The sequence below is a fragment of the Ptychodera flava genome, chromosome 10 (genome assembly GCF_041260155.1).
Source record: "Ptychodera flava strain L36383 chromosome 10, AS_Pfla_20210202, whole genome shotgun sequence".
Taxonomy (NCBI): domain Eukaryota; kingdom Metazoa; phylum Hemichordata; class Enteropneusta; family Ptychoderidae; genus Ptychodera; species Ptychodera flava.
The window spans coordinates 42,148,783-42,292,961 of NC_091937.1; the positions used below are offsets into that span (position 1 = coordinate 42,148,783).

The 144,179-nt window shown below is 36.4% G+C and overlaps 5 protein-coding genes across 7 annotated transcripts; 3 read left to right on the forward strand and 2 right to left on the reverse strand.

Annotated features, from left to right (window-relative positions):
* Nucleotides 1-8,608: 8,608 nt before the first annotated feature.
* Nucleotides 8,609-13,350, reverse strand: LOC139142843 (small ribosomal subunit protein bS6m-like). Its single transcript, XM_070713009.1, has 4 exons — nt 13,208-13,350; nt 12,645-12,784; nt 10,537-11,994; nt 8,609-10,310 (listed from the first exon to the last, which is right to left on the reverse strand). The coding sequence occupies exons 1-3, from the start codon at nt 13,250-13,252 to the stop codon at nt 11,811-11,813; spliced, it is 369 nt and encodes a 122-aa protein (XP_070569110.1). The 5' UTR covers nt 13,253-13,350; the 3' UTR covers nt 8,609-10,310; nt 10,537-11,810.
* A 228-nt stretch (nt 13,351-13,578) lies between these two features.
* On the forward strand, nt 13,579-22,769 carry LOC139142842 (ATP synthase subunit O, mitochondrial-like). The gene is made up of 7 exons (XM_070713008.1): nt 13,579-13,625; nt 14,835-14,879; nt 15,140-15,250; nt 16,312-16,384; nt 21,128-21,300; nt 21,765-21,851; nt 22,476-22,769. The coding sequence occupies exons 1-7, from the start codon at nt 13,596-13,598 to the stop codon at nt 22,587-22,589; spliced, it is 633 nt and encodes a 210-aa protein (XP_070569109.1). The 5' UTR covers nt 13,579-13,595; the 3' UTR covers nt 22,590-22,769.
* Nucleotides 22,770-23,886: 1,117 nt separating this feature from the next.
* Nucleotides 23,887-100,802, reverse strand: LOC139142840 (intersectin-1-like). Its single transcript, XM_070713006.1, is given in 43 exon segments — nt 23,887-26,870; nt 36,212-36,385; nt 37,886-37,969; nt 38,969-39,051; nt 39,423-39,541; nt 45,046-45,177; nt 46,487-46,558; nt 48,055-48,194; nt 48,197-48,221; nt 49,559-49,657; nt 50,232-50,345; nt 50,773-50,848; nt 51,506-51,612; nt 52,519-52,640; nt 63,086-63,286; nt 64,566-64,602; nt 65,702-65,830; nt 67,340-67,461; nt 68,459-68,782; nt 72,744-72,886; nt 74,552-74,754; nt 75,332-75,506; nt 75,893-76,056; nt 76,343-76,575; nt 77,603-77,967; nt 78,934-79,085; nt 80,834-80,973; nt 83,094-83,181; nt 83,863-84,003; nt 84,677-84,826; nt 85,257-85,368; nt 85,565-85,617; nt 85,873-85,970; nt 86,617-87,059; nt 87,522-87,680; nt 88,478-88,589; nt 89,334-89,438; nt 94,143-94,226; nt 94,811-94,980; nt 95,649-95,712; nt 96,085-96,165; nt 96,551-96,618; nt 100,742-100,802. Coding segments are annotated over 42 exon segments (5,784 nt in total). The 5' UTR covers nt 96,579-96,618; nt 100,742-100,802; the 3' UTR covers nt 23,887-26,709.
* Nucleotides 100,803-102,556: 1,754 nt separating this feature from the next.
* Nucleotides 102,557-115,264, forward strand: LOC139142841 (quinone oxidoreductase-like protein 1). 2 transcript variants are annotated; one of them, XR_011554483.1, is made up of 12 exons: nt 102,563-102,792; nt 103,269-103,349; nt 105,294-105,366; nt 105,847-105,960; nt 106,606-106,739; nt 106,961-107,072; nt 107,733-107,834; nt 107,953-108,101; nt 108,887-108,992; nt 111,802-111,847; nt 113,403-114,475; nt 114,614-115,264. XR_011554483.1 is itself a non-coding variant. In XM_070713007.1 (11 exons), the coding sequence occupies exons 1-11, from the start codon at nt 102,727-102,729 to the stop codon at nt 113,497-113,499; spliced, it is 1,080 nt and encodes a 359-aa protein (XP_070569108.1). In that variant the 5' UTR covers nt 102,557-102,726; the 3' UTR covers nt 113,500-115,264. The 2 variants fall into 2 exon arrangements, 1 of the variants encoding a protein (XP_070569108.1); XM_070713007.1 differs by having other exon boundaries at nt 102,557-102,792; nt 113,403-115,264.
* Nucleotides 115,265-120,180: 4,916 nt separating this feature from the next.
* Nucleotides 120,181-142,445, forward strand: LOC139142844 (homogentisate 1,2-dioxygenase-like). 2 transcript variants are annotated; one of them, XM_070713011.1, is made up of 14 exons: nt 120,181-120,245; nt 124,179-124,256; nt 124,464-124,658; nt 125,935-125,991; nt 126,662-126,788; nt 127,134-127,213; nt 128,053-128,152; nt 128,795-128,916; nt 129,290-129,394; nt 130,040-130,166; nt 131,150-131,202; nt 136,529-136,669; nt 137,094-137,222; nt 138,759-142,445. In XM_070713011.1, the coding sequence occupies exons 1-13, from the start codon at nt 120,231-120,233 to the stop codon at nt 137,220-137,222; spliced, it is 1,329 nt and encodes a 442-aa protein (XP_070569112.1). In that variant the 5' UTR covers nt 120,181-120,230; the 3' UTR covers nt 138,759-142,445. The 2 variants fall into 2 exon arrangements, with proteins under 2 accessions (XP_070569112.1, XP_070569111.1); XM_070713010.1 differs by having other exon boundaries at nt 137,094-137,218.
* Nucleotides 142,446-144,179: the final 1,734 nt, after the last annotated feature.

Genomic DNA, 144,179 nt, shown 5'->3' on the forward strand with positions numbered 1-144,179 from the left:
ATGTCCATGCAGTGAGTTTGGGTTGGCGCGCTTATAATGCAATCTTCGCCCGCCTGCGGTCCGATATCCCGCATTTATTAGCGATATTTATCTGTTTTGACTTGACCAAAGTTGGCAAAACTTGCTATGTACATTAAAGATACTATGATACAAGATTATTGAAAGTCATTTGACATTTTTTTCAGCCAATTCCCAATATGCATATTTAATGAACCTTCCAAATTAGGGATATATACTGGCATTTACTTGATAAAATTTGGCGAAACATGCTGTGTACATTGATCATTATACCAGGTTATAACAGTATTGAAAGTCATTTTGCATTTTCATGTCAGCTAATTCATAATTTGCATAAATAGCTAACAAGCTTTCACGGTTTGGCATATAGAGCTGAAGGACTTGACCAAAGGTAATTACACATGCTATATTGTGATACAATGACAGTACTCAAAGAAATTAATTATTTTATTTCAGCTAATTACATATTTGAATACTTAATGACCTTTAGATTTGATCTGTGGTGAAATTCATTGTGTTGATCATAACTCTTTAAATGTAGCAAAGCATGTAGCAAAGGTTCAAACTTGCACATAAATGCAATATATAATGAAACACGTGAGCATTTTCAGTTCATATCTGGTTTACTTTAGCCAATACCTTATTTGCAAATTTAATGAACTTTCCTAATTAAGGATATTTACCTGTCTTGACCAGACCAAAGCTGACAAATTGTTTTGTACATTAAAGATACTATGATACGAGATTATTAAAAGTCATTTAACATTTTTACTTCAGCCTATCCTAATTTGCATATTTAATGAGAACATTTCAATCAATTCCTTATTTGCATATTTTAATGAACTTTCCTGATTGGGGATATATATTTGGATTTAGAATTAATCTGTGGTGAATATTATTCGTTATGTTGATCATAACACTTTCAATGAAGTTGCAGAAATGTGGCAAGGGTTCAGTTTGCATATAACTGCAATATATAATGAAACACGTGGGCATTTTCAGTTCATATCTGGTTAAGGGAGGAGACTTAGCCGAGCGGTTTTAAATGCAATGTCGTCCGCTAGGTGACTAGGTACCATACGTTGTGAGTTCAAATCTGATCAATAATTTACTGAATTTGATGGTAAGTTGCTCACTATGAAGCCTGATCAAATTCAGTTCATTCAGTTTTGATATTTGGCCAAATTACAGAAAGTCACTGAATATGCAAATAAGATTATAATGAGCATGTCAAACTAAGGCGCTTTAAATAAAATTCTTTGTTTGCCGTCCGCGTGCTTGTAGGTTTTCAGAGAAAATTAAGAAAACAAACACAATGTTAACACTATTACAAATAAAAATATTATTTTCCAAAAGAAACCAAATAAAAATGAGCTAAGTTGATACACATGTGTTTTTTGTCTGTGTTTGTTTGTTTTTTTCCCTGGCTGGCTGGTAGGTTTATCAAAATCCAAGGACGACAAACAAAGAGTTTTCTTTAAATGGTCTAACCAAACTTTCAACACATTTCAAACTAAGTGTAATTAATATACCCTAGAAGTCTGATGAATTCCAGCGTATTCAGCTTTGATGTATGGCCTATTAGTACATATATTCAGAGATCTAATGAAATTTGGCGCATTGAAGTTTGTATGGCCTAATATACAATAATTTTTAAAATATGTCAATGAGCTTTTAATTTGTAAGCCGCTTCAACGAACCTTTCAGTACAATAGTAAGACCATCAAATAGTTTTGATGTTGCAGTTTATTTAAAATTTGGTTCATTCATTTTTTGAGATATAGCTTATTTAAGAAATTCTATAATTATGCAAATAAGAAAAATATAGACAGACAGACAGACAATGTCGACATTAGACACTGTTTAGCCATCTGGCTCACGGTAAAGAAAAACGAAGTCCAACTAATATATATGCATATTTCATGTAAACCACATCAAAGCATCAACAACAAACATTTTAGAGGTGATCATATCCATGGACTCCGAGAGTTTGTGTTCTTTTCTGGGATACCAAGAACACGAATCCCAGCAAGGACTTTTATTGAGAAAGCTGCCTCGGTGGGTTGCAGACTGCCACAGGAGTTATTCACGTTTTATTTGGTAATACGCACTTGATACTTTTATATAAATGCACTTGAATTCCTTACCCCTGAAAAATTCCAGCTTGATATTACCATTGCCGAGGAAGGCTTGAAATCGGTTTACATGACATGACCCGCAAACTCACCTGCAGATGGTTCAAATGCTTTACATCAAGGCTTAACCTTGTAGCTGAATCTTTATGAACCAAATGGATGAAGTGCTGTTTGTCTGTCGTACACTCACCACTTTCTATCTCTTCCCACTCCTTCAAGATGCCATATGTCACCTCTTGAAAAGAAACTATAGGCATAGTACAGGTCGTTCACTTCTCTCAGACTCGCTTGTGAGTGGTCATTCTGTATCTTCCAATTTTCAGTGGCTGAGGCAACACTTCTTTTTACCAATTTTTGTATTCTCCTGCAAAATTTTTCATCGCTCTAGATCTCTCTTGCATGGAATTTTTGTGTTTAGACAATGACTCATTTACTTGTTTTGCCTTTACTCCCCGTCATCATTTAATCCAATAGCTTCAGCCAGGTCATTCAATACCAACATGAACAGGTTTTCTCCATCTGAGTAGCTGTATCCCGAGGATAGTGATTCTGCAGGGTAGCTGCAACAGTCCCATGGAGTCTGTAGTGGTTAGGAAGTTGATATCTTTCTGCGCATTCTTTGCTGTCCCGTCACTATGAAGAGGAAAAATTATGACGAATCAATCGCAGCACAAGCAGCAACTTTCGCAAGTAAAGTGGCCTTAGGCTTTATTACCATACATTTCACCCGAGTTGGCTTCGGTAACCAACCTAAACTTATCCCAGGCTGAGTTTGGACAACTGTACGCATAAGATTGCTTATACTGAGGGCACAATGTCCCACGAAAGCAACTCATAACCTTATCAATAGTACCTCGTCAGTATATTTTCAATCCCCGAATGTTTTCACATCTCTGTAATCAACAATTTCTGCAAACTTAGCACTCACATATTTTTTTCCTTTCTTTTTCTTTCTTAAATATACTGATCACATGTTTAAGATTTTGGTCATCTGTATCTTTTAATGCTGTTGCTAAACGGAAATACCGATTTAGTTCACTCAGCTGTGTTTTGTCCCTTTTCAGTTTCTGGACAGTGTCTGATAACCTGTTCAACTTCGTGTGCACCTTACCTTCTATGCACTCCAACTTTACTGTTGTTTCAGGTCTTCTTTAATCACTATCTCTTTTTCTCTTCCTTTTCCTGTTAAGTCGAGCTTTCCTTTGCCTTGACTGCATTGATTTTTTAATTGGGACAAGAACTTATTATTCAAAGCGGTAAAGTCTTCGACAGCTTCCTTCATCAAATTTTCTTCATGGTTTAATGTTCTGTTTCTATCTCTCTAGTACCACATGTCATTTCTTGGTGCTGTATTTCCAAGTGTAGAAGTAGTGTTGAGTCATCTTAACTCTCACATGCATTGAGTAATTTATATTTACTTCTCTTAGTTTAAACTATTGTCTGTAGCCTCTCTTCTCTCCTTATAGTATCATGTGACCTACAAGGACTGTACTGTGCATACCTTTCAGGGCCTGAAATTAACTTTTAGTGATGGTAGTCAGGCTGACTACCATTTTCAAAAGTTGGTAGTCAACAGAAGAGTCTTGGTAGTCAGAATATTTTACGCAGAAAAAAGTTGAACAACCTTGTAATTTAGCCCTAATGAAATTGTCTGTTCAACATATTTTATTTTCAACAGGTGAGTATATCTTTAAAAATTGACTGACTGACTGTAACTTGTTCCGTACATACATAGTGAGGTACATACAAATACATGCATGTTATCGGTATTAATATGTTTGTTAACTTGAAACTCTATATGTTATGTTCAATAAAACAAATGTGTGATTAAAAGTTTAAAAAGTTAAAAGTGTAAGTTTTAGAACACATGGTGAAATATCATCTATCAATCGCATGAAGGTGTAAACGTCATCGTGAAACAATACTCGTTCGTACTGATATTAGCGTATGACCGTGCGCTTTTGAAAAGTGATTTTGTGGACAGATTTTGCAAAACATCGAGTGTTTCCAATCATCATATTTCAACCACTACTCTCTGCCCAGCAGTCATGACCTCTGAAATTTTCGTGTCACCTTGGGCTTTTTCGGAGTGTTTCCAATTGCTCCGTCAACATCATTGTGGTCATTATCATCCGTTGATATTTTCAGCATTTTTTCAGCTGCGTCTTCAGTCTTTTCTAGTGACCGTGACGTAGCTATTCCAGCGGCATTTTCACCACTGACTGCGCCACTCTCTTCAGATTTGTGAAGAACGGACTTTGGAATTCTACGGAAATGGTTTAAAATGCTCATTTTACAGCCTCTAAAGTAAAGTTATTTGACGAGACTGCATGTGACTTGTGATGCTCATGCCTTGTGAAAACGTAACTTGTTTTGCATAAATGTCGCAAAAAACAGCCAAGCTAACGAAATTTTTATAACACTGACAAAAGAAAAAAATGAGACATTTTGGTAAAGTTTAGCATGTCTACACGTCTATTTAGCTTTGGTCAATGAACTGGTTGGCTTATGTATGCGTGTAATCAGCCCGAATTTTCACTGGTAGTCAACCTGACTACCACTTTTCAAAGTTGGTAGTCAGAACAGAAAAGTTGGTAGTCAATTGCCGCCAGACTACTGCTAATTTCGAGCCCTGCCTTTCCGTAATATTCCCAGTACTTTCTTTCACCACAAAACTTGACCTCACAGTATGTGAATTTGGAACACTCTATTTCGCCTATGCATTGGACCCATGCCATTGAACCGCCTTCCTTCCTTTCTGCGTATGCATATAGTTTGATAATGTCCTCATTGGTTATTTCTGTTTTATTCCCTGGTGCAAAAGGGGGTGGACTTTCAAGTTATTCTCAGTTGTAACAATATCTCGGTTTGCTACTAGGGCACCAATACCTTATTGAGGTTATGGTATGGTTACGACATATTCTGTCAAGCCACGCTGGCATTTTTATTTACTATTTTATACAATTAAAACCATTGTATGGCTCTTCTAATTTCAGAACATTCAACAGCAATTTTAGCCGCTGGTATTAAGCATACCCGCCATCCTCTATTCTCGATAGGTCACCAGCGGTGAGGAAGAATGATATCCAGTCATCTGAAAACAAAGTGATCATAGTTGACAATTCTTGCTTTCTTTATCTTTTTCTTTGTCCGGGTACCTATTTTACGATACCAGTTGATTATGTAAATATTTACACAGTTTGAAAACAAACAAATAAATAAATAAGTACACATACACACATTTTTATGTTTTCAGAACTTGCTTTTTTAAAGTAAACTGACAAAATTATTCACACATACAGTTCATATACACATCCATCCATCCATCCATCCATCCATACATATATACATACATACATACACAGTAAAGGGAGGGGTTGACGCGTCACCGGAGCCGCTCCTATGCTATTTTTCCTTTACATTACAAACACTGGATTTCATGCACGATATCTAGACGTATAACGTCGATTAGACAAACATGTTTTGCCTTTCACCAGTCGCCAACATAACTTGGATGTAGTGTTTACATTGGTCGTAGGGGTCCATTTGACCTTTGAGTGCAGTTCGGTCGAGCCCACATACATACATGGGAAAATATAACAAAACTTACGAGGGACTTTTATAGGACCAGTTTTTTATGTCATTCCAAGATAGTAACGGGCGGTGTGCAGAAGCAGAACTTGCCATATTATTGATAAAAAATGGCTTGTCTTCATTAAAAGGCAGTGTCAATCTAAAACCTGTGATCAAGTTTTCATTATTCAATACTATTCAACATGATTTAAATACTCATTTATTGCATACTTTCTCAGTTATAAACTGTCGTACAACCAAGTTTGGCAAACTATTGTGTTTGAAGGTAGAATGAACCTCAGGGACAAATATTTGGGCTATAATTATTGGACGATTATTTTCTGATCCACTCCTTGTGAGAGTTCATTTTAAAGTTCCCTGAGTAGGACAACTTTTCATTGTCTTAGTTTTAAAAAATCCAAAATTTTATTGGTTCCCATATAGTTAGCAAAGGGATGGCAGCCATTTTGAATTATAAATATCATTCAGTGAATGTATACGGAGATATCTCACACCTCGAGAATTTTCGTTGTTTTATTCAGTATGAATGTTGGTAATATATTTATGTATGCCATCAGTATATTTTACGTAAGCCGACTGTATGAATTTGGACAGTTATATGTTAATTGGAAACACTGACAAACAACACAAAGTTGATGGTGAACTAGCACCAAAGTGTCACTTATCTAGACACACGCCGCGCTTAATTGTTGGAACATCCACAAAATCATCGAGCTGATATCAGCTCAAACAAGCTAGAAGTTTAAGGATAGACATTTTTAATGTAAATCAATGTTCCACTCTGAGCTTATATATCCCAGATAGACATGGTGGAGAATCCGAGCATTCTCTTTTTTACAACCGCGGAAGATGCCTGGTCCCAAGCAATCGCTGTTTCCAAAAGAGATGTCCTTTATTTCTATTATCTCTGCCGTGACATACTGCTGCCATTGAACTGTATCTCCAGTTTCTCTACGGGTTCGGTCCATCGTACTGTACATTCTACCACCCGTGTTGCCTTTTCCAACTAAGAGCTATAGCTCTGTATGTTCGGATTCTCCCACCACGTTTTGCAGTTCACTGTCGTCTTCCATCGGGATATTACCATGCGAGAGGTCGTCCGGATACATGAACAGAGAAGAGACTCTCAGTCCTAAAAATTAACATCCGTTTATTCTTTTGTGTAGAAATTACATCTCGATACCCACGCTTACAAAAAGTCCACTGATGATAAGAGGCTGCTATACCACAACTAATACCCAATTTTACACCCTCTTAACTAAATTATAATTGCATGTTCGATTTATACCATTACAATAATTCGAGGTAAAACTTAATCATACAAACAAATCTAACAATTAGCGGGTAATAATTTACATATCTTAATAAGTGATAGAATTCGTAAAATTACACTTCTGATAAAATTCTCGTAAATTAATCATTATCTAAAACAAATATTTTCGAAAAGTCTACCCTTAAACTTCCAGCTTGTTTACTCACATCAGCTTATGCTGATATCACCTCAATGACATTGTGCATGTTCCGACAATTTCGCGTGTGAATACATCTCTTTGTTTTGTGTCACCAACAAGCTGGACTATAAAATACCCGGATGATTAAGATCATTTCCATAAGATTCTAATTAAGGGGTATCTTTACGTTCTTATGGTATAGTTCATTGAGTTCATAATAATTTCAATTTTACCATTTGACCAGCATTTCCCGACTTCTTCTACATTTCTGTCTAATAGGAATGAAGTAGTTTCGACCCAAACAAATAGGCTGTCTGGTTGGCTGTTCGTAGACGAGTAACGATAACATAATTTCGTGTTGTCTACTTTCTTGAAAGACGTGTGAATACTCAGTCAACTGCCATTGCAGTAGTTGTCAGAGTTTGAAAGTCAACATCTTCGATTACAAGGGTTAATCTGGCGGAGTCACAGATAACTGTTTTGAATTTACAATGACAAAAAATATCATTGAAATCTTCATATTGTTCCCCAGGGACACCATGATTCAACGATACTTAGGGTCATCCAAGGACGCTACTTTGAAAGACTCGATTGACACTTGACTAAATTTACAAGTGTTTATCATATACTTTGTCAGCTTTGTACATGAATTGCAATGTCAAGTTGTCGTTGGGTAAGTATACATGCTAATTCTCTCCATCTGAACCAGCTCTTTATCACTCAATGCCAGCAGGCCCACAAGTTAGGTGTTATTCATAATTTGAATTCGAAAGTCATCCATAATATCAACTCTATATACCTGCAAACAAAGTTCCCTGTTTTTGGTTGACATGATTTAAATGTTAAGTAGTACTTCTTAGAAATGAGAAGTCCTCCTCAAAAATGGAAGGACACCTGATTGTCGCTGCTTTTCGGATCAAGTAGAGCCATATACTTCATGCCGTCAAGGAGACTGCGGGTGGTTGAAACTGCTTGTCATGGTTCCCCTCTGCTTTTGCTTTTTGGTCATTGGAACCTGTCGAAGTCTGCCATCTTTCAAAATAGAGAAGATCTGGTATGGTCTCCTGTTACTTTACAAGCAGCTGTGATGAAACTTTTTTTCAAATGCATTTTAATGCCTACCTCCTTAGCTTTGGCAAGAAGTATTTCAGTTTAATGGTCATGACAGCAGGCATAAGTATTCATTCAAAAATCAGGGGTCACAGATCAAAAAAAGTTACCTGAACTAGGTAGTTCCTTGACTATCGAACTTCAATGGCATTGGTCAGAAATTAGGAAATCCATTCATATTGTATGAATGACATGCAATAGCAGTAACAAAATACATTTTTTCAAAGACTGACGATAATGGGAACCCAAATTTATTCATGATTTGTACCTATTGCAAAGAGATAAATCATCCAAGTGACATTAATTGACAAGCATTCTTTTATTCTTGAACACAAACTTGCTGTGACAATACAATACAAAAACATATTTACCCAAACTGCTGTATTAAACATTCAGAAGTTTGGAAACTCTGGGTTTTCCGTATCTCTTTGACAAAGGCAAAGCAATCAAATTATGAAAATACCCGAGTCATAATTTATAGAGTATGGAGCAAGTTGCCATTCTGTGAACAGAAATGACAATAACTGTCAAATATTTAGTAGTCAATTGACCATGAACACCACCAGTCTAGTGATCCTGCAGTCTACTTTGCTAGTCCTGCCACACATTTCTTATCATTAAATACTACTAGCATTCACTGTGTCATCTACCCAGCTTTATGACAAAGTCTCTGGTTCTAGCAATCAATTCCTGTTCCTTGATCCTGGACTGCTGTAATTGCTCACCATTAATATTCTATTCTGACACTTCAAATATGCTGGATTATCAATCTTCAATAATTATTATGACCTATTTGCATAAATGCCATTTACATACTTTGATGAAAATGGTGTGCATTTCCAGAATATATTGAACATTTGTGTGACACCTATGAGCAGGTCAGGAGGCTTTTGATGACTGATGACTTCATATGTTTCAGTATGCAGAACAACTTTTTGCAGTGTTTCGGCAGTTTTTTATTGTCTGAGAAGTCAGTCTTATATCGGTCAGAATCTCAAAACATGCTAAAAGATTCACTGACAAGTATTTGAACAAAAATATGATGCAATTTTGGTCATCCAACAGAAATACATGCTAATTAGAGTCAGACATGACAGTTTTCATTTAAAAACACATGGGTCAGTATAAAGGTGCTTGGAAAACTATTGTATTCCATTTTCCATGGTCCTTTTTGCTGACCCCTGTGTTCAAAGTGTGATAGTTGCTGTACTTTGGGTAGCAAAAGTTTTCTTCAAATCTTGCGTCACGCATAATTTACTAGTGTTGATCATAGAAAGTATTGTATGAACTTGAAAAACAAAAATTCACTTTTTACCCCCTATTATAATAGTCATATATATAAATAACAAGTCATTGACAATGACATAGTCCCCACTTGTAATAGGAGTATTAGTCTTGATGGGGCAGGGAAATGAGGTCATTAAGAAGTATCACTAAAGTGTATATGTTCAGATCTATGGACACATAGGTCTATGTCATTGTTCCCAATTTGAAACAAGAGGCATGTCTAAGTTATGGTTCTAAATCGGGAAAAAAGATCAAACCTCTAGCTGTATCGGCCAGCCAAGAAATACATATGTGCATAATAAATGAGGTACAAGATGTGACATCTTAAGGTCTATTATCCTATCAAAATTGAAGCGTAAAGAACTTGTGGTTACTGAGTTATGCATATATATGCATATTCAAGGTCAAAGGTCATCAAGGTCACGTGACATTTTGAAAAAAACTTTGTATTGCTAATTAATCCATATATGCCAAAATTCAGACCTCTAGCTCTATTGGCTTGCCCACAAATATATATGGGCATAATTAACGAGGTAAAGCATGTGTGTCATAAGGTCTCCCATCCTACTAAATATAAAGGACATAGCACTTGTGGTTACCTATTTATTGACATAATCGTGTATTTTAGGTAAAAGGTTATCGAGGTCACATGACATTTTGTCAAAAAATTTCTATCCTATAGTCTATCCCTATATACTAAAAATCATACATTTACCTCTATTGGCTTGCTCAAAATTAGATATGCACATAATTAATGAGGTACAATATGTGGCGTCATAAGGTGTCCCATCATACCAAATATGAAGGACATAGCACTTGTGGTTACCTATTTATTGACATAATCGTGTATTTTAGGTAAAAGGTTATCGAGGTCACATGACATTTTGTCAAAAAATTTCTATCCTATAGTCTATCCCTATATACTAAAAATCATACATTACCTCTATTGGCTTGCTCCAAAATTAGATATGCACATAATTACTGAGGTACAATATGTGGCGTCATAAGGTGTCCAATCATACCAGATATGAAGGGTGTAGCACTTGTGGTTACTGAGTTATGGACAACTATGTATATTTGGGGTCAAAGGTCACCGAGGTCACGTGACATTTTGTCAAAAAAATTGTATTGCTAAGTATCTCTACATACCAAAAATCAGACCTCTAGCTCTATTGGCTCGCTCAAAATTAGATATGCACATAATTAATGAGGAACAATATGTGGCGTCATAAGGTGTCCCATCATACCATATATGAAGGGTGTAGCACTTGTGGTTACTGAGTTATGGACAAATATGTATATTTGAGGTCAAAGGTCCCCAAGGTCACGTGACATTTTGTCAAAATATCCGAGATATCTGCGTGAACGGATGGACTCACATGGATGGACTCACGGACTGACATGACCCAATCTATGAGGCCCCCTGGACTTTATCTGTGGGGACTAAAAACTGTGTCACTGCATCCTTTTTGCAATATGAATACGATGAGAAACTAAATTTTTATTTTTCTTGGCCTTATACATGGGAGTCTATGTACTGCCTTATACATGGGAGTCTATGGACTGCCTTATACATGGGAGTCTATGGACTTCCTTATACATGGGAGTCTATGGACTGCCTTATACATGGGAGTCTATGGACTGCCTTATACATGGGAGTCTATGGTCTGCCTTATACATGGAGTCTGCGGTCTGCCTTATACATGGGAGTCTATGGTCTGCCTTATACATGGGAGTCTATGGAGGTGAAAACTAAAAAGTCCTCTAACACGGCCAAATTGATCGCATTGTGAAACAAATCGACGTGCATCTGTATGAGGTATGGTACTATCCTTGTACCAAGTTTGAACGAAATCGCTCCAGGCGTCTCTGAGATATCTGCGTGAACGGACGGACGCAACGGACATGACCAAACCTATAAGTCCCCCCGGACGGTGTCCGTGGGGACTAAAAACCAAATAATGCCAAAAAAGTTCCTGTATAGTATGGATTTGACACTGATGAAGAACAACAATCCTTCTGTGCTTTGATTTCATTGATAATTCTAAACTTTGGTCATCATTTGTAAATGACTGTACAGAAGATCATGAAATTGTTCATATGTGTATGTCCTGAAAGGAAACACTCATACTGGTCACAATTTATAAACTTAATTTACATATTTTTCTTTAAATCTCCAAAAATAGCACTTTTATAGTACAATTGTCCTTTGATGCTATGATGCATCTGAGAGTGATCTTTGGACTGTTGACTGTTCAGGTCCATCACATTCAGGCCGTGTCTTCTTGTATGGGTCAAGTTTCAGTACACCTGGTCTGATGACATCAACATCTCGCCGTAAATATTCACGCATTGATTTGACAATGGTCGGCTTGCCTTCGAACTCCATTATGATGTATCTGAAGAAAAATTAAAGTCATTAAAATACATATTGTATTTTAAGAAGACCAGTACAATTTTGGTAAGCTTTAATATTTTCAATATTACCAGTATTGATCTATACGAGCGGTATGCTTTCTTATTCTTCTCCTTAAAGTTTATAAAATACAGGTATTCACCTTGCTGGAAAAACACATTGTGTCTGATGTATACTGATATTGTTGACGCATGGATAATGCTGGCCCTTAATAGAAGACAGTTATCAACTGTAACTTACCACTGTGTACCTGAAGAAGTACTTTGAAAGTAGCTCTGCATGGCAGGGCTGTGTGTTACCGGCGTTATACGGCTGTGGTGGGAGGCCGTATAACGCCAGTAACACACAGCCCTGCCGAGCAGAGCTACTTTGAAAGTAGCTAGAGCCGGCTGTTCACAAGTGATCAAGTCCAGCAGTAGGGAAGCTTGGCTGATTGGATTTGCTTATTACTGAAATATCTGTAAAGAAGACTGAACTGAAAGGTCTAGGTACATCTTATATCAGTAGAATTGTGACTGGTATAGAAAAATCATTGTAAGAATGACAGTGTTGGTATGACTTCAAAACCTGGAAATGTCTCTCTCCATAGTAGCTGGACCAAAGAGTTATTTTTCCACTATTAACTGTTCTTACCTTCCACTTCTGTAACCCTGTGAGTGTGATATCATTTTGAAAGGCAAATTTTTCTCTCCCAGGTTTTCAATTGCTCTTATCAAACCGCCTCTTTCAATAATGGCTTCACCAACTCGTCTCATGGCTGCAATGGTTTCTGACTGAAAGGCGATAGAAAAACCGGGAAAATCGATCACGTTCTGTATTTACTAAGCGATGTATTACCCGAGCACAAAACTCTAACCTTTACTAGCAGGGGACAACTTTTCGAAAGAACATGTACATTATGTGGAGAATAGGGTTGCTTTCCTTGGCTAAATGAGGCCATCACTGATTTTCTCCAATATGTGATGCAAAATAGATAACTTTAAACACAAATCTTAACTTTAGATGTTAAAACGTGGAAATCTCATGCGTATGGCACAGTGACTGTCTGAATAAAGAGCATCGTCCTCTTTCAATACATCTTGAAGACTGAAGTGGCCGGTTGAGCTGCATGTGGTAGTGTAGTTCTTACTTACTGGTGTTACAATATGTATACATTCACATAACAACAACTTTCATTTATTCGTTCAAGTGCTTACCCTATCAAGGACTCTTAATATAAGCGAAAGCTCGTATCGTGGCATTCTGCAACGGAGAAGAAAAAAATGTATCACGGAATCGTAGTTACTTGCATGTGCGGTCTCATGTACGTGCAGAAAATTTGCATATGACCCGACCTCCTTGTGATGAACAGGTCAATTGGGGCCTTTAACTTGTAATTAAATTTCAAAATAAAAATCAAACTAACAACAGTATTGTAAGTTTTTATTCCACAAAAAAAGTTAAAACTGGAGATGTTTTAAACATTTTTGTGTAAAAAAATTATGCAAAGAAAGGAAATTTAGGCCGAATCTTGACAGGTACTCTAAAATTTCAACGGAGAGTTAGAGGGTTTCTGTCACATCCGGGACATTACAGAAGTCCTCCATGATGGCTGCCTCCAGGTCACTAATGCTTGTAAGTGCATTCACACTTTTGATGAAAGACCTTCATTAAGTTTTGAATAGTTTTACATCTATGCAACTATCGCTTTGAGAAGTGTTTATGTCGATGGTTACGGTGAATCAGGATCGAAAAATGCAACATTTCGAGTTGAACTAATCGATCGCGTATCGGCTAGCTACCGGCATATTAAACTTCTGACCTCTGTATCGTGTTCAGATCCGATCCCGAGCACAGACAGTATTTGAGCTTGTGAAGTTAGAAAGGTCGTTTTGCTGAACGACCGACCTGTTTCGCTAATGATACAGATCGTTTGCATACTTTTGTAGCTGACGATGAAAGCCGCAGATCCATGTATAAATTGAATTGAGAGCAAAGACATAAGACTAGAGTATGACATAGCATTACAGACGAAGGCCTGTGACTCTGTGAGTTGTCTGGGCTCTTGGAGTGTTCAGTGTACAGTAACGAGTAAAGTATTTTTCTACGTGTACTACACTGGAAACTCCAAGCGCCTGTGGTCAGGATGAGTAGGAATGCCATTGCTTCTATCCTTAATCCACGGTGACTCTACCCCAACCGTGCTTAATGATCCTACCACAACTTTGGATATTGTAATGCATAGTGGAATGGTAGGACAACCTACAACAGCAAGTGTTATAGCGTTGATCGCGATTTCGGGTTTGTTACTAAATATAGCCGCGATTTCGGGTTTGTTACTAAATATAGCTGCACGCGCGCGACTTTCGGACAAATAAGCTGAAATTCGGACAAATTTTGTCGTTGTATGCGGGGCTGTTGTTGCCGCATCTAGTCTCAGTCATCAATTCATACGCATAAGTGTGACGCTAAATAGCCTTTCAGGCTTTCTAACACTCGCAGGTTTTATTTTGTCGTTTATGTGAAAAATGCAGACAAATGTTTATTTATGCATATTAATGAGAGAGAACAGTGACGTCATTTGCGATCAGGGCTATTCCAGGCAACTACTTTCCAATGGCACCCTGATTTGGTGTCATCAACACGCAGCACTTGTCCAACTGTGCAGAAATGCACAACATATGCGTCTTTTATTTTCCTCTGATTGTCGTCTCATATTTATGCAATCACACCTTGAACCAAATTGCCATTATAAATATAAGGTTACTGTGTCTATTTTACTGTCGTTGGTAGAATGGAAAAAGCCCATGTTGATATAATCTTTTAATTGTTGTACTGTTTCAGGCAAGGTGCTTTAGCACCTCTGTTGTCAGAACACAGATGGTCAAGGTGAGTTGAGTATCATGTTTTGCTCTCAAAGTTTTCATCATTTGTTCGATGGAGTAAACTGAACTGAGTATCAAAGTATCACTTATACTCCTGTTGCTTATACATAAGTTCGATGTGTTTCCACTAACATGACCTGTGCCTCAAAAAGTTGAGCTACTAAACCTTGAAAATGTCTCAAAAAGTAAAAATGTACAAAAAGAAATGTAAAAGAATTGGATCATATATTAAATGCTTTGCTCACATTCAATGTCTTTGTATAGCCACCGATTCAAGTTCATGGTATTGGAGGACGATATGCCCATGCCTTGTATTCAGCAGCCAGCAAAGGCAAACAATTAGATGCAGTAGAGAAAGACATGTCAGCAGTTAAGGTATGTATATGTTTACATGACTTTTGTATTACTTCCTCCTCTATATTCTGTGCAAGCAATAATTATCAATGTATCTAATATCAGAATTAGAACTGAAATGTGGAATCAGCTTTTCATAATGTAACATGTATGCAACATCAAACAAATTCTGGTATTATATAGCACATAAGAAGGTGACTGGAAAGTATCATGAAACTCCTTGAGTACCAGATTGAAGTGCTTTCAATGTTGATAGATGTAATTGAGTGTTCATGTTGGCCAGACATCAAGAGGTGTCTTGAATGAAGATAGGAACGTGTGCCTTGTACTTTATCTTAATGTAAGTATATATCTTGGCAGTGTATGCTATTTTGTGTGTGCTTAAATTCAAAACAAGGCAGTTTTTAGCTCATATTTGGTTTTGTATATAAATACCAAAAGAGCTTATATGATGAGTCGATGGCGTCTGTATGTCTGTATATTTGTGGGTATGTATGTGCGGATGTATGTCCGTCACACACAAAGGCTCCCATACCGCCAAGCTGCCATCTCAGTATTTGGTGTACAGGTAGATGTAGGAGTTGAGATGTGAATTTGTTCAAATGAACATGTCAGTGTCAAAAATGTGCAAATGAGGTAAGAAAAAGCGAAAATCCTGCAAATGTGCAGGAGTGATGGCCAGTGTCTGAAACAGGCTTGAGTCATTTCCTGTCATTGTTTATGAACTGTTACATATTAACAGACCAGATCAAACCATAGACAGTAGAGGGGGGAAGACTGTCTATGGTCCAACTAAGAGGGACTAACTGTTTCTGCTATGCATGTTGCTAAAGTTGACCTCCAGTACCTAAAGTTTCAGACCTTATTTACTTTTGTCATTCTTTTTTTTCTGGTTTAAATATTTCTTGTTGTTTTTCTGGTTGTACTGTGCGGAAATCATTGTCATAACATCAGCGTAGAATTTTCCTGCACTGAACAGATAGAAACAATATGTATTGTTGATCTTCGTACCCATACTGGTATATACCAATTCTGATCATATTTGAGCGACACCGAATGATTGTGGTATTTTTTTTCTGTAGGAGCTGTTTGAAAAAGATGTCAAGTTTGCAGAGTATGTATTCAACCCCACACTGAAAAGAAGTGACAAAAGAGGTATAGTGTTCCATGCAAACATCTCTATTGTGATATTTTACCAAAACACAAATTTTGATTGTGCATTACATATCACAGACATAACTTTAAGGTAGAGCACACCACAGGGACATGTATTAGGAATTTCAAATTTTTTCAGTACTTTTCTGGTCTACCACTTGCAGAGATTTATTTTAAAGCTCTTTGAGTAAGAAAAGCTTTTAATATCTTAATTTTTTCAAAAATTGATGAAGTTTAATTTTTTGGGCTTAGAGCTAACACAGAGATGGCAGCCATTTTGAATTTCAGATATCAATAAATGCTATGTAATTTGTTTCTCAAGCACCAAATTTTGCACAGTGAACACTGACTTTTATTCTTGCTTTTGTAAAAGTATGGTTGAAAGTTTCATAAACCCTTTCACCCCATATCCTTCTCTGGTGATTCAATTTTACCATAGAATACAATGAGATTGGTTCAAACCATGGTGGTGAAAGGGTTAAGGAATTCTAGCAAAAGTTTAGTGCGTCACTTTTAAGGGGCATACTGCTTTAACCTTAAAACGCCATGCCCGTATATATCGTACACGCCCAACTCACGCTCAGCGCCATGCACGGATATATCCGTACACGGCCTGAGGTTCGCTCAGGCAAAGTTTGGAACTTGATTTCCCGCGTTTAACAGGTCACCTGACAAAAAAATCCATTCCTTGCCTTTGAACCCACTTCAGGTCCATATAAGGACTAAAATAATGACATCATCAGTTGTAGCTACGGCAATTTCCAGTAATTTGAGCGACCTTTCGACGAAATCGGGTGGACTATTTTTACCGTGAATATCTAATCAGATCTGGTCGCTGACTTCGCCGAAGTGAGAGACATTCTGAACGCTTTTTCCTGCTGTACATCCTAAAGACGATTGTTTTGTGACAAGTTATTGGCCATTTCTTTATAGAAATGACATATTTTGGTAATTTTTGAGGATAATCTCTGAGAAAATGAAGACTTTTTTGATCGACCGAACGTGATTTTGAAGTTGAACAGCGGCTTGAATGGCGTCACCACGGAGCATCGCATTGACCAGCCTCTCTGAAAGCTCAAGTTTGAGTATGTCAGTTCGGTTTTCTAGGCCGAAAACACTAATGATGAAGAAATTTGAAAGGATTTTCACGAGATCTTAATTTAATCTGTGATTTTGGAGCGATAAGGTCTGTTTATGTCAAGTAAACTTTGGTATCGCGGCATTCTTCACCGTGTATCGAGACGGCCAAGATGGCCGCCGATCACGGGTTTGTGTGTACAAAACGTACAACACGGCACGTTCCGAACTGTTGATCTCGCGTCATATTCCTATGTCTATAACATATTCTTTTGTCGAAATATACCCGATATGTAATTATTTATATCATACCTTTTGGTTCTGTTCATTTACTGGCGAATTATGTTGCGTGCTCGTCAAAATATGTGATCAAACTTTCGTATGTGTTCACATTGACTGTCATGATTTACGGAGACGTCGCGATCAAACGTCAGGGCCAGTACGGTTATCGAAAGCGTTCAGAGGCGAATGTCGTTCTTATTGTACCTCAAACTTACTTTATTTAGTTCTTGAATCGAATTTATTTCTCAGAAGTTCAGGTAGTGCGTTTTTGTGGTGAAATTTTTCGTCGTTTGCCAATCACAGGGTAGCTAATAACGTACTAGCTGAATACAGGCTCTGATTTGAATTGCCTTGTAAGATGGCAGCTTGTTCATGATATCAATCAAATTAGTTGTTTGTGTTTACTTGCAATGCCAAAATCTTTCAAACATATCCTCTCTAACTTTAATGGCAACATTCATTCCAGAACAACAACAATTTAATTATATCTGATAGCAATCAGAATCCAAATAAAAAAATAAAAACAGATTTTCCTGGTTACATGGTTTCACCTTTCGATGCAGAAAGAAATACACAAACAAACAAACAAACAAACAAACAAATAAATAAATAAACGACAAATGAATAAAAGATGTTGTTTACGAAATTCAATCATGTTGCTGATTAAAATTGTCTTGAGCTGTATTTCACTTGTGTTATATGCTTTTGTGTAGTTGTGTTGAAGGGTATGTGGTATTTGTATTATTGACAAATATCAACAATTGTTTGTTTGTTTATTATTTACATTTGATAAGTTCCGCTGCTGAAAATTTTCACCAAAATATGTGTCTTTTCATGACATTTAAAATGTGTAAAAGTTTGCAGGTTTTTGGACGATAAGATCTATTTTTAGAGTCTTTTATTCATTTTCAATACATTTTGAACCAAAAATGTGCATTTTAAGCCCATTTTCCCACCCCCATTTGCTAAACCAAACATGGAAAGACTTCTCGAAGCTTCTCCATTTCCTGATCTTTGAAATTCATAGTGGTTTGGCTGGGCTTCCAATCACAGGAAACACACTGTACCTGTCTAAAAGAAGTGTAACATGTCAAGTTTATTGGTTCAAAAAGTTCTTGGCATGGGAGGCTATATTGCATGAAAGTCTATGGCGTCTCTTAAGGGTTAAAGAGGAATATTCTTGGTTGGGCTTTGCTAACTAGAAGCAGGCATCCATGGCCCAGTGGTTGGAGCACTGAACTCACAATCAAAGTATGGGGAGTTGGAGACCAGGGCTGGTCCCCAGAATAGTGGGCTCATCGTCATCAGATGTTGAGTTTGAGAATGTACTGGGTTGTATGGTGTAGTGTTCATGAGCAGGGCATTCCGCTTCTCTGAATTGAAAACCAGGTAATGGGTACATCAACATGTAAATGGGCTTCTCGTCCAATGGAAGGACCAAATAACAAGCAAATAAACAAAAATTACAAACACTGTCAATGCATTAAAATTAAATGAAAACGTAACAAAGTGTGTTGTATTAATTAGATACATGTTGGTACTGCTCTAGTACATCAAGGATTATGTCCCTTAACCAGGGCTTGACAATTCCTATCGCCCGACGCCCGGGACAAGTGAAATTTACGTTCGGGCAAGTCAAAAATAAATCTGGTCGCCCGCCGGACAAGTTGTTTATACAACTTCTGGCGCAATCAACGCGAACCTGAGTTGCGGTGTCGCCCGATTTGCGTTGTCGTTCACACAAAATAAATGTCAATCACTGACTTTTTTAGATACAATTGTGACGTTCTTCTGCGATTCATTTGCCGACTCACACAATGTTGCAATTTTTCGATGATCGACATGAAATCGTTTCATCGCCAATTAAAAAGTTGCTTAAAACTTGGCGTAAACAGCATTTCTTTGTTGTATGCTGACTGCTCCGCCCCAACAAATTAGGTAAAAAATTGCAAAACCCAATGCCATAGTGCTTATTGGCAATCGACTGTGCAGTACTTCAAAATCATTTATGCGGCCTCGCGAGGTAGACGAACATTGTTGGCAGATAGTTTGTGGAGTGATCGCTGTAAATATGAGTATTTTACGGTAATATTTCCACTAATGCAAACAAGGCATTGTGCATTTTCGCGAGCCAGAGCGTAATTTCCGCTCCGCAGACCTACGCAAAAACCAAGCAAAGTTGTTGCCGTAAAGAGGCACGTAGTTTACGACGATGGGCATCGTGTAACTCTGAGAAACGACATTGTGATGATTTACGACGGCGCCACGAGGGCCAGCGTGAGTGGGATCGTCTGAGAATCGACGACTCGATGTGATGATCGATGTTTCTGACAAAAGATCTAAACATAAGCGTTATGATGAGGAAAAACGCCGTAGACGTTATCTCCCGAAAAGGAATTTGGAAAGCACAGTGGCCTTGGTTGAATTATGACGGTTCCAAAATGTTCAGTACGTCGTGTCTCAAATACCCCACCATTGCCAAAGCATGGAGGTAGGAAGGGTAGAGACTACCTCCATGACCAAACCAAGCGAAATGCTTTGCTTGACAGATACGACATGTTTCGCGTTGAATCGATAAGGTCTCACGAGTTTAGTCAACCGCATTTGGACTGTTTGGTGCATCGCAGATGAGATCGTGACGGGGACAATGATTGTGGAAATTTTGTGGGTCCCGCTGAGCCCGATAGTACGGTTTCACTTGCCAACAATCCGATAGCATGCACTCGCAATGCGTGAACCGAATGACGACGACGACCAGCGATAGAAACTGACCAATCTTTTTACGACGGCATTTATGCTTGCCAAAAACGGGAAGCCGATGTATGATATGTACCCTCAAATTCATTGTTAGCTCTGCGTACAGGTCTGTTAGTTCCCGGCGTTATACGGCCTCTTGTGGTGGAGGCCGTATGACGCCGGAAACACACAGACCTACTTGAATGTAAACTTTTGAAAAAAATCGGCGTCAACATCGGCGAAAATTACCAAGATAAGAAAGCCCTGAAAGCCGCTACGGACTTCGTCACAAGCATTTTGGTCTTGATTATTACAAATGGAGGACAAGTAAAATTTTGAGAGGACAAGTGAAATTGAAAATCCACTTGTCCGACGGACAAGTGAACTGGAAAAAAAATTGTCAAGCCCTGCCTTAACCATGGACAAAGTCTCTTTATAAACCATGTAGTTTCTCAGATTCTTTTATAGTCGGTATCATATTGTCATCTGGTGTGAGTTAATCTGTACGCTAATCTCTTGAAGTCACAAAAATCAATTCTGATTCAGGAGTTTGCATTATTGCCTTATAACAGCGTCTGTGAGCCAATGATTTGCTACATTGTCAGAATGACAAACAGTAAAAATGTTACAATTTTTCTTTGTTTCCAGAGGCATTGGTTGGAGTTCTCAACAAACAGAAATGCAACCCAGTGACGGTCAACATGTTTTCACTGCTTGTTGAAAATGGGCGAATGAAACAGATCCCAGATGTGCTGACTGCATTTGGTCGTATCATGAGCGCTCACCGCGGTGAAGTTATATGTGTTGCAACGACCGCACAGGTATGCATCGTTGCGATGGGTTTTTTAGCATTATTGAAATGTGTTCACAGTGAATTTTTTTGTTTTTGAAGTTTGATATGCAAAGTGAAGATTTGAACACAGTGTGTTATGACTATATCATAGAATGGTATTTTTGTGCAGGTAACTAGTTACTTAGTATGGAAATCTCAATTGCAATTTTGCTTTCCTTGGTGGAATAGATATGGTATGCCAAGGAGGATCCCAGCACTGTTAGTTGGAAACCTTATTACCTTTGATCAGGCATTGTATATGTGGTGCAATTTGTGATGAGTTAAAATACCAAATTCACATGTGATAGATTTTGAAATGAAAATTTTGAGCAATGTAACCAAGAGTAACATGGACCTGTACAATGGCAACATTTGTGACACTGTGGTACTGTTTGGACAGATTGATTGTAATCTAGTTTACCAAATCAAGTATATTTTATGTTTGGTTTCCAGCCTCTTGATGACAAAGAATTGAAGAGTTTGCAAGATGCCATCAAGGGATTCCTCAAGAAAGGAGAATCACTCAAACTTGAAACAAGGGTAAGAAAGCTGTCTGGAGCATACCAAGCCTTGTGTGTTTAATATTCCACTCTAGTCCAACTTGGGTCACAAAAAATCCATTTGAAGTTTTTCTGAGTGCACAACTGTCAAAGAAAGCTGATTGAGATGACGTAGACCTTTTATGTGAATGGTAGAATTTTAGTAGACTTTTTTGCTTATTGAGAGATCTCAGTATTGTATGTATGATTGGGTTTACCGACCTTCTATGGCAAGTACCTTTTTGCACAGGGATGGTGTACCTGCAAATGATGAATGATTATTCATGCTTCTATAGACTATCCTATCAAAAATCTCTGCCATGCACAAATTCACACCCAAGGGAAAGTTTTCTCTTTAGGTGAAATCCGTAACAAGAAAGGTTCTGAGTTATGATCTACCATTGCTCAGTATGTAATCGTTATAAACAAAGATATATGAGTACATTCATGGAACTATATTTTCCAGACAGGTAAATGACAGATTTTTAGTTTCGCTCATCCTCACACCTACCTCTTCTTGGCAGCTAGGTTCAGCCATATTATACCATGGTCTAGAAAGAGTTTGTTATCCACAGCTTTTACAGTTACCTATGTTCATATATGGCTTCTCTTCATTTCTTCCTAGGTTGACCCCAAGATCATTGGTGGCATGGTTGTCAACATTGGTGACAAATATGTAGATATGTCAACAGCGTCTAAAGTTAGGAGACTGTCTGGTCTACTGAAAGAAAGCGTGTAGTATTGTTTTGGTTGTGATATTTGATGTGTGCGTTTTGCCTAATTCTGCTGTAACTTCAGCATTCAGGTTTTAGATATACTGTTCTATATAAACACGTATCCTGATAAATTTATTGTAATATCTGCAGCAATAAAAACTGCTGCTGCATTCAAAATTGTAATAAAAAGTGTGTTCAGTTGATTAGAGTGTCTAGTATTCTCTTTGTGTGCTTAATGCTATTTATGTCCAGTGTGTGATTGAGAATAGAACTTGGTGTGTGTTTCAAATCACAGGCAATGAGAACAGGCACCCACTCATGATCAGTCGTCCTTTACAACAGCTGTAGGATATGATGAGAGTTGGCCAGAAGGAGGTTCAATAGGTACAACTTTTGCTCTGCTTTTGATCTGTTTCTCACTTCCCTCTTTACATCATGCCCAAACAATGTGATGCCCAAACACATAATGTATAACTTGTCAATACTGCTTGTACAGGAGTAATTCTATGCAGTAGTTCCATGATTTAAAGGTAAAATTTAGTCCAGACTAGATTTGTCCTTTTAAAAAAAAAAAATTAATATTGTCAAAAGTTACAGCTACTGCCCCTTGATCTGTCTTCTGTTTATCTTGGAAGTGTTGCTAGGATACTGTTTCCAAACATGCACTCTTCAGCTGGTTTCACTTTGTTGAAAGTGACCGCATGAATGGTGTTCCTTGCAAAAAATTGATTATTTTGCAACAATTAGGTCATCAAAAGTAACTGATTTTTCAAATGTACAATTAGAATTTGTGAGCTTCGATTTAAAGGTAATACTGTCACCTGTTCCAATTTTGCTACAGTTACCATGGAAAGAAAATCCAACCAATCACAGATTTTAAGCGGGTGGCCGCTTTTTAAAAACAGCGCCCTCACATGGGCATTTTGAATACCAAGGAACTCCCCTTTAACCTTATATGGGTATATTTAGATTACAGGTGACTGTATACCTTTAAAGGCATTTGATCAAAACTTTTAAAAAGTTTACTAATTAGCATACTCAGCATGGGGATCTTCGTATATTGTCTTCTTCAATGAAGTCACAATATGAAATTCACTCTGATGCTGGTGTGTGAATCATTGAATACCAAGAAGTGAGAGACAATTGAAGGTGACACTGAAACCCAAAGGAATCAATTTACAAGTGTTGCTCAGCCTCATGTAACTAATTGATAACACATAGAGTTCCCACAAGGTCATCACAGGGCATCTTACTAGTAGTGATTGAAAACACACACGTTATAGATCCATACGGTCACCATATGGCAAAAAATAAGGCGGATTTATATATCTCAAAAACATGATATCAACACAGTTTATTTCAACAATTTGTGTTATACAGACCTACAATGATATAATTGACTTTTTGCTCCTTGGGTATTTTAAAATATTTCAAACATGAATTCTGAAATGAGACAGAAAGTATATACAGAGAAGTCAGTTCGAGAGAAGAAAAATCATAAAAATCTCAATACAGTCAATTCTAAAGGTTTAAAAGAGAAAGTGAGACCACAGATATTTTACCGTGAAGTGGTCTCTACTTGAACAACACTGTGTATACACTAGTTCCCTACCTCTATAAAGTATTGTGAATTTGTCATAAATGCCATTGGAAATTGGCTGAAGTTGTTAAGACGACTGTATCACAATGATGGGAGTCAGAAAGATACAGAGACTGGCAGGTTGCAAGCTGTCACCCTACTATTACCAAGTAATGGTACAATCCTATTGTTTGCTATCGTAAATGTGGACTTCAAAAGAGACAAAAAGGGGTGGAAGGGTTCTTTAAAATGTATAATGTACATTTTCAGTAATAGACTAAGCCTGGAGTTCGAATCAACCATGGTTAAAACAAAGCCATATGCACAAATACGCATAGACATGCGTGTATTTTTGTTCGCTTTTGCACACATGCTTTTGTACCATGATCACGTGATCCCTTGGGCATACGGAGTGCGTAAAAAAATACTGCACGTCCTTTTTATTCAGGAGTAGAACCATTGACAGGCCATTTTATCTCATACTAGCCCCTCTTAGAGTCACTATACCATTTATTCTGGGTATATATTAAAAATTCTTTGAAAGCTTTCCAAAATGCTGTACAAAAATCAAAGCTATATTTTGTTGATTGTCGTCAGTGGATACTGCACATCTTTGAGTAATAGACTTTAAGGATATCACCATATCATATATTTGGTAATTGCTGCTAAGTCTCAACCTTTCTCAGCTTCAACAAAGATCATTATGTACAACTACTTGTTTGATGTAGAAATTACACTGTGTATTAAAAATAATTAAAGCTTCAAAATTCGTGGTAATTTTCAGTTTGAGCTTCTGATAATGTATTTATGATAATTAGCAATTAGAGTTTGGTTGGTGGCGCCAAACTCAATGTAGACCTTGAAAAGATGGAGCAATATTCTGGCACTGGTTGTAATACTGTAAAAACACTCCCTTTAAAAACCAAAATTGATACTTTTTGTGATCTGTGGAACCAGACTAGGCTGTTTATCGTAATACCTGAGCTTTCTACATATGGCAATAAAATACCACAAAAATATACTACAGAGACACTAGAAGTGTATGCTTGTGTCCTATTTGAAGATTCTCTGGTACACTCAGTGTAATAACTGTGAAGACTGGTATCTACATGCATTGGTCTTGTATGAGGCATGGGATCACATATACAGGGTGTTACACAGCTAATTCACATATGTTGCGGTAGAATTACTGTATAACACATTTCATTATTTTTTTTTATTAAAATTACCGACAGCAGTTATTTTGTAAAGAAACAGGATAAGAAGATACGTATCTGAACAGTATCAGTGAATACATGTTTGTATACTTGTGCGCTCATTAGCAAGTTTGACAATTTTCATAGCATAATTTCAATTAAGGAACAGATGAATTAACAATGTAGTTTCTGTGAATTCAGGCAAATTTTAAAAAACTTTCTTTGATGTCAGGATTTGATGAAATTCGATTTTTTTCAGAGATTCTTCAAATTTTATCACATGATTTAGAAAGTATTAGCAGATGGATGGGTGAGTTGCTTGCACAACTCACAGCTTTCAAATGACATTTGGTAATTCATGGAATGCTTCACATACATAGTCGGTACTCTGAAGCACATTGCTTCATTCTATATCCTATATCCCGATCATCAAAATAATGATGAAAAATGACACACTTTAATAGACATCTTTTACACTTGCAATAATCTGTGAGAAAATTAAACATACAGAGATCTTGCTTTACGGGTAACAATAAAAAATTTCAACAATATCGCAAGAATTATGGCAAATATTTACTGAGGTTATTAACATACACTTATCACTGTCTTTATAAATTTTAGAGTCACTCTCTTCCTCATTCCCTCCCCCCTTCTTCACTCCCTCTCTCTGGTGAACTTGCGGACATGATTCCATTCAAAACTACTCAATTATAAAAAAAATTCTTTCAAACATGCATAATAAGATTACAAATTTGCCACATGATGTCATATTCCATTCTAGTACTTTCATGAAATGTATTCTATTGAACTGATCTGAAAACACGATCAGGAGAGGCCCTTTCAAAATTTACCCTCATTATTTATAAAAGTCAACCTAACAATCTTCCAACGGACCTGATAAAACAAAGTTGTCAAGCATGATAAAAACTGTTACCTTGGGGTACACTAAGTAGAAATGAACCTTTCATACATATCCTGGACTTAAAAAAACATATGACATAGATACTTTTAAATTAAAAAAACTTTCAGACTTATTACAAGTACAAACATCTTACAATGATAATGTCGTATTTTGTGTCCCTTTTCTTTCTGAACTCCACAGACACAGAAGTTCCCTGATATTTACATATATTTATAGCAAATTCCTTTTGTATTTGACTCATACATAAGTTTTGAATGATAATGTTGCGGCTTTAACGTTGAATAGCAGGTTCATTTTGCAGAACTCCAAACTAGCAATATTGTTATGTTCAATCTCACCAACGTTGCTACCATCTTGTCTTACTCATAATTGTTGCACAACACAAAGTTCCTGCAAAATCCAAGATTTCAATACAATATTCCTTTCTACGTTCATCGTCACCCAAGTCATGAGTTACTGCTGAACAACTGCAAATCCAGTTTCATGCTGACTTCACCAGTTTCTACTTCATGTAACAACACTTTCTTGACCAATGGCCCTCTCGTCTTTTGTTCTGATAGTTCCTTCTTGATGTCCGAGACTCTAATTTCTGTTCTTCCCAAGAAATCTGTGACGCAATGAAAAAAGCAACAATTTGCAAAGCTGCTAAATACATCTGAACCTTACAACAAATGTAACGACTACACAGACAATTCTGGCTTGATTAATCGCAATCATGAAATTCAAATGAATGAATATGCTCACAAGAGTTGTTGCTTTGTAACCCAATGATACTTTTTTGTCAGTAATAAAGCTTTAATACGGTGACTCTTCTAGGTTACTGAATACTAGAATATGAGTTTTATCTGACATTTATGAACTAGAAGAAGGTAACCGTAAGATGTAAATACAATTCTGAATAGGTTTATTATTCAATAAAAAGGTCAGCAGCTATAATTTTAAATGATTTTTAACGATTTTGATTTTAATGTCCACTAGTTTCTTGATCTACTACCAAGAGGATGTTGACATTGACAGTATTCAGATTGTGAACTCAGCCTGTACATGAACTAGATTGTTATTGAACTCTGGTCCAGACTAGAATTCAAATGTAAAAACATAGGGCCAAAGTCCCTGAAGCTACTATAGACATGGATACAAAATTAAGTATTTCCTGACTGTATGAAATTATCTCACTAAGGTCATCCTAGGGACATGTAAACCAAATTTAAAGCTGTCTGACCAGCGGTTTTGAAAAAACAAGCGACTCAACAGTTGACAGAGCTCTGCTGCGTTATGTAGAGAATAACCTTTTGTGACACATGTATTGATGAAGAAGGTGGATATCTTTGATAGCTCATTTCAGGATGGCCTGACCAAAAATGGAAAAAAATTCCGTAAAAATACAGATTTGCATATTTCATCAGACTATATTAGTCTATAATAGCAAATAAACGAGAATTAATTACATTCTAATTGAAGTAAACAAGACTTGTTTAAATCAAGATTTACGTCATAAAAAACAGCATATCTATCAGGTTATAAAGAATCTTGAGCTGGTTATCTTTTAATATCAGTATTTTTATCCTATTAACCAAGCACATTTTAACTTTCAAATTAACATTGTAAGTAAGTTCTGTTGAATAAGTTGAGACTGTACGTACTCAGAGAAAGCACACTGAAGAGACAAATGTTTGAAACTTAAGAAGTTCAAGGTCATCAAAAGCATTATAAGGAATCATGTTACACTTTCATTGCACTGTTTACACAGATTGCATAATTGCTATAAATAGCACATGATGAATCTTACAGCCCAGCTTTACCATAAAAACCCTATCACTTTGACCACTCTTTTAATTGACCACTCTATTTTTTTCCTCAAAAAGTAATCTTATTTTATCCTTACCAAGTCAACCATAAATGGAAATTAGAACTTTCTCTATCTCTATTGTTATGTAGGTCATTCCCCCCACACTCATCATGACCTGAGTTCAATTAGTCTAGAACATTCTCAAGGTCACTGCCCTTGATGACCTCACAACCTTGAATTCAATTAGTCATGTTTGGAATGTTCTGGAAAGTTGATTAGTTGTGTAAGAGAGATAATTTTAGAACAGTAATTAGCATGTCAATAAAAGTTCTAGATTGTTCTTATATGCCTTTATAAAAGGGACGTGCACAGCTTCCAGTCAGACTTTTGGATCGTGTCTCTTGTGTGTTACTAAACTCCAGCAGTAGTCATTCTCAAGACTTTTCAAGACCTTCACTGTCAACGCTGGATTTATACTGTGGACTTTGTGCAGCTTCAAGCCTGCAAGCCAAAGGACTGTTCATTCATCCGACTGACTGTTACAACTCTGAGACTGGAGCTTTGCCGTCCCAGCTGAGATAAGTAGTCTGTACACTTTTAAAGCTTGTACTCTACCCCTGACTTAGCAATCAGTTTTATTTTCGTAATAAATTTTGTTTAAACGTAAACTGCTGAGTTCCCCTTTTTGTTCGTATCCTCTGCACGTAACAAAATAGGGGGCTTGTCCGGGAAACGAACATTTTCAGCCGTTTGACAACATTTTGCCAGCATTTTCTAATCTACTGTATATTGTGAAGCCAGCGAAATTTAATCATGGCGGAATTTAAACCAGACGAATTTATGGATGACCTTGATCAGGACACATTTAATTCCCTCAGAAAAGACAACCTCATAGCACTGGCAAATTTCCTTAAAGTAGATGTCAAAAGATCTATGCGCAAGAGGGAAATACAGTACCGTATTGCCAAACATCTAGTTGATTTAGGCCAATTTGAGGAATCCACCCTGAAAGATTATGAGCCCGAGTCTACCTCTGAACTCAGAAAATTAGAATTAGAAATGCAGACAAATTTGGAGATCAAGAAACTAGAATTACAAATAGAAAAAGAAAAATACAAATGCGTTAGAAATGGAAGAAAGACAGAGAGAGAAAGATAGGCAGGAAAGATTAGAAATGAAACGTTTAGAGCTTGGACAGTCAGGAAAATCCTTCCCTTCACACGGTTTTGACATCACTAAGCATTTCAGGTTAGTCCCCCCTTTCCAAGAAAAGGATGTTGATAAATATTTCCTTCATTTTGAGAAAATTGCTCAGAGTCTGAATTGGCCTAAGGAGTCCTGGTCTATGCTTTTGCAGAGTGCTTTGGTGGGTAAAGCCAGAGAAATTTACATTCAATTGTCAGTAGAGCAGGCTTCAGATTATGATTCTGTGAAGGAATTAATTCTCAAGGGCTATGAGTTGGTGCCTGAAGCATACCATCAGAAATTTAGGGATTATGAGAAGGCAAAGGATCAAAATTATGTTGAATTTGCTCGAACAAAAGAACAACTGTTTGAGCGTTGGTGTTCTTCTGAAAAGGTCTGTCAGAATTAGGACAAATTACGACAACTTGTTTTGATTGAGGAATTTAAAAGGTGCATTCGGAGTGACATCAAGACGTTTATCAATGAACAAAAGGCAGATACATTGGAGGTTGCTGCACGTTTGGCCGATGATTATTCATTGACCCACAAATCTTCATTTCTCAGCAAACCATCCCAGTCCTTTTCCTACAGAAACAATGCAGGTAAATTTAACTCCTCCTTTTCATCCAAGAATTTTTCAAAGGAGAGTAGGAAATCAAATGAAAACAGTTCACAAAATTCAAGTAACACTTCCACATCATCAGATCCCAAGTCTCAATCTCCTTCTGACAAACAGTTTGGTACACTTTCTGTAATTATTGTAAGAAAGACGGCCATTTAATGTCAGATTGTTTCAAATTGAAAAGAAAACGTGAAGGTCAAAGTGGTCAAAGTGGATCTAAGCCAACCGGCTTTATTTCTTCATCAACTCAATTAGAGTCTAATAATGTGTGCAACACATTTTCTGAGGTTAAACCCCTCTATCCCCAATTAATGAGGTCAAGGTCAATTCTTCTCAAGATAGCATTATGGGTATTTTCGAGCCATTTATTCATAATGGTTTTATATCACTTTCTAGTGATTTCTCTTCCGCTACCCCTGTCAAAATTTTAAGAGATACCGGGGCTTCCCAGTCTCTTTTGTTGGCAGATACCCTGCCGTTTTCTGAAAAGTCATTTTCAGGTTCTAAAGTTCTTATTAAGGGGTAGATTGTAATGACTACATTCCTGTTCCTCTCCATAAGTCTATTTGTCTTCGGACTTTGTTTCTGGACCTGTGGCTTTAGGTATTAGGCCTTTTTTGCCTTTTGAAGGGATTCACCTTCTTCTTGGAAACGACCTTGCTGGGGACAAGGTCATTACTAATCCACTTGTGACTGATAATCCTAGTTTAGATCAAAATCCAGAGCCAATAGAGGAAGACATTCCCGGCCTTTTCCCATCATGTGCCATTACTCGAGCCATGTCAAAGAAAACTTCTGAGAATCAAAATACTCTCAAAAATAATGTCACAGATGTTGACTTAAATGACACCTTTCTCAGTCAGGTGTTTGACACGGATCATTCCGTTATCCCTCGTGGATTTGAAACTTCCAGTAAAACTTCTGCTGACCAAAGTCAGACATTTTCTAGATCAAATCTCATTGCAGAACAACACAAAGACCCAGATATTTTGTCTTTGTTTGACAGGGTAGATGATGAAGATAAAACTTCAGATAGCTCTGTTTCCTATTATACAAAATCTGGTATTCTCATGCGTAAATGGAGACCTCCAGATGTCTTGGTTGATGACGATTGGGCTATAAAACATCAAATTGTGGTTCCAAAGCCCTACCGTGCTGAAATATTGCGCCTGGCCCATGAAACGCCCTGGGCTGGTCACTTAGGAGTCAGGAAAACTTATCATAAAATTCTCAGTCACTTTTATTGGCCTAATCTCAGGCAGGATGTAGCACATTTCTGTAAAACTTGTCACACATGTCAAATGGTAGGAAAGCCAAATCAGACCATTCCAAAGGCCCCTTTACAGCCAATTCCTGCATTTCAAGAACCATTTAGTAGGATACTAATAGACTGTGTTGGGCCCTACCAAAAACAAGATCAGGAAATGAGTACATGTTGACAATTATGTGTACATCAACTCGGTTCCCAGAAGCCATACCACTGAGAAACATAAAGACAAAGACTATAGTGAGAGCTTTAGTCAAATTTTTCACTTTATTTGGCCTCCCTAAATGTGTCCAGTCCGATCAAGGCTCCAACTTTATGTCTGGTATTTTTCAACAAGTAATGGATCAGCTAGGCATTAAACAGTATAGGTCATCCGCCTATCATCCAGAAAGTCAGGGTGCTCTTGAGCGATTTCATCAAACTTTGAAAAACATGGTTAGGACCTACTGTTTTGACACAGAGAAGCAGTGGGATGAAGGAATTCATTTTCTGCTCTTTGCTGTTAGAGAGTCAATTCAAGAGTCTCTTGGTTTTAGCCCATTTGAGCTTGTATTTGGACATACAGTCCGTGGCCCACTTAAGCTCGTTAAAGAGAAATTCCTATCAGACGATGATGATTGTCTGAATATTTTGCAATATGTGTCAGATTTTCGTACAAAACTCTCTAAAGCATGTGAATTAGCCAGAGAAAATCTTGAGTCATCTCAGCAGTCAATGAAAACCAAATATGATAAAAGCACCTCAAAACGGAAGTTTGAACCAGGTCAAAAAGTTCTTGTTCTACTTCCGGTTCCTGGCAAACCACTCCATGCTCGTTACTGTGGGTCGTACCTAATTGATAAGAAATTGAGTGATTTAAATTACATCATAATAACACCTGACAGACGAAAACAAAAACAGCTATGTCACATAAATATGCTTAAGCCATATTTGGATAGGGATAATCCTATTTAAACAAAGCCTGTCAGTACAGTCAGTTCTGGCCATTATGAAGATAGTGATACTGAAACTGACTTGAGTGAAAATACTCTAAACTCAAAGCTGGGCTCGGTCAAGCTTCAGAACTCAGAAATCCTGGAGAAGCTGGAGTCTACAAAGTTGGCACACCTCCAGCCAGAACAACAACAACAGGTGAAAGAACTGCTCCATGAATATAAACACCTGTTTCAAGATGTTCCAACGAGGACAAACGTCATCTATCACGACGTTGATGTTGGGGACAGTAAGCCTGTAAAACAACATCCATACAGACTGAATCCAACAAAAGCGAAATATCTCCAGGAAGAAGTCAAATACCTGCTGGACAATGACTTTATTGAACCCAGTAAAAGTAACTGGAGTTCGCCGTGCATACTTGTTCCCAAATCAGACCACAGTTATCGTATGTGCACGGACTTTAGGAAGGTCAACACTTTAACAAAGACAGACACTTTCCCAATCCCGAGGATTGATGACTGCATCGACCGAGTGGGAAAAGCCAAGTATGTGACAAAATTTGACCTACTGAAGGGATTTTGGCAAGTCCCTCTGACGGATCGTGCTCGTGAAATATCCGCCTTTGTTACACCAGACGGATTGTTCCAGTACAAGGTGATGCCATTCGGAATGAAGAACTCTCCGGCAACGTTCCAACGGATGATCAACGACGTCATATCCGGGCTAGACGGGTGTGCAGCCTACGTTGACGACGTCGTCCTGTATAGTGACACCTGGGAGGAACACATCAAGCTCATGCGGAAGTTCTTTGAGAGACTGAGCAAAGCAATGTTGACTGTCAACCTTGCCAAATCTGAGTTTGGTTGGGCTAGGGTAACTTACCTCGGACATACTGTAGGACAGGGTGAGGTAAAACCTGTTGATGCCAAAATCAGTGCCATTTCAAGTTTTCCCATACCAAACTGCAAACGACAACTGATGCGCTTTCTCGGTATGGCTGGTTACTACAGAAAATTCTGTCCAAATTTCTCCACAATTACTGAGCCTTTGACTAACTTACTTAAAAAGAAAGTAAAGTTTGTTTGGTCAGAGCGATGCCAACAGGCATTTGATACACTTAAAGCCATACTGCAAAGTGCCCCAGTGTTGTCTGCACCAGATTTCACTTTGCCATTCAAATTAGCTGTAGATGCTAGTGATACGGCTGCTGGTGCTGTTTTATTGCAAGAGGATAGTCATGGTGTAGATCATCCTGTTTGCTATTTTTCACGCAAATTTAACAAATCCCAGAGAAACTACTCTACAATTGAAAAAGAGTGTTTATCTTTGATATTAGCTTTACAGCATTTTGAAGTTTATGTTACTTCTTCAAATCAGCCAATAGTGGTTTATATTGATCACAACCCTCTTTTTTTCTGCAGAAATTTAAAGGCAAAAATCAGAGATTGCTAAGATGGAGTTTAATGTTACAGGAGTTTAATCTTGATATTAGACATATCAAAGGCAGAGACAATTTAATTGCAGACTGTCTCTCTCGTATTTAGAGTTATTGTTGTTCACTTTCAAGAAATTTTATTGTTGTTCACTTTCAAGAAACTTTACTTTAGAGTAAAACAAAATTTGAGTACTTAAATCCTTTTCAAGATTACATTTGTAAAAGAAAGATTTTTCTTTGAAAAATTTTCTTTTTTTGAAGAGGGGGTGTGTTATGTAGGTCATTCCCCCCACACTCATCATGACCTGAGTTCAATTAGTCTAGAACATTCTCAAGGTCACTGCCCTTGATGACCTCACAACCTTGAATTCAATTAGTCATGTTTGGAATGTTCTGGAAAGTTGATTAGTTGTGTAAGAGAGATAATTTTAGAACAGTAATTAGCATGTCAATAAAAGTTCTAGATTGTTCTTATATGCCTTTATAAAAGGGACGTGCACAGCTTCCAGTCAGACTTTTGGGATCGTGTCTCTTGTGTGTTACTAAACTCCAGCAGTAGTCATTCTCAAGACTTTTCAAGACCTTCACTGTCAACGCTGGATTTATACTGTGGACTTTGTGCAACTTCAAGCCTGCAAGCCAAAGGACTGTTCATTCATCCGACTGACTGTTACAACTCTGAGACTGGAGCTTTGCCGTCCCAGCTGAGATAAGTAGTCTGTACACTTTTAAAGCTTGTACTCTATCCCTGACTTAGCAATCAGTTTTATTTTCGTAATAAATTTTGTTTAAACGTAAACTGCTGAGTTCACCCTTTTTGTTCGTATCCTCTGCACGTAACACTATTTATTTGACCACCCTATCATGACAAACTATTATGAGCAATTTCTTTTAGATAACATAAATGGTGGTTCAGAATATATCAAAGTTGGGATTCAGGAAAGTTGCCGTTACATGTTTTAATCCTAAATTCACTATGAACTGTCAAAAAAAGTTGAACTTTCTGATAATTCCACACTAAAATTATTTTGGCTTTGATGATTTCCTAATTAATTCAATTATTAAAATCATATTAATTATTTTTTCTGGGTGAATTGATAAGGTTTATACAGTACAAGAATTACATACAATGTAAGTCAAACTTTGACCAAAAATGACAAAAAAATTCCTTAAAAATACACATTTGCATATTTCATCACAATTTGAACAAATCTAAGTTGGGTTATCCTAGGGACCTGTATACCAAATAACAAAGCTGTCTGACCAGCAGTTATGAAGAAGAAGATTTTTTACCAAAAACACCTTTTTTGGCATTAATTTGCCTATTTTCAACAATATCAAAAAATTAAAAAAAATAGTTTCTCAAAATCATATTTTTCATCTACACAACAAATATCAAATGAGTAAGTACTGCGGTTCTCAAGATATTTGAGTGGACGGACGCCTCACAAACGGACATACATACATACATACATACATACATACATACATACATACAGACTGACGACGGACGCCGGACGGATACCCATCCCAATAGCTTCTACAGACTATAGTCTATAGTAGCTAATAAAAACAGCACACTTTTTCACATAAAGATGCTGTGTGAAAAGCTAAATAGTAGATGTTTAAATATGCTTTGATGAGTAGAACAAGAACTAGTGATTGACATGCAGAATAAAAATAGTGAAAAAGTTATAGCAACTGGCCCTTTGATGATTTGACTATTAATTTAATAACCGGGACTTTCTTTATACACTCTTTTTTATATTCTTTTTATGTTCTATTATCTGTACACCAGTCTAAGTTTATCTCTAAACTGGTACTCCGTCAAATACAGTTCTTTTCCATGTTGTGTAACTGACAATGACCAGATTTGGCATACTGACATCAAGACTTCTTCATCATTTTAATGATTAATTTTATGACTACGGATGTTTTGAAAGACCCATGTCCAACTTTTAAAAGACATGCCGTTTTGTTTATGTCAATGTTTACTCTCAATCACTTTGTCTTTTTATGTCTTTTTTTTAGTTCAATTTTAAAACTAGTGATTTATCATCTTTTTCTTTTATTTTCTATTTATCTTAGGTAAGTGGCTGCCGCATAGCATTGTTGATGAGTAAATAAATAAATACGTAAATAATATATAAACATGCAAATAAATACATGTAAATAAATAAACACAAAAATACCACAACCTCGACGATTCTGTTCAAAATGATTTTATCTACTATCTTTACATAGCTCTCACGTTGCATGGTGCATGACAAAATTCCAAGGGGATATCAATACCTCATTTGCATCACAATGGACATCACGTCACCTGAGCAAACTAATTGGTTATTGTATTTTATCATTCACTGAGACACTGAAGGGTAAAACATATCTAGCAATGTAGTGATTCTGAACACTGTCCAAGAAAAGATTCCATGCATCATTTTCTTGTACAGTCACAATACTTCTATTTTCTCTTTTAATTATTGGAATAAATTCTTAATGTTTTCAGAAAGATGGGATATTATGTATCCCTGGGGAGAAATGCCCAGCTATTGCTGTCTTTTTTGTAATATTGAAAATGGAATGTGATATGAAAATTTTCCACTGCAGATAAATATGAAATAAAAGCATTTTTACATCTTTATGATTGCTCTTTGAAATCTACGATGATTGTTTTGTGAAATGGGTCAGATGACAACACGTCTTGAAATTCTTACCATTTGGTGAGAAGAGATCTCTGTCAAAGACTGTAACACAAAGGACATCTTGGTCAACGTCTCGTACTGTAAATTGCATAGATGAATTCCACTTGGGATTCAGTGAATTCTGAATAATCTTGGTCTTGTGTTCCTGAACACCCATGCTGACTTCACAGTATGGATCAGCAAGACCTTCGTTGGAAGAAATGTGTAGTTAACATGATTCAGTGCTCAAAGAAAATGACATCAAACAAAGAATGAAACAACAGCATTTCAGAATCCAATATTGCCTATTTTACACTTCTATGTGTATTACTAAGTGATTGGGAACAAAAATTTTCACTTTCTATGAAAAGTAAATGTTGATGTTAAAAACTTTGTTCAAACTCAACATTCTAAAACCATCCTTGCATTAGTAAAAATGTGATCTCAGACAAAAATCTAACGGAAGACAAAAAACGACTTTCTCTGCTTAGAAAAGCTTCAATGCAAGCCATGATATCAGAGAATTGTTTCACAACTGGCAATCTTCAGTCCCTTTTTGATTTGAAAACATTTTTCAGTTGACTATATTTCAGCTTGAATTCTACATCAGCTTTTTAAAAGCTGTTTTGAAGACCTGTCTGGCTGTTTGTATTGGCAAACAACAGGTGAGAATTGTTATCAGAATACATGCAATTATAAATATCACAAATTGTATGTGAAAACCAGACAGACTTGTTACGTGTTTACAGGTTTGTCAGAGCTATACAATGTAACATCCTAAAGCATTATATTATCAAACAATGGCCAGCCATCTTTCTACGTGTTGAAACACAATATATAATGAAGATAATCAATCAAATCGATCAATCACTATAGTGCTCATCAGCACACTCAGCAAGTGAAGTAAGGCAAAAATTGCACAAAACTTAGGTAAGGCATTTATATAACTATCTCATTGCAAAACTTGTTACAAAATTAGCAGTCACCATATCCATATGGGGAAATGGATGTCATGTTTAAGAAAAAGACAAACTCCCATCTGAGTTTTCCTTGGGAAAAACATCATCATTAACATCTATATAGTCTAATCGGGGTAATTTACACGATTGTTGTCTGGTTACCAGAATGCTGTTGCTGTGGTTACCTACATGCATAGAAACATTGATATTATCAGGCCCACTTGCTATACACAGTCCAGGGCCAGATGAAAATGGTTACCAAGGTCATTTTGAGAAAATGAATTTTTACATACAGGGATGAAGGTAGCAGGGAGAGATATTAACTCTCAAAGTTTTACAATAGTTTTTGGTCTACCACTTGTGGGGGCTCGTTTTGAAGTTGATGGATATAAGTAAAGCTTTCACTGGCATATTTTTGTGAAAATTGAAAAGTTACATTTCCCCATAGAGTGAACACAGGAACGGCGGCCATTTTGAATTTCAAGTGTCGGTAAATATTGGGTACCGGTAATTTGTTTCTCTAGTACCAAAATTTTGCACAGTGACCCCTGATTTTTATTTTTGATTTCAACAGAGAATGGTTTAGGGTTTCCTAACGAAATTTTGAGCAAAGTTTTAGTCTTTCAATTTTGAAACATGTACCACCTTAACCTATCTATGGCAGTATTGGACCTGTACACTGAGACATGGGGTACATGGATGTATGTTTTTGCTGCACAAAGAATTGAGTGTTTTTCTTGAATCTTACCATTTTTATCGACAGGTTTGAGGTCTGCACCTTCTAATATAACCACAAACAATCTGCCGACACCCTGACTTCTCTGTGCTCGAGCTGTAGAATCAAATACAGCCAGATAAAAACTACATGAATAACAAATTACGTTGCTCAAAATATTGTGGACATTCTTGTAAAATTCAAAAATAAAAATTGCACTTAACAAAATTGTAATGATACATGTATAATTAAGATATGCTGTAACAATATTTTGACTAGGGTTACAAAATTTGAAATAATAATCACTATGAAAGGTGTCAAATACAGAATTCAATGGACAACCACTGATGGTGATAAGTGTGTTGGGACAAACAATCTTCTCAGTTCCTATAAGGTTCCTTCTATCTGTGGTCCATAAATTTGTCACAAACCTACTTTCCCACCAGGTTAAAAACACAGAAATTAAACTCAATGTAAAAACAATCACTAATTTTCAAATGTATTTCTTGAGTGGGGTAAAAAAACCATCTATTTTTGATAGATAACAGCTTAAACACTGTCTATGTTTTTCATCATTTTGTGTGAAATCTTACCCAGCCCCATGGCAACAAACAAAACATTTTCTTAAAGGCACTGAATTTAGTAAAAGCATGATAAACATGTGGAAAGCCTTCAACCCTTTCACAACAATGGTTTGGCCCAAACCCATTGTTACTAAAGGTGATTGTAGAACTGTTTACAGGAAATCAGGGGTGAATAGTTAGATCAACTCAAGTTAGATCGGCTCCTAGTTTGGCGACCTTTAAATATAAGCTTAAGGTTGTACACTTTTAACTTTGTGTGAGTGTGAGTGAGTGAGTGAGTGAGTGTTTGAGTGAGTGATTTTGTGTGTGTGTTTGTGTTTTGGTGCTTTTATGTAAGTTATTTGTTCTTGTTTTATTGTGTTGTCTTTTCATTTTTATCTGTTGGTGTAAATTTTCTCTTAATTGTTGTGGTTTTTGATTTGTACATCTTGCATGACAGGAGATATTGGAAGAACAGTGTTGGACACTGAAATATCGGCCTGTATATGAATGATAAATAAATAAATAAAATAAATAAATAGTTATAGCATACCTTGATGTGCTTTTTCTCGTTTCCTCTTCTCTGTCTCTATAAATTCTTCTCTCGCTGCTTCAATTTTATTCAGCCATTTTGTCCTGTATTGTGACATTGGTGTTAGCAGAAATTGTTAAATAGGTAAGATGAATTGTGACGTCACACAGTTTTCAGAGTTAGTTATTTCAAGTTCATCTTGTCAAGGTTTTTGATTTCTGATGCTTGCAAAGAAATTCAGAATTCGTACAAGTAGTGATTCTAACTAACAGCAATACTGTATTATAAATACTTCACCGTTACTGTAATTGGTCATACTTTCATAGTTCGTGTATATTTCCAGTCTCTCATGGGGGATGTGGAGTATACTTGGTCTTAGCTACAGTCATGCATACTGTATATATCAAATCTTACACAGTCAATGTAACAGTCTTGGGGATCATCTATTTAGTTTGTATTAATGTCTGGTACTCACCTTTCACCGACAGACTCTGTCTTGAAAGTATAGACTTTATCGATATGTGATAGGTTGAATGCAATGTCTTCATTTTTGTCATTGCTTAATTTCACAGTGATTTCATTTAAAAACAGTGGCTGCAAGAGATAGAAAATTGAAACAAAAATTACTATCGTGATGCAATTCCAAATTCAGCAATTGAAAGTATGGCATAAGATTCTCTAGTTTCCTGATTCTTTTCGCTATGCAACAATATCAGATGGCTTCTTTTGCTAAGTTCCCCTTTTAAAACTTTTGATATTTTCATTATTTTATTATTTTATATGTCAATTGCGAGTTCTTGTCCACCTCCTTGAAGTATACTTAAACACTAACTATTTAGCTTGTCAACAAAGCACTTGTGTAAAATGCACTAATATTGTTTACATTGAATTCTAGTCTGGACCAGATTTCACTTTCAACAATAACAATGCAGTTTGTACATGTACAGGCTTGGTTGACAAGCTGAATACTGTGTATATCAACATACTTCGGGGAGTAGAACAAGAAATTATAGCTGCTATCAGAAATAGTGAAATAACAAGTCATTGACAATGACATAGTCCCCACTTGTAATAGGAGTATTAGTCTTGAGGGGGCAGGGAAATGAGGTCATTAAAAAGTATCACTAAAGTGTATATGTTCAGATCTATGGACACATAGGTCTATGTCATTGTTCCCAATTTGAAACAAGAGGCATGTCTAAGTTATGGTTCTAAATCGGGAAAAAAGATCAAACCTCTAGCTGTATTGGCCAGCCAAGAAATACATATGTGCATAATAAATGAGGTACAAGATGTGACATCTTAAGGTCTATTATCCTATCAAAATTGAAGCGTAAAGAACTTGTGATTACTGAGTTATGCATATATATGCATATTCAAGGTCAAAGGTCATCAAGGTCACGTGACATTTTGAAAAAAAACATTGTATTGCTAATTAATCCATATATGCCAAAATTCAGACCTCTAGCTCTATTGGCTTGCCCACAATTATATATGGGCATAATTAACGAGCCAAGGTCACGTGACATTTTGTCAAAAAAATTGTATTGCTAAGGTATCCCTATATACCAAAAATCAGACCTCTAGCTCTATTCGCTCACTCAAAATTAGATATGTGCATAATTAATGAGGTACAATATGTGGCGTCATAAGGTGTCCCATCATACCGAATATGAAGGGTGTAGCACTTGTGGTTCCTGAGTTATGCACAAATATGTATATTTGAGGTCAAAGGTCATTGACATCACTTGACATTTTGTCAAAAAAATTGTATTGCTAAGTTATCCCTATATACCAAAAATCAGACCTCTAGCTCTATTGGCTCGCTCAAAATTAGATATGCACATAATTAATGAGGTACAATATGTGGCGTCATAAGGTGTCCCATCATACCAAATATGAAGGGTGTAGCATTAGTGATTACTGAGTTATGGACAAATATGTATATTTGAGGTTAAAGGTCACCAAGGTCACGTGACATTTTGTCAAAAAAATTGTATTGCTAAGTTATCCATATATACCAAAAATCTGACCTCTAGCTCTATTGGCTCGCTCAAAATTAGATATGCACATAATTAATGAGGTACAATATGTGGCGTCATAGGGTGTCCCATCATACCATATATGAAAGGTTTACCACTTGTGGTTACTGAGTTATGGACAAATATGTATATTCGAGGTCAAAGGTCACCAAGGTCACATGACATTTTGTCAAAGTGTCTGAGATATCTGCGTGAACGGATGGACTCACGGACTGACATGACCCAATCTATGAGCCCCCTGGACTTTATCTGTGGGGACTAAAACTGTGTCACTGCATCCTTTTTGCAATATGAATACGATGAGAAACTAAATTTTTATTTATCTTGGGAGCCTATGTACTGCCTTATACATGGGAGTCTATGGACTGCCTTATACATGGGAGTCTATGGACTTCCTTATACATGGGAGTCTATGGACTGCCTTATACATGGGAGTCTATGGACTGCCTTATACATGGGAGTCTATGGTCTGCCTTATACATGGGAGTCTATGGTCTGCCTTATACATGGGAGTCTATGGTCTGCCTTATACATGGGAGTCTATGGTCTGCCTTATACATGGGAGTCTATGGTCTGCCTTATACATGGGAGTCTATGGAGGTGAAAACTAAAAAGTCCTCTACCACGGCCAAATTTGATCGCATTGTGAAACAAATCGACGTGCATCTGTATGAGGTATGGTACTATCCTTGTACCAAGTTTGAACGAAATCGCTCCAGGCGTCTCTGAGATATCTGCGTGAACGGACGGACGCACGGACGGACGCACGGACGGACGGACGCACGGACATGACCAAACCTATAAGTCCCCCCGGACGGTGTCCGTGGGGACTAAAAATGATAGAGAAAACAGTGTGAAAATCTCAGTAATACTTTATGGTTGCCTGTGCCAGTGTGAAAATCTCAGTAATACTTTATGGGTTGCCTGTGCTTATACATGGGAGTCTATGGACTGCCTTATACATGGGGGTCTATGGAGGTGAAAACTAAAAAGTTCTCTAACACGGCCAAATTTGATCGCATTGTAAAACAAATCGAAGTGCATCTGTATGAGGTAGGGTACTATCCTTGAACCAAGTTTGAAAAAAATCGCTCCAGGCGTCTCTGAGATATCTGGGTGAACGGACGGACGGACGCACGCACGCACGCACACACGGACGGACGCACGGACATGACCAAACCTATAAGTCCCCCCGGACGGTGTCCGTGCATGGGGACTAAAAATACCGTCAAGGACACTATGTGCTCACATTCGGTTTGAATTGGTCCATTTGAGAAAAATTTAAACCAGGAAAAAAGAATGACAAAAGCAAATAAGGTCTCCAACTTAGGTACTTGAGGTCATTTTTAGAACATGCACATCAACTTCTATAGCAATGGGAGAAGCAGATCCTAAATACATAAGCAAATGTCAACAACAAAAAACAGAGAAGGCTTGATAAAAAGAAAAGGTGGGAGCGGGCAAAAATTGCACAAGGGATCTGGTAAAAAAGTAATGCTACATCACCAATCTTCTAGACCCTACCCCCTCCTGAATATCAAATGTTCCGCCCCTTGGTATTACATAAGACCAAATGACAGGAAGTACATTTACAACCTTGGAGATTTTTTAATTAATGCCATGAGTGTTATCATTCTCATGTAAACAGCACTTAAGGTAGTAACAGATAGTGAAATGCCTTCCACTGTGGGCGGTGATTACAACATCTGGAATTATCCTGGATCCAAATTTCTCATCAGTTCTTGTATGTCTTACATAGAAAAGTTGCAAAAATTGGTCCAAAATGAAAAAAAATACCGCAATTATACGGTGTCGCTCACATTTGATCAAAATTGGTATATACCAGTATGGGTACCAAAGATCAACAATAAATGTTGTTTCTATCTGTTCAGTGCAGGAAAATTCTACGTCGATGTTATGACAATGATTTCTGCACAGTACAACCAGAAAAAAAATACCGCAATTATACGGTGTCGCTCAAATTTGATCAGAATTGGTACATACCAGTGTGGGTTAACAAAGATCAACAATAAATGTTGTTTCTATCTGTTCAGCGCAGGAAATTCTACGTTGATGTTATGACAATGATTTCTGCACAGTACAACCAGAAAAACAACAAGAAATATTTAAACCAGAAAAACAAGAATGACAAAAGTAATTAAGGTCCGAAATTTTAGGTTTTGGAGGTCAACTTTAGCACATGCATAGCTGAAAGGCAGCTAGCCCCTCTTAGTTTGACCATAGACGCTCTTCCTCCCTCTACTGACGGTCTTCCTCCCCTCTACTGTCTATGGTTTGGAGAGTTCTGTTAATATGTAACAGTTCATAAACAACTCCCCTCTACTGACGGTCTTCCTCCCCTCTACTGTCTATGGTTTGGGCAGTTCTGTTAATATGTAACAATTCATAAACAACTCCCCTCTACTGAAGGTCTTCCTCCCCTCTACTGTCTATGGTTTGGGCAGTTCTGTTAATATGTAACAGTTCATAAACAATGACAGGAAATGACTCAAGATAAGTGGAGTTTGCCTGTCACTCCTGCACACATGCAGAAATTCCCTTTTTCTTACCTCATTTGCACATTTTTGACACTGATGTGTTCATTTGAACAAATTCACATCTCAACCCCTACATCTACCTGTACACCAAATACTGAGACGGTAGCTTTGGCAGTATGGGAGCCTTTGTGTGTGACGGACATACATCCGCACATACCCACAAATATACAGACATGCAAATCAATTCAGCTTATACGATAACCTCACATTGGTATACCAAATGTGCGTAAAAATCACCTAAGCTTTGTTTTCTGGATCAAATTTTTCTACAAATTGATACCAAATATGACAAAATTATGTTCACAGCCTTCAAAACTGTCTCACAACATATCCTGGGTTGGTGTAGGTCATTTAAGGTCACAAACTGAGAAAATTACCTGAAATATACAAATTTTGGGGTTTCCCAACACTTTCAGCAGAAAATTTATCTAATAACATCTTTCAGGACTTTATACCAAATTACAAAGCTATCAAACAAGGGACTCTATACGTTACAAAGCTATCAAACAGTAATTTTGAGACAAGTTTTCTTGACCAAAAATGACAATATAGTCTTAAAATACAAATTTGTATATTTCAGGACAATTTTAACATATCTAACTATTGTCATCTCTGTACGTCTGTGTACCAAATATGAAAGCTGTCTGTCAAGGGGTTTTAAAAAGGAAATACTGTTTAAGATTTTTTGACCAAAAATGACAAAATTGCTAAAAATAGTAATTTTCCCAATTTTGTCATAATTTCAACAAATTAGAAGAGTAACACCCTTGCAAAGAGACAACCAAAATTTGGGAGCGATTGGGCTGGCGGTTTCAGAGAAGAAGAATTTTTACTGAAAATGAGAAAAATCACCAAAAAATTCAGCAAAAATACAAAATTAAGGATATTATCACAATATTTATAAAACTGTATAAGGTTCACCTAAGGTACTTGCACACAAATTTTCAAAGCAATCAAAAGAGCGGTTCTTGAGTTATTAATGCTTGACCATTTTCACATTTTGTAAGCTCATTTGCATAATTTTGGCAATGCAGACTTCATTTGAACAAAATCCCATCTATAGCCCAGGATGCATCCACACACCAAATACCAAGCTGAAACGTGCAGCGGTTTGCGTGTTTTTGATGTTGACGGACATACTGTACATACATACATACACACATACATACAGATGCCATCGACTTCAGCCTATACGATAAACTCACATTGGTATAACCAAATGTGAGCTAAAAATCATCAAAATTTAGAGTTGCTGGCCCATTGAAGCAAATCTCTTCTTCATTTACATAAATCCTAAAAGTGGACTACAGAAATATAAAAGGCATTTGAAACTTTACCCTGACATTGCACATGATCTAATCTTTTTATTTGAAAACACATTTCATTAAACATAAACTTTACTGCCTACTGTTTTGCATGACTATGCTTTTATGTACAAATTCTAAGATCTTGTGAAAATTATCAATATTAATGAAGAGAATACATGTATGATACTTACATTTCTGTACATCTTATACAAGATGCCGGGTTTGGCATCAATATCAAAGAGTGAAATCCCTTGTTTTGTTGGAGTGGTCAGAAGCAAGAAATCGTTGAATAAAAACCCAAACAACTCTTTATTGCTTTTTGCCTGTCATAGAAAACAGAAGAAATTATGTTATATGAATGCTCAATCAACAAAGTTTGAATGAAATTTGTAACATTCATTTACCCAGAGGCATTACAACCTTATTGTAAGAAAAATAAAAAAAGATGGCATAATATTCATCATTTCATCCATATACTACAACATTTAATTGTAAGCCAATAGTTTTTCTTGGCAAAGTTTGATCTTCTTGAAGGACACAGAGTGAAAGTGTTGAACAGATCTTTGAAATATTTGCTGCCTGGCAGGAAAAACAAGTCTGGCGATTATGATTGACAGGACATTTTGAGTTGTGCAATTCATTCAGCGAAAGGGCAGTAGTAGTGAAAGAGTTCACACTGATGATGGTAAAAGTCACGCGTATTGCTAGGTCTGACTGCATTAGACTGCCTGAATGGGATAATCTGTGCAGTAAATGCTGTTGTTATTCTCTGAAAGATGAGAAAGTATAAGAGCTTGAAAAACTGTTGACAACTATACTTACTTGTGAAAGAATCAAACTAAGCATGTCTGACAGAATATGTCAGTAAATTATCAGGGATTCAAAATATATGAAAAAAATTAAAAATAAACACACAAATATGGCTGGGTCACCTGTGGAAATCTGAGCTAATGACACCTTTTGTTCACGAAATGCATCAAACCATGTGATAATTTCAAGATATTGTCAGCACAATTTCAGACTATTCAAATAAGTTGCACATGTATCTGTGCGTGTATGTGGTTGTTTCAAAAGGTCAGTAGCTGAAACTTTTGATAATATGTCACTATTTTTGTTTTTACTGGCAACCACAGTTTCTTGTTCAACTCCCCAAAGCATGTTGAGATACACAGTATTCAGCTTGTCAATTCAGCCTGTACATGTTATTGTTGACAAGTGAATGCTAGTCTGGACTTGAATTCAATGAAAAATAAAGTCAGTTCAGTTAAAACGTACTGACGAGTTGTTGTTGACAAGCTAAATAGTGAGTGCTTCAACACACTTTGAGGAGTATAACAAGAACTTGCTTGATAAACTTGATATACAATGCAAAAATAATGATAAAAATAATCATCAAGAGTTACAGCTTCCGACCCTTCAAGATGAATTCCTGGAAGGCATACTCTAAGGTGAATTCACAGAAGGCAATTGAAGGGTTGATTGACAGGTACAGAAGTCACAACCACAAAATGATCCTAAAAAAACAGTACGATGTATGTACACTCTATATTCTGTATTTTGTGTTAAGCAACCATTTCAAAATGCTACAACAACTATACCGTGTTTTCAATGACAAGACATGAGTTGGTTTACCTTGACAAGAGCTCCAGAGTAGAGGTACTTTCTTTGTCCAAGGCAGTTTGTCCTGGAATTGAATATCAACTCCTGAAACAGAACATATCATGTCCATTCAATTTCTTGCAATGAAAAGTTTCATGGAATATTTTGTAATGAGATCTACAAACTAACTCTTTCAAAGAACTTTTGCCTCTTCAAAGTTTTTCATTTTCTGAGTTGTCCAAGATCTATGATGATGATTTCCCATACACAAAGACCTTGAATTGGTTGAGTATGATAGCACTGAAACAACTACGTAATAGCATAGAGCATAATGGTTCTATTTCAGAACAAAAAGGAGGCGTAGCGTTCAACAGATTCAGTATACCCAAAAGAGATCACAAGATAGTGGTAAATACAAACCCATGTGAATGAATGCAAACAAAAATACATTATTTCTATGTGTGTTTAAGCACATGGATTTGTTTGTACAACGGTCTATTTGAATTTTGCGTTTTAACTCATGTTTTATGTAGTTTTTGTGTGTATAAACCATTATCATGAAATATATGACCTGACAATATTCCTAAATGAACTTGCATATTGGGTAAAATAGTCAACCACAGATTGTGTCAAACCCCCTTCTATCCCCAAATCCCTATGATTCCTTGTCAGAAGATTCTTACTCCGTTAAAGCCACCTACATTTCAGAAACTCAAATACACGTTGACACCACTATCTAACAGCCCTGTGCACGTGACCTGATGAATGGCTAATTATGAGTATTCACTTTGACGAACTCATGATATTCCATGATGGAAAACTGGATGATGCTAATTAGGTTGTATTCAGATAATTATCAATGGAGTAATCTGATTGTTGTTGTGATAATTGTTGATTATGAAAATAGTCAACATGACATTTTCCAAAATTCGAATAATGAAATTTATCACGTAATGAATTCTTTACTTCGTCATGTCTAGACTGTATTCACTCTTTTTTTGAAAACATAATGTTAGGCATTATATTTCCAAGTACCATAATTTCATGACAATGTCAAATTTTTACACTTCTTCTGAGGTGCTGACACTTTGATTGTAAAATTTAAATGCCCTACAAGGTTATGTGTATAGTATTGTGGCCCATGTTACCTGCAATGCAAAATATCACAGAAATTTTGACACACGACTAGCGCCCTCACACAGAGGCTCTATCAAGTTTCTTGGTGACAAAGTTGAGAGGTTTGTTTTCACAGGTGTCACTAAAACCAGTCATAAAGTTTGATTTGACATCAATTTTTTTGAAGAACAGTGGCTGTAATACTTTCTTTGTTAATAACATCTTGCCAAAGGGCACCTTCAATGATAAATAAATGTATAAATGTATAAATAAATAAAAAAATATATAAATAAATATATGAATGAATAAACAATAAACATACAACTAACTAACTCTCTAAAGCTAACTATCTCACCAACTCACTAGCACCACTTTTAGCTACTATATGGCTTGATTTGAACCAAGTGTTTGTCAACCCTGCCATGCATTCCATATAAAGCATTGGGTGGTTTTATCTGTTGTCATATAATTCATTACAACCTTACCTCTGCCAAGCCATCACATTGTACATGAGCCTGTAACCATTCCAATCGATCAGAATTCTCTTTTTCTCTAACACCTTCGTTGAATTCACTGCACAATTCTTCTGCCTTTTCCAATGCAGTGCTCACATTGTCATGGTCAGGTGGTACACCGGTGTGTATTCTAAAATCTTCAAAGTCAAATTATAATTAGATTTGAAAGTCATGGTCAGGATGGTAGAAAAAATCTTCAAGGTCAAATTTATCATTAGATTTGAAAGTCATGGTCAGGATGGTAGAAAAAATCTTCAAGGTCAAATTTATCATTAGATTTGAAAGTCATGGTCAGGATGGTAGAAAAAATCTTCAAGGTCAAATTTATCATTAGATTTGAAAGTCATGGTCAGGATGGTAGAAAAAATCTTCAAGGTCAAATTTATCATTAGATTTGAAAATCATGGTCAGGATGGTAGAAAAAATCTTCAAGGTCAAATTTATCATTAGATTTGAAAGTCATGGTCCGGATGGTAGGAAAAATCTTCAAGGTCAAATTTATCATTAGATTTGAAAGTCATGGTCAGCATGGTACAGTGCTGTGTATTCTAAAATCTTTGAAGTAAAATCTATTATTAGATTTGAAAGTTTTTGAATTTTGAGGAAAACCAAAACTGAAGATATATACACTATATGCAATATGTACTCCAAGTTTATTTGAGATCATGACTTATGATATGGTAAAATAGATTCCTGGAAGGCTTGTCAAGTGCATTATTAAAGCAAAATGATTTTGGAGAAGAAAATCTCCAGATATAAATAATGTTTATTTCAAATTACCGAACCTAATACGCATTTCACATGTCACTTTTGGAAAGACTTTAGTTGGGCTTGTAAAAGTGAATCTTTCATTTCAAACTGGTAACTTTTTGACGTGTTTACCCCAATGCCCTGTACGCATGTCACACTCAACATTTGCTTGCGAGGGATTTGGGCTAAACCATTGTGGTAAAAGGGTTAATGGCACCTTTACTTCAAGGAGTAAAAATCTAATAACATTTGTTCTTTGCCTACTTCAGTTTCACTTGAAAATGTCACCATTCTTTTTCCATGGCCAACTCACACTTATTGTGCCGTGTACAAATTGTAAACTTGACAAATTTACAATAGATATCTTAACTCACACTTTGTGTACCGTGTACAAATTGTAAAGACAAATCTGCAATAGATATCTTGACTCACACTTTTTATACCATGTACAAATTGTAATGACAAATCTGCAATAGATATCTTGACTCACACTTTTTTACCATGTACAAATTGTAATGACAAATCTGCAATAGATATCTTAACTCACACTTTTTATACCATGTACAAATTGTAATGACAAATCTGCAATAGATATCTTGACTCACACTTTTTATACCATGTACAAATTGTAATGACAAATCTGCAATAGATGTCCTGACTCACACTTATTGTGCCGTGTACAAATTGTAAACTTGACAAATCTACCATGGATGTCCTGACGTACCTTGCTGATAAGTAAAGGGTACTTTGTAATCCGTTGCATTGGTTTTATGAGAAAACTACTAAGAGGCATTCCTTTGGTTCTTGAATCTGCAGTCAATTTCTGTCAAGAAATAAAAAAATCCAGGGTGACTTTCATATTTCAGCAATAGAACATTGGGTTACAATGCTCCTTGCAGAGTTTATCAATATTTGACCTTGCATCTATGAGTGGATCTTGCAAACGTGATAAAACAGACTTTTTCGGTGAAGTTTGCATTTGATGGCTCACTAGATTTTATGTTCTGAAGATTAAACTTTCCCCACTGGCATCCGAGTAAATGCGTATGGATATAAACCAAAATTAGTGAGTATACTGCTTAGCACAGCATAGTGGCATGTACCGTAACTGCTTCTTGTGAACTCCTTTGAATTACAGTAACAGCCCAAATCTCCAGAGCATGTTTGTTCAAATATGGAAACAGCCAAGAGATATTTGATTCTGAGGTTCCCGCTGCGCTGTGAAACCATTCTTTGTTCCTGTATTATGTATGCAATATCTTCACATAATTTCAGAGTCAAAGACAGACCTTTGACACTGAAACAAAATTACGAGAAAACGTAACTTTCTCCCTGGCTGTACTCTACATGTACCTGCAGTGGTCACAATCAAGTTCTTGTATTGGGATATTTCTTACCTTCATGAAGTTTTTAAACTCACTGTCGTTGTCAGTTTTCCTCTGTATAAGAGTAGAAGCTCTGAGTTGACAACTGCAAAATCTGATGTATGGCGTCATGTGAGGAAGCTGAAACTGACGTGACAGTTGAACTATATGAATGATATGGTAATTCATGCCTGCATTTCTATCATTAATTATTGTTTGTCTTTTAACTATCTTCTCAAGAAGGAAATTATTCAACAGATCAGACAATCATTGGATACTGGTCCTAATATTGAACACTCTTCTTTGAGATGGTTAATCTTGACCAAAAAATTTCAAATGCACAGCAGTGCTGCATATACAGTGTAAATTATTTTGCACACATTTCAATTACTCATCCTGACATAACTCGGCAAAATGACTCGCACGATTCTTAAAATTTCAAAAACACAGTGAAGTACACTAAGAGCATTTGTGTTGCAGGAAAACTTAGGAAAACAAATTGACCAACACAATACCCCTGACAAATTAATGTTCAGTACCATCTGGAACTATGCAATGGAAAATCCATGTTTACCTGTTCACAAAGAATATCTCCAATATTTCGTATAACTCCACTCTCACCACTCATTTTCTTCCTGACTCTAAGTGCTCTATGATAAATGACCACAAAGGGAATAATCATTATCGAAGTATGAAATTTGTCACCACAGTTGTATCTTTACATACTCAAAAGTATTAGAAATTGTTGATGTCGTTTGCTCTAAACTTTAATTGACCCCACTTAGACTATAAACACCAGTTTGGTCATGTTGAAATTTTACATTTTAATATCTAAATGTCTACAGTTTCATAAATAAAATGTCAAAATCTGTTGTCGGAATGTTGGAAAAAGATGGCCAAGTCTGACCAATAAAAAGTACAGCTTGGCACTACTCTGCCACTGGATGGCGCTCTTTTGCATGATTTGATTTACATGATCAGTGATGATAGTCTTCTTTATAATCTTGTCATAAACCAATGTAACCTACAGTACATGACAATGGTATTTTAAACAACAACAATAAAAAAGGTGGGTACTGTTTACATGATAGTTAATGTGAAATATTGTTATTGCATTCCCTGTGCAAAAATATAAGTGTTCTACAACATGCCAGTTGACAGTAGCATGAAAATGTGACATCTTACAGTATGAAATAAAACATGTCCTCTCTGACTACCCTCTGCACAAACTAGCCACTGGAACGTACTGTAAGAATGCATGGAAGAGCTAATATCAGTCTAGCTGATAACAAGTAATGAGTACTTACGTGAGCAGTTTCATATTACACATTTTGATCTCCTTCCAGTTGACAAAGATCATAGCCAGCTCATCCTTTGATATCACTGTACTTTGAGCCATTGGTTTCTGAAATACCTGTTTTCATGGTCAGAGCAGAAAAGAACTCAATAGTCAGGATACGGGGAATCATTAGTTAAATAGACACACTCAGATCATCCCAAACAGTTTAATTCATTGTCTGATGGTTCTGATTGAGAATGCCATATTATGAAAGTCAGTAGTGACTTCACTGGTTACAGTATGACAATGCTTTGATGAAAGCAGATATCTGATAACTGTGGCCAGAGATTGTTAACTACTACTACTTTGTGTGGTTTACATTTTGTATATCAACATAGTTGTACTTGGGCACAGGCAAAATGATATTGTAGTTATCATAATATAAGAACCTACATGATATTAGAAACGGTGTTTACAATCACATGCTTAATTTGTCACATGCACATTTCTTCAAGTTTTTGTTTACAGAAAATCAACTTTCAGACTTGAATGCAATATATGGTGGTGCATTTTACTCCAGATTCTAAAGGTTTCAAAATTTTTTTTCTCAGTGTTTTTGATTAAGTTTGGAAAGGTACAGTGCAGGTACATGCTTTGTGATGTATAGTAATATTACTATGGACCTTTACTGTGATTGTTCTTGTATACCGAAGGCAACTCAGGTCCAATGATTGGCCAGTGTGTCTTCAAATTTACTGGTTCAGAATTTTTTAAGTCGATTCAGGAGTTTATGCAACTTTTTGTTTTAGCCTTGTGCCAGTACTTTTAATATTAACAATTTTCTTAATTGAAAAAGAACTTTTGCGATCTAACAGTACATCAATTTGGCTTTGAAAACACACTGTGATTTGGGAACTTAGCCAAATTTACACACTTACTGTGTATCAGTCCTAATGGGAAATATTATGGTATTACAGATATTTAGGTCTGCTGCTAGGAGCTTGCAATGAAAAAAGCATTTTGTGATTGAATGTAACTTACATCAACAACAAGATCCATATTCTGTACATAGCTTTCCTCTGTGTCAATCAGTTCGTGGATATGCTGCTGTCGTTTTCTCTCTTTTGGAGTGAGATTTTCATATACAGTTCTATCTTTGTACCCTGTAACATAGGCACATCATCTATGAAAGTGCTTTTGTCTCAGCATTTCTCCAAATGATATTGGGAAAATTCACAGATACTTTCATCAATAGAAAGACATAAATATATGTACGACAGATGGATTTAATTATCAATCTCATAACCTAATATTGCCATACATATGGGAAGGGGAACTGCAAATTGAAAAAGATATAATAAATTGTAAAAATAATTAACTTCTTGGATAAACATACAAGTACTTCAATTTATGAAATTGGTATGGCAATAAATGCATTACACTGACAAATTCAACTTCCTTATTGGCCGTTGTTTCAGTTCTCAGGGATAAATTTTATTTAGTTTATTTCCTGAAGATATACTTGAAAATAGTCTTTTGACTTTAATAACTATATATTTACATATGCAAAATTCACCATCCTTCAAATTGAAGTGAATGAGATCATCTACAGGAACCTGTAAACAAATTGCAAAACTAAAGACTATTGGCTTCAGAGGAAAGTTCACATTTTGAAAGGTTTGCTTCAATGTTATCAATCACTGTAATGGATCAGCCAAAATAGTCAATGAACAGAACACAGGTATGATCTCATATTTCTTCCCTTCACAGACAAGGGCATTACTTTATTCTTACTTCAACATGGGTTCCCAGTCATTTCATTACCAATTAATTACAAGGCAAATTGGATCTCAAAGTACACAAGTATGTTTTACAGAGGTACTGGAGTTGATACACTGTAGTGCCTGGATGCAGAAATTTCTCAGAGACTTTGGGTAACTATACCAGAATGCAATTGGCCAATCCCAATTCCCAGCACCATATGAAAACTATTAAACCCTGGACATTCATCACCTATGCATAGTTGGTGCGAAGGTTAGGGTAAGTGTCCAGTTTTAACCTATCAAGGGCTAATTTTCCTCAAAACCAAGGTTTCATAACTATCAAGGGGATATACATGTAAACTTTCCTTAAAACCATGGTTTTATGACTTTGACAGTGACGTTGACAAGACAGCCACACAGGCACTCTTCAAAGGCAGCTGGGTATTTTTTCTAAATATGTTTATTATTAAATGCAATCAAACATTTGTGTGAAAAACTGGAAGGGACACAACAGCAATGGTCGTAGAATTCAAATTTGAGGTTGAAACCTGCCATGATTTTAATTAGAAAAAAACAAAAATGTAACTGATTACAGTACATGAGCAACAAGACATTTGATTCGATACACTTTGGAATTGGGGAATACACGACACTGAATGTGAATAAGATGTGAGGAAAAAAAGACATGAAGCAAATTCTGTGACACACACCACAGATAATGCAATCACTGGTGATTTTGGATAACATATATCATATACCACAATAGAACTACTGATTGCTTTCAACATGGAATAACATTTACATCACCAAAGGTAATTATTGTACAAGGTATATATATTAAATCAATATTTCAGCTATAACATCTGCTTAATCTAAAACTAGACTATCAACTACAGTATACTGTTTCTAACGATGGTTATGAAATGCTAATTTTTTCCACTCTCTTGGCAAGACCACTTGAGGTGTATAAAACAGTGTTGATAATATTATTTGAAATGTTTATAGACAATTAAAAACAATGTTGCTAGACTCATGTTGTGTTAAACTTTAATTAACATGGGATAGGAAATTTACTGAGCAAGCATTTGTGGGTCACATTAAAATCATGGAAGATGTTATACATGTGGTAAATGGTACATCAAGTGATCTGTTCAAAGTGAATGCATGGGATGTGAAACTCTCCGGTTTGATGTAGCCACTTTGTTTACTGAGCAGTGAATAACAGCTGAGATTATGGTGTACGTCACAATGAGAGGTTAGTTTTGGTGTTTGTGTGGAAGAGATGCTGTCCACTGGGTTTAGTGACTCTAATACAGGTGAGCTGTGGTTGACTGTGTTTGGTGTCAGTTCACATGAAATGTAGGTATGTTTTTGCTGGAGCAGAACTATACCGTCAAATACAATGTTGTTGGTGCAGATGAAAGATGAAATGTGGTTGACTATGTGCTGAGCGTTATAATGTCATGCATATGAAATGTCAGCAACTGTGCTTAGTGTCAATACAGATAACATACAGCTGATGAACAGCATGACTGTGGTTAAGTTAATGTGTAAACACTCTTTACAAGGTGGTGATGTTCGGTGAGAACATGTTTCTGTTTTCCTTGGCAGTGTGTATTATTCAGCTATCTTCTATGAGCAAAGTATCAGTCATACTTTTATGAATTTCAGAGTCAGTCACAGTGGCCTTGTTACTAAATGCATCATGCTGGGCCATTCTACAACACTATAAAGTTGATCACTACCTGGTTTGAATGAGTGATCGACTTACAACAGTACATGGTGACATATCATGCCAACTTCAGCGTCATTTGGAATTGAATGAAAAATAAATCTGTCAGATTAATAATTTCTGACAAAATGCAAAAGTAAATTTTCACTCACGTTTACATCCCTATTATCAAGTCCATATCTGACAACAAACAGCACCTATATCCATACTGCCAACATAAACTGAAAGTTGAACTGAGTTGAAAACACGTCTTGTACACAACAAGTTCAGCCTCTTTGAGTTGAAAGTTCAGTAATTTGAGTTCATAACGGAATAATTCATTTGGAATTGAACATCAAATTACTCACAAGTTTTGGGATCAAAACTTCTAGACAATTGTTCACAATAAGTTCATGTCGCTTCTTGATGATTTGCAATTTGATAAAATCTTTATCAATCAAACAAAAATTTTCCAGAAGGAATGCTTGCACTAGTATCTGATAAATAAATATTAATAAACAAAATACTTCAAGGAGCATTTCTCTACATCTTCACAACTCACTAATAAAATATTACAATAATATTACATAATTGTACAAAAAATAATTAAAAATGAAAAACCCAAATCTCCAGAATTCATTCCTGTAGTTCTCTGCCACTGGAATCATCTAAATATTTGCCACATTTCACCGCTTTGATTGTATCATTTACTTTCAACCTTAAGTCTACACGTCATAACAATACAGGTCAGTCACTTCTCACACAAACTCTAATAAGTCTAATTTGTAATTACTTCACATGTTTTCCCTTTAAATTTTGTGTTATTTTGTTGAAAACTTTCAAGAAATCGTGAAAATGTAATTATACGTAATTAGCATTACTTTGACTGAAATATTTCAACTGTAATATGTATATGCCAAATATCTTTCACTGTGGGGCACAGATTGATAAATTATTACTATAATTATGCAGCTTTGTCTGTCTGAACTTTGATCTGAATAAATTGGAAAATCTTTTGTAATGGATTACTGTAGGACATTCTGTGGAAATTATATATTGGGAGTGGTACAGGACCAGACGAGAAGACTTACAATGTTGTAAATCTGAAGGCACTAATAAAATTCTTCTAAATGATAAAGGCAAGTTATGTCACTCAGGAATAATAGATCAATGGGAATAAAATTTGGGTTGTGCAGCCTTGTGTGATGATATCGTGACAAAATCTTGGGTCAATTTTGTTATTTCATCGACTTGTTTTGAGAGATTGGTGACATATCGAGTAATGATCTTCTACATAACAAATCAGGGTTCATCACTTGTTGTACATCTTTACAAACTGAAAAACACCAGCCCAATGAGCTCTTGTCTGTCTTTCAGTCAATTTTGAATAAAAGAAACTGTATGCAAAACGTGTTATGAATGTTAAACAGGCACAAAATGTGAAAATCTGTTTTGTAAAGTCTAGCATGCATTATAAATAAACCCAAAAAAGGAGCAATTATACACTGAAGCTAACTACATGTTCTTACTGTTGAATTGCACAAGCTGGGTAAAGCTTTTCTGTAAAATTGTCTTTGCGTCTATTATGTACAACTTATTTATTGTCTCACATCGACCATCTTGGACTTGCAAAGTTGATCATATTTGCATGAACACAACATCTGTATACATGTTCGAAATTTTTTTGAAAAAAATCACAAATTCATCACTGAAGACCAAAATGAAAATAACATTTGTGGTTGACCATTAATGTTTGTACCGTAGTTGGCATGCAATATATTGATAGAATCCACAATAAAATGTGCATTATCCATGACAATCATCGTCACAGAATATCTTTCCCTGATATTTAGCTTTGCAATAAATGCTTCAACCCTGTTACAATTCCACAACAACAGCTGTTCCTAAAACCATTTTAAATAATAATATTGACAAAATAAGTACCAGATGGAGTGAAATATATATAACTACTCTACATTAGGGGACGACTGCATTAACTTGCATGGTACCTGAAACCCGAGTCCTTGCCTGAGCAACTCGGGTGACAAACACAAGACTTTTAATCCCCAAGGTGTGAATGTTCCATTGTTATGTTTATCTAATCCAGCTGGTGCCATTGTAGTGCCATTTTAGGAAAGGCAGGTCTGTGAAATTGATCCTCTAGGGAAGTAGGGTATTCCTAAGGTAATGGAGCCATCCCCTAATGACAATGTAGCATTTACTGGCCTTTATTTACTGGTTGAATTATAAATATTTGGAAATTATTGTGTTTAAAACAGTCAGGATATTTGAAATAACTCCACTGCACTCCACATTTATATCCCACTTCTATGCTTATACAGTTTGATGAGACTTACCAATGAACTTCAAAAACATTTCAAGCCATTGCACACATTTCAAGTATACACTTGAAGACGGTGATTACATTTTAACCCTTGAGTGCTGGGGTTTTTTCATCAAAATTTTAGTGCAACAATTTACCAATTTTTATGAATATTTCGACACATGTTTTGATATTTTTAGACCAAATGGACATCACATTGCATTGGTTATAAGTTTTTATCAAAATTTTGACAAAAGTCTGAAAAAAAATTGAGTAGGGTATATTTTATAAAGGGGACAAAAATTAACTTTGGCGCTCAAAGGGTAAATTGAAGGTTATCAAAGGTCATATTCATGTTTATTACTGTCCATGGCAATTTTCAGCAGTTTAAGATAACATATCAAGGAGATGGTACACCATGTACGGCCTTGTAAGAAGCAGACATTTGAATTTTGTCATTGTTATATCAGATGTGAAACAACTGAAGTCAAAACATTACAAAGACACCATGATCAAGGTGAAAAATGCAGTGATGTAGCAAGGCTGTAATGCAAGCCATATTGGATCAAGTCACCAAACAGAGTGGGAAGCATTTGACAAATTTGTAGCATGAGGCTTACATGAAAGCAGATGGTCTATGCATCTTTGAAGTCATGGGTGTTGGACACAAAGAATTTGTGATTTTTGTTGACAGCACATACATTGTCAATTGAATACGCCAGATGGACATGGCCACTTTTTGTGAAAAGAAGTATTTTTTGCCAACTTTGACAGACAGTAAGTAGCCTTTAGTTGATGAACTGATCACAGCACATAGCTGAGACAACAGTGCTTTTTTTGATTTTTGATGTGTAGCTGCCTGACGGTCTATGATGGCCGCTTTTTTCATTAACTTACATGTAAATCTATATTTTAATGACATATTTACAGTGCAACTTCCTTTGGCTCAAAAAAGCACATTCACAAGAGACACATTGAAACACAGAACTGCACAAACTGACAATATTGAAACAAAACGCAAGTTAATGCTCATAGAACCAGTTCATTTCTTATTAGCATAGAGTATCAAGGCTATTAATTTAGGTAAAATGCACCATGGGGACAGATATTTGGACTCTCAAATCTTTTTCAATACTTTTCTGATCTACCACTTGTGAGGGCTTATTTTAAAGCTCTTGGTGTAAGAAAATTTTCATAGTGTTAGTTTTTCAAACAGCGAGTATTTTATTTTTCCCCATAGAGATAAAACAGGGATGGCAGCCATTCTGAATTTCAAATATTGATAACTGTCAGGTAATTTTTCTCTTGTACCAAACTTTGCACGGTGACCCCTAATTTTTATATTTGATTTGGAAAGAGTATGGTTGAAAGATTCATTGCAGAAAGTTGAAAAAAAGTTTAAGTCTTTTACTTCGGAGGCACATACTACCTTAAATGTTTTTTACAATGTACATCATCTTATCAAAAGATTGCATACACACACCAATACCATATACCTTCTGGAACCACTTTCTTCTCTTTACTGTTCACTTCAAAGTTTGATTTGTGACTTCCCAAGGTTTTACTAAAACAGTCAAGTCAACTCTTTGGGGAGAAAATTGCACTATTGTTATAAATAACCAACTCACTAACTTACGCTGCATTATCAAAAATCTAAAATGACCCAGAATTTAAATGAAGGCATTATAATTAGTATGAATCATATAATTCTGAATGAGTCAATCTCAAAGGTGAATCTAAAATTCCACTGGATAGCAGTACAAAGTTATAACCATGCTTCACCCCCTTAACCTTATCACTCTGTTTCCCTGTGTAAAGGTCCAACTTTGGAATAGATAACAATAGGATGGGGCTAAATCATTGTGGTGAAAGGGTGTACTGCTATATTCAACAAGGCTGGTGGAACTTTCTACAGGGATATTAGGGTTAAACAGTAGGAATGAAAACTCACACATATGCATAGGCTTTTTTGCATGCATTTTGAAAGTACTGCCATCACACATAGTTTGCTTCTTACCTTGTGTTCATGTGAAACAGCTGGAATTGGTAAATATATTCTAAATAGTAGGGCGAATTTATCAAATGGTGACCGTGATCAAATAGCTGGACGATGACAAATTTACTGTATTGAAACAGCACCTAGCAATATGAGTTTATATAACATTGTGTTTTTGTTTAACTCAGCTCTCTGATAACAACTTTGTTGTAAAATTGCAGCACCAAACACACGGAGAAGACGTATGGGATCTCACAGGAAATACTTGCTCTCAAGGCAAGGTAGTTCTCACGTTGTCAGAAATTTTCCAGCATTCAGGAGGTTAATATGAAATACTCTTTTGACATAATTTGAAATATGTTAGCATGGAAAACTCAAACAATGCAAATTTGTCAAGTGTAGCTGGGAATTTCCTGCTGTTCAAATTTCTTTCAAGGTCGGTATGTCATTCAGAGAGCAACCGTTGTTTGGAAAGGCAGTAACTTTTCAAGAATGTACCGTTGGAAACACTTGGACAAGAAAGCAAATTTACATTTACAATTTAGAATTCTTGACATCAAATACAGTATAAATGAATTTGTCTCAAATCCCTATGTTGGAAAACTGAAAAATTAATGTCGAACAGTGATGGTGCCTTGTTTATATTCATTTAGAAAACACCTCTGAGTAATAATATTACAAAACACAAGGTGTAAGAAAGTTCCTAAAGAGGGCCTATGTGACAATTTCCACTGAAAAGACGCCATTTTTGGCAGGTACCTACCGTTTTTTTGCTACTGAACAGGTATGATTTATTTGATTGGACAAAGGGATAAAGTTCATTGTAGGTAAATCCTTTGTCATCGTTAATAATCACAAATCATGAAATCAACATTTTGTAATCATAACGAACTATCTGAAAGAGGTATCATAAATACATACCACAGGGACATGTTTAAACTAACACACAACATCCTATACTGCATAATTTATGCTATTTGCTTGGCAAATGACTGTTTTGCCAAGCATAAAAACTTAACAAACACTCCATCCTACATAATATTACCGGTTTCCTTTATGAATGTATAAAAACTTGCATTAATGAATCTTTTTTCTCTCGAACCAAAGTCACATCTCTCACATATCAAAATATTACAACTTACATGGGAACGTTGAACAGTTAAAGAAAATTACAGAAAAACTCAGAGGGTAAAAACTGAGAAACGTGCTACAATGGTAGTGGGTCAACGAGGTGAACTTTAACCTATGACCTATTGGTGCATAGACTGGCTCAGACAACAAAACTTGGGCTAAATACACACACAAGAGTGACATAGTAAAGAGAGTTGAGATGAAATCAAGACAGAGCACATCACAGAAATGGACCCACTACCAAAATAACACAGCAACTCTAACAATAGTTATTGCAAATAAACACATCTCTTCAAGAATAAATATTTGACGCTGGAAGGCGAATTTTCAAGTTTCTTCTGTTGAATGTTGATGCTGATTTCTTGTTTGTTTGTTTGTTTTTTTCTCATCACCAGATTACCCACTGGTTTAAGTTTGCTACTCGGTGAAGTGAGTAGGGTTTGGTGGGAGAGTTTTGAAACAAAACAACTGCAGGTATTTTGGTAGTGGGGCTCCACACTTTTGTTGTAACTGACAGGTTGGAGGGTGATCCTGTAAACAGCACAGCAGATGGAAAGATAATGTCAGCAACTAGGATGTATCAGATATGGAATGGAATCAAGAGAAATGAATGACGACACGCAGCTGATGAAATAAATGCACAGATATGCTTATTATGGAATGTTACTTTTCTAATTCAAGGATGAACAATAGCATGATGGATAATGATGATGATATGAAGATTTTGTTTTTATTCATTTTTGCTTTCTTCATATTTTTCGAAACTACAGCACTGGTGATCAGAATCAAATGTGTAATATTGATTTAATCCTTATGTTGTACCAGTCTGCTTGGTAATGGCTCTAAACCATAAGAAAGTCAACATTTGGTAAATGATGATCAAAGAGATCAGAGACATAGGCAAAATGTATTTTTTTCATATCTTTCATCTACATTTATTTTTTACTTTTACACTGTTGGGAAAAACACACTTGTAGTCACTTTACTTATACATGTACTTACAGGAAACACAAAAATATTAGTATTTTACCTTAAGTGCAATAGTTAGAGGGTGCTATGTAATTATAAGAAAAAACAGGATCTTCCGCCCAAATTAAGTTGAAAGAAATAATTTAAATAGATAGTATATCTTAAGAAATCACAAGATGAAACCACAATGACAATGAAGAGATAAGGAAGATGATACACAGACTGTTATTAGTTATTCATAATTGGGAAACTATTTTGCTCTTGAACAACATGAGATCCACATTTATCTTACCTGCCCATAATTCTAGGGGATATAGTTTGTTTCCAAGTGTATCAAAGTTGTTTCAAATATTGTCTGCCAGAGGCAGAGCTTCAGAGATGAGGACATCACATACTTGATCAAGTGTTAATGAACAGAATTACCTGTCTTAGTAAATACCCATATGTTTGTCTAATCCCTTACTCTATCTTTTTTTTTTGCAAAAACAGATACATTCCGAATTGTCATTGTGTCAAGGTAATAAAATATCAGTGTTTCAGTTCAGGGAAATAACACTATAAATTGTACTTGGGTAACCCAGTCATAGTACCAACTTTCCCTTTGGTCCAGCAATGAAATAGTTTAAGGAAACAACAGAAATGTAACTCTAGTTAAAAAACAATTACGTATCTTCACATATCTTAGCAAAACCGCTGCAAAGTATGCATAGTACTGACTAAATTTGAGAATATAAACCCACTACATGATATTTGATGCAAATTCAATACATTTGGAAACAAAGTACACCGAGATCAGTTACTAGGTAAAGTATTTAATATCTCTTCATCACCATGTTGACCCTTTCATTGGCCGTAATAAAACCCACAGAGTTTTTTATCATGATGTCAAATGTTAGTGTTATTAATTTCCCTGCTAATCATCACGTTTGGTTTGGTGACAGCTTGCCTTTTTTTCACAAGCCAGCCTGTGAAGTAATTCACATGTGACCTTGCATTGCACAACTCATTTTAAAATTGTTCACCCCCAATTTTCCCTGTAAACAGCTAAAAACGCACCATCGATAACAATGGGGTTACGATGGCTTTGGGTCAAACCATAGAGGTAACAGGGTTTAATGAAATGTTTACATGTAAAAGAAATGTCCAGTGGGATGCATGTATAAATGACTTTCAGTTTCTTTGACTATAAAATTTGGGGATGGGGAACCAGCTAAGCAATCATTCGTTTCAAAGCAATTATTTCCCTTGTGTTCATCTATATTACTAGTAAATGACAAAATTCATCTGATTTCAGAGTGCAGAACCTGGCAGTGTGTTTCCTTATAAAGGAAGGGTGCCCTTACTTCATTGCGAGTCTTTCGTTAAAAAGTGAGGGCGCTGTGCCCATTATCCCTGGCTGGAAGAGTTGAATAGACAGTGCTGCTTGTGAAACTTATTAGTTATTTAACTTGTCTTATTTCATTAAAAATATTTTTGATTGAACTTTTATTTTAATTTTGAAGAAAGTTAGCAAAAGAAGGCACTTTGGGACAGGTTAAGAAGACAGTTGCTCAATAGGTATTGAATATGTGTGATTGGAATTTCGCAATAATTTTCACTGCATTCTATGAATGTCATCTAGATATAGTGGCCAGTCAGTTTGCTTCGTGAGTTCTGATAATAATGTACGGACAATATGGTCAGTGAAATTACTTGAGAAGTGAAATCGCACTTACATTTGTCACTAGATGTTGAAGCATCTGATTCTGTCAACTGTTGGACATAATTTTGTGGGAATACTCCTATTGCACCGTTGAGTTCACCTTTCCACCAGTCCTTGTCATCTTTGCTGAGTACATTGATTACACAGCCTTTACTAAAGGACAGATCACCTTCAGTTTCTGATGTATATGGATACATTGCAATCACTTGGCACACTGTAACAAATGTAATGCATATATGGCAATCTTTTGATACATTGTTACAAAACAGAATACATGGTTAAACGGCAGGTCCAATACAAGGATGCTTTTCATCAATAAATAAATCAAATTTCGCTTAGAATAATATTAAGATACTATGGCAAGAAGATACAGTTCCTCAAATAATTTGCAAAGGATACTTTCATTTGGCACCATCAAATTTTTGTCTGAGACTCTTTATTTTGTTACAACTTGTCTTCAGATTTAACTGATAAAATTATTACTGCCTTATTTTCAAACTCTTACATGGAATATAACAATTTTGACGCAGTTTTGATCAGATTTTATAACCTTCGATAACTGTGAAAGCAAATGTTTTTGCTTTTTAAAGTGGCACTCCCACTTTGTAACATTTTTAAAACACATTTTTTTAATGCCAACGGTCGATGTTTGACGTGGCGACTGCATACGGATCGCGAGATATCGATAAAAACATGTCATTTTTTGAGCGTATTTTTCACATCCCGATTATGACCCGAAATCCCCCGAGGGTTTATTGTTGTGCTGATGGACGATATTCTAGGGAGTCCATAATAAGTTCGAACAACGCAATTAATTTACCTCCCATTGCGAAGACTTTATATACAGCATTATGCCTTTACCACAGGTAAGTTTTTTTCAAAAAACTTCTCCTTAGTTTTTGTCGTTTTCATTATTCTCAATCAGTTGTATTATATTTTTAACCAATACCACATAGATATCAGTTTTTTACATGTAAAATATTAGCCACCTCTGATGACTACATTTTGTCGTCTGCCACACAGTAACGTGTGGTTCGATACATAGCGGCCGCCACGTGGCCGCTATGTATCAACCAAACGTAACTGTGCTAGTCATCTATGCGAATTCTGGTGAAATCACCAAACTTTGTTTTTTGTTTTATCGCTGAGTCAGTAAGACTCGGCTTTCTCCCGCAGGGCATGACCAATCACCGATGCAAGTGGCACTGTGGCGCACAGCAGCGTCAGCTTAGTCGACAATGGCCCAAGTGCCGAACGTTCGATGTTTGGAAGCTGAATTTAGGTGGGCCACTGGAATTCAAACTTTTACTTTTTTGAGGACATGTTTTTATCGATATCTCGCGATCCGCGCGGTCGCCAAGTCAAATATCGACCGTTGGCATTAAAAAAATGTGTTTTAAAAATGTTACAAAGTGGGAGTGCCACTTTAAGTACATCCAAGTCTTAAGTTTGTTCAACATATCCATGGAAGTATACCATTCTTGACAACTTACAGGCATTGCTTGGTGGTGCTCCTCCATTGACTTCAGCCTGTAGGAAAATAAATCAACACCACATTTAACTTTTTTATCACTATGGTTTGACCCAAATCTATTGTTATAAATGGGGCTTATAGACTTGCTCACACAGAACACGGGTGTGCACAGGATGTCTTAAATAGGGACATAAAACCGTTCGGAGGCTGGTGGGAGAGGGTTGAATGAAAACTGCCCTGCATGTATAAATAAACTGCCCAAGCGACATGTATACCATGGGATGTTGACCAAATCACTGCATATACACACACACCTGACAGCAAATGCATACATAGAGTAAACTGGTCACACCGAGTGGAAGTGGTTTATTGCCAAATACAACAGCATATTGAAATTCTGGTGTGGAACATCAAAATGGGAATTTTTCTCCAGCTGACAGCTTGTGCGTGTTGAAACCATATTGTATTGCAAATGTATCACAGTTATTTTCACATCTTGACATCTTGATCACTATATTTGCACCATCAATATACAGCTGTGATTTACATGTAATAATGTTCAAAACATTTGGTCAAACCTGGATCAGCTCAATGCTGGGTTTTTGAGAGAAAGTGGAAATTAAGAATTTTGGTTCACAAGGAGTGATTCTTCTTGAAAACTGCACTGGTCATTCTTGTGTAGCTTTATAAGTTCAGATGGTAAATGGTGACATACATATGACAGCGTTTTATTGGTGTGAAGGGGTAAAACTTACAAGTATTCCAGGCTGATTAAGGTTTAAGGGGCCTCAAAGTGGAGACTTAAAACTTTAGCTCAAATGTTTCCTCAATGAAACTTTCAACCATCCTCTTATCAAATCAAGAATATCGGGTCATCAATGCAAAGTTTGGAACTAGAGACTCAAATTACCTAACATATCCTGGTATTTAAAATTCAAAATGGCTCCCGTCCCTGTGTTAACACTATGACGAAAAACAAAATTTTCGATTTTTGGGAAAGTAAGACTATGATATTTTTCTTACTCCAAGAGCTTTAAAATGAGCCCAAAAACTGGTAGATCAGAAAAGAGTTGTGAGAATTTGATAGAATGTCTATCTGTACCCAAGGTGCTTCCTACCTTGAAGTCGTTTTAATTGTAAACCATTTCAACTTACTGGTATTGTAAACGGTGAACTTGATTTCTGCTGGTCTGGCGTCGGCGTATTTGATGGAGTTGTTGCACCGCCCAGTATTTTGACAAAGTTTGCTGGAAACCATCCAACTTGACGTTTCTTGCCCCGTGCCTGAAGACATACAGGAAAGTGTTATCTCACTTATTTTGAAAGGAAAAACTCTTATCACCTGGCACTTTTGAAATCTTGCTGTATTGGCACATCTTTACAAAGTACTGAGAATACACCATTTTTTGTTGTGAAATCAAGGTGTAGAATGTGGGATTTCAAAATTTGGATGTGCCTTACATGCAGAGAACAGCACATTACCATTATTCATGAGGCATTTTGACGTACCCAGAAATTAGGGCTTACAGACATCTCTGTAATCATGACACCAACTAAGGACATATTTTGAGCCACACTTCAAACCAAATGTCGTACCATATATTCACATGAGTACTACTGACATCTTTTGATTTTAGGACAGTTTGTATGTTCCCAGTGACACTATTTCTGGTTAAAGCCATGCTTATGTTTAAATTATTTGCTCAGACATCGAAAATCTAGTTCTGAGAGAAATCTGTTGCAGATATTTTGTTCCTACAGGTTGAACGTAACCCAAGCATTTGTGTAATTTACTATATTAATTAAATCACAATGGAAAGAGATAATTTTTTCTACTTTGCTGGTTCAATGTGATAATAATAAACAATTTGTCAGAGAGTTACTGCTGCAGGTAATACCATGATGATAGTCATCTCTCATCTTGTTGTATATTTATCAAAATCTCTACAATTATTGGCAAGAGAAAAGCTACAACTGCTCAAGGTTACAACTCGGTGTTCCTTTAACAGAGTGTGAGGTATAGTTTCTCTAGCGCTAGGTCTATTGGAGAAATTTTGTCAGTTTCTTTCCATTGGCTTGACAGAGCTACTTGTAATGTCAACATCCTGCCAAGGTCATATTTCACCATCAAGGTCAAGTTGGTTAAAGCTAGTGAAGCACAACATGTCCCTTACTGCACATTTTAACAAAAAAAATCGAACATCTGAATGCCCTTGAAAACATACTGTACATGAAATTTACACAGCAGTTTGCCCTGTAAGCCGATATGACGTGCCATGATGCAAAATAACTGCCTGTGAGGCAAGTAAATTTTATTTACATGTAAAGATATAGGGCTGATGCACAGAATTTTCAACAATTTGCGAAACTGACACAAGAGTTTTTCAGAAAGACACATTTATTACAGGGCACACTGTTTTGCGGAATAATTCTTCTATTACAGACAAAGCCAAGATGGTGAAAATCCATATGGTTTTGGCTCAATACCGCTTTTTACTAACTTGGCAGATTTGGAAGTGATACTGTCTGGCAGGAAAAGGGTGATTCAGATTTCTTGATTAGACTATCTGCTAAGCCATTGGCATTGATGGGCACAATACTGCTCTGTCTGTCTGTCTGGCACATTTACTGTAGCAATCCCATGGGCATCAACATTTTCACACTCTATCCTTTCAAGACATTGAAACTTGTTATATGTCGTCATTTGATTCTGATTTGAGAGTTGTTTCCTACTCCTATCTGCAGAAAACCTTGTGATTTTTTTTAATTTCCGAAAAGTAACTGAATATTTACCTGTAATTCACCTTCCCACCATCCACTGGGATTTTTCTTTTTCACTTGTATAAGCTGCCCAGGCTGCAAGGACAGTTGTTCCTCCCCTGTTGCTGTGTAGGCTGCCACTACCTGGGCAATTTCTGTTTTGGAGAAAACAAACATTCAAACAAACATGAACTGTCAGTTATCTAGGAGATTTGAATCACATTTCCATGACAATAGTACATCAAACGGGCAAGTAAAAAATAAACTGACTTTATAGTTTACATGTTGCATTAAATATTGGGCGTATTTCATAACTTGTTGAAAACACTGTCTTATGGGAATGAAGTAAACTGTTTCTTGGGCAATGTGCTGAATATATTTCACTCACAAATCTATTAAACAGTAAATATGGGAAAATTTAATAGCAGGTTTTGTTCAAAACATTGCAAGACAATGTCAATTGACAGAAAACGTCTCTGTAAAAAAAGCTGCTACTAATACAGGTGTTCACTCAAACAGAATGCAGTTAAAACTAAACGTCAGAATTTTTATCAGTTTAGTCAATAATATCCAAGACCAAAAAAGTTGGGAAGCTATATACTTTCCTGAAAGGAGATGACTATATTACCCCAGAGCACTGTTTTATGACATGATCAAAAGTGCCATTCTATTGGCTTTTAATCAACATCTGATATCTGGATCTAATCATAGGATGTAAAAATACCCTGGCTGAAGAAGCCATATTGTCAAGTAAAACAAATCATTGTATATTTTCAGTTCATGGTACCCAGGGAAGTCAATGTTCTGGCTACAGATGTGGAAACAAGAGGAGCAAATGTCTTTGAATATGGCCATATGGATACCTTGAAATGGATTCATGACAGTTGTAGCTCTGTGCATATGAGTAGAACTGAACACTGTGCTTTGGTACACATGATTATCTCTGTATGAGAGATAACATGCCTTGCCTCACAGCATATTGGCAATGGTAAATCCTTGCAATAGGGGAGCTTTGGCTTCATATCAGATACATAAACATTCTGTATGTCCCTGTATCCATTTAGATAATGATATAGCATGGTATGTGGCTATATGAAGCAAGATTACCAAGAACAGTGCCATACACCAGACGGACATTTTTGATGTACTTACCAGGCTTTTTGCTTCTTTCTAATGTACTGGGTGCACTTGGAGCAGTTCCTTTTGTCGTTTCTGGCATTTGAAGTTTGAGATCAGGTGCTTGGGCGTTACTTTGCACTTGTGGTTGTGGTTTTTGTTGGGCTGGCTTCTGTTTGTGCTTCTCCTCTTCCTCGGCTGTCAGTTTACGGACGTAGTTTTGAGGAAATACCCCTGACCTATCACCAATGTGGCCGGTCCACCAATCCCCATCTTTCTTCATGACGTGGATGACCTCATCAACGTTGAAAACTAAATCGCCAGGTTCGGTAGATGAGTAGGCATACATACCGATGTAGACTGTAAGAGTAAAATCAAAAATTTTAAATTGTCTGTGGGTAGAACATGCCTTGGGATAGAAATTCACAATCTAAAATTTTTATAATACCTGTCTTGTCTACTAAGTGTGTGGACTCGCTTCGATGCCTACATGCAGAGTAAATGAAATGTCCACGTTCTTGTCTTCATGAAAATTGAAATTAAATTTTTCACAATATATCTCAGATTTCCAATGCCATTAAATTTTCAGTAATTTATTTCTCTGGTACCGAAATTTGAAGAGCAACCCAGGATTTTATACTGGATTTGGACAGTTTAAATTTCTCACATTAAGATTTAGAGCAAAAGGCATAAGACCACTAATTCACTTCTGGGTTCGTTACCCATGAAGAAAGTTTGAGTTAAGGTAGTGACTCGGGTTCCTTTGTAAATTTTAGCGATTTTGTGATTATTTCATATTCTGAACCCCTGAAATATGATCTTTTTATTAGAGAAAACTGTGAGGTAACATTGTACTGGAAAATGTCTTAAATTTTAGTGAAAACACGGCCTTCTAACCACTGCGCGAGTTATTATTTATCCGGATTACTGTCAGCGTTATCGTTATACCTTGAGGAGATTATGTAAATTTTTACGCACCATGTTGCGCATGCGCGCACGTCTTCATAAGAGACGCTATCCAACATGACTGATGACTGCCGGCAGTATAAGCAGTGTAGAAAACGCAAACGGGGGCCGAAGCTGAAGCAAAATGGAAAGCTGATGGACGCGATGTTGTGTGTTAGCCGCTACAGCTAACACACAGCATCGTACACAGGGCTAGCGAGAGAGTTGCCGACATCGACGGTTATTTACGAAAAGTGAATAAAAGACTTGCATTTTTGGAAGCGATCGAGTAGCTGAGGTAGGCAGGGATACGACTTGGGCCCAAGAACGCTGAATTTCGACAGTAATTTGGCTTTTTACGTCAAGTCCCAAAATGGATTTGAAGTCACCGACCCTACGTACGGGTCTTTGCAGGGTTGTGGTGAGCGAGGCGCTAGGCGATTAGCTGTAGCGGAACACATAGCATCGTACGCCGGGCTATTCTTGACCGCGGAGTGACGTCACTTTCACCTCACGCACGCGAGTGAGGCTATACAGGACAGTGAACAATGCTGAAATTATGTGACAAAGGACAGAACTGGTGTTTATCATCGACATAATGTTGAAACTTTGAATACTGGTGTAAAGGTTGTAAAATCTACACTTTAATATTTTGTTCTCACGGCAGTGTGACGCAAGAATGACGTGAAAACTCGCAAGTTCCCGGATGTCCGCGGTCAAGAATAGATTACACTGCCGTCCAAAGAGAATCTATTTAATCTTCACTGGAAAATATGGTTCTATAACAGCAGCCCATATCTTGGACTTAGTTTGTCCATGGATGTAGGAAGCATGGTTTGTCCAATTTGTCAATCCGACACTGTTATGTCGGTCTAGAGCACAGCAACGTACGCGAAACGTCGCTTCACGATCGTTGCCGGTCAATTTCTATCTGTGGTCAAGAGAGTGTCGCTGGGTGTCGCGATATGTCGCTGTTTCAATTTTACAATGAGTGAATCTGTCGAGTATCGCCTCAGTCGTTTATTTTAAGTCATGAAGAATCGCTTTTACGTGTAACTGAAGTTGATTTTGGTTTCATACCCGAGGCCATAATAGTACATGTCACAGTGGAAGCGAAATAGCACACGAAAACCCGGTCATTTTTTATGGTGAGCAAAAGGACTGCAGCAGATCACATGTGAAAACCACAAAAACAAGTGCGACTTTCCCGCATTCCTTGAACTTCTCAACTACAGAATTTTTTAGAGCATCGAGAGTTGGTCGTCTCATCTCCGAAAGCAAGCAAGCAAGCAAGTGACGCCGGGAAGTGACGTCTTGTACTATAGGCACAAAAATCGGCACTAAAATGAACTGGGCAACCATTTCACACTTGGTACGTGCATAAATTACGGGCTGTGAGACCGGAAGTCGAGCGCTTGCGAGAGAGCGAGCGCGCGTCGTCGGCAGAACGCAGACCTGTAAACCATTCCGGCTGTATGATTTTTTAAAACTTTTCTCGTCTTGTAACCAGACTCTAACCGTTACCAAACAGTATACAGTTAATATAATTATAAGCTAGATACGTATTTGACAAACAGATTATGCCCTGAATTATCTTTCTAGTGTTTATCGTGTAAATAGTACCCACCGCTTACGCTGACCAGCCTCACGTTTCTACGCACAATTTTCATCATTTTTAGGCGAACTAATGTTTAGGACTTGTCAGAAATTCTCTAACCTGATGCCCAATATTTAACCTAGACCCAGATCGAATAATTTTTTTTAAAACGCACAAAAATCCGACTTTTTCGGCGATTTTGTGTGAAAAATGGGACGTTTACACAAATCGTCGATTTTCTCAGTTCCGATTTTTGCTATGTATGCACACCTTCAAATGAGTGTAAGTCGGCGACGCGTGGGCGGATTTCCCCGATTCTTCGCATGCTAACACTTCATGAATAGACCTGAAAAACCGTGTCTTAGATTTTCGATAAACCCCCTGAAGTGACGATAACTTGACAAACGTGAACAAAAGCCGATAATTTATGCGAAAATCCGACAGTTCACACTTCGAAGGCTCACTGTGCAGAAACAAAAGCGAATTTCAAAAATCCAAAACACGGTTTTTCCCCTGTATATCCAGCTGTCTAGTGCCGTTAACAGATCACTTAGGGGTGCTGCCAATTCTTACTTATACTCTTTTAAGTGAAAAAATTCAAAATCACATGTTTTTGACTTAAACAAATATACCAATGCATGTTTTGACAACTAAACAAAATTTTTACCTTCTTCAAATATAGACCTATTAGAAAATGTACCACATGTTGGTGTGAGACCCTGTTTTCTATGTGAAACTTTTGATTGAAAATATGTGTCAACGAAACTGAGTCACTACCTTAAAAATAGTATGGACCTTAAGTTTTGATACCTGCATGGCTGCTTGTTTGGTTTGAACTTTAATTAAGTATTTTTGTAAAGATGTTTTTCTGCTTCAATCAAAATGCAGACCGTTGTGAATGATAACTGTAGCATTCTGTGGTAATATACCGTAAGGAGTTATAAGGCTCATGGAAATTATAACAGTGTGTCTGAATTTTGTCAAAAACACCACTGAGGGCGCCATTTTCATCACTAGCTTGAAATTTCTGTGGACTTGCCTACACGAAAAATCCATCAGTAGTCAAGCTGACATTAACCTAACACCTGTCAAGAGGATTTGTGCCGCTGAATGTTTTAAAATAGGAAAATTGAGCTCAACGCTGCTGTGGTGGCCTATGGGAAATTAAATACTGGTTTTGTGCCAAAAGGCCCATGGGAAATTAATCTGTGGTCTTGTGCCAAAAGTTTAAGTTTTTCATTTTTATACTGACAAAGTAACCAGGTCTCAGAAATAAAATAGATTTGGTCTTTTTTATGAGTGTTTATTTGCGTATCTGCAGAAACATACTGACAGCTTGAACATAACATTATGGAGAGACCACAAAAATCAAACAGACCAATACTGAAAATAATACTGTACACACACTTTCTCCTTACTCAGTTACTGTGATGTCCTATATAAAGTAGATACGCTAACTGTAAACAATGTGAAAAGGTGTACTGAAACATTGAGGATATTGAAACGGCATGTCAGTTTTTTTGTCTTTCACTGATATAGAAATATTACATGCAAGATCAATCTCACAAAAACATTTGTGTTTACTATGACAGCAAAACAAATTTTTTTTTGTTATATTTCACAAATATATTTTTGTCAATTTGCCAGATACCAGATGGCCTAACGAATCAAACTACATTGTGATTGGCACATTTCTGACAACTTATGAAATCTGACATTCATATTTTCCACATTTATTTTTCAAATTAGTTCAAAGCCCGTCACAATTTTGTCCGGTACCTTCACTGTCCTGCTGATCAGTTTTTGGAGGTAACGTTGAGGATGCATTCTCAGCTATGACTTCTGGAGTTGGAGTCGTTGAGATTGGCATGTTTGCAGCAGCTGTTGGTTCTTTCTCTTGAACATTGACTGGAGTTCCAACTCTGAAAATACACAGTACAACACTGTTATTGACAGCTATTCTGCAATTTCCCATTATAAATGTATTCATAGATGTAAAGTGTGTTAATGAGTACTGCGTGAGTATTCAAATTGCACAATAACTCACAATCCACGGAGACTAGCCTATTCAATGTCATACAATCATACAACCTTCACATCATATATGACTTATTATCTCACCATCCCCTTCTGACAAGTTGATGAATAATCCTATTATTTTCACTGGAATGGTTGGATTTTTTATGTTTTTAAAAGGTATTCATCATGCTTAATAGTTGAATAGAAGAATATTAATTCAAAGGACTTACTGCAATTTCACTATCTAAGTACACCAGACATTGGAAAGATCAATTACATTTACAGAGAACGCCACATTAACCCGTCAAGCCATTTAGCAAAATGCCTTGTAAAACAGAGAGTCATTTGGCCAGATAACAAGTAAACTGGCGGTCAACTTCAGTGGTCTGGTACAGCGATTGTAATACAAAAGTCAGCACGAAGCCCAACTCTGGCCATAAAATTGATACTGATACTACAGGCTGCGTAAACATCGCACAGTGGTACAAACCATTTCTCTCATGGTGTATCTTAGAAAATAAACTGAATCGAATGAAGAATAATTCACAATTGACACCGATTGAGATTACCCGCTGATTTTAGTGTTTGCAATTGCTGTACCCAACCAGTGAAGTTGATCGCCAATTTATTTGTTATCTGGCCAAATGACTCCCTGTCTCACTAGGCATTTTGCTAAATGGCTTGACGGGTTAATGTGGTGTTCTCTGTAATCTTTTAGGTAGAATCTACCTCTGGAACAGATATTTTGAGGGCTAATGTGTAGCATTGAATAAGCTGTTATCCAATTGGGTAGCTGAATCTTACCGTTATAATTAACACAATACAAATAGACTCCCTAAGTCGCTGTGAATAGTGACAATAGACCAATCAGAGATAACCTTATTAGCAGGCTGCACATCAGCAGTATTTTAACTCTCAAACTTGTGCAATACTTTTTAGTCTACCACTTGTGAGGGCTCATTTTGTAGCTCTTGATGTGAGAAAAGTTTTCACCATCTTAGTTTTGTAAAAATTAGCATTTTCAATTTTCTCCATTCAGTTAACACAGGGATTGCGGGCATTTTGAATTTCAAATATTGGTTTATGTTAGATCATTTGTTTCCCTAGGGACAAACTTTGCACGGTGACCCCTGATATCATTCCTGGTAGCAAAATGGTTAAAAGTTTCCTGAAGAAAAGTTTGTACAAAAGTTAGATACTCCAGTTTAGAGGCACATAGTTCATAAACCACCACTGTTGGCCCATACCCAATGCTTTCAACCCTTTGAATGCTGAAATATTACCCACCAAAATTTTAGTGCAACATTTTCCCAATTTTTATGAATTTTTCTGTAATTCTTTTGAAAATTTAGGACCAAATGGACAGCACTTTTCATAGACTCCAGTTTTTGGTCAAAATTTTGGGAAAAATCTGAAAAAAATGTTTTGAATTGTAAAAAGTTGTCTGGGTTATATTTTATAAAGGTGACAAAAATAGACTTTGGCACTCAAAGGGTTAACTTTTCTATGATGAAGCTGGACCTGTTTACAGGCAAATGGGGGTGAAAAGGGTTAAAGTTCAAACTTACCCATCTTTTGTTGGAGCAGAAATCAACTTGACATATGACTTTGGAAACCATCCTTCTTGACCGTTGAGTTCACCTCTCCACCACATGTCCTGCTGTTCTTTGATATTGATGATGTCACCTTTGTTGAAGGTCAAATGATTCTCTTTCTTTGCTCTCCATGGATAGATGGCTTGTGCCTGAACACCATCAGGTACTGACTGACCCTTCAAGTACATGGAAATCATTGTCAATTTCCACTTGAAAAACTCAATTTGCATACAGATATAATAAACCGACCACAATGTTGTAAAACAGTTTTGAAAAAACATCTTCCAAAATTAACATTAACCCAGTTAGCTCTTGAATTTTTAGATCAAAGTGAACTAGCGATAAAGAGAAATTTGAAAATTACAGTAAATTTACCTACACCAATTCATATATTTTATGCGGAAGCATTGCAAAAACAGCTACTTCCAGTGTAGCAAGTCACACAACTGACAGGGGGAGTTTGAATGGACAATCATAGCAGATTACAGGTAGAGCAGTTCTAGTTTAATAGATTGTTTAGTTTTAGATGTGAAACATCACTTTTAGCGGTAGTGCTTGAATTAATTCTGGTAACAATGTAATTCACGTTAACAAATGGGTATTTACTGAACTGTAGACAAGAAGTCTTTACAATAAACCTTTCAAGATGTCCTGTGGTGTTAATTCAAACTTCTGTTTTTGATATTTTGCATTTTCTGCCAATATCTTCCACATACTGGGATGGAAAAACTTTGAAGAAGGTTATAAATATACCTGTTCTGGAGTTGGTGATGATGAGAAAGCATTGGCAGTAGGAGTGACCTGTGTAAACGCACTCCATCCTGACGACTCTGTCGTTGTTGTCGTGGTTGTTGACGTCTCTTCTGTCACTGCTAGTGTTACACCGAAAGCACTGTCTGTCACAACAGCTGAAGAAAGCTGATTGGAACTGTGGAAGACACAATTGAAGAAAGTCAAGAGACAAAAAATTCTCAAGTTTGAAAATACCAGAGGATGAAAGGAGAGTTGATATGGGTGTTATAATGAGAGCACTTTGGTGTTATGATGCATCAGTAGGTCAGTTATTCAAAATATGACATTGTCGTGAAAAGTCACAAAAAATTAGAAAATTTGAGTTAGAATCTTTTGGGCACAAGGGAGACATGTGGATAACATAAATATAGTTGCCATACAAACATTTTAAAACAAACTGATTACCAGATGAAATGATCATGATCCATCTTTGATATAAACAAATGGCTATACTTAAATCTTACATACTAAGCCTGGAGAAGTAAAAGGTAGGCGATAACGAATAATCAACCATGTACTCACTTAGTTTGCTGTTCTGGTTTTGATTCTGTTTTTGTTACCTCTGATGGCACTGGAGAGCTTGGCTCTGAGGGTAATTTTTCAACATAGTTTTCTGGAAACCATCCTGTCTTACCATTGACTTCTCCGCCAAGCCAGCCAGGCTCTGATTTCTGGTTTTTAGCAACCTGTTCAGTGCATTGTGAAAATTACACACCAAAGAATATTACATTCATTTGAAATCTGAATGTTTTGAATGGCTTTTTGGAGGAAAAGAAAATGCAAGAATTTCAACTTCTTAGGGTTTAAAGTGAATTTCTTTGTTTTTTGCTATGTACGAGGCATAGTGATCTTTACAACCTTTATGCTTTAAACATTTTGGCACTATATAAACTTTGCTGATTGGTTGGTTAAAATACCATATACAGAAATCACAGCACATTAACCCCTTTCAAACAGAAAAGTATTACATACAAGTATTATGTCTCCAGGGTTGATGGATAATTCATCGTCATTTTGCGCTTGAAATGCATACAGTGCCTTGTACTTGGCAATACCAGGTTTAACACTAGCTGTGCTTTGCTTGTCTTCCGTCGACGGTTCTTTCGGCTGCGAGAACGCTGCTTCCAAACTTTGCTGGTTTTCAGAGTTTGTTAGTTGTTGAGGTTGTGTTTGTTGCAGTTGGGCAGTAAATGCATCATCAAAGTCTGAAATAAAAAATTGTGGTTTTGTTAGAAAAGTAATCGCAATTAAAGGATATCATCTGTAGTACTCATTTTATCTAATGCTTCATGTCAAAAAACAGCGGCATTTATTGTGCAATGTACATAAAGAGAATTATTTGAGAGTGCAAACTATCCAATACATGTAATGGCTAATTCTAAATGGTACCTACTCACTAGCGTAACATTGCACACTACGTACTTCAGAATGAAACCTATGACATACTTGTCCCTATTTCTGGCATTTTCTACCACTAATGTTTAATCTGGACATAACTACCCTCTGTTTACACCCCTCTTAACATATTACATGAAGACTTTGGTCAGAGGTTTTGATAACAAGCTGATAAGGCAGTTGTATTATTGTATCTGAGTGAAAGGCCACACATGCCGTGTTGGGTCATTCCAGTGACAAAGATTAACCCTTTTGAGTGCTGTAATTTTTCCCACCAAAATGGCAGTGCAACATTTTATCAATTTTTATGAATTTTTCTGTAAATTTTTTAGTAATTTTTGGATCAAATGGACATCACATTTTATTTGCTACAGTTTTTCACCAAAATTTTGGCAAAAATCTGAAATAAATTGACTGGGGCACTTTTTACAAAGATGACAAAAATTGACTTTGGCGCTCAAAAAGTTAAAGTGATAGTGAACACTCAGTATTTTACTTTGTTTATTTTGTTTGAAGCATAATGTGGAAGGCACTTTGAAATGTTGAGTGTGTCTAATATACCATGATCAAGTTGACATATTCGCTGACTTGTTAGATGTTGTACTTTGACCTCTGAATAGTGTGTTTTTGAACACTCTATCACGGATGTGGTCAATTTAGCATGATTGATGGGGTGATGAATCAAAAGTGTAATGTTGCATAAACGAAGGCTGCTGTCAGAGTTGAATGCAACATTACTGTGAAACCATGGCAGAACAAGTACTTGTAAGATTGAGAAATATTCAAGGTGAATGAAAGATTGGTTGAATTCCACACAAGGATTGTTGTACAACTTACTAGCAAAGAAATCGGTATCTTGCTGTGGTTTGTCCTCCTTTGCTGGTTCTGGCTGCTGTTTGTTGTCAAACTCTTGTTGTTTCAACAACTGTTGCTGTAGTTTGGCTCTCAGCTCCTCCCCGTCATCTTGTTGGAACTTGGCGCTGGCTTTTGCAAAATTTTTCCTCTGTTCCTCCTGTCTTTGTTTTTCCTCTTCTTGTCGTCTCTTCTCTTCCTCTTGACGTTGCCTCTCATTTTCTTGCTCTTTTCTTTCTTCTTCTAATCGTTTTCTAGTAGCTTCAAGTTGAGCCAGTCTGACGGCTTCCATCTGCTGTTCTCTCCGTTTCCTCTCCTCTTCTTCTCTTTGCTTTCTCTCTTCCTCTGATCTATATCAATTAAAAAAAAATATTAACCCTTTGAGCACCAAAGTCAATTTGTGTTGCCTTATAAAATTTACCCTAGTCAATTTTTTTCAGATTTTTGCCGAGATTTTGATGAAAAACTGTAGCCAATGGAATGTGGTATCCATTTGGGCCAAAATTATAAAAAGAGTTACAGAAAAATTCGTAACAATTGGTAAAATGTTGCACTGAAATTTTGGTGGGAAAAATTACAGCACTCAAAGGGTTAAAGTCTGTCCACACTGGTACTTCATGGAAAGATGCATGTCATGATATCGGTTAAATGCTGAAATTCTTACAATACTTTGTCTCAGTACTATTTGTTTGGACTCCTTTTGAGGTTTGTGTAGTATATATGAAGTTTCAACTATGAAGTTTTTGTGAAACTTCAAAATTCAATTTTTCCTCAGTGAAGATAACACACAAAATGGAAGCTATGTTTTATACAGTAAAAATACAGTAAAATGTTCTGAGAATTCAGAGTCCTTCACACTCAAAGTCACTTTAAATTCAACTTTATTTTCAGCAACCTTTAAGCACTTTTAGGTCCCAAATACCTCTTTTAGGTATCGTTCTATTAAATATTTTATTTTATTTTTTTATTTTCACATAAATTTTTATATATCATTTTACACATATTATTTTTATGACATCAAGACTAATCATTCTCAGATTTTCAGAAATCATGGGTGGCTTATGAATTTTCAAACACTTTCCAGGAATCAATTTCATTTTCAAGGGCTTTCCAAGAGGCTTTGCAAGACTTTCAAGGACTTTCAGGGAGTGTTACAGACCATGTGAGATTGTGCAATAATACAAAGTGCCTTGACTCCTTGTGACATGACACACGATCACACTGTAATCTCCATATTACACTTGAACAAAAATATTTATGTTGCAATTCATAGCTATAAATATTACAGCTGTACCAACTGACAATGTAAAAATCACCTTATTTTTTGTTGTGCCTCTTCAAACTGTTTCCGCCTGTTTGATTCTTCAATTTCTCTCTTGGCAGCATTAATCTCTTCTTTCTTCAGTTCGAGTTGACGTTTTAACCTTTGGATTTCCATTTCCTCCCTTGGAACCTTGGATTTTAGGTCCTGAACCACAACAACAAAGACTTACACATTACCATCAAATATCTCCATCAAATGAATAGCAAAGTAAATCTGGCTGGACATCTACCATGCTTTCTTCACAGATGCAGGGAAAAATATACCTTGGTTTAACCCTTTCACCACCATGGTTCCGCCCAAACCCATTGTTATAATGGTGGGTCTAGATCTGTTCACAGGCAATCAGGGATGAACAGACTAAATGTTTTCATATTCCCTCTTTCCTTGAAGCATAGATCTTCAATAAAAGCTTGCTTATGTTCAGCATTTACATTAAATTTCACACGTTTTCAAACTGCTTAGAAGTGTGTGAAACAAGCACACGTCCAGACTACTAACAACAATTTCTTTCCAATTTGTATTTCTGGGGCATTGCTTGCTCTGATAAAATAACTTCATAATGTGGGGTGACTCAGCTTGATGGTGTGTATGTCATTGACATCAATACAAAGAAGCAGCTAGCAGGGTAGAAACTAATTTGAAAAATTTGGGTCTACAAACAGTCTCACTGACACATTCTACTTTTAATACCAACAATTTGAAGTCAAGAACAGCAATACAAACTACATGAAACAAGTCATCGTTGATGACACAGTCCCCACTTGTTAATGGGTACTTTGATTACATGTCCTCAGAGAGGATAGAGTCCTCTTCTTTAGGTCTGTGATAAAAATACTTTTGAATAAATTCGCTTGATACATGTCTGAGTTGTAGTTCAGGACATGAAAAAATCGTAATAAAATGGCCACATGTCGGCCATATTGGATCGTATCACAAAACAAATCGATGTGCATATGTATGACATAGGTCAATGTCCTTGTACCAAGTTTGAATAAAATCCGTTGAGATATGCCTGAGTTATGGCTCTGTACATGAAAAAATCGTAACAAAATGGCCGCACGGCAGCCATATTGGATCGTATCACATGAAAAATTGACGTGCATATCTATGACATTGGTCAATGTCCTTGTACCAACTTTGAATAAAATCAGTTGAAACATGCCTGAGTAATGGCTCTGTACATGAAAAAATCGTAATAAAATGGCCGCCTGGCGGCCATATTGAATCGTATCACAAAATAAATCGACGTGCATATGTATGACATAGGTCAATGTCCTTGTACCAAGTTTGAATAAAATCGATTGAGATATGCCTGAATTATGGCTCTGTACATGAAAAAATCGTAACAAAATGGCCGCACAGGGGCCATATGGGATCGTATCACAAAACAAATTGATGTGCATAGCTATGACATTGGTCAATGTCCTTGTACCAGCTTTGAATAAAATCAGTTGAAACATGTCTGAGTTATGGCTCTGTACATGAAAAAATCATAATAAAATGGCCGCCTGGCAGCCATATTGGATCGTATCAAAAAACAAATTGACGTGCATCTGTATGACATATGAAGTAATCCTTGTACCAAGTTTGAATGAAATCGCTCCAGGCATCTCTGAGATATCTGCGTGAACGGACGGACGGACGCACGGACGGACGCATGCACGCACGCACACACGCACGGACATGACCAAACCTATAAGTCCCCCCGGACGGTGTCCGTGGGGACTAATAAAATGACTGGATAAAGAATTAATCCTCTTTCTACCAGGCTCCACAGACAAATCATAGAAATACATACCACTTGGGAAAAAGAGGATTAATTAGAACTAGCAGTCAATGTGGTTTTACCAAAAATTGCAAAGGAAATATGATGAGAGTGATTTAAAACTTACATTGAGTTGCATATGACTGCGATCTATATCTTGTAATTTCAAAGCAGTGTCTTTCTCAATATCTTCTAGTTCACTAGCAAGCTTCTTCATTGTTGTCTGTTTGTTATTGAAGCTAAACATGACAGTGCGAAGGGTATCACCTGGTGAAAAGATTTACAAAACCAATGTTACACAGAATGTCCGGACAAGCTAACAATCCATACACGTATTTTATGCCACGTTATCATCTAGAATGGTCTCTTCCAGTATGCAAAACTTGTATACTGGAAGATCAAACTACATCCATTTTGAATTTTGTGACATGATGACTGTCATTATTATTGGAAAGGAAGTTTGTTTTCAAAATATTCTAACAATGTCAGTGAAAACCAGATATAGATATCAAAGATACACATTACAAGATTTTAGGCTGATGAATATTCTAAACTGACAACCACTCATCAGTTGATTTGCATACCTGACCTGATTGAATGTACCAGTACTTGGCATATTACATGAATTCATTAAGGTAGCGGTAAAGGCTATTTTTGCACCAATTCTTTTCTCAGAGTTAATGTCAAGTTTCAAGTGTTAGAATCAAGATATTTAGTTCAAATTTTCAGGATAACTCCCTTAGTTAATACTTTCTCCAAAGAATATAAAAATTGTATATTTGTAGCCATGATTTTGAAATATGACACCAATCAATATTAAATTTTAATTTTTCATATTTTTTTATATCTTTGAATTTAATAATAAATTAATATTACCAAATTAGTTATAAATATGTTGACACTATTAATTGTAAGATTTGTACGGCAGGATTTGTAAATAAAATTTGTTTTTATGATTTTACAGTGGTTTACATATCAAAAAATTATTAAAAATTCTTTCAAATTTCAAAATGTGATTTTTCAAAAAGTACTTCAAATACAGGAAACTGTGCCGTACAAATCTTATCTGTAACCTTGTTAATAGGCTGTAGAAATTCCATGTCCATATCTCATTTCAAAGTTGGATTTAATTGGTATAAAATTATGTAGGAAAACTGTTATTCTGTCAAAATTGTTGAAAACAAGCCATATTTGCACCCCTCTTTTGAAGTCAAAGAGCAGTCTTTTTGGTTAATCTCACTTTTGACACCTCTTTGACACTCAAAGAATCTAAAAATGCATTTATAATAGCAGTCACGCATTCTGAATGCAAGCACTGCCTTGTCAAACTTTCCTAAAAAACAGTAAAAAATGACTTTCCCTTTTCAAACATTTTTTTAAAAGCTAGGGGACCTCTACCATAGTTAATACACTAAGGACTCCCCAACTTCCTCTTATTTGGTCAGTTTTTCAGAAGTTTCAATGGGCTATAACTCTGCAATGCTTATGACCCCAAATGTCTAGTTTTTTTTATTCCACAGAGAATGTTGACTTCTTTCATGTTTTAATAGTTTTATTGAAGTTTATAACTGACGCTCTAGCCTTTACCGCTACCTTAATATGGAAATTGAACATTATAGCGAGCGCAGCAAGAGCGGCCAAAGCCGCTCGCAAAGCGAGCATTAAGACTAACGCGTGTACACGAAAATTAGAATGGAATCTCTATATACCTACGAGTTTTTAAACAGAGCACTTCCATGGAGGCGGCCATTTTGAATACTTTTACACGGATTGCGTGAAATTAAAGATATCATCTACCACAAATCCTACTCGACAATGTGTATTTCCGACTAAAGAATCTCTCTATTCCAAAGAAAGTGTGAAATTTGGTTCAAAATGACTATTTTTGATCACTTTTGAAAGCCTGGTTCGGTCATCACTAGGCGCCGCCATTTTGAAACAAGCCAACTCTCGCGAGAACGAACGGTCAACTCACGCGAGAATTAAAAATCGTGTGCTTGAGGGCCTAGGGAGAGCTACCGACGGGAATATCAAGTACGTGTTTTACATTAGACTGCCTCTGTTCCCGCCCCTGTTACAATAAACTGATCGGAATCATGTAATTTACCAGTTTTAAATAATTTTCGTTAGTGAACTTGGCATTTCCGAGTTAAATTGCTATAACAATCTATAAATGTTATTTTAGAAAACAATTGACAGCATTCAACCTCAATGGCCAAAATATGCATCAAACACAGAAATTAGCATGCTATTGCCTGAAAACATAAATGACGATATACCCTACGCTGCGCTTGCTCTCAGGTCAGACCTGTTACATATTATGACCAAAGAAAAATTTTTTTTCATATCAATGTAGAAGGCATCATCTGAAGATAAAAATCATTCACCTGTTGGGTTATTTTCACCAAGCCTCTTCAACTGATTTAGATATTGTTCTTTTTCTTGCTCAAGCATTAATTCCCTTTGTTTATAATCCTGGAAATGACATAGTTAAATATGATATGGAAATAAAGTTATAAAGGAAACGTGTTGACCTTATTATACACATTGTTCATCTACATATGAAGCACAGCAAGACTTAGCTATGTAATGCAAAAGTTAACAGAAACCAAGTCAGAGTCATTTCTATTCGATGCAGCTTGTCATACAGTAATTATATAGTTCCACAGTCATTACAGGATGTTTACGTATAGTATGATGGTTACAAACTGTTCCATCTGTGAGTAATATGGGTAAATTGATTTTGAAACAAATCAGCATTTCTCGTTTTTTCCTGTGATGGTTTTTTTACAAGCAAAGGAGGATAAATTCTGGTAAAATGTGTGAGGATCCCTGAGAACATTAACAGGCTAATTGCTCTTGATCATGAAACTAAAGAATCTTTTCCTCTTCGGCATGTAAAACAGTTGTAGCAACAAACACACACTATACCACAGATGTCATATTGATCTTAATACCATTACCAATAAAAGAAACACACATAGTTATCTCTTACACAGATGTAACATCTTCTGCATTGTTCCATGATAATTGATACCACTGTCTTATTCAACAATGAAGCAGTACAGAAAATAGACGTTTACAATGTGTTGAGAGGTTCTATGTTATATACAAAGCAATATGAGGACACAGGGAATTAAGACATGTATCACCAACCTGTAGCTGCTGTTCTAATCTTTCAATTTCAGTCACTTGGATTCCTCTTGTTTGTGCCATAAGTGTTAAATTACCAGTTTTATCTTGTATGCCAATTTTGGTGTCATTCAGCTGCTTGTTCAGTTCAATTTTCCTAGATTCCTGTCAGATGGACGAGTAAAACCATACGATAGAATCAGTGTCAATACAAATACAAGGACTTTCACATCAGATAACAGAACCACTGTTGCTGACAATATGCTGAAAGCAGGTTATTTTAAAAAGAACATAAATAGAAGTATGACCCTAAAACATAGCACTATAAATACTGGTAATATGATGCTAAGAAAATGATATAAGACTTTTGAGGAAATCAAAACTTTTCATGACAAAAACCATTTTGTTCCTTTGGGCAAAGCATTAACATTTTTACATTACCAGAAACCCTGGATGTGTGTATTACGTATTGCATACTCTTCTCCTGGCAACTTTGAAAGATATTCTGCTTTATTAAAGGTATACAGTCACCTGTAATCTAAATATGCCCATATATGGTCAAAGGGGCGTTCCTTGGTATTCAAAATGCCTGTGTGAGGGTGCTGTTTTTTAAAAGCGGCCACCCGCTTAAAATCTGTGATTGGTTAGATTTTCTCTTTCCATGGTAACTGTGGCAAAATTGGAACAGGTGACAGTATACCTTTAAAACCTTTATATCTAAAAATTTTCTGATTGCAAACATTGTTACTTAAATTTTACTTGATTTATCCAAACAAATACAGGGTACTGATAACCAATATCTCATGCCTATGAAATCATTTTATAACTGAATACTTACCAGTCCATCAATTTCATAATCTAAAGTCTTGTTTCTTGCCTTCAGATGACACACTGCTTCTTGTTCTTTGATTCGTGCATTTGTCAATTCCTGTCTTTTGTTCCTTTCCCATTCAAGCTGTTTTTGTCTTTCAAGTTCCCGCTTAGCTGCCTGTAACAAGGAACAGCGGTATATCAATTGTCTGTAGTTTGACTCAGTCAAAACACATATTTATTTTATCTGGCCAGCTAATCCAGAGTTTTGTAGTTTCCACTCTATGAATTTGAATGTGTTTATCACTTTGCAATTCTTTCTTGCCACCTTTTTGAATTTTTTTGATAATTTAAATTTTATTTGAATTTAGATTTTATTTGAATATTTCAGATTTTCAACACATGAGATACAATACATCTCATACCAAAATGGTGAGTAATGTAGTTCTTCACTTGTACGTCATTACACAAGTAAACAGATGCAAGCTTGCTGTTAGTGGCCTCAGATCCGAGTTCACTTATACATTAACCACGGCCATCACCACCCAGCATTTTCAAACTTCATGTTTTGTAGACATAGTGTATGATACATGTACAAGACAACTCACTTCTCTTTGTTCCATAATTTTTCTTCTCTGCTCCTCTTTCTCAGCTTCAATTTCTCTCTGTCTTGCCATTATCTTTTCCATCTCCATCTGTTTTCGCCTTTCTTGTTCTAACCTGTATTATATGGTATTTCTTGGTTAAACATACATGTGTCCAACACATCAACAACAGCTATCCATTCACTATTTGTTCTTTTCTTCATTCAACTCACATCATATCTGATCAAACTATCAATATCCAACTTTGGAAACGTTTTTTTTCCTTTGGACATACAGCATTTCAGAATTAAATGAAGAGAAAGATTCCTTACCTTATCCTTTCTTTTCTTTCAAACTCCGCTCTCTCCTCTGCCTCTCTCCTATCCTGTTATCAATAAAATCACCGATAAAAACTATTAAACCTTTGACAAATCTACCATGACTGATACTAAAATTACATGACCCCTTTCTGTATAAGACAGGTAATTCCAATCACTAATCCACACTGATTTCAAAGGAACTATTCAACACAATTTTGGAAAATCACCACTTTTCTACAGAAAACTTAATTTCCATAGTCTGAAACCTCATGGTATACGAGCTCATATAAGAGTCCTACGAAAGTCTTACAAAGAACTACCTTTTCTCTCTGTTGTTCTTGAAGTAATAATGCTCTTCTCCTTTCCAGTTCTTGTTGTCCTCTGTCAAAATTTTGCTTTTTTCGTTCTTCTAGAGACACTATTCAAAAAAACATCAATATTAGGCCAATTATTTACATGTTGTGTTGTCAGATGGCAGATGGAAGGCTGCTGAAACTCTGAATAAGATCATTACTTGATTATTTTCTAGAATGTTGATTTGTGCTGTGATGCATACAATGGCTGGCCATTGTGGAACAATAACAAAAACATGTGTCTGTTTAACCCTTTAGTGGCCAAAGTAATTTTTGTCACCTTTATCATGGATACACCAGTCAGTTTTTCTCTAATTTTTGCTAAAATTTTGATAAAAATCTGTGGCCAAAGAAAGATATCTATTTGGTCTAAAATTATGAAAAAATTACAGAAAAATCATGAAATTGATGAATGTTGCACTAAAATTTTGGCGGGAAAATTACAACTCTCAAATGGTTAATACTTGAAGAATATTTTCTGGTAAATTACATACATGACATGTTGAAGTGATAGAACTTGTGCAATTTACAGTACTCTAGTGACAAAATGGATATGTGTGCACTACAAGATATATTGTTACTGGATGATCCATGGTCAGTATGTATCTGTTGTAACCTAACGTTGAATTGATCTTCTGTATATAATCCACTGCAAAAACAGCAACAACTCATGACGATATTGTGACAGAAATTACAAGTACGAGAACTCACTTGGTCTATTTTTCTTTTCATCTTCTTTCTCACTTGACTCCACACTGTCTACACTGCCTTGCTTGGTAAGAGTTCCACCCAAGGGTACTAAAGGCTGCATACCACCCATAGCACCCATGCCACCCATAGTACCCATTCCACCCATTGTACCCATTGTACCCATTCCACCCACTGTACCCATGCCACCCATGGTACCCATTCCACCCATGGTACCCATTCCACCCATTGTACCACTGCTAGTGCTGGTAGGTGGCAGTCCAACGGCGCCCCCACCAGGTACAGGCGCTCCACCAGAAATCTTTCGTCGGAATGATGGTGGTACCAAATCTGGTGGCAGTGTTTGTGGCAACTGTTTTCCAGACTTGACTGTGTCTACTAAATGCATCGCCAGAACAAATTCCTCCCTTGTCAACTTGCCATCATTGTCAATATCTGATAATGTCCTGCAACCACAACAGAAACTTACATTACTTCTCTGGACAATTTGTAAGAACGACTTACATGTTTTTTATAGAACACAACCTGTCATTCTCCACTGATACAAACTTCAACAATATTCAGTTACACAATAATACTAAAATATGGTGCCCCTAACGTCATGTGCAATTCTTGGGATGAGTGTCTTTCACCCAGTAAACAAATGTATTCATTGCTTTGATAAAGTTTGTATGCGATGTGTTATAGTTAGTATGAGAGTACAAGTGCTTCATGAACTCGTAGTGTATGGAGGGGTTGCAGTCAGAAAAATTGAAATAACTAGTTCGGTTATTGAACCACTCTTGTTTAAGGATGGGATTTGGCTTATTACTTTTGACTGTGATGTCTTTGCTAGCTGACTGGGTGCCGTACATTGTGAGTTCGAATCCGATCGAAAATCTACTGTATTTGATAAGATTGACACTTACCATATTTGTGCCAATGCTGGTTGCGGTAATCCTGACTGCACTAATACACCCCTGGCTTGAACCCCAGATAACCAGCCACTGCGCATTCTATCATGAGTGTTAAACAGCTGATTGTACTTCAGCTTGGAGTTCTGAGGTACAGCCCAGTCACCACTTGCCCTACAGGAAGATTACGTTTAGCATAATCACTTTTCTAACACTAACACTTTCCATATTCTATGCTGGAGAAGAAAATACTAATATAAATCTGATAACTGCAAAATATTGATACTATGCACAAGTTTGACTATGTTTCTTAGAAATAATGGAGAAATAATAAAGATTTCTAAAATTTTCACAACTTGATCATTTGATCTTCACATTTTTGAAATGTCAGCATACTCAATCTTTGTACATAAATTTTTGTTCTAAGTACCGGTAAGCAACTACTAGCATAAACCAATGTTATATCATTGCTTTCCTCGGCAATTTTACCTGAAAGGCCCCACTGCATATACTAGTCTCCTCTACTGTAAGTAGATGAACCGCTGTCCTTCAATGATATTGAACAGAAGCAGGACAGAAGCAGGGGCATTTCAACTTTATCTTGACAAATATGAATAATTGATTTCTTTATCAATACAATCAAACTTCTCTTGGGATCCAATTTTATTATTTATATGTATGTGAATGATCTGAATGATTATTTAGGCACTCAAATGTAAGACAGTCTAATTATACAACGCATCATGCAAACTTATTATTGCAATTAAGTCTGATTCTGGGGAGAATACTTTCTGTACAGCAAAAGATATTCTGCAAAAAACACAATCATCACCGTGAAATTCCTTGAGCAGCAACCACAGTTTCATTGAAAGCTTTGTTACTGCGGAGACTAACGTTACTTCCATGTTTTGGAAATACTTGAGCAAAGACTAGGTGGAGTGTGTCATTCTAGCATTCCTGGATATTCTCACCTAGACGTTGGTGGAGAAGCTGATCCAGTTGAACTGATGGATCCCGTCCTTTGCATTTTTGTTTCCACTCCTGATCCAAATGTGGGCTTTGCTGGCATTGTACTGAGGCCACCTGTGAGACAGTATTGCAGTTAGTAAGGATGCATTTTCATCTCTTTGAAAAATAAGAATTTGTATCATTTACATGATGTTCTCACTATGTAAAATGAAACATGCCATAATTAATATGCTTATTTGCATTTTGTTCACTTGTCATGGAATGTAGCAGACATTCATTTACAAAAAGGTGTACATTAATGAAACTTATATTATGCTAAAGGGTAAAAACCATGTATTGACTTGCTGGAGTGAACACGACACTAAGTAGAACTCCAAATTACCGATATGAAGCTTGTGAATGGAAGTTAATAAATGGTACCCATGTAGGTCAGCATCAGACTAATAATATTCTGAATCAAATCACACCATAACACAGGGTTTAAAGAAGATATTTCTTATGACACAATTGCTGAACATCAAATGTCATTAAAGCCATTCACAAAAGGACTTTTGCCTTGACAGACTTGATACCCATAAAAGTTTCTCAAACTCAGTAATCCCATTGGGGATGTTATGGTAATGAACATGAGTTTTAAGCTATGTAGTCCGTTATAGAATGTCTGTGAATTTCTTTGCACCAGAGTCATGCAAAGAAAAGTGGAAATGCCACAAAAATTTTGGCCTCAGATTTTTGAGTGACCATGTGTCTCTGTATATATACATGTGGTTTGTGTTTGTATCGCCAGTATCTCTGCTATTAAAGACTGCGAAGTCTCTGGTAAGAGATTTTTGAAATCTTCAGGCAAATATTACTCACCAGTCTGAGCCATGGGTTGCATTGGTTGTGTTGCCATACCTGTGAAGCCACTCTGTCCCATGGCTGGAGCTGTCAATGTCATTGGCATCACACCACCCATTGATGCTGAAACAGGTAGGAACAAAGTCTGATTTCAGACATAATCAATGACTGCACACATACAGTGTGAACTCAAGGTGTTGTCAGAAATATTCATATGCTATGTCAGGCATTTTGGTAACTGCTAAGGTGCATTTCACAAATGAATATGAATTACAAATCATGAGATAAATCCCACTTAATCTGAAATAGGACAGGGCTTGACAATTTTTTTTCCAGTTCACTTGTCCGTCGGACAAGTGGATTTTCAATTTCACTTGTCCTCTCAATAATTTCACTTGTCCTCCATTTGTAATAATCAAGACCAAAATGCTTGCGACGAAGTCCGTAGCGGCTTTCAGGGCTTTCTTATCTTGGTAATTTTCGCCGATGTTGACGCCGATTTTTTTCAAAAGTTTACATTGAAGTAGGCCTGCGTACGTTCTGTGTGTGTCCGGCGTCATACGGCCTCCATCACAAGAGGCCGTATAACGCCGGGAACTCACAGACCTGTACGCAGAGCTAACATTGAATTTGAAGGTACATATCATACATCGGCTTCCCGTTTTTGGAAGCATAAATGCCGTCGTAAAAAGATTGGTCAGTTTCTATCGCTGGTCGTCATTCGGTTCACGCATTGCGAGTGCATGCGATCGGATTGTTGGCAAGTGAAACCATGGAAACCGTACTATCGGGCTCAGCGGGACCCACAAAATTTCCACAATCATTGTCCCCGTCACGATCTCATCTGCGATGCGCCAAACAGTCCAATGCGGTTGACTAAACTCGTGAGACCTTATCGATTCAACGTGAAACATGTTGTATCTGTCAAGAAAGCATTTCGCTTGGTTTGGTCATGGAGGTAGTCTCTTCCTACCTCCATGCTTTGGCAATGGTGGGGTAGCCCTATTTGAGACACGACGTACTGAACATTTTGGAACCGTCATATTTCAACCAAGGCCACTCTGCTTTCCAAATTCCATTTCGGAGATAACATCTACGGCGTTTTTCCTCATCATAACGCTTATGTTTAGATCTTTTGTCAGAAATATCGATCATCACATCGAGTCGTCGATTCTCAGACGATCCCACTCACGCTGGCCCTCGTGGCGCCGTCGTAAATCATCACAATGTCGTTTCTCAGAGTTACACAATGCCCATCGTCGTAAACTACGTGCCTCTTTACGGCAACAACTTTGCTTGGTTTTTGCGTAGGTCTGCGGAGCGGAAATTACGCTCTGGCTCGCGAAAATGCACAATGCCTTGTTTGCATTAGTGGAAATATTACCGTAAAATACTCATATTTACAGCGATCACTCCACAAACTATCTGCCAACAATGTTCGTCTACCTCGCGAGGCCGCACGGTCGATTGCCAATAAGCACTATGGCATTGGGTTTTGCAATTTTTTACCTAATTTGTTGGGGCGGAGCAGTCAGCATACAACAAAGAAATGCTGTTTACGCCAAGTTTTAAGCAACTTTTTAATTGGACGATGAAACAATGTCATGTCGATCATCGAAAAATTGCAACATTGTGTGAGTCGGCAAATGAATCGCAGAAGAACGTCACAATTGTATCTAAAAAAGTCAGTGATTGACATTTATTTTGTGTGAACGACAACGCAAATCGGGCGACACCGCAACTTAGGTTCGCGTTGATTGCGCCAGAAGTTGTATAAACAACTTGTCCGGCGGGCGACCAGATTTTATTTTTGACTTGCCCGAACGTAAATTTCACTTGTCCCGGGCGTCGGGCGATAGGAATTGTCAAGCCCTGTAGAGAATTGAATATATTTAAATATGTGGTATTTTTGTAGCATATGGGGAAAGGTCATATCATAACTGCATATGTAAATGAAACAGGAATTTTGAAAAATAATTTTACTTGCACATCCATGTGAACTGGAACCATTTGGATAAATTATGCTCCAGGACATGGAAAGGTAAAAATTTGGTAAAAATTGATGGTGTGTTGAACTCCTAAGATGTGTACGCTCCTACTCCTAATTAAAGTTATACACATGGTGATATGATGTTGATAGTTTCCACTTTTACATCATTGTGTAAGGTGAATTTTCTAAATCTAAATGGAAGGAAATACAGTTGTACATTGAAACTGAACAGCAGTCAATACCTGACAAGACACTGAAACTTTGACAACACTTTGCTAAAAGTACATGTATGCTTATACCCATGGTGGTGTGTTTTATGAAACAGCTGTGAAGAAATGAGAGGTAATTTCCGATGTGTGTGAAAAGGTATGAGTAGTTATGTCCACAGTGTTCAAGACAGAAGAGCCCCTGATGATAGACATAGGAACATAGTTTTCATGGTGCTACCGACCAAGGATGAATAAACTGGAAATACAAACAAACAAATACAAACACAATGTCACTGATGTACCAGTGATGTAAGGTGTAGTCAGGCTGTAAACATTGATTTTCTAGAAATGTACTCATGTACAAGTCAGTTTAAGATATATGCATTCATGCAATATAGTAGAAATGCTGTAATTATTGCTTTTGTGTATTTAAATATTTAAGAATAATCTCAAATTAATTGAGTGATCTAGAAATTCTTCTATCACCGCACACTATGATAAATGACTTCAATTAGCAAAATCTGTTCATAAAGTATTTTACTGGCTGTATTATTGGTAAAAAGCTGAAAAAATAACTGTCTGTACATTTTATTAATAATCACAGAATAAACCTTATCTTGCCATGTCAATATGTCGCGATCAGGTAAAGTTAGTTATTATACCAGTCAGGCATAATATGTCCCATGTGTTGCCTTTTAAGATAGGCTTGGAAGGCCCTTGAAAACATAGACATTGTAAACATGATTTTTACTGAGTAGAACCTACTTTAACAGAGCATGCCAAATAGTTGAAAACACATTTTGGTTCAATAACATTTTTCACTGACTTGGCAGCTTGGGAAGTGATAGGACCTGGCAGGATATGGGATAACGGAGATGTATATTATCTTAATTTTGACTTGTACAAATATCATGTTTGGTTGTAGGCACGGTTACATCATCATCATATTTCGTGGCAAGCATGATATACGGTATCTAGACTCCATGTAACATGAAATACACCTGGAAGTAAATGAACATGCTGAGTGTATTTTGTAGCCACCACCAGTGAATGAAAACCCTGTAATAATAGACAGAAAGGAATATGACTTGCATGGTATGCATCTAGACATGCAGTAGGCTGACAGAAATATCAGTCACATATCCTTGTAACTGTATGAGTAAACAAATGAATGTAAGTCTACATGAAATGTGTGTGTAGAGGGAGAAGCTACTGTACATTACAGGACAATGTAAATGTACTTGGACAATGAGCACTGTAGTTGAATACATGTACTTGGGTACGTGGGATACTATGGAAGACGATAGGTCTACTGGCAGGTAGTCATGGTAATGTTCTAGATATTCAGACCTAACATCTGATTGTGTCACCATTGTTTTTGAGTTCCATTTTGTAGAACCAATGCAGCTACATGTTTCCTTATCAGTGTGGTGATAGGAATTTTACAGGGTCAGCTAAACTTTGAATATGTGTTGTTATACTTTCACTCTCATAAGCTGTAGGTAGTTATTGTGTATTTTTTATACATGTCATAAAAATACATTGCCCAGATTGGGCAATACGGAATCTATTACATCAAATTGAGTGGCAGACAAGTAGAGACCACATATTCAGTTAATATCTGACTTCATAACATGCAGACAACAGCTGTGTATAATTATTTCAGCTAGGGTTTTCAGATTGTACTGTAAGGGCTTGGTTACTCCTTAAAAACATCAATAAAATGGTATTAGAAAGATCTAGTAAGTATGGCATGTCAGCGACTGGCGGTAAAACTCCATATACAGACACTATGCTGTGAAGAATTTGCCTTCATGTACGGAAGCCAGAACATGACCATGAATACCTGATAATTAATGATATCTGCTTTGCTACATCAACCGCTTGACTACCATTGCCAATGTTATATGTATTCCGGATACTAAATGTGAACATGTATCCGATCCTGCCAGAATTTTCAGGCACTCACGGCATATAATAATTCAAATGGCACTTGAGAATTTCAGCTTTTGGGGTAGTGAAGAGGTTAGAGTGAACGTCATCAAAATTGAACTACCAGCAAGAATCAATGTCATGGAGAACAAAGAAGATGCTGACAAAAACAGAAACATATGCCATTCCATTTTTATGGACCTGTGAAACACAATATGTATACATGTAGATGGCACATGCACTATATTAAGGTAGAATGTGCCTAACGGACAGACATCTAAAAATTTTACAATACTGTTTTAGTCCACCACCTGTTGGGGTTCATTTTGAAGTTCGTGGAGATGACATAATTTTTGTGACAATCAAAAATATAATTTTTTCCCCGAAGTGTTAACAAATGGATGGCAGCCGATAGTTGAAATTCAAAATGGCTGACATCCCTATATTAACTCTTGGGGAAACCAAAATTTTTGATTTTCAAAAAAACTAAGCCAGTGAAATTTTCTTAAACCAAGAGCTTTAAAATGATCACCAATGAGTGGTAGACCAGAAAATATATCAGTCCCAAAGACACATTCTATCTTAATCTCAGAGGTGTGCTAGCTCAGAGATGTACAGTCAATACAAATGTTTGATGATTGTATGGCTTTCTCACAACAAAAACTTTAATTGTGGTAAAGATATCACAAAAAGCACCTGTCCATGGTTGTCTATAACTAGGCTGTTGAAAAGAAGACCGCATTAGTGGTTGGTTCATGGGCATCATTGGTGACAAACCAGCTAGGAAAAATAAAGAAACAGGTCATAAAAAAATACATTGTATTAAGTTATTGTGCATTCATTAAAGAAATACTAAACAACAGTAACAATATGAATATTCAAAAATGAAGCTCTTTCCTATAAAATAACATGCGCTAATGTAATAAATGCATGCATGGCAAGAGACACATGACTTCTGGACTTGCAAAGATCCCAGTAGGCCTTTCCACTTTCTATAAAATGGGACATATTTCACGTCTCTATTGTAATTCTTTTGTCAGATAAATAAAGAAAATTCGCAGTAATAATCTTACATGTCAATGATAATGACCAGCATGGTGAGTTTACATTCCTAAAGTATTGTTGTAAGATTTTTCTTGAACTAGGCAAATAGCCAAAGTTTCAGCTAACCTTGCTGGAAGTGGATTTTCTTTTACAGGTACTTTCTTGCTGAACCAGCAGCAAGTACGTTGTTTGTTACCTTGGTTGTCTTTTATTGAACAAATGACCAACAATTTTAGCATCCTTTTGCCAAATACACCAGTTCCTAGTATTTGGTAGTCAGGGTACACACATCTTATAAAGTTGAAATCAAGATTCCTTACCCATAGGTTGTGTACCAAATGTCCCAACGGTAGGTACTGGATCACTCTTCAATCCTGCTGGCAGTGTGTTAGGCAGTTCATTTCCTTCCAACTTTTTCTTGATCAAAAACATGGCAATAGAGAATTCTTTCTTATCCATGCGGCCATCTCCATTCATGTCGGCCAGTGTCCTATAATAACAAAGTATACACATTCATGTCAGTGAGTGTCAAATAATTACAATATACAGATACATTCTATCATCCATGCATGATACAGAAATCTCATCTTGTCTTTTTGTAATTCATCTTAACAAGGCACATGGATAGACTTAGCCTCTGTAATACTTGTAATAGTTTTGGATTTTATAACTTACTGATTTGTGACTTTTGAAATACAATTTTAATCACCATTCAAATGAATCGCCTTGAAAATAACACTAACCTGCCACAGAATAATCTTTACAAATATATGCTGCACATGTCAATGATGACAGGTTTATGATTACTACATGTACAATAACACCTCACTGGTTATATAAAGTGGTTTTGGACATACTGGTAGACCTTTAGTCTTTAACTATAGCCTTCAAACATAATCTACCTGCGTGCTTCAGTACTGTTTTATATTCTGCTGTAGTATAATAACCTTACAGACCTTCTGCTGCAACCATAATTTATTAAAGCAAATCATAGTTTGTCAAAGAGAAGTTCACATGACACATCTAATATGCTAACATGGTTAACATCAGAGGTGTTCTTTAGCTCACCCAATTTGACAGACCTAACCATGTGACTGATACTTTTGTATATTCATTGCAATGACTGTAGAGTAGTAGAAAACAGGGGTATGAGCTTACCATATTTTCCTTAAAACATCTGGGGGTAATCCTGATTGCAGGAAAAATGCCTTTGCTTGTTCACCTACAGAACAACACAAGGAAAATATTGTTAACATTTAACCATCACTGTAGAACATTATACAATTGACGATCTGCACCTTGTTTTCTCAACTGGCTGGCATCAATTGATAAGGAAACTCAAATATAAGTGGCATGGGTACAATCATAGCTTTTCTATACAACCTTGTAATTGCTATAGGTCACCAAATGATTCTGTTGTTCTGCAAGCCCATCTGTTGTTTACAGTTGAATTTTACACAACCAATGATTACTACAAATGTTTTGTTAACATGTCTGGTCTATTATGTGTAGGAGTGATATGTCTGATTCCAGAATGTTCATAGAAAATCAGGCATAGCTGCCATTGACTACAACTGACTGAGTGTTCACATACCTGTTATGTAGCCACCCACTGGACGAAGTGGAAAGAACATATTATCATGTTTAGCTCTGTCTTCTGCTGTTATTCTCCATGCTATCAAAATATACATTTACGTGTTACTGAACATGAAAAAGTATTTTCTAAAAGGCAAAAGGTTGGATATAGATAAAAAGTATCAAAGATACCAAAGGGAGATGTATGCATATTCTTGAGCACACGTAGCTCAGCCTAACTGATACTGAAATTTTGCATGCAAAATTTGTATCAAGTATTCATGAAATGACATTGGTGATTTCAGTTTGTGATTAGTTTTTGAGTAGATTGGCAAGAACTAGCAAGATGTAAAGCATGATGGGTGGCAATTTACTGCTAAGTTTTGAAAGTGACAGATTTTCATGTAGCTGATTCTTGGACTCCCTGAAAACAAAATAAATATGGCCGATTTGGTAGAAGACATTTTTTTGAATATTATCCTTACTTTGCGGTGATCCTGGAAACTGCGCCATGATGGTGGAGTCGAACTTGTGTCACCACAGATGTAGAATTCTGCAAATAAATGAGTGTTACTGTAATTAACATCAATCATTAAATACACTTACAGTGAAGACTGGAGGACAAATGCAGTAATTTTGTATTCATCATTAATAGCCTAGGGAGTCATTAGGGTCAAGGTTCAGGAAACCCTTTCAGTTTGTATCCCAAGGTGTGTGTTCATTAATCTTCATTTGTGTCGATGACAATTCAACCCTGTCATCATGTGAATATTATAAATATTCTGTACACGTATAAATATTGTAACGGTTTACATGTACTGTGCTATAAAACAATGTTTTTGTTTCTTTTTTTAGCAGATATACCGTACATGCAGACAAATCTTTTTTTGTCGACAGCAACAGTCACAGGACCTGGTTTATATACCTTACAAGTTTTAATAGACAATCAAGGATACATTATCATTTGAGCAGCATATTCAAAAACTCTCAGTTTACATTGGCACGATAATTCAATTGTTTGGTGTGTAAGAAGAACAGTATGTAAAAAGCACACTACTGGATTAGTCAGTGACCCATTCACATCTTCAGGATGAAGTTGATCACTTCAGGAATAACTGTAATGAAGCCCACCTAGCAAAGTTCAATCCTCATCTTGTAATGATGCAAGATAAAAGGTTTTAAAAGCGAAGTCTTTAGGCTTTAGTCAGAGCAATATAAAAGAAGCAAGTCTGGACAAAATGTAGACAAATAATCAGAGTTAGATGATGGAAAACTGTATAAGGATTCATCTCATTTATCAAACTCAGATAGATTTGCCATTATTGTGATTTTGCAGATATGAATGTCAGGTACAACTAAGAAGTGTGTGCAATCAAACAATCACTTACATGAACAAGGACAGGAATGTGTAAATTCCTATGTTTTTGCATTTCTTTTTCTTAATACCATTGTGATGTGGGATCTTATTGTGTTGTGCATCCAGAGAAAAATGCATTGGAACCAGCATGTCCTGTTGTAGACTTATGCATGTGCATTCTAGACACGGGCACATATGAAAGTCATATAGTTCTCTATTTGAATGCCCAAGTTGATAGGATTCCAGTCAGCCCTATATATCATACGACATAGCTTTGAACATGACAGGGAATGTCTGTATCAGTGTATCAAGTAGACTATTACAATGGTTACAGGGTAAAAGGGAATCTTTCAAATCAGGGCTTCAGATCTGCTTACATTTATTCTATGCATTCTATGATCATGACAACACTGCAACAATCTTGGTTTTTGGAGGACGCTGGGTATATGCTATCACTATCAGATAGATAAGTTGACATTGGCCATTGATTATGCATTGGTTGAAGGATAATAGTATACCCACAGTAAATACATGTAGTTCTATTCTCTTTCATAACTAGCAAAGCGATGACATGCCCCTGGCACTGAAACACCCAACAGTAGCTACCCTTGTGTGTAAACATACAGGTATATTATAATTTCTTTGTTTGCATATCACTGCCACTATCAGTAGCATTCCATGAGTTCTTATCTGATCAATTTACAGTTAGAGTCCTCTAAAGTTGTTATCACATATACACACTTCAAATTGCATTGTGAGTGTTACCCTTCATCTGTTTCCCCTTTTAACCATTCCATCAGTATGGTTTAGCCCAAACCTATTGTTATCAACAGCGATTGTGGACCTGTTTAAAAGGAATCAGGTTGAACAGGTTAAAAAATCAATATTACATATCTTGCCTGCTACTGTCATTGCATCTTTTGAATCTACATGATCATTATATTGACCCTGCTAATGTTCTTGGCTGGCTGTGATATTGGACTTCAGAATGACTAAGAACAGTTTGATTATCTGACTTTACTGGCAAGATGTGAAAGATAACTCCAGTAACTTACATTCTAATAATATAAAAGGCATTAATAAATCACAATTTAATTTTGGTATTTCACAGAAGAACTCTATAGAATGAAAGTGGAACGAAGATGTTTAATAATGATGGATTCTATTGTTTTACTTATAAATATGTGAATTTAAACCAGCAAAAATGTTTCCCAGTGGCGAGTTGACATCCTTGTAAAATGTAATGATCGCAGAGTCCATAGAAATATCTTCATTAATTCAAAGCTTTGATAACAATTCACTTCCTGTGACAGGCTCAATTATAGCTACATCCTGGCTGATGTGAAACCTAGATTGTTTTGCCACAATTATTCAATTATACGGTACTCTCAATGGGGAACTGCACAGATGACTAAGAAACGTTAATTTCTATTGATTATTTAATGTAATAAAGAGAGAGCCACATTTCAGTGAATGTTGCAATTTTATAATGTGATTTGATATTATCAAAGTCAAAAACAACCCATGTTACCTCATCTGTTTCTCAATCCTGTTCTAGGTAAGTTGAATATCAATGGAAGCCCATGTCCTGCTTAGAATAATCTAAGTATGAAACTTACATGTTGGGTATAAAATTTCCAACTGTAACAATCCATAAATAAAAGAGGAATTCTCAAAGAATGAATGGCCTTAAAAGTCAAATGAAATTTTTGGTACATAGTTTGAATGGTAAGTTATATGAGTCTTCAATTTACTTTCAAGTAGGCGTGGTGAACTGAAACACTCTCTGAGAAGGCATCCCAGCAAAGCTGAGGAAGATAAGAACGTGCTTCTGACATAGGAAACTCACTTAATTTGACCACACCCTCTCCCATTTGACTGTTGCACTGTGGAACACATAATAACACAGTTATGATTTTAATACTTTATCTACTGTCACTATGTCTATGTAAACACGTGCAGAAAATAGATGTAAGTTATGAAAAATAAAATAAAATATGGTATCTGTTACATACTTCTATTATCTTGCACACAGTGAAATCAGGTTTATGTACACAATACTTGTATCCAGATATGTATTCTGGAAAGTTATTTAGCAGAGAAATCTCCTATGCTCATATTATGCTGTACAATTATCAGCACATGAATTTATATTATATTATTTATTCTGCAAAGTATATTAATCAGTCTACAGGAGCAGACTGTTTCAAGCAATTCTAGTTTCCTTATAAAAGAAACAATATGGAAAACGCCAGATTAGATCATGATTGGTAGAATGTATAATAATACCCAGTGTCTATGAATGTGATTGGTGGAATGAAAAGAACATGATATGTTGATGATTTTCGTAGATTGGATGAGTACATCAATACACAGCTGTTGGGTAAACAGAATCAAAAAAAGGACTGGCAAAAGGCAAGGTAAAAAGTATTGGCATATTATTAACATGATTCATCAAGACTGTTCGATTGTTTTGATTGGTTAGAGTTGCAGAAAACCCAGCTCAATTTCCTTTTTCACAGAGTGCACTTGTAGCTGCCCCATACACTGCATATTAATTGCTATTGTTTGACTGAAGTCAATGTTGGATTTAAACACAAACTGCAGACGATATTATCTCATGCAAAGGGTAACACGTGGCAAGGACTACCTAAAGGCAAAAATACTGTTGGTTCAAATGCTTGTATGCTTTGCAAAATTTCCCTATACTATGACTTGGATGCAAATACTGCTAATTTCATAAACACGGTTACTCTACTGTAGGAATGGGGGGTAGGATAGAGTAACCATGTTATAAAAATTGTTGGAAAATGATGTATAATTTGAGACAGTTGAAAAATTACGTGTTGAAAAGTGTGCCTTCTAATTTCTAACATTTCTGAGCTTTTAGAGTCGATTTTATGGATTTTTTAAATTCCTCTCAGTTAGTCCAATAGCATCGCCTGAAAACTTTTGGTCAAACTAACCTGCATGGAGCACTGATGTTAACCAGCAAAAATCCGCAATAACTGAAATTATGAAAATTTGCATTTGGCATATCTTTGTGACTAAATGGATCTGTAATCTCTAAACTGCTGCAGAATTGCTTTTGAAATCCCTTGAAGATTTTCCAGATTGGCAAAGTGGCTATGAATGACCTTTGTCTAATGACAGTAAAGTACTAGCAGAGACCTATGAGTGTGATTTGATTAGTACCATATCCAGGCACCATAGTCAACACAGTAAGGAAGCAGCCGCCCTTGACATAGCTGGATATTGTTACACTGATACAATCTGACAGTTGACCTCAACAGGGCCAGCAAACACCAAAACAATGTACCTTTTCATCACAGTATGCTTTGACTTCCTAATTTAATTTTAGACAGCTGTTAGTCATCTATTTAATGAAGTCACCCTTCCACTGACGAAGCTTGGTGCAGCCCAACTGTTTTCAAAAGGAGAGTTTGGCCTATGGACAGGGAAATGGGGTAAAAAAATTAAACAACCTAAGTGTCTACCAGAAGAACATTACCCTGTTGGGCTGATTCACAAGATTTTGTAACATACTGCCGAATGTACTAAATAATGATAGCAAACACACAGCTGGCTAATATAATCACTGCAAATAAAGTTTTGTGCACAGAAAAAAATCAATTTACCAAGCTTACAAGATTACAAATGAGAGCAACTATCCTGATAAGACTGGAGTTATAGCATTTTTATTTGTATTTCCTAGATTATCTTTATAGGAAATATTTTATTTAAAATCCTCTGAACACATGCACTGATTTCTTGCAGTGCAACTGGGAAAAATATTCCTGGGTTACAGTATACATGGTTGGCGTTAATAGTTAAGCTGTGTCACTGTATATCATGATGAGTATTTTTCATTCCTTCCGATTAAAAGGATGGTCATTATCTTGGCCACTGCAAGTTGTAATTTCGAGAATTATTGACGAAATATTGAGTGTTCCTGGATACACGCATAAATCTTGGGGAAAGAATTTACCTACTGAAAACAATAATTTGTTCAAACCTACAGGGAACATTCTGAATTTTAGCAAACTTCAACATTTTATAAGCCAAGGGCGTGGAGTCAAACATTCCATATGTTATTGCAGCGCTAATGGTTCATATGGAGTCCAAATCTGTAATTATCGCTGAATTGATTAATTCAACGTACTGCACACTTTAGCTGTGTCCATTGCATCATGGTACGTCCGTGATTACATTTGCTGATCCAACATTCAAGGAAAGTAACACGTGATCTAAGTCTGTATACGGGTTTTGACCTCCGGTACTCATTTTGCTTTTACTTTCGGAGAACGGCACCACGGGGTTTCGGTTCTATTTCTGGAACTCTTAGGCCTGATGCATGGGTGATGGTCCCAGTAATCTCCGGGAACACAGTACACATATTAAGATACTATTACTACACTGCTTTGCAGACAAATTAGAATGCACGCAAACCATAGGGCCGGCATTACACATGTGATATAGGGCTTGGACTTGACATGGATAGCTTGTATATAGTTGAACCCTTTCCGTCTTCGTTGGAACAGGAGAATATCGTACCACATACATGAATTTGACCCCTTACCTCTGAAAAACTCCCCTTTCCAAGATCTGGATATCGCTGTTAGAGAGCGGTGGCCATCTTGGAATACGCCTCTCTCCACGATGTGATTTTAAAACCCGTCTGATATCACCGAACTTGTTTCTGTAGTTCTAACTATACTATGCAAAAATTGATAAATCTAACGGAATCCGTATGGGATGGCTCCCTTTAAATACCTATATGAGACAGAAGGAAACAGACTAAGAAATACCACTGCGCCGAATTGTGTGTCCTGTCCGGGTGCTTCTCATTCATGGATAAACCACTCCTGCATAAAACGTCTTTTTTGATTGGCCTATGCGATATGAAAAGTTTTGGATTATATCCACGCAAGTGCTAATGATCCAATTGTGTTCAAAATCAATAGAATGCATGGATAAACATAAGCATTATTTTCAACTTTTATTGCATAAAATGACGAATACGGAAAACTGGCAATAAAAACTGTGAGTTTCGGAACTGCTGTACAGCCAATCAGCATAGCTGTTTAAGTAGACACCATAGCCGGAAATCATCTTTATTTACCGTGTAGCATTGTGGGATACCAGGAAGTGGGATGTGTCCTCCAAACTCTCAAATTCAGTGTCACTGCGTACACTGTCTTCTCCACCCAGATTACAGTCGCTTATTTGCACGTTCGCAAGCCTCCACGAGATAAATGTCAGCGATCCACAACATCTAGCATTGAAATAATCAATCTTTGAAAAATGAGGACGGTCTGCGTACAAGCGTCATCACAGACAGGAGACACCTTGTGCATCCTTGAGCAGAACGTAAGTGCATGCACGTGGGTGAGGTGACAAAATTTACATATAGCTGTTTACAGTTTTCAAACTTTATGAATCGTTGTCATGATTACAGATTGAGTTAGCTCCATAGTTAGAGTTAGCATGGTACCTCCGTGGTTTTACAGTGCATATTAGGACTAGCTTCGATGGTTGCAAACAAGTCTCTGTGTATGCAACTCACGCACCAAGTATTAGGCGGGATACGATGTAAACATCAGAATACAGTTACTATATAAACAAATACACAAACAGGCCAACTATCAGAGAAATTCTGTGATACAGAAGTAAAAGGGTTCAAGTAATGAGCATTAAAACATGTTCAGGATGTCTTTTCCGAACAGCTGTAGTAGTGTTCAGTGATGTTAACAACATTAGAACTGTTTAGCTTGTCCATGTATAGAAGTTATAACTATAATTTCATTACTGGTTAGAAAAATATTTCATTTGACTTACATTCATAGGCTGCCCCTCCTTCTTTGGCAGACAATAGTTCTGTTATGATTCAAGTTAAAGCATGCGGTCTTGCGCCATTTAGATTAGAGGTAAGTCAGCCACCTGAATGAAATGACATTATGCACACACATCTATAACACAAAAACTGTGTATATTCATATACACATTGACCATTGAGATCAGACTCACAAGGAATGAAGAGGAAAAGTATTCCTTTCAAACATGAAGTACTCTGAACACTAAAATGTCAAATAATGTATTGCATACACAGGGCTCCCGCTAAGTCACCAAAATGATTAGCCAACTCATTAGCCAAATCAAAAATCTTTTAGCCATTTTGAGTAACTTTTAGCCAGTTTATGATCTCAAGTGTGGCAACAGCTTTCTCGTCATTCAGGAGTCCCTAATTTTACAAATCAGATGTTTTGTATGATGTTCATGATGGTTTTTACACTAACGAAATATGTGTTTAGTTTTTGCATTTATAATCTGTGTTTTTATGACATTTCAGGGATAGAAATCCTTTCTCATTTTTGGTGGTAAACTTTAAACACCAGAAATAAAATTAGGTAGCAATTGAATTCTAAAAATCTGGTAGCAATGTTAAGTGTATATTACAAGAGGTACAGATTGAATATTTCTGCCACATCCAGTTAGTATTCACAGTATGATAGCTTGTCATAAGTTACAGGCTTCTCATGTGGCAATTTATGCAGTCTTCCATAACCTAAATGTTTGAGCCACACAAGTAAAACAATTTCCATGCAGAAGACAGCATTTATGGTATAGCACAATGGCAGTGTAGATACGATTATTGTGGTATTTAAGGGCCCGGCTTTACTTGTATATCATAGTTGTGATCAAGCAGGCTGAAATAGCATCTTGAGTATAAGTACTTTTCTTGAGACAAAAAGGGCTGGGCCAAACAAAACTCTTGTAAAACAAGACACAACGATATATGTTCATTTAAATTACTCACTGTTTTAGGGCATTCATTGTTTTAATGATTATGATAACATTTTAGCCAAGATATATTTTCATTTGATATTTTGATATCATCAAGAAATGTCTGGTGATGTTCACTTCTAGATTATTAAACTGGTGGAATCTACAAAAATATTAAAATCATTCAGAATCACATAATTTCTTGTATAAGTTATAGCAGTTTGAAAGTAGGCCGAATGGGAGTCAGTCAAGCTGAATGCCAAAGGCAGCAAAATTACCTTTTACCTATTGGACCACCCTAGGTGGTTTCTTGTGAACCATTATTGTGTAATTAGGGGGTCTTCATGCATGACATCACATGATGAGATGACCTAGACTTGACCTTTCAGAAAACCTCAGTTTTTTCTCCTTTTCTTTTGTATTATGGCTCCGTTTGTGAAAGTTTCCTTTGAAATTATGGTTTTTACTATCAAACTGAGTAGTTGCAGGCCAAATTTTGATACAGCAAAGTAGGTAAAACTTTGATAGACTCAAGGACGATCGCGATCCAGGACTCACAGAGGCAAAGCAGGCCTCAGTGTATTCATGGACCTTACGTTCATGATGTATTGTAGTATCGAACAGCAACAATGTTTGTTTTACGTACCAGGGAATTTGTAACTTTGTAGAAAGGAGATTAAACTGTTTCAATACATTGCAACTTTGTAGGAAGGAGGGTAAACTGTTGAACATCTTACAACATTTTATTGTTAGGTGTAGTTTTCTGTTGAGGAGGTCTAAGAATTCAATAGCCACTACATTAGCCAAACAGGAATTTTTGTAGCCATTTTTAACTTTCTTTCGCATTTGGCGAATTGGCGAATAGGTAGCGGGAGCCCTGATACAGAATGAAAGTAACAGTGGACCCTAGTTCGTAGTGGTGTTTTCATTTTTTGCAGATTTTTTGGTTCTCAACAGTATAATAAGTGTTATACATAAAATCATGAGCTGTAAATTACATGTTTATATCAGGAGCAATTGATTTTTAGTATGCAAAATTTACCTTGAAAAGGATAGTGTTGGATTAAAATCTTTTTCTCTATTGCAAGACCTCCAAAGATTTGAATATTCACAAAGGAAGCTATCCCTTCGGCAGAGAGATCTCTGGCACAGTAATACAAGGTATGGTTTTTGCAAAAATAGTAAAACAGTATCAAAACTCTGTTCTTTATCAATTTAAGAATCTTCTTTGTTTCACACAAAAATTTTTGCTGAATCCATGCTTGTGAGATGTTGAAAAATGTATGTTATCGTCATATCTTTCTGAAAGCATTTGTATACTTGAAAAATGTCATGTATCTGAATACCGGTAGAATGTGAACACCTACATTAGTTAATGTCTGAGTGCATACGACAAAAGCTCATATTTTCATTGGCATTGCTCAATGTCAGTGGCGGATGAATGGATGTGTAGTACTGATATTAGTGGAAAGTCTGCTTACAAGCTCTCACATTATAAGTTTCATTTCGATTCTTTAACCACAACAATGTTAGTGTCATTCATCACAAGTCATTCGTCTTATTTGGACTTTAAAAACCTATTTTACTGAAGTCGTTCATTGAATGTTGAGAGTGATCATGTTGTTTCCATACTCTCTTTAGTTGGATCAGCAGTTACAAGTGTAAAGGTTGGTGAAGAAGTGGTTGGTATGTTGCCATTGGACGCTGACTGTTCAGGATGTGCTGATATTTGTGTTGTTAATGAGTACAATATTAGTAAGTAACAATTCTTTTTGCATGGATCAACCAATCAGCATGTTTCCTAGTCTTACAAATGATTCAGAGAATACCAGCATGACTGTAAAAACCAGATGTGAACTGAATGTGCTCAGGTGTTTTACAACAGATTCATTAATAGTAGTACGCTTCTCAGAACAATCAGATATCTGTTACATCATTATATATAGCAGGTTTCATCAACTTTCACTCAGTACTCTCAGATTAAATCACTAATTACAAAACTGGTGTCTATCATATTTAGCTCACATGTTCACACACGTGAGCTAATATCATGACGATGTATGTCTGTCTGTCTGTGTGTGTGTATGTGTGTGTGTGTGTCCCTGAGAAATACAGAATTTACATTTTAACATGTTATCCTTGAATGTAATATAAAATAACTCAAGGATAATTTTGATATTTTGCAGAAGAATATGGTTACATTGCAGTAACAATGAAGTTCATTTTAATTGACAAATTGTCACCGTATCAGCTTTTTGAAGTACGACATGTCATTTACTGTATTTTAAAAATTCATCTTAAATTGTCCTCTTGTAATTTGTTATGACACAGCGTGACTGTGACTGTCTTTCTTTGTAACTTTTCCCTTTAATCAGTGTCAAATTGTCTTGATCTCTTTAGTTGTGAAACCGACCAGGGTGACATTCACTGAGGCTGCAGCTTGTATAGGTGATGGTGTGAGAGCGTACACAGCACTGCAGTACTTGGCACGGCTATCAGCAGGTGAAACTCTACTTGTAACTGATGCTGCAAATGTAAGTATATGAAAGGATGTAAGTATATGAAAGGATAGTAAAAAGTGCACTATGTAAGAGTTATGATTTGTCGAGAATTATGATCTAAAAGTACAGTATGCGGTATGCAGCTGTATGTAAATTAATTTCATTAGTCCTTGCATGTTTTTGTGTGTGTGTGTAAGAATGTGCATGAAGAAGTAATACAATGCCACTGTTAATCCTGGTTTATGGCATTTTAGTCTGCAGGTCAGATTCTTATACAGCTGGCTCAGTTGTGGGGTGCAAAGGTCATCGCCACGGCAGCAACACAAGAAGAAAAACTACTTTTAGAAAGGATGAAACCTGAACTCGGTAGGTCATGTCAAAATATGATTGTGGATAGAGTGGTAAACTGCTCTCAATTAGCTGATAGGTCAGTGGAATCAAGTGTCTGTGCTGCAGCCACAATTGTACTCAACCTTTGTTATCCTCTGTGTCAGGTCACTCACAGGTCACTGTCAGGTCACTCACAGGTCACTCAGGGCATTTTAATAGAAAGGTTACAGTTTTATGGAGTCCAAATTCAAAGTGCAGTTTGCTCCATAGTGACAGGTACATTTCAAATACAAGACAGTATACCTAATGTGCACGGCGTAAAAATCACTGACTGTGATGATTCTGAAGGCATCTTGCAATTTCTGACAGAATGTCTAGTTGGTAGGAGTTGAGTTAGCAAGGCAGCTTCAATTCAGTCCCCAATGCTCACACCTTTTAGAGTAGATCAGTAAATTTTATCATTAGAATCATTTTAGCACCAAAAATATAACTAAGTCATTTTTTTTTTTTTCCGATTTTCCCTAAACTTTTGATAAAAAACTGCAGCTAATGAAAAGCAATCGCCATGTTGTCCAAAATTACAATAAAATTACAGAAAAAAACGTAAAAGCTGGTAAAATGTTGCACTAAAATTTCTGGAGGGAAAATTACAGTGTTCAAAGGGTTAATCAGCTTTAAAATTTGTTATCTTTGCAGCACATGTAATCGACATGAGTGCCAAAGGAAAGAACATACTTCTCAACAGTTGTTTGGAAGAGACTGGTGGTTTAGGGGTGGACATAATCATTGATAATGGTGGTAAGAAATAACACTCAATTGTATATAATTCCTGCTGATGTTGCTGACGATATTTGTGTGATGTGCTCTATAAAGTGCAATTCTTAAATCTCAGCTTCCTTGGACACTTACCTTTCAGTAAAATTGTACCCAGCTGAAGAAGATGATAACACTTCAACAAGTCCTGCAAGGAAAAAATCAGCTGAAAATCAACATCCCAGTAAACATGAGTTGGTAATGAGCCTAGCAGTTGGGGGACGTTGGGTAACATCACAGCATAATTTGCAGGTATGTCTATTTCATGAGTTGACCCATAGACCCCGTAGCTGTAAGGTCTACAGTTGACCATGCTGAAATCAGTTGAGCATTTCTGTGTCATAGTATTTGTGTAGTGTACAAATAAAACATTTAAATGACCAATAGTTGTGCAGTGTGTGTGTTTGTCAGCTTGTAAAGTAGTATCTGTGGCCATGTGGGAGGTACATGTTCAGTTGTATCTTCAGGTCATGTATTTCTCAGCAGATAGAGAATGTACATGTGTCAGAAGTTAAGAAATCATCTTCATATATACAGCAAGAAAAACCATTGTGAAATGACTAAGAATCCTGATAACATTAACCCTTTGAGTGCTGTAATTTTCCCACCAAAATTTAAGTTCAACGTTTTATTCATTTATTTTTGAATTTTTCTGTAATTGTTTGATAATTTTGGACCAAATGGACACCGTATTTCATTGGCTACAGTTTATTATTAAAATTGTAGCAAAAATCTGAAAAAAAAAATTGATTTGGAATATTTTATAAAGGCAACAAAAATTGACTATGGCACTCAAAGTGTTGATCATGTTATCTACAATTGGCCCTTGTAATGACACTGGACCTATGTAGAACACACATTTCAGACTTGTTCGGACTTAATTTCTGGTAAATCATCATGATAAATAGAGGCAGTACCACGAAACACTAATCTGATCAGATATCGTATTTGAATTTCTTTGACTTATGTGTCTTCCACAGTAATGGCTAATCTGTTTACAATCAGTATGTATTTGTGGTTTTCTGCTTTCCCAACAGCTCGACCCACCAGAATCCCAGGTCCTGTTTTACAAAGCAGCCAGTCTCAGCTTTCTGTTTGATTCATTCTGGACATTGTCATCAGGGCAACAAGGACGATACCTTCGTATCCTTTGAGAATATCACTTAATGTCAAAGTCGTTGATATCAAATCCGTTTCAAGTGGGTCGTCTAGGCAAATTCAACCATCCATGGCCAGAAGTCGGGATTTTTTCATTTTAGACATTTTTACATTTTAGTAGTGCATGTTTGACATGTTAGGTCGGAACTAACGTGACCAAAAAGCCAAACTTGCAAACCTATCGTGTATCGTGCAGACCCAACATATCCGCACCTATGGTTTCTAAAATGTCTAACGTGTATGCCAGGTTGGAACTAACGTGCCTAAAATGCCAAACGTGCAAACCTATCGTGTATCGTGCAGACCTAACGTTAAAGAACCTATGTCTAACATGTATTGCATTTTAGGGCGTACAAATAAGTCCTATTCTATCATGCCAATCGTGCAAACCTATCGTGTATTGTGCACGCCAAACATGGATGCACCTATCGTGTCTAAAGTGTCTAACGTGTATATCATGACTGCACGATTGACATATGGTACCATTCGACTTATCTGGACATACACGTTAGACATTTTGGTCACGTTAGGTCCGTACACATTGGGTCAGCACGTTACACGATAAGTTTGCACGATTGGCATGATAGATTTTGACTCGTGGACAACCTAAAATGACATACACGTTAGACATTTTAGACACGTTAGCTCCGTAAATCTTAGGTCGGCACGTTATACGATATGTCTCAAGATTCACGTGATGGCCTACAAACACGGTAAGGTCTAACTCTATCATGCCAATCGTGCAAACCTATCGTGTAACGTGCCGACCTAACGTGTACGCACCTAACGTGTCTAAAATGTCTAACGTGCATGTCATTTTAGGTTCTCGACATGGGTCAAAATCTATCATGCCAATCGTGCAAACCTATCGTGTATCGTGCAAACCTAACGTGTACGCACCTAACGTGTCTAAAATGTCTAACGTGCATGTCATTTTAGGTTCTCGACATGGGTCAAAATCTATCATGCCAATCATGCAAACCTATCGTGTATCGTGCAACCTAACGTGTACGGACCAAACGTGTCTAAAATGTCTAACGTGCATGTCATTTTAGGTTCTCGACATGGGTCAAAATCTATCGTGCCAGTCATGCAAACCTATTGTGTATCGTGCAAACCTAACGTGTACGGACCTAACGTGTCTAAAATGTCTAACGTGTATATCATGACTGTACCATTCAACTTATCTGGAGACCCTAAAATGACATACTTGTTAGACATTTTAGACACGTTAGATCCGTACTCGTTAGGTTTGCACGATACACGATAGCTTTGCATGATTGCCATGATAGATTTTGACTCGTAGACAACCTAAATGACATACACGTTAGACATTTTAGACACGTTAGCTCCGTGAATCTTAGGTTGGTACGTTATACGATATTTCTCAAGATTCACGTGATGGCCTACAAACACGGTAAGGTCTACCTCTATCATGCCTATCGTGCAAACCTATCTTGTATCGTGCAGACCTAACGTGTACGCACCTAACGTGTCTAAAATGTCTAACGTGCATGTCATTTTAGGTTCTAAACATGGGTCAAAATCTATCATGCCAATCGTGCAAACCTATCGTGTAACGTGCAAACCTAACGTGTACGCACCTAACGTGTCTAAAATGTCTAACGTGCATGTCATTTTAGGTTCTCCACATGAGTCAAAATCTATCATGCCAATCGTGCAAACCTATCGTGTATTGTGCAAACCTAACGTGTACGGACCTAACGTGTCTAAAATGTCTAACGTGTATGTCATTTTAGGTTCTCCACATGACTCCAATTTCTATCATGCCAATCGTGCAAACCTATCTTGTATCGTGCAGACCTAACGTGTACGCACCTAACGTGTCTAAAATGTCTAACGTGCATGTCATTTTAGGTTCTAAACATGGGTCAAAATCTATCATGACAATCGTGCAAACCTATCGTGTATCGTGCAAGCCTAACGTGTACGCACCTAACGTGTCTAAAATGTCTAACGTGCATGTCATTTTAGGTTCTCCACATGAGTCAAAATCTATCATGCCAATCGTGCAAACCTATCGTGTATCGTGCAAACCTAACGTGTACGGACCTAACGTGTCTAAAATGTCTAACGTGTATGTCATTTTAGGTTCTCCACATGACTCCAATTTCTATCATGCCAATCATGCAAACCTATCGTGTATCGTGCAGACCTTACATGTACGGACCTAACGTGTCTAAAATGTCTAACGTGTATGTCATTTTAGGTTTTCAACATCGGTCAAAATCTACCATGCCAATCATGCTAACCTATCGTGTATCGTGCAAACCTAACGTGTACGGACCTAACGTGTCTAAAATGTCTAACGTGCAGACTTTTACAGTGTTTAGTCATGCACGTTTGCCTTACACGTTTTGGTTCTATAATGTACAATGGCATACAACTCCCCATGGCACGATAGCTTCAACAATGTGAAACGTGCACTTTTACCAACTACTGGCCATAGCTCAATTCAACATACCACTTACTCAGGAGTTTTCTTCCATCCGCTTTATGTATTTTTATAGGGTGGAATCAACAAAACTCCAAGAAATCTTGGTAAATTAATTTAAGGAGTTTAGAAACCTGAAAGTGAAAGGAAATATGATCTACATTGTAAACATTATACTTGAGTTTTGAAGAGTCCTTGTATATATGAAAGATGACAAAATCGCTACACAGAACATGTCACATTATGAATAGTAAATTTAATATAAAAGCATTTCATATTTTTTTAATGTGGTTTACCTTTAATGGCCCACTGAGCTTATTTCCTGAATCATTTTCTCAGATATTTTAAAGGATATTGTCAACAAAGTAGCTAATGGAACTTTGAAGTAAGTAATAATAGTGTATTCAGTGATAAAATTATACCCCATGATATTCTACGCATTCTTAAAGCGACAGTAGCCAGTCCGGGTTATGTCCATATAGAGGATAGTAGGAAGAGCCAATGGGGTACCGTATATGTAATGAAATTAAGGCAAGAACCAATCACGTACTGTATATGTAACAAGGGTCAAAGGTTACGTTGGTTCACTTTGAAATGTTATGTTCAGATCGCGATATGACCTGACAGATCCACCGATCGAGTGAGACTGTTGGCTACCCGGAAGTATCTTAGCTCCAGTTGATTGGCGACGTTCTACCGTGTTAAAAAATTGTAAGATTTCTTCAGGAATAGTTTTCTGAGTTTCTTTACCCTTGACCATATTCGACAAAGAGTTATTGGACGTTTTTCGTTCTCTTTTCCAGCTTTTGGTTAACTTCTCGGCGATTGATCCGGCGCGTGTTTTTCTGAGCGAAGGGTCAATCGTACCGGGAAACGCATGGTGATCGAAAAATTCGTGCTCCATCGTGCTCCGATGACCGACTAAAACAGTTGACCCATCTTTGCAAAGCTTGAAACATTCTCCATACTGCAGATGGCAAGGTTAAATTGAAATTTGACCAAAAATAGGCGATATTTGGCGACAAATAACTTACTGTAGATTTACAAGGGTCAAATGCTGATTTCTAGGAGCCGTACCCGGCCAGGAAATTCATCCAAATAAGTATTTTTCAATGTACTAACCACTTGTGTCGGTCACCATCTCGGCCGCACTGAACATTGTGCGTAACGTCTACATCTAAAAACTACCTAGTGCTAAAAATAAAGGGCGAAATCAAGCCGAAGAGTTCCAAACTCGTTGCAATGTACGAGCCAAGGTTTGCATGGTTTATTATTCATGACGTTGGCAGCGGCAGGTTCGCTGATTGGTCAATCGTAATATCCTCTCTATGGGCATAACCCGGACTGGTAGCTGTAATGTTGTTTTTAATGTTGTTATTTTTGTTTCATTGTAAACAACACTTTCTTGTTCTACTCCCAAAAGTATATTTAGGAACACAGTATGTAGCTTGTCAACTCAGTCTGTACATGTATAGATTGCATTGTTACTGCTGACAAGTGAATTCTAGTCTGGACAAGAATTCAAATGTTAACAATAACAGTGCTCTACAGGTATCAACATTGTGTTGGCCAATGAAATAGCAGGAATTTTAAAATGCTTGGGGGAGTTGATGAAGCATTTGCAATTGACAGACACAAACAAAAATAGGGAAAAATCAGCTCCTGGCCCTTTAAGTCTCTCTTGCAGGTACACATATTATTATTTACGATGCGTTCAGCCATTCTTTAAAAAATTTCTAGCAAACAACTAGAATCATCTCTTAGCCGTTAATACTTCTCTTTTGAAATTGGAGTAAGGGAAATGAATGTTGATGTCTCTGAACAGAGACATTGTTACTATGAAGTGAAGTGTTGTGGATTATTAAGACTAAGATTAAAATACATCAAATTTGTTCATGAATTTGGACATCATGGTGTGAAACATTTTTTTTCTCTTGCAGACCAAACATCAGCAAAACTGTGATACTAGAAGAAGTGTGTGACCTGTATCCTGTATTGAATCAGCCGTTGACAGGAAAAATTGTCATGACCAATTGATGATCTCATCTTTTATAAACTTTTTTTCTGTATTACTCCAGAACAGCTGTTTTTCATGTCAGATTTTACGCCATGTGAACTGTTCCACAAAACTTTCAAGCCAAGATGTTATGTGCAATATTAATCCAAGGAACCTGCTCAATATCGAGTAAAGGATTTCAAGAATATATTCTTATGAATGGAAAAAATGGATGGATATTAAGACAAACATTGTAGTTGTGCTCTAATGTGTTCATGTCATGTGGTCTTTTTGTACATATACTGCTGCCACATGCGATAAATACTTTGAAATCCATAGTGATACAACAGCTAACTTAGCATGTGTCATTTTTGCTGGACTTTACTCATAAATCAAAGAAGACAAACCATGTCACAATATGGATTCTCAATAGTTTTCATTTTTATATTTTGTAAGTTACATTGATTGTACACTTGTCACATGTACCCTGGCAAAATATCCATGTCAGTATTTCAAGAAACCTTTTCCATCTCTTATAGCTGTGTTTCACTCAAACTGCATCCCTTTGCCATCTTGCATATCCAGAAGGAATGCTTTCCATGCTAGACTAGTTTAATATTCACTGCTATGCACATAGCATTCATAACCATTATGACATCATCACCTGTACCTTGCAAGCAAAAAGAATGCTTGCCACACTGCTGTGCACACAGCATTCATCATCATTGTGACATCATCACATGCACTTTGCTAGTTGAAGGAATGCTTGCACACTGAGCTGATGGAAAGAATGCTTGCCACACTGCTGTGCACACAGCATTCATCATCATTGTGACATCATCACATGCACTTTGCTAGTTGAAGGAATGCTTGCACACTGAACTGATGGAAAGAATGCTTGCTACAGCGCTCTGCACACAGCATTTGTCATCGCTGTGACATCACCACATAGGCTTTGCTAGTGGAAGGAATGCTTGCCACACTGGATCAGCAGGATCTTCAAGTTAACATTTAGAGGTTATAAACGGCAAGCGAGGGTATTTGGTTGCGGATATAAGACCTCTGGGGTGAAAATTAGCATATTTGGCGGGAAATAATCACCTCGCTTCGCTCGGTGATTATTTCCCGCCAAATATGCTAATTTTCACCCCAGAGGTCTTATATCCGCAACCAAATACCCGAGCGCACCGTTTATAACCTCATTATAATATACTAAAGTTAAAAACAAGTGGACAATATCGTTATTGGAACGAGAGTTCAGGAGCGCCCAGCCTCATACAAACTCTAAAAAAGAACGTTTCAGAACGCGCGCGCATGCACAGTTGAATTCATAAAATACGGTTACGCAATGCATCGATATTGCGATTAGACATCGAACTTGAAGAATTTTACTTCAAAAAAACGCTCAAAAAACTTTAAAAAATTATGTTGTTGTTACATAGCCTTCGCTGCTTACAGAAACTCTTCATTTGTTGGTTCGTCAAGCTGCACTAGACTAAAATTTAACAATCAAAATCAATCTGGAGCCATAGACTTGTTCGACAACACGGCGCGCTGAGCTCTCAAGTTGGCGTTCGAAATTTGCGCGAGCGCAAAAATGTTACGCGGCGCGCAGGTCTTCTTGTTGAGAATATAAACCCCGGCTCCAGCCAATCAGATTGCCGGATTCAAGCAAAGCATATTATAATGAATGTTCCACATCCTCAGCTAATCGTAGATAGTTGCTCAAATGCTCCAAACAACAACCCTTTCCTTCTTTGTCCATTTTACAAGGTCATTCCAATAAAGATATTTTTAAAAAGTGTTTATATCCTTTGTTTTTGTTTTTTGTCTTTGTAGTATTGTACAGGACACTGAGACAAAGCTGAGTGATCTTTTAAGGTAGAATGCGCCTTGGGGACAGATATTCAGACTCAACTTTCACAATTCTTTTCTGATCTACCACTTGTGGGGGTTCATTTTCAAACTCTTTGTTTAAGAAAAATTTTCACTGTCTTAGTTTATTTAGAATCAAAAATTTTATTTTTCTCCATAGAATTAACACAGGGGTGGTGGCCATTGTGAATTTCAAATATTTTAAATCTTGGGTAATTTGTTTCTCTAGTACCAAAATTTGCACATTGACCGCTGATTTTTATCCCGATTTTGAAAGAGAATGATTGAAAGATTCCTTAAGTAAAGTTTTAGCAAAAGTTTAAGTCTTTCGCTTTCAAGGCACACACTACCTTAAAAAAATTCAATTTCAGACTTGGCCTGTATATCTAGCTGAAACTTATATTAATTTTCTTCCAGTTATAAACCAACACGGATGGTCTCACATTGGAAAAATTTAAGTTTTTTGTTGAAAATTTTTGTTTCTGCTATTTTAGGGGGACTTCGTACAGTTATTTGTGATTATCTATAGTGCTCAGGTAAAGTATTCCTGTGAGAGGTACACATACAGTGTGTGATTAGCTCATATTTGGTTTTATATATAAATACCAAAAAGAGCTTATATGATGAGTCGGTGGTGTCTGTATGTCTGTATATTTGTGGGTATGTATGTGCGGATGTATGTTCGTCACACACAAAGGCTCCCATACCGCCAAAGCTACCGTCTCAGTATTTGGTGTACAGGTAGATGCAGGGGTTGAGATGTGAATTTGTTCAAATGAACACGTCAGTGTCAAAAATGTGCAAATGAGGTAAGAAAAAGGGAAATCCTGCAAATGTGCAGGAGTGGTGGCAGTGAACTGAATCAGCCCACACATCTGAATAAGAGGATTTTGACCTTTAACCTATTTGTATGCAGGGTACCTATTATGTTTGGGAGTGGTAGCAGTAACTGAAACAGCTAATTGGTCATTTCCTGTCATTGTTTATGAACTGTGACATGTTAACAGATCTGCTGAAACCATGGATGTCTATTTTTGTACATCCATGGTTGAAAGATTCTCTGCTATGCATGTTGCTAAAGTTGACCTTCAGTACCTAAAGTTTCAGACCTTGTTTACTTTTGTCATTCTTAATTTTCTGGTTTAAATATTTCTTGTTGTTTTTCTGGTTGTACTGTGCAGAAATTGTCATAAATTTCCTGCACTTAACAGATAGAAATAACACTTATTGTTGATCTTTGGTATGTACCAATTCTGATCAAATTTGAGCATCACCGTATAATTGCGGTATTTTTCAAATAGGAAATCTTTACAGTCAATGAAAAGGCATACCTGAAGAACAGTGGGCCAAACCTTCATGGTTGAAAAAACAGTTTTCTAGGAGTCCTATTTTAAACAAATGGACCCCCAAGAAAACTATTTGTTTAAATAGGAGGACCCTAGAAAACAACACAGTACACACTGTGGTACGTAGCTTTTCATTAAAAAGACTTCATTTTTGCTTGCCAGAAAACTTAAATTTCACAAATACGAGAGATATTTACACTGGGTAGATAAAATCTTGCTTTCTTTTTACTAAAAATCCATCTGACATGTCTTTCAGACTAATCTTATTAAAATCAGATGTTGCTGTTGGTTTCTGTGTCCTTAATACAGTATTTGTTTTCAGTTGAGCCTTGCCTTGGTAGAGAAGCAAGGATGACAAAGTGCAAAGACAGAGCACATATCTACATCTGGTTTCAATCAGATCACTTTTCAGACACGATTTTTTGTTTTGTTTTGTTGGTTTTTACACCAAATATTATTCCATCTGACTGCTCTGACATTTCATTCAAAGATTGAGACTTGGATACTTACAGATAAGAAAAGTAAACTCTGTAGCTCACATGTTTTGTTAGGTAGTTCTCCTATTTACCAGGTAGCTTTTTTGTCAAAAGTTATAAATCAAATGTTAAAGTTGGTGGTGTTTGTCAAACTCAAAAAAATTATTGGCCCTTGTTGTTGTTTAATGTCACTCTGTTAGACATTGTTATATCACATTTACAACTGATTTGACATGATTTCATTCTTTTAGTAAGGCGTGGACCATTTTATATCTTGGGGGTGGGGGGGGTCTGGAAGATTTTCACAAAAAAAAGATTCCCAACAAATGTCAATGATAAAAGAATAGTCAGAGAAGGCTTGGCAAAAAAAAGGTGGGAGAGTGGAAAAAAAATGTACAGTGGATCAGGTAAAAAAAATAATGCTACCTCATCAATCTTCCAGATCCCCCAGGATATCAAATGGTTTGCCCCTAAATGTTCTCTTCCATGCTAGCCACACACACACTGTGTAAAATTTACACAGCAATTGAAACTGTCACAGGTAATTTAGGTGACCTTCTTAGCAGAGCTGCAGTCATCAACCCCAGTATAACTTTACATGACCTACACTGGCCTGCTATGTACAATTAATAGTATAGGGCTTTACCAGCAGTTTTGTCATATCATAATTGAATAAAATTTATACTGAAGTTAAATAAGTAAATAAATAAACACATCTTCTTTTTCAACATATAGTATACTATGACAACAACTTTTATGGGACAGTAGCACCTTACAGGTGGAACAGAGTTTATCTGTGTGTTTAATGTTGTTGTTTTGTTGTCGTTTATGTTGTTATTGGATAATAAAATTGAAGAACACAAGTATATTCTTTTTTTTATTTCTTCTGTTAACCTTCTAAATAACTGTTGAAGAAAATAATAATTATCAAGCTACCATTGGCCTTTGAGGTACCAAGAAGATATTTAAGTACAGCACCGGTGACCATCCTTTCCTATTTACACACAGAGCACCAGTGTCAACAACAAGAAAATACTTGTGTTCTTCAATTTATTATCCAATAACAACATATAAACAACAACAAAAATAACAATATTAAACACCCAGGCTACTCTGTTTACAGTGGTCAGACCACATTCCCAGTACCTTCATTGAATGATGCAAGCGGCGATCAAGTTAGGGGATTATTGCACTGACGAAACACGTCACTATGTCAGCAACTCATGAGGCTAAGACAGTCTATGCCTTTATAGGAACTGTTACTGTGGTTTTACGACTTATCCGGACACCAAACTTGCTAATTACCCAGCAACTTCGCTGATGATATTGAGACTTTGATCAGTAATTACCAAAGCACTTTGGTAATTCACCTCAAACTTGATACTTGATCTGGCTGCAGTAACTCCATGGGTGGCAAAGTGTAAACACAGACGCTGACAGCCACAGTGCATACAGTGATAGCATAAACCAATTTGAGATATGAGTTTGCACTCAAAGTATTCAACAGTGTACCCATACAAAAATTGCTGAACAAAGTGATGAAAATGGCACAGGACTAATACAACTTGCAATGCAGTAAACCTGCCCACTGCACCAAAATATTTCTGTAACTTCAGTGCTTCAATGGACATCACATCTGATTGAACAGTCTTACTTGAATACTTTTCCACTCAATTCTAGCTGATTTAGGCACAATTATTGAACACCACTCAAACTTTCAATCACTTTACTAAATCAACTTGTACCTGCAGAAATGGTAAAGGAAGCTAGAATACATGTAAGCTTTGCAATCTCTGTATCTCCATGAACTGGCATTCCTCGATCACATTTATGCTGATAGACAACCATTGCCAAAAGGCAGCAAAACTCTGCAACGATTTCGAGCTAAACTGACACAGTATTTCATATCCCTGCATCAAATAAAATTGAAAACACAATCCCATCAGTGACATTTGGTAAAATTTTCCCATGAATCATATCTTAAAATTAAAAAAAGTGAAACAAAGACGTCTTGTACTTTGCCGATCAACAGCACAGTGTGAACTGTGAAGTGGCATCTGCATTGCCTGCACATAAAAGCAACTCCGCGTACCTCAGTATCAAATGGTCTGCATCTTATGAAAACAACAACTGGCAGTGAAAGTTGTGATAGTCACCGGTAACAACTCTTCACTGATGAAAGTATAATTGTTTCAAACGAATGAAACTGCAGGTTTTAGAGAAGAAAAACAAATGGGGGATGCGCGGAGTGGGACTATTCTATTTAGGTGACGGATTATAAATAAACTGGATAACGTAGGATTTTCCTCACAATACTGTAATAGGAATTCCAATGTCCCCTTGTTTTATATTTTGTAACATAAGTAATAGTTTTGCTGCTCTGAAAGTAATTAAACAAACTCTAACGACCCATTATACTCTTCTAACCTCTCCCTAGTTGAGTTTTACATGTAACACGGATGAACAGCACACATCTACATATGTTGGTTTTACTGAGGAATGCTGTTCAGTGGAATGCCAAACCCCCCCCTCACAAATTAGTTTATGGCACTAGTATGATACTTATCAGTGACTTTGTATACATATTGTGTACCCATGGAGCACTCATGCAGCCAGATCAAGTATCAAGTTTGAGGTGAATTACCAAAGTGCTTTGGTATTACCGATCAAAGTCTCAATATCATCAGCGAAGTTGCTGGGTAATTAGCAAGTTTGGTGTCCGGATAAGTCGTAAAATCACTATACATGTAATATTAGATTGATCATTGCACAGACAGTGGTACTGTTTATGATCATGGTCACCAGGCGAGTGTCAATTATGAGTTGTGCTCTGGTGGCGACAGCATAGGTGATTTTTAAACATGTCGCCATCAAAGGCGTCATTATCTTATTTACTTTATAATTTAATTGAATTTACTACATTTACGTCACTTCAAACGTAAGCGTGTAGTGGGCCATCGGTAGATTACTGATAGTTGATCTCGACACTCATTGGCTGAAATCTGATCACGCCCACCTCACACCTCTGAGGTCAACACGTGGGGTCGCTTTCAAAACATCGTCATCATTGCGAACATGGCGGACAGCGAGGTGAGTACGCGTCACACGTACAAGCCATTTGTAGGGCACGCGATTTTTGAGCTCAACATTCAACAAAACTATCCCAGCTGCCTCTATCAAAACATTTTTCCACAAGCATACTAAATATTATCTATGTTATTTCGATTCATGCGTCCTGTAACGATCAAAACCCATGGTCCACAGACGGGACCGTGGTCAACTCACGACTTCGACATCAGTTGTGTTGTTGTTTGTAAATTGTGTGTGTTGATCGACATGATCAGAGGTTCAGCTCTGGTAGTGTAACAAACTCTCGCTCAGTGCCCTTCTAACATACGTTACGTTTGTTTCTTCAAAGATACTCAGATACCAAGCTGATAAATTTCGCAATATGGTGATCCTATGCTGTAGGCTCAGCTATACTACTGTTATAGAAATTTTGCCATTTAATACTTCGATGTTTGATACTGATGTGTGTCAATACCCTTCAGGGTTATAAATCTTCTGAATTGGTACATGTCGGCAGAGTGTACGCGTAGGCCATCGCCCGAGCCCAAACTCCTACTTACATTCATCGTCATAGCATGGAGCAGGTAGCTCCTTGATCATAGCTGCAACGCCTTTCCCACCTATGTCTTGCCGGGATAGTTTCGTGTAGGTCAAACTTGAGTTCATCACTTTTAGCTACTATAGACTATAGTCTATAGAAGCTATTGGGATGGGTATCCGTCCGGCGTCCGTCGTCAGTCTGTATGTATGTATGTATGTATGTATGTATGTATGTATGTATGTATGTATGTCCGTTTGTGAGGCGTCCGTCCACTCAAATATCTTGAGAACCGCAGTACTTACTGATTTGATATTTGTTGTGTAGATGAAAAATACGATTTTGAGAAACTATTTTTTTTAATTTTTTGATATTGTTGAAAATAGGCAAATTAATGCCAAAAAGGTGTTTTTGGTAAAAAATCTTCTTCTTCATAACGCTGGTCAGACAGCTTTGTTATTTGGTATACAGGTCCCTAGGGGTAACCCAACTTAGACTTGTTCAAATTGTGATGAAATATGTAAATCTGTATTTTTAAGGAATTTTTTTGTCATTTTTGGTCAAAATTTGACTTACATTGTATGTAATTCTTGTACTGTATAAACCCTATCAATTCACCCAGAAAAAAATAATTAATATGATTTTAAATAATTGAATTAATTAGGAAATCATCAAAGCCAAAATAATTTTAGTGTAGAATTATCAGAAAGTTCAACTTTTTTGACAGTTCATAGTGAAATGCTTACCATCTTGGAGGATTAAAACATGTAAAGGCAACTTTCCTGAATCCCAACTTTGACATATTCTGAACCGTAATTTATTGTGCCCTGTATGTTATCTAAAAGAAATTGCTCAAAATAGTCAATAGAGATAGAGATAGAGATAGAGAAAGTTCTAATTTCCATTTATGGTTGACTTGGTAAGGATAAAATAAAATTACTTTTTGAGGAAAAAAATAGAGTGGTCAATTAAAAGAGTGGTCAAAGTGATAGGGTTTTTATGGTAAAGCTGGGCTGTATAAAGATTCCTCATGTGCTATTTATAGCAATTATGCAATCTGTGTAAACAGTGCAATGAAAGTGTAACATGATTCCTTATAATGCTTTTGATGACCTTGAACTTCTTAAGTTTCAAACCTTTGTCTCTTCAGTGTGCTTTCTCTGAGTATGTACAGTCTCAACTTATTAAACAGAACTCACAATGTTAATCAAAGATATCCACCTTCTTCATCAATACATGTGTCACAAAGGTTATTCTCTACATAACTCAACAGAGCTCTGTCAACTGTTGAGTTGCTTGTTCTTTCAAAACCGCTGGTCAGACAGCTTTAATATTTAGTTTACTTGTCCGTAGGATGACCTTAGTGAGATAATTTCATACAGTAAGGAAATACTTAATTTTGTATCCATGTCTATAGTAGCTTCAGGGACTTTGGCCCTATGTTTTAAAACTGAGACGACCTACTTTCCATCAACTGAATTCATCTCCGAGTCATCCACAGTCAATGAAATGGGGTTTAATAAGATGAATAACTGTAGCATCAACCATACAAATATGTACTAAATTGTTTATTTGATAAAATAATTTTCGTCTGTGACATCATTAAACTTCAGGCTCTAAACTTTGAAGATAGGTACTTGGGAGGTAGGGGGGATTTGTTGAAGTAAACGTTTGGGTATGGTAAATGTTTTTGATTAAAGTTTTCCTTGTCCTTCAGTGGTGAGGAATCAGGCGAAAATGTACACTGTTGTATGCAAGTTCAAGGGTATGGAATAGTTGCAGTAAAACTGTCATGAAACTTTGGATATGTCAGCATTTCTTACCGTTGACAAATGACTGATCCTTTCCTGATAATAATACTAGATTGTGTTTGTTTGTATGAGTTTGGAAACCAAAAATACTCAAGGCAAACTTCATAGTCTTGCGGTACTGGTACAGTTTTTTTGGTACTATAGATTATAGTCTATAGAAGCTATTGGGATGGGTATCCGTCCGGCGTCCGTCGTCAGTCTGTATGTATGTATGTATGTATGTATGTCCGTTTGTGAGGCGTCCGTCCACTCAAATATCTTGAGAACCGCAGTACTTACTGATTTGATATTTGTTGTGTAGATGAAAAATACGATTTTGAGAAACTATTTTTTTTAATTTTTTGATATTGTTGAAAATAGGCAAATTAATGCCAAAAAAGGTGTTTTTGGTAAAAAATCTTCTTCTTCATAACCGCTGGTCAGACAGCTTTGTTATTTGGTATACAGGTCCCTAGGGGTAACCCAACTTAGATTTGTTCAAAATTGTGATGAAATATGCAAATGTGTATTTTTAAGGAATTTTTTTGTCATTTTTTTTGGTCAAAATTTGACTTACATTGTATGTAATTCTTGTACTGTATAAACCCTATCAATTCACCCAGAAAAAAATAATTAATATGATTTTAAATAATTGAATTAATTAGGAAATCATCAAAGCCAAAATAATTTTAGTGTAGAATTATCAGAAAGTTCAACTTTTTTTGACAGTTCATAGTGAAATGCTTACCATCTTGGAGGATTAAAACATGTAAAGGCAACTTTCCTGAATCCCAACTTTGACATATTCTAAACCGTCATTTATTGTGCCCTGTATGTTATCTAAAAGAAATTGCTCAAAATAGTCAATAGAGATAGAGAAAGTTCTAATTTCCATTTATGGTTGACTTGGTAAGGATAAAATAAAATTACGTTTTGAGGAAAAAAATAGAGTGGTCAATTAAAAGAGTGGTCAAAGTGATAGGGTTTTATGGTAAAGCTGGGCTGTAAGATTCCTCATGTGCTATTTATAGCAATTATGCAATCTGTGTAAACAGTACAATGAAAGTTACAGATTCCTTATAATGCTTTTGATGACCTTGAACTTCTTAAGTTTCAAACATTTGTATCTTCAGTGTGCTTTCTCTGAGTATGTACAGTCTCAACTTATTCAACAGAACTCACTTACAATGTTAATAAAAGATATCTACCTTCTTCATCAATACATGTGTCACAAAAGGTTATTCTCTACATAACACAGCAGAGCTCTGTCAACGATTGAGTTGCTTGTTCTTTCAAAATGCTGGTCAGACATTGGTTTACAAGTCCCTAGGATGACCCAAGTGAGATAATTTCATACAGTCAGGAAATACTTAATTCTGTATCCATGTCTATAGTAGCTTCAGGGACATTGGCCCTATGTTTTGTTGTTGTCCAGAGTAGACCTAATGGTACCTCAGTTTACTGGGCTCGATCCAAAATGTTTTCTGGGATGGAGAGAAGAGTGGCATTTATCTGTAGGTCTCAAGACGTAAAATGGTGATAGGTATTCACACAGTGAATGAGTGTATCAAATAAACAGTCCAGTTATAGTTGATTCCATAACAGTTGTTTTTCTGTTACTTTCAGCTTAAATACCTGAGTGGCTTTAACAATGAATTTGCAACTGAAGACCCCAGATGCCCTGGTGCATTGCCCAAAGGACAGGTAAAGCAACATTTTGATATGTGTTTTCAACCGCACAAACACCAGACAAAGATGTTGTTGTGAAAAGTAGCATCTTGACTGTTATTGTAGGATTTTTTCAAACAGCATTTTATAAAAGTATGAGAATTACATTATATCTTCCACAATCATAGCATAGTGTAATAGTAGACCTTTTTGTAATTTTGGTACAATCTTTCCAAATTTCAGAACAATCCTATAAAATGTCCCTATGGCCTGTATGCTGAACAACTGTCTGGCAGTGCATTTACTTGCCCACGGGAGACCAACAAGAGAACTTGGTTGTATCGAATTCGTCCATCGGTCAAGCACACACCATTCAGTAAGTCAGACAATTGGGGCTTAGTTGATGACTGGAAGGCTTGGTATCCAAATCCTAACCAGGTGAGATATCTGTTTATATTCTAATTAGTTCGTGAGCCCAAATTTGGCATTGCAATATCGTAGTTTGTTAGTCCCCATGGACACCGTCGGGGGGACTTATAGGTTGGTCATGTCCATGCGTCCGTGCGTGCGTGCGTCGTCCGTTCACGCAGATATCTCAGAGATGGCTGGAGTGATTTTATTCAAACTTGGTACAAGGATTACTTCATATGTCATACATATGCACATTAATTTGTTCTGTGATACAATCCAATATGGCCGCCAGGCGGCCATTTTGTTACGCTTTTGTTCATGTACAGAGCCATAACTCAGGCACATCTCAACCGATTTTATTCGAAGTTGGTACAAGGACATTGATCTATATCATACATATGCACTTTCATTCATTTTACGATATGATCCAATATGGCCGCATGGCGGCCATTTTGTTTCAATTTTTTCATGTACAGAGCCATAACTCAGGCATATCTCAACCGATTTTATTAAAAGTTTGTACAATTTTATTCAAAGTTGACCTATGTCATGCATATCCACATTGATTTGTTTTGTGATACAATCCAATATGGCCGCATGGTGGCCATTTTGTTACGATTTTTTCATGTACAGGGCCATAACTCAGGCACGTCTCAACTGATTTTATTAAAAGTTTGCACAAGGACATTGACCTATGTCATGCATATGCACATCAATTTGTTTCACGATGTGATCCAATATGGCCGCATGGCGGCCATTTTGTTACAATTTTTTCATGTCCTTAGCCATAACTCAGGCAGGTCTAAACAAATTGTACTGCATCAAACTTTACCGGTGATAATCTGTCAGTGTTAGGATAGGATGCAAAAATGTTTGGCAGCATCCTGTTGATTAAGTACTAATTGATTCATTTTAATGACCTTTTGTAATTAGTATGGCGGCTTACATTGGTTTCATGTTTTCACCACCATGGAACTCATTTTTGACCATTAAGCCCCATCTGAATCGCAATATTTCTAATCACAGACCTAATGATGAAGAGGGCTCTTTCCTCTCAGAGGACTTGTAATTAAATTACAAGTGGGGACTGTGTCATTGTCAATGACTTGTTCAACTGTAAAAAAGTTTGTGAGTTTGTTTGCACATCATGTTCTGTTGTTTGTATATTGAAGTGGAATGTATGGATGCTTGTGCTGTGCTGACAAAATTTGAAGTTGATTCAATTTGCATGTTCTTTGCTGTGAACTATACAGATACATTTTAAATATTTAACTTCAATTGTTGTCGCTATTTTACTGTACAGCTTCGATGGAAACCATTTTCCCTGCCCGAAGATGATGAAAAGGTGGATTTTGTGCAGGTAAGCTAGATTACTGTTACCAATGTACACCATAGATTTCACTTAGGGTAGATCTCTTGTTCATACAAAATACTAGATTTGTATATTTCTTGTCAGCTTTACACAGTCCCCTCACAGTCAAAACAAACATAATAGTTACACTTTTAAGTATGAAGTACTGTTAACAATATGAAAGCACAGTCATATGTAATATCTGTGGTACCATTTGTTATACAAAACATCTATCAGAAACATCCAATTTCAGAAACCATCAGTCTTTGCCAAAATTATCTTACCATTGGTAAAATGAATTATGAAATGTCACACTTTAGTCCTATTCTGATTAATGTTATGGTATGTTCTTGATTTGTCCACTGATGGTCTGTCAGCAGAAGTATGAACAAACAATTTTTACCATCTCGTTTCCAAGTCATTTACAAAGGTCCTTCTAAGCAAACAAGATTGGTTCATGTGGCATCACTGCATGTGGACATTTTCCAAAAATAATTCAGACCCTTTCACAAGTATTCTGTAGTCTGAACAAAACATCTTGAATATCAAATACAACAGAGACATTAGTCACTAAGCCTATTCACCCCAATGTCCAATAAAAAAATCCACAATAACTGTTGGTAACAATGGGTTTGGGCCAAACCATGATACTGAAAGGGTTAAATGTTTCTGATTTCAGGGATTGAATACACTCTGTGGGGCAGGTGATGCTTGCAGTCGTCATGGAGCTGCCATACATATCTACGCTTGCAATACATCCATGGGTGATAAGTGTTTCTACAATTCTGACGGAGATTTTCTGATCGGTAAGTTTCTGAAAAATGATAGACAAATGATTGCATGTATTTCACAAAGGTCTCAGAAAGCATAGATTCTGTACAAGTGATTTTTACTGGCTCGATCTGCTATAACTTCCATACCAAGAAAGTGAAAGTAATTGTAAATTGTGGCTCAATACCAGTTTCTACTGACTTGGCAGATGACAACTGATAGGCCTGTCAGGAACAGGGTGAGCATTTCTGCAGGGCACACAGCACATTCAAATTAAATCCACTAGCATGAAAAGTGTGGTATACATAGAATCATGTTTGAACATCACAACTCTTTGACTTCATGGATAGATTTATGTCAACTTTGATTTCTTTTTGTAGTTCCGCAGCAAGGAAACCTGAAGATATCAACTGAGTTTGGTAAGATGGTTGTGGAACCAATGGAGTTTTGTGTCATTCAGGTGAGTGGTTTAAACAATCATAGATTCATTTCTGTGAAGTAAATAATGCGGTTGATTTGTTAATTCTTAATCATTTCAACAAATTATCAACTTTTGGATCGGCAAATTACAGTTGTATTTGTCACCCATTTTAAGCACTGTTTTTGTTATAAAGGAGAATTTTGTTGGAGATCTCTTTGACATCATATCTTCCAAAATGTGAGCGATGTCAGATCAAAATCACTTCAAATATTAAGTTTTATTTAAAACTCAACATCCTCATATGGACTAACAATGGGCATTGAACAGATCACTCTATCAAATCAAACAGAAGTTGCAGAATATACTTTGATTATTCTTGTTCAATTACCAAAATACAGAATGACTTTAATGTTGCAAGGAATTTTTTCATCTATCTTCCATCCCTTTTTCCTTATGTACCATATGAAACATTTTCTCATAGTTTGATCGAATAGACTCTTGCATCCATAGTTAAAATCCTCATGTATATCTTCAGTAGCAAAACAAGCATTCACAATTTTAAACAGTCTTTTCATGTAAATAAACCATTTTTGGACAAGTTTACAGTAAATGCTTATATGTGACAGTTTTGGAATTAAAAGAATACATAGTTCATGTATTCACTGTTATCACACTCTTTCCAGTTTCACAAACAGCAAATAATATTCTTTACCAACCTGTCTTATTCAACTTTGGTTTCCTAAGTTACTTTTTTGCCATTTTAACTCTTTCACTCACATCTTCTGCCCTACTGGTCTGGCTGTACCACAGAAAACATAGGTATTGTGCAGGATGTTTTGAGAAAAATCGTATGTGTCCATTATTTGTTCCATTTTCAGCAAGGGATGAGATTCACCATTGATGTGAGTGGGCCCTCTAGAGGCTATGTTCTGGAAATCTATGATGGTCATTTTACGTTGCCTAACCTTGGCCCTATTGGTAAGTTGGACTATCCTCAGTGTTAGTCTGGTTCCTTCAGGAATGAAGATGAAATTGATGGTGTGTTTATACTTTGACAACGTAGACTGGATGGCCCATTGCTCACGTGCACTCTCTTCACACTGAGACGGGTGTGCAAAGAGCGCCCTCTAGCTCAAGCAATGGGTCTTCTGTATAGTCTATTGACGAGGGGCTGTTTAAAATCTTTCACTGCAGTGTGATACAGAGAAAGTAATTTAGTTGCTTGAGTTTCCGTTACTGAAACTAGAAAATTCAATGGGATCAGACAGAAAATGGAGATAAAAATATGTTGTAAGTCACATGCAGAAAATATTTTTCTTACTGTTTTTGTGAGGCACTTTTAAATGTTAATTCATGTGTGCCAACAGTCAGTTTTCAACTGAACAGAAGGATGAGTGTCTGTAGACTGTACATGTGCAAGTCAGAGATATCTTAAAACCATCTTGGAATAAAAATATGATAAAAAATATGATATTTATGTAGGATTAATAATACCAGTAAATTGACAAGCTAAGCAATACAGCTGTAGACTTATAAAATTCATCAAAATTGTTTATTGTAAAAAAAATTGAACATTTTAGAGAATTTATAGATGAGCTTCTAACATGATTATTTTCATAGGTGCTAATGGTTTAGCCAACCCAAGAGATTTCCTGACACCAGTTGCCTGGTATGAAGACAGAACTGTGGATGAATACACTGTCATCAGTAAATACCAAGGAAAATTGTTTGCAGCCAAGCAGGTGTGTAAATACATCATAGGACTGATATGAAAAACAGCGTTTTTCACGATAGATATAACAACCTGTCTTGTAATGATGCTATGGTTAACAAATGTTTCGACAAATTTTCATCAACCGAAGCTGGGTTCAGCTATATACATCAATAAATTGGTTTATTGCTGCAGTAACTTTCAGAAAAGCAGTATTTTGTCCAGCAGGATGTACTGTGCAAATTAATTCATTCACCATCGATGGTACAGTTCCATTGTTGGAAATGGTAAAGCTGGATCTACACACAGAGAAGAGGAATGATGGGGTTGCTCTAAATCATCAACTCTTTACAGTGTTGTAATATAGTGTTTGTTTGTTTGTTTGTTTTTGTTTTCCTCTTCAGGGTCATTCCCCATACGATGTTGTCGCATGGCACGGTAACTATGTTCCATACAAGTATCATCTTGATAATTTTATGGTCATCAACGCAACCTTGTTTGACCATGCTGTAAGTAATTTATATTCTCTTTCAGTACATGTTTGTTTTTGACTTTTCAAATTTACATTTTTCAGTTTCTACTAACCTCCTCCCTGCCACTGTTTCCAATGTGTGACAGTTGTTTGATGTTCATCCAATGTTGGTTGCTCCTTACGTAAAATAAATTTTACATTTTTTATGTAAGGAGCTATTTGCTGAACAAAACACAAAGCTTGCCGGAAATAACCATTGTTCTTACATGTATGTGTCATATTTTTCCTGGGAAAAAACAAAGTAAATCCACATGCAAAGAAAAATCCATTGTCCTACGCAATTCAAAATGCTAAAAACATTTCATAATATAGTGTTCATATTATTAGCCAGTATGGGTGTATTGACAAGCTTTTCATTAATTTTAGAACTTATTTTCTGTAAAAAATATTTTCTTTCTAGAAGGATGATCTGTCTTTCATGAGTGTCCTTTCTATACTGTCCACATGTCAATGGCAATTTGCCACTTATTTATAAATTTTTAAACGCCCTGCAGAATTAGTGGCCACCATGACCAGCAGTTTTGTAACTTTGATATTCCATGATTCCGCCATCCAATGAACCAAGACAATTGGCCCTAGTTGATGAATTAACAGTCATCGTATCTATTTCATGACATTTTAGGATCCATCAATTTTCACTGTGCTGACTTGCCAGTCTATGAAACCTGGTGTTGCTATCGCAGACTTTGTCATCTTCCCACCAAGATGGGCCGTGCAAGAACATACATTTAGACCACCCTACTATCACAGTAAGTTAAAGCCACCAAATTTCAGTCATCTGTATTACCTTTATAAAGTATGACAAGTACCTCCACACAGTCCTACAATCTGTATTGTAAAAATTCTGAAACATTCATTCATGCCTCATGGCAGTAAACAAGAGATATTTATAATTAAATCATCTTACCTTTATAGTTATGAATCATATGTTTTTCACCATTACAATCATCATGGGAAATTTTAAAACAAACAATCAGATATTTGTGAAAGATTTCAATCTTCATTTCAAGTACCCATGGTTTGAGTATGTCCTTCCATTTAAAGCAGTTATTTTGCACAAGGTATGAATAAAAGTTATCTAAATATCGTATGTTGAACTGAAATGTGGTATTACGGCTGGATTACACTTTGTGACTGGTTTATTTTTCCTACCCTTTTTATCAACATCTGTATCACAGCAAGTATTGCAAGCTAAATTTTTATGATACATTCAGGCTCTCCCACCCAAACTTTTCTGTGAACATTGATATATTGAATTCTGACCAATCAGCTCACAGGACTTCGTGAGGACATACACTGTTAGCAATTGTATATCTGTTGTAAATGGTTATTCAACTGCAGTGAAGTCACAACTATATTTTGTCCCATCTAAAATTCTAGATTTACTTTTGTAAAATGACCCATGCTTTTTTCATTCATGAGGGGATTGGCCGGCACAAACCATGTATCTAGGCTAATCCCCTGAACGCGGAAAGTTTCCGCGTTACCGAATTAATGGCTTATGACTCCCCAGAGAGTAAATAAACTACCAATCAAGTAGAACAAAAGATCCCAATATTTGTTAATATGACACAACCCATGATATTTGTAGAGCAATCACTGATTGACAGTCCGTTCACACCTCAAGTAAGGTATCTTTTCATATGGAAATTATTTCGAACCTACAGCGTTTGTGCTGGGGAATCTTGGCATGACAGTACACAGCATGTTTGATACAATATATTTCTTACAGGGAACTGTATGAGTGAATTCATGGGTCTTATAAAGGGACGCTATGAAGCCAAGGTAAATAATTTAGTTTCTTTTCTTGTCTCTTCATGGTAATTATCTTGAAAACATATCTTTCTATGGCATGTCTATGGTAGATGGATAAGTATCTGTCTTGTAGCTTTTTAGCTCCGCTGTCAGAGACGCGGAGCTTATCCGATAGGCTGATTGTCCGTCGTCGTCCGTCCGTCCGTCCGTCCGTCCGTCCGTCCGTCAACAATGGTCTTCTTCTCTGAAACCGATAGTCAGATTTCTTTGAAATTTGGTATGGAGGTTCATAGGAGTGACCTCACTCAAGTTTGTTCAAATTGTGGTGAAATTTGCATAATTGTATTTTTGGGGCAATTTTTCCTGTTTTTGGTCAAGAAATCTTCTTCTCTGAAACCGCTTGTCCGATTGCTTTGAAATTTGATATGTAGTTTATTTAGGGTGACCTCAGTTAGATTTGTTCAAATTGTCTTGAAATTTGCATATTTGTATTTTTAAGGCAATTTTTTTTTTATTATTATTATTATATCTTTATTTCGGACTTGAGCGTCCATATAATAGTCAAATAAGGCTATAGTATGAAAATTCAGTTACAAAATTAAATTATGGTTGAAAAGATAGAAAAATTGATTATATCTACATACATAATCCAATGGGTTTCTTTTTAAACAGACATTTAAACATAGAGTAACTTATTCCAGTGCTTTACCATCTCTGAGTTGAAATACAATGATTTACATACATTTCGTACAATTGCATTGCTACTTTTCAAAAGTCTTTGTCTCAGGCTGTTTATCTGATTTCTCAGAAGAGCATCAAAGTTGCTTATTCTGTTAGATACAAACATTAGACTCGCGCTGCTCCGTTTCTCATAACCCAATAACAGTCGTGCTGCATTATTGTAACAACTTTCAATTTTCTCAAGACATTTGCATAATAGCTATTCCATATTGGTCCCCCATACAACTGATAACAATACGCTTTAAATAGAATGCATTTAACATGAAAAGTACACATGTGGAATTTTCTCATTAGCATATTCGCTACTACGTAAAAATATCTCGTCTGCCGCTCAATGTCATCATCATCTCTGAAATGGTCAGTTAACACGAACCCTAGATGTTTTTTTCTTAACAACAAAGGTTAATTTAACCCCGTTCAGATACACACATGGAATGCGCCGAATCCTACTGTGATTCGCAAAAACGCACATACAGTTAGTCTTTTTACTGTTGAAAATGATGTCGTGAATATCACTATAATGAGTACAGAGATCTATTAACTTTTGTGTACCTTTGACAGAAGGACTAATCAAGCAGATATCATCCGCGTACATTAAGTGATTAACAAAAATGCCACCAATATTACAGCCAGTATTCAAGTTTGATAAGAGAACACTCAAATTATCAATATAGATATTAAAGAGCTTTGGTGATAAAATACCACCTTGCTTTACACCGTTAGTGACAGTAAAACCCTCAGATAAACATGTACCCCAACGAATAATAATAATTTGAGTTCGATACCATTTGACAAGAAATCTGACAAGGTAAATGGGAATTTTACGTTGAATTAATTTCTTGAAAAGCGTCCAATGGTTCACTCTGTCAAAAGCCTTAGAGGCATCCTAAATGTAATAAATACATTACTACCATGTTGTCTATAATAATTGATAATTTCCTTCAAAATAAAGACGCACATATCAGTGGAATGTCCTGACTTAAAACCAAATTGGTTATCAGTCGTTCCCAGATAAGAATCAATGTGACGCAATAAAACAAGTTCAATTATTTTAGAAGCAATAGTGGAAAGTGCAACAGGACGATAATTGTTTTTATCTGTAATATCACTATTTTTGTCTTTGATAATTGGAACAAGGATAGTGTTAGAAAGTCGTCTAGGGCAAACTACATGGACAAGCATAGCTGTTAAGCACATACTTAGCAAAACAGAAACTTTCTGACTGGCAAATATAAAGTGCTCAGCGGCAAGATAATCTGAACCAACGTTTTTCCAGTCTGTAGCTTACTAATTGCATCACTTATGTCACCTGGTAATACAGTGAAATTGTCTTGCAGTGAACAACTGTTCATAGCATCTAAAACAAATTCCTGATCCCTATTATTGTTTACAGAATTATAAATATCATGATAATGGTTACGCCACATCTCAACAATATTTGCATCACCTGTACATCCATTAACATTATTTGGCCTACTCAATTTTTTAGTATTGTTACAGACTTCCAAAATTTGTCATAATTGCTAGAAGACAGATTTTTCGCCATAGCATCGGCTTTCATCTGTTCCTCATTACGGCGACACAGACGCAGAGCATACTTAAACTGCGCATGCGTGCGGCGTTTAAGGTCATACAATGGACCTGTCCTGGGTTTACCAGAATCACGCCAGAGCTTAAACGAATCACGTGCAATAGAATGAATCTGTCTCACATTGTCATTCCACCCTGGAATATTAGAATTCGTACTTTTGGTGGGTGGTGTAATTTTAGTGCCAGCAACATATAAACTATCAATAATATTGTCATAAAACTTCAAGATACAATCAACATGATTGGAATTATTACAATGAATATCTTTACAACATAGTGCTTCCGTTGGAATATCAACTTCAGAAAGAAGCCTATCTGAATTCACATAATACTCATTGCGTTGATTAGTACTAACCTTGGACCAGTTTAAGCGTACCTCTGTATCATTCTTAACCGAGTCATTACTTTCACATGAAGGTATGGTACCAATGTCACACTTAATACTAAGTGGAAAATGGTCAGAAACGATTACATCATACAAAATTTCTACAGACTCAATACATTGATGAGCTGTGTATGAAGAAATACAATGATCTAGCCAGGATGTTGTGCCATGCACGTCACTAACATATGTGAAAGAATTTTCTGGCAGTAAGACATTATCTGACACAAAATAGTTGTATTCGTTACAAAAGCTCAGCAGTGATTTACCAAAGAGGGAGTTGTGATCTGAATTCCAGTCTCCAATTATCATTGTACTGTAACAGTTGCTAGACTGAGCAATAGAATGAACCTTTGCTAAATATTCAGTGAAATCATCATGATTTTCCCTATTACAAGTAGGCATGTAAACACAGAGTATTAACATTTTACAATTGTCATTGGCTACCTCAATTCCAATGATTCTATTATCATTGAACGAACGTACTGTTATCATGTGACCAATAGATTTACGCCATAAAATGGCAACCCCTCCAAACGGACGACCGATCAAAATATTTTCACCTGTATCAACAGGGGACTCCCCATAGTAGTCAAACTCTTTATGAATACGAGATAAAAACGAAATGTCATCTTTAGTCAGCCAATGCTCTTGTAATAAACAAATGTCATGAGTATCGCACACTTCTCTAACAGTTTCAAGTGAATTCTTGATAGAGCGACAGTGAATTCTTGATAGAGCGACAGTTATAACAAAACGATCCGAATATTCTCCATCTAGGATTTACGAGGTTGGTAAAATTTCCGAATAAGGACACCTTCCGGCCATACATCGGGGGGTACTTTTGTCGTTTTGGTAAAAAAAATCTTTAAAAATCTTCTTCTTCAAAACTACCAGTCAGATAACTTTGATATTTGGTACATAGGTGCCTAGGGATGATCTATTTCAGATTTGTTCAAATTGTGCAGAAATATGCAAATTTGCATTTTAAGGCAATTTTTGCTATTTTGCTTGAAAAATGTGTTTCTCAAAAAGTACTTGTCTGATAGCTTTGAAATTTGGTATACAGGTTTCTATAGATGAACTAAGTAATATATATTGAATTTTGTGATGAAATCTGTAAATCTGTATTTTTGGGGCAATTTTTGCTATTTTTGGTCAAAAAATGTGTATTTCCAAAATTACTCATCTGATAGCTTTGAAATTTGGTATACAGGTTCCTATAGATGAACTAAATGACATTTATTGAAATTATGATGAAATCTGCAATTTTGAATTTTTGGGGCAATTTTTGCCATTTTTGGTCAAAAAATGTGTATTTCCAAAACTACTCATCTGATAGCTTTGAAATTTGGTATACAGGTTCCTATAGATGAATTAAATGATATTTATTGAAATTATGATGAAATCTACAATTTTGTATATTTGGGGCAATTTTTGCCATTTTTGGTCAAAAAATGTGTATTTCCAAAACTACTCATCTGATAGCTTTGAAATTTGGTATACAGGTTCCTACAGATGATCTTAATGATATTTATGGACATAGTGATGAAATCTACGATTTTGCATATTTTTGGCAATTTTTTCCATTTTTGGTCAAAAAATGTATTTCTTAAATTGTACTGGTCTGATAGCTTTGAAATTCGATATGCAGGTTCCTACAGATGAACTTAATGTAAATGTGATATATTGAAATTATGGTGAAATCTGCAATTTAGTATTTTGGGAGCAATTTTTGCCATTTTTGGTCAAATAATTTGTTTCTCAAAAACTGCAAGTTGATAGCTTTGATATTTGGTATACAAATTTCAAGGGATTATTTTAATATATGATATATTGAAATTATGGTGAAATCTGCAATTTAGTATTTTGGGAGCAATTTTTGCCATTTTTGGTCAAATAATTTGTTTCTCAAAAACTGCAAGTTGATAGCTTTGATATTTGGTATACAAATTCCAAGGGATTATTTTAATATATGATATATTGATATTATGGTGAAATCTGCAATTTTCATGGGGGGGGGGCAATTTTTGCCATTTTTGGTCAGAAAATTTCATTCTTTTAAAAAACTCTTTGTCAGATAGCTTTGGTTGACGTGTTCTCAGGGATGATACAATGTGATATATTCAAATTTTGATGAAATCTTCAATTGTGTATTTTTGCAGCTATTTTAGCCACTTTTTTCTGGCCACTTGCATTGAGCTATCAAAGATTTCCACCTTCTTCATCAACATGTGTCAAAAATAGTTATTCTCTACATAAACACAGCGGAGCTATATCGGCCGCTAGGTCGCTTGTTTGGCGTGTTTTGCAGTTTAGTTATTGAGTTTTATTTATAACACATGTAAAACAATATGGCCATAAAATGTGTGTAAACAGATGTCAGACAGAGTCATGCTACAAGTAATGTAATGGAATCATCTAAAATGTGATAGAACACATTGAGAAAGCGACGTCTGGTTTTCCAATTGGTGTTTCTGGCCTTTGAGTCTGACAAAGTACTTATTGTCCCAGTGATAAGACAGTTTGGCTGTCAAGTTTTTCACATGATATTCTGCATGGGAAAGAGACAGTTAAGGTCTGAAAGTTACTCAAGCTGTTGATTGCTTTCAGTAACTCAAGATATCAATGGTTTATTACCAGGAGGGAGGCTTCCAGGCTGGAGGGGGCAGTTTACACAGCATGATGACGCCGCATGGACCTGACAAGGAATGCTTTGAGAAGTGCTCTGATGAGAACAGTGACTTCAACACCAAACCACAGAAAATTGCCACAGGAAGCATGGTAAGTCCATATTGCGTCAAAGTTTAAAGGGCCAGTATAACTCTTGATGATTCTTTCACTCTTTTTAACCATGGATATTGACTGAGTTTTGATTGCTGCTTTAAACCCTATGTGTACATCACTAGACATGGTGACTTACCAGCTTTACCTGATCATTGCATGATTGTACCGCAATAGTGAACCAAAAAGGTTTATGATTGTCGCCAGATGTTACAGGCAGTGTGTACTGGCAAGCTTTGGGTATCCAACAGCTTTATGTTTTCAGACAGGGGTGAATACAATCCTCATGAAATTGTGAATCGAAATATCGCATTCATTTCTTTTGAACTTATTCTCACCCACTACAAAACCACAATGAAGGCGATACAACAGAGTGACAAACGAGCAACAGTGTTGATTTGTATCATTCTATTGTCCATTACAGGCTTTTATGTTTGAAAGTTCACTGAGCTTCGCACTGACACAGTGGGGCGATAAGACATGCTGTAGCATTGATGAAGACTATTACAAATGCTGGCAGACATTGCAGAGTCACTTTACCGGACCAAAGTAGGTAAATTTACACCCTTACACTCATCTTTCACCAATCACGGCTCATCTTGTCAAGTCTTAACCAATCACAACTCACTGATATTATGTAACAGAAGATCACCTGGATTCACTGTAAGACTTTCACTCTTTTGTTTTTTGAACCTCTTCCATCTGTTGTAAGTGTACAGTATGTGAACTATGTGCCATAATGGTCCAACACCGTGTTGCATAGTTTGATAATGCTTTCGTGTATTTAAATTTGCTTGTCTTTACTCGTCCACCTATATGACACAATCATTCAGTTCGACGTGTCTCTGTTTCTCCATATTCACATTGCTACATCGCCATCCACAGTCTACATTGCCTTCCGAATTGCCTTTTCACATGTATCAGTAACATTGCCATATTCCTTTTCACTCCAAAATCACTACTGCGTACCAGTGTTCTGCTGTCTCACAGTACACAGCTCCAACCATCTCATTATGTGCAACAAAATTCTCATGCATCTTAAGATCATGCCTATTACATCAATAACATTGCAGTAGTCTTCTAGCATTTTTGCTTAACCTTTGAGTGCCTCAAATTTTTCCCACCGTACAACATTTTACCAGTTTTTGCAAATTTTTCTGTACTTTTCTTGATAATTTTGGACCAAATAGACACCATATTTTATTTGCTACAGTTTGTTATCAAAATTTTGGCAAAAATCTGGAAAAAATTTACTAGAATATATTTCATAAAGGTGACAAAAATTGACTTTTGCTCTCGAAGAGTTTATAAAGTTTTCAAGATTGCTACTAAAGAGATTCTTCTTATTTTGTTCTTTGCTATTTTCATACTGAGATGGCCTTTTAAGTGAAAAATTGCATTTGAGTGAAAATTCTGTAAATCACAGGGAAGTAAGGAATCTCTTTGATTGAAAAATCCAGACTAAATTTCCTTTATTTACTTGATTTAACCCTTTGAGCGCCAAAGATTATTTTTGTCCTCTTTATAAAATAAACTGCACCCAATTTTTTTTCAGATTTTGCCAAAATTTTGAGGAAAATCTGTAGCCAATGAAATGTGATGTCCATTTGGTCCAAAATTATAAAAAAGTACAGAAAAATTCATAAAAATTGGTAAAATGTTGCACTAAAATTTTGGTGGGAAAAATTACAGTGTTCAAAGGGTTAAAGTTATGATGTTTGCTATGAAAGGCCTCTGCTGTAATTTCCAGATTCTTATTTAAAGTAGGAATTACTTGTTCCTTTGATGTACCGTATCAGATCTGAAAAACCCTCAACGACAGGAAATTTCTTAATCACTTGTGGGAATTAAAATACTCTGAATTGGGTACAAAAATTATACCTGTAAAAATTTACTTCTGTAGGTGTTGCAGCAATTTCCAAAATATGAGTACATAATTTCATATTTGCTCATTTGATTGTGGTGAAGCAAACCTCAGAAGTATACCACTGTAATTCAAACTTTGTAATACATGTACAGTTTTTTATAATTTACAATGTTCACATAAATTCAAAAACTTAAAATTTGATGGATATTTTTTCTATTGCAGAGATAGTATAGCAGAACAGAAGCAGGAAGCACAACCAGAAACCAAGCCAGCAACAGCAAGTTATTCATTTTAACCATCATCTTTGGGACTATGTTTAGGAGTAAACAGAAATTAGAAATTTTCGATTTTTTTCTGCTTTGTAAATTGTAGAGTGAGAAAAGCCAACAAATGTGACTGATTGGAAAACATAAGACCAGGGCAAACCAAACTTTGATGAAATCTTGTTTCACTGTTATTTTGTGACTTCCATACAAGGCATTATTTTCCTTTGGTGTGAAAAATCAAGTAATACTGGTTGTAATAACTTGTTTACTCGAATGATATACATAATAAGATTTTGATGTCAGCCAACAGTACCTTCTAGTGAGTGCCCTTGTGGTACACCTGTACCTGCCTGTATACAGTGAAAATCCTATATTTTGATGCATGGAGAATTGTGTGAATATTGTATATGATTAATGAGTTGGTATTAACGTTTTCCAAACATATTCAACAGAGAATTTCAAAATGGTAATATGCAATGTATATGTAATTGAAAGTTTCAATACTGGTTGGCAATATGTGATCAGCATGTATCACTAGTAGGCTGTGTAAGATGCCAACATGCAATAAATACATTATATATTTGACATGTAATTTAGATCCTAGATGCCAGTATTTTATTGAACTGGATCAAAGTATATTGTTTAAACACAGCAAGGTAGTACAATGAACTTGAAAAGTTCACAGCTCCTGTAGGAATTCCTTTGAAGTTTCATCAGTGTCGTCTCTTAAAGGTCAATGACCTGACCATAGAAAACTGTCCATCGTATCACCCTGTGGAAATTCTTGATTTCACAGGAAAAGTGATGTCACACTTTGAACAGAGTTGATAAAACATGAAAACTATACAGAAGAATATTGTGATGTGTGTTATAGCTGCCATGAAAATCTCCCATTGCCAAATGACATTATCTGATTGTCAAATGGTGTCGTTTCGTTATCATTTTATGCAGTGTTGTCATCCCGATGAGGTCATGTTCTTGCCCAATGATGTCATCAAATATATGTCATTTGATCATGATATGACATCATACAGTTACCAAACTATGTCATTGGACAGATAAATGATATGTGCTACACTGTCACCAATGTCCCAAGATTACCTATATGATTGATAAAAAAGTTCACAAAGTTTTGGTGATCATATGATAACTGTAATCAAGTACATTTCCTTTTTGAATGAAACTGAGGTACTGTATTTTTAGTAATTTACTCTTCACATACAGTCTATTATAGTTCAACTTATGTTGTTTACCCAGCAAAGAAATCAAACTAAGTGTGTAGTGAGACAAAATTACTAGCATATTAATTGTGAATGAAACTGACGAGCAGTTTTGTGGGCATTTTGATGAAGAACCAAAGATAATTGAGAGATTGCATTTTTCAGTCAGATTCGAATCATGGTACTTTTCTTTTGATTAGTGTCAATTTTCTTTTAGCCTAAAGTAAGTAAATTTTTCATTTTTTGTCCACTGAAAATTGCAAATGTTAGGCAGGTAAGTGGTTCAAAAACACAAAAAAAAGATAAATACAAAAAGAGTCTGCCTTTGTTCCAGATACACCAAATACAACATTCTTGTAATTCCATATGCTTCCAGAAGGTACCTTTTAATGCAAGGTACATGGTTCGTTGGTCATATCATGTGATATGACTGCCATAAAGAGTGTTTTGTATCAATGTTTAAGTCGTGGCTTTGTTTTGTGACAGAATATTTCCGCTGATCAAAAAATTCTAAATGAAGAGTATTTTGTTTTTTAGAAAAAACCTTTCTTATACATGGACACAAAACAAAAAATTTACTTTTGCCAAATTTACTCTTCTCAGCAAATGAAGGAATGTGCAGCTGATGTTCTTTGTAATCAAGATTTTCATTTTGCTCTGCATTGAAATAATATGCGTGAAAAAACAAATATTATTATGTATAATCATTGTGACTGATAGAGACTTGCAGTTTTTGTGTGCATTTGGATTAGAAAACTGGAGTGATCAAAAGATTACAGTTTGAGGAAATTTAAGTCTCCCAATATTTTAGGCACCACAGGTATCAGGGCTTAGAATTTTTCAATTTGTAATCTGTTTTGATGAGACTCAGATTTATTCTTAAGTATTATGACAGCATTATCTTTGTACGTTTCCATTGTTTATGGAAAGGCACAAGCTATCCTTCTGGTATTTTTAGATTTAGAAAACAGATATATTTGTTTTATGGTCATATTAAAAGTTTTAGTGAAGATAAGACATCAAGAGCTATTGATATGAAGTTAGATTATTGTTCAACATGATGAAAATTTTCAGTGATACAGTGCTAAAGTACAGTTAAACCCACCAAACCAAAGCATACCTACCCTTTTACCACTATGGAATTGCCCAACCCCATTGTTGTAAATGATGAGTTTGGACCTAATGACAAGAAATAAGGGGTAAACAAGTTAAGGTATTTGCTGTGAAGTTCAACTATAAGTTACAACATTTATGAGACCTTGTGGAGAGATTCCATTCTTTTCACACTTCCTTAGGTTTGACTGTATTTTATTTGCTACTGTCATGAAACTAAACCGCTGGATTACTTCCTGAGAAAAACGCACAGGATCTTGCTAGAATTTCCGGGCATTCGAGGCATACAGTACTTCATTGCTACCGGAACTTGCCGACATTCAAGGTAGTCACGGTGTTAACTAGCGACATATTGAGCAAAATGTTTTCAGTGTATACAATAGTTTGTTTTGATTTGCTGCTCTGTATATCTTTTCAATAGTTCTGAGAGACAACAGCTTCGGGGACTAACGGAAATCATTTCCAAAGCATGCCTAGCAAGAAAGGTATGAAATTAACACATGTGGTTGCAGTGACTGTTTCCAAGTTTGAGAAAACCTTTGCACTTTAATTGTCCGTGAACTTCAGGTCCACTGCTACTTTGAATTTCTCTGTCGATAACGTCGATATTTCATAGCAGCGTTGGTCTTTATATTCAAGAATTCATGGTTCCTTAGCAGGGCTTTTTCCAATACTTGACCTGCATAAACCTCTAGCTGTGATGTAGATTTTGCTTCAAATTTGATACAAAGATCTCACATTCAGTCTTTGGTATGTCAATCTTAAAATGCATAAGCAGACAGATCCTTTATAGAACTGTGCTTCATTTGCATAATATCTAATCCTGCATGCAGTCATATGTGATAATTTCTTCCTTGTATCGTAACATACCACTTACAGATGTTAAATTATCACCTGTGTGCTGCCTGTGATCAACAGAATGTTAAAGTAGTCGTGTTTCTCTTTTCATGATTTCTCCATCTTTTATCCCAATGTGATGTGATTGATTTATTTCAGAATAGTAATATGGAATTCAGCAATGGAAGAATATAAAGTCCCTTTCAGTCAATTTGTCCACCTCACTTTTCCATATATCTGTGTATTCTCAGTATAGCTGTCTTTCTGTTTACATGTAGATGTCAGAGCTACTTTTTAGAGGTCATATAATGGCAATCACTTCCAAGGCTGTGTTATGATTGATCTAATAGAAACTGTGTCATTGACAATGACTTTAGGATATTTAGTTTTAAGGAGTGTATTTTAAACTTCCTGTTTTTCAGAGGCTGGTAGAATAGATCTCATTAAATCCTAACAGGGTTGGTTTATACCAATATGGTGACTCAGTCTTTGTTGATATTGTGTCGTGTGTACATTGTTTGCAATGTATAGAGTTCACGGTCTGCATTCAATCAATGCTTCCACTTTCAAAGAGATGAAAGTCACAGTTTTTGGTGTCTTTCTGTGACTTGATATTATCTGAAACAATCATTAAGGTACTTCGCACCTTAAAAATAAAAGATCTAATCTTTTGCTCAAAGTTTCCTCCAGCAAACTTTCAACATTCTTTTTGAAAATCAAGAATAAAAATCGGGTGGTCACTGTTCAAATTTTCATACCACATAGAACAAATTAACCAGTGCTAGTATTTACTGATATTTGAAATTCAAAATGGCTGACATCCCTGTGGTGTTGCCAGGGGAAAAAATATAATTCCCAATTTTCTCAAAATTATAAAGTCAGTGAAAACTTTACTTACTCCAAGACCATAAAAATTAGGCCCCACAAGTGGTAGACAGAATTGTAAAACTTTGAGAGTCGGAATATCTGTCTCCAGGCACGTTCTGCCTTGGCTCCATGATGTTGATCATAGGTGTTGCGAGTGTTGCCCCATAGTAAACACTTAGGTTTGGTTGTAGTCTGTATAGATGCCCACTATTCAGAAACTCCCCTCTACTTTTGAAGTATACTCCAGCACTAGAAACTATAAACAATTTCATCATTTTCTCGACCTATTCTCCCAAGCAGTAGGCAGGGACCATAGTTATATCTGTGGACCGTTCTCTTAGAAACTTTATAGTTGTCTGTGATTTCATCACTATTATACAAATTCATGGATTTCTTCTCTCGAGTGTCAAATCCAAATTAATTTTGTTATTTTCTAATGCCAAAAAAGATATTGAACCCTATAAAATCTCACAACCCCTCCGCTAACAATGTGAGTCATTTGGCTTCCCTGTACATAAAACAAAGAAAGTTTGTGAAGCCATATTGCCCCACTTGAAGTAAAAGATGTGCACGCACACCCAATGTATCGTAGCTTCAGAACAAAAAAGTGTGCATAAATCATGGAGTTAACTACATCCATCGTATGATTATGATTGTTTGTGGTCAGTCTCTTTATTCTTTGTTTTTGATTTTTCTGTAACTTTTCATGTATTCTCAGTATATTTACTGTGTTCATGAAACACATTTTCTTGTTCAACTCCCTGATGGATAAAATCGTGTCAACATTATGTCCATAGACTCATTTATCGACAATACCACTGCATGAGGTAAATAATGACAATGTATGTGCATTGGTATAGCCATGGAGGTAGCAGAGATATGGCTAATTCTAATCGTTTACCAATACAATTTTGGGAGACAAACATAAATGTGCAAGAATTCAAATCTCAATTTGCCACTTATAATTCAGACATCCAATATCAGATCTGGTCTTCGGGTAAGTTTTCAGAGAATTCTGAGACAATCGTCTGTAATTGTATAATGATGCCACTTCAACATAACGAGCAGTTCAGCAAACTTTGCATTGCATCAAGTTATATTCACATTTTTAATCATAATACGTTGCGAACAATCTTACACAAAACGCCATGAAAGGAACTATTGCAGGGTTTGTGTTCAGCAATGTTCAAAGCGGACAGTTTTCAAGACTTATTTTAGCTTTCCCACACTTTTAGTTCCAGACCCATGTTTACCACACGGAATTAACTAATTTTACTTTTAAATTACATTCCGTTCTCCTTTTTTCCCATTGAACTGATGTTGTGTTTGTTGCGGAACCC

Bases quoted from the DNA above. Each gene is read 5' to 3' on its own strand.
- LOC139142843 (XM_070713009.1), bottom strand. From the start codon at position 13,252: ATGCCACGATACGAGCTTTCGCTTATATTAAGAGTCCTTGATAGG. The intron at 12,785-13,207 runs GTAAGCACTTGA...ATCGCCTTTCAG, and splicing joins TATTAAGAGTCCTTGATAGG to TCAGAAACCATTGCAGCCAT. The intron at 11,995-12,644 runs GTAAGAACAGTT...ATTTTTCTTCAG, and splicing joins CAGGGTTACAGAAGTGGAAG to ATACATCATAATGGAGTTCG.
- LOC139142844 (XM_070713010.1), top strand. The intron at 124,659-125,934 runs GTGAGATATCTG...TTTACTGTACAG, and splicing joins GGTATCCAAATCCTAACCAG to CTTCGATGGAAACCATTTTC. The intron at 125,992-126,661 runs GTAAGCTAGATT...TTCTGATTTCAG, and splicing joins AAAAGGTGGATTTTGTGCAG to GGATTGAATACACTCTGTGG.
- LOC139142841 (XM_070713007.1), top strand. From the start codon at position 102,727: ATGAGGACGGTCTGCGTACAAGCGTCATCACAGACAGGAGACACCTTG. The intron at 105,367-105,846 runs GTATGGTTTTTG...TACTCTCTTTAG, and splicing joins CTCTGGCACAGTAATACAAG to TTGGATCAGCAGTTACAAGT. The intron at 108,993-111,801 runs GTATCCTTTGAG...TCATTTTCTCAG, and splicing joins GCAACAAGGACGATACCTTC to ATATTTTAAAGGATATTGTC.
- LOC139142842 (XM_070713008.1), top strand. From the start codon at position 13,596: ATGATGGCTGCCTCCAGGTCACTAATGCTT. The intron at 15,251-16,311 runs GTATGTATATGT...TTTTTTCTGTAG, and splicing joins AAGACATGTCAGCAGTTAAG to GAGCTGTTTGAAAAAGATGT. The intron at 21,301-21,764 runs GTATGCATCGTT...TTTGGTTTCCAG, and splicing joins GTGTTGCAACGACCGCACAG to CCTCTTGATGACAAAGAATT.